At 43.9% G+C, this 140445-nt stretch overlaps 2 protein-coding genes across 4 annotated transcripts; one reads left to right on the forward strand and one right to left on the reverse strand.

Annotated features, from left to right (window-relative positions):
* Positions 1 to 20233: 20233 nt before the first annotated feature.
* On the reverse strand, positions 20234 to 25789 carry YOD1 (YOD1 deubiquitinase). The gene is made up of 2 exons (XM_083173056.1): positions 25379 to 25789; positions 20234 to 23292 (listed from the first exon to the last, which is right to left on the reverse strand). The coding sequence occupies exons 1-2, from the start codon at positions 25779 to 25781 to the stop codon at positions 22598 to 22600; spliced, it is 1098 nt and encodes a 365-aa protein (XP_083029182.1). The 5' UTR covers positions 25782 to 25789; the 3' UTR covers positions 20234 to 22597.
* Positions 25790 to 46896: 21107 nt separating this feature from the next.
* On the forward strand, positions 46897 to 107490 carry PFKFB2 (6-phosphofructo-2-kinase/fructose-2,6-biphosphatase 2). Of its 3 annotated transcripts, none has more exons than XM_083173060.1 (17): positions 46897 to 47051; positions 47931 to 48039; positions 49938 to 50063; positions 66746 to 66842; positions 67507 to 67573; positions 68199 to 68273; positions 70605 to 70661; positions 76630 to 76754; positions 90934 to 91141; positions 91330 to 91476; positions 92122 to 92226; positions 93318 to 93447; positions 93657 to 93719; positions 96951 to 97015; positions 98158 to 98337; positions 102597 to 102619; positions 102784 to 107490. In XM_083173060.1, the coding sequence occupies exons 2-17, from the start codon at positions 47955 to 47957 to the stop codon at positions 102839 to 102841; spliced, it is 1611 nt and encodes a 536-aa protein (XP_083029186.1). In that variant the 5' UTR covers positions 46897 to 47051; positions 47931 to 47954; the 3' UTR covers positions 102842 to 107490. The 3 variants fall into 3 exon arrangements, with proteins under 3 accessions (XP_083029186.1, XP_083029185.1, XP_083029187.1); XM_083173059.1 differs by having other exon boundaries at positions 46902 to 47051; positions 47884 to 48039; XM_083173061.1 differs by lacking the exons at positions 46897 to 47051; positions 47931 to 48039; positions 49938 to 50063 and adding an exon at positions 52829 to 52883.
* Positions 107491 to 140445: the final 32955 nt, after the last annotated feature.

Here is a 140445-nt window from a genome sequence, read left to right on the forward strand (position 1 = left end):
ATGTGCCCGAAATTCACATTCTGACACAGGGAATGAGCCGAAATTCATATTCTGACACAGGGAATGAGCCAAAATTCACATTCTGAATTCTTCAACATGACATAAATGCCAAATATACATACATTTACATTCCTTGTTCAATGTAATAAGCCTGGGTTTGCTGGAGGCCAAGATGCATATAGGGGCCTAATAAATTAAATCAATAGATTGTAAGCTTGCGAGCAGGGCCCTCCTACATTTTGACTGTCTGTAAACACCCTGTTTTGTTGTATCACTGCCCCCTTTGTAAAGCGCAACGGAATATGCTGCGCTATATAAGAAACTGTTAATAAATAAATAAATAAACATACTGTATATTAAGCTCAGCTTTGAGAATACCAGATTTGACGTTATTTATTTGCTCTGTGCATTGTATACTTTCTGCATTGTTTAACCTGGGGTGGGGACAGTTACATACCAGCAAACAAAACTGGTAATTCCTGATAGCATATTTCATTGCTGTTTTACACCTGAATGGTAAAAATAGATATTCTGTGCATTGGGTGTATTAATCCATGCTATAGTATTTACAGTATTAGTATGGAAACAACTGATGTACAGTATGCTCTCTGCTGCTGAGCCATTTTGATTTTTCAATCACCAAACAATAACAACTTTAGGGACCACATAATTTGAAGGAGGAGCCTTCTCTCTTTCAAATAATACCCCTTTCACACCGCCCACCTGGCAATGACCTGGCATTTTTGAGTACCGGGTCATTTTTCCCGGGTGCAGTCTGACCCCAATTCACACCAGAAGCGACTTACCCGGTTAAAGCTCTTCAACCCGGGAATTTGCTGAAAAACCCAGGATTTTCATTGGTGTGAAAGGGTCAACCTGGATCTTAATTCCCAGGTCACTGACCCTGGTCAAGAGCAGGGCCGGCGACCTGGAATTTTACACCCGGGTTGACCCTTAAGGTCATATTCCCTCATTCCTAGACTACATAATGATTTCTGCAGTGCAGTTATCCGGTGATCACATTTGATTGTCGCAGAATAATTTATAAGGGATTACACCTTCTTAAAGAAAAGACTCCTTTCTTCAAAACAAGAGATCATGCCTCCCAACAATCCCAATATGGGTGGGACTGTCAGTCAGAAGGCTGCAGCGTCCCTCAGTGAGGGAGGGGGGATTGGGATGACCCCCCTTTCATCCACTGTTTATTTAGCACACAGTTGGAGTTATACTTCACATGGGATGTTGCTATGGGCAACTATTATCTTCTAAAAGGGGCTAAATAAATAAGGAATAGATGCTGATTGGTTGCCCATAGCAAAATCCCATGTGAAATAGAACTCCCATCTTAGTACATTTCTCCCACAGTGTCTATTCTGTGGACAGAGGGCATGGCCATTAGAATTCTGTTATGGGCCTGGTGGCCACATAGTTTATGTGCCAGCAAAAGGTATTATTGACAGCAGTTTAAAAGGTATGGCTAAGGAGGGCAATGGCAAATTGCATGCGGTAACAAAATGTTTCAAAAGCTATTGTCACACCTACTGGAGCTGTTTGCATAGAGATCTGGAAGGACGCAAAGGGTGTTGTAATTCCAAGGACCTATGCGTGAGTTCCAGTTTGCCATACTTTGGCCATAGTTTGGACATGACTGGTCTATAGTATAGGCTATTTCAAACTCTCTTTCTCTCTGGTCCAGTGCGATGTTTGAGTGCTCAGATTCATATACACAGTAAATGTGGTAGAAGAAGCTGGTACACTAGGCATGTGCAGCAGCTCTGCTCTGTCCCTAAAGGCTCCCATACACTGAGGCGATTTGGTCCAATTGCAACCAATTGGGCCATTAAATTGGGCAAAATCGTCCCTCCCTGACATGCCGTCGGGTCCGATGCATGGTCCCGAGCGCATCGGACCCGTTCCTCCTGGCGGCGAGGCTGGCGGGAAGCAGGGATGCATGCGATCCATCACAATGGACCTTCCCAGCGGCTCGCAGGCTGTCGGGTGTCCGTACACTGCTGCGAGACATCGCAGGCAGTGTATGGGCACCTTTACACTGCATGATGTGGTGGCAGCTTTATTGATCATATTATATACCAGTACTATTGTTCTCATAATTTAAGGCACTTGCCAAGAGGAGGGGGACGGGGTTTACGGGCAACCAGAAGCCCCCTTGCATTTGCCTATGATATGGAGAGAGGGAGCTGTGAAGGGCAGCTTGGAGGTAGGAGCAGATAGGAACTGGGGTGGGTTCGAGAGTTTGTAGGTTAAAAACTGTCACGATTCAAAGTGAAAGTAAATTGCAGACTCCGTCATTTAGACAGGCTTTTCACTAGTATACTCATATTATCAAGCTATGTTACGTTGATCCTCTTTATGATGAGGCAGGGAATTAGTGTACTTCCTGTATGGTCAGTCTTATTATATTTAAAGAAGTTTTGGCGATACCAGAATAATTTACATAACATATTCTAAACACTTGTCATCACAGCGATGTTGCAATATTTCTAGATGTGAATGAATGCATATTTTAGTACAGTACAAACATCACATAATGGTAATAGTTATTAAAGGCAGTACGCACAGAGGTCTTTTTTGTGTGGGTTCCCCTCCGGGTACTCAGGTTCCTGTCACAATCCAAACAAATATACCAGTAGGTTAATTGGCTCCTAGAAAACAAATAACCCTAGTGTGAATGTTTGTGCGTGTACATGAGGTAGGGAACATAGATTGTAAGCTCCCTACGGGCAGGGACTGGGGACGTATACAGTAAAGAGCTGTGGAATATGTGTGTGCTATAAATAACCGGTAATAAATAAAGAAGGAAGATGTAAAATAAAAAAATATTCACCCAATATTATGGGGAAGGTGTATCAAACCTTATAAAGAGAAAAAGAAAAGTTGCATATAGCAACTACAGATGCTATATGCTTATTCATCCAGCGTGCCAGAGTGAAACTGGTTTGGCATGCCATTCATGAGACTTATCTCATGTCAGACGATGTCCTCATCCTGGGTCATTGAAGTTGTAAAATAAAGCACCCGAGCCTTACCAAGGAGCTGCCACAGTGGCATGGGTAGGATGAACTGCGCTGAAAGAGTGGGATTACTGCCTCCTGCATCCAACCAGTGAGTGTGCTCAGCATTGCACAGAGACTCTGCCCACCACTAGGAGGCAGCGGCATGGATGGTCTGATGCTTCCCGAGATGCAGGCAATGATGTACAGGTGAGTTCAGTTTGTACAGAGTGAAGGAGCCCTGGAGAAGTTGGCTGCAGAAAATGCCACTCTGGCAGGGCAACTCAAACAGCTGAGCTGATCCTGCAAGAAAGTGTAGGAGTGGGGGCAGATACATGCAGCCTGATTCAGTTCTGTTTGCTGGGCTGGGAATTCACAGTCAGAGCGATTATCGCTTTGTGGTGTGCATGCGCAAAGTCTTCCTGTGAACAAAGCCAGTGATGTCTTGTCATCGCTGGCCGTTCGCATTAAGTGACAAGCAGCCAGCATTTGTCAGTGGCAACCCAGTGTTTTCTGGGATATGCTGTTTTTTTTTAGCAGAATGTAGTATACAATATTGTATAATGCTATGCTTGGATATAATGTATTGTATGACAGAGTATATTTGCTGCTGGGTTCCATGTTTTTTTGTGGACCCCATTGCCTCCCAGAGTTTTGCCTCTGTACTAACATCTGATTGCATCCTTCTCTGGAAGAAATACTCAAAGAAGCCCGTAGAGTTACACAACCCATCCAGGCATTCCGGGGCTATTTATTATCATTTATTTGGTACTTGTGTATAGTTTCACGGCACCAGCATGACCGTGCGTCTGAGTCCCGCTCGCCGACGCTATGGGCTTGGTGGCTCGCCACGCTATCTAAAATCAACCCCATGCCAACGTGGATAGTGGGGGTATGAATTATCCATGTTATTTTATTTTAGAAAGTTTGCCCAACGCAGAACCCGGAAGTAGCGCGCAGCCATGCTGGTGCCGTGAAACTACACAAGTACCGTTTATTTATATGGCACCACAAAGGTTCTGCAGCACCTAACAATACACAAATGATATAATGAATTACAGTACAAGACAATTTAGGACAAGTACATGGTATGGATGTATGGATAGTTGCATCGGGGGACAGTACACTGAAGCAATCATCAAGGTGGCAGAAATGTATATATTCTAAGAAAAGCACATGAGGAGAGAGGGCCCTGCTCATGAGAGCTTACATTCTAAAGGGGAGGGTTAGACAGACAGGGGTGACACAGAAGAGGTAGAAGTGAGCATAAACAGAAGGTTAGGATGAGAGATGGTCAGGTTTTATGCAGGAGGGTGGGAAGAGGTCAGCTTAGTCTTTGATATTTTAAGTCTAAAAAAGCGCTGGGTCATCCAAGAGTAGATCCCAAAGAGACAGTAGGAGATATGAGTGAGGATAGAGGGAGAGAGATCAGGAGAGGAGCAGTAGATTTCAGTATTATCAGCATAGTGGTGATAGTGGAAGTCGAGAGAGCAAATGAGCTCACCCAGAGAGGACATGTAGAGATAGAGAAGAAGAGACCAAGAATTCAATCTTGGTGGACACTTACTATTAATGGAAGAGCAGGAGAGGTGAAGTCATTAGAGGTACAGCTGGGCATTTTCAAAACTGACAGTGCAAATACAAGCATTAATAGTGAAAGTCAAAGTTTTAGCAGATGTAGAGATGGTGATATCACAGCTGAATAGCCAGATTAAGCAGCCAGGAGTAGTATTTTGTGAGTATAAAGTGAACTCACTTAAAGCAGTCCTTTGGTTTTCTGAGTTGCTGTTGCTTTCTGTCCTTCTGTTTCACTTCGCTAGGTACATATGGAAGCCTGAAAACTTTTTCTTTAGGTCATTTGGTCACATTTCTCCATTAGTACAGTACATCTCACCTATGGGTGGAATGTACCAAGCATTGCAGTACCTCCTGCCCCCTACGGCATCTATACATATGAGATTAGTAACATTCCTGATTAGAGATGTCTTTTGTGAGCACTGCTGTTTTAGGTTTTGGCTCCAGGATGCGGCAACCTTGGATCCCTTTCAGGACAGAAAGCGGAAAGATGCTCTATAGAGTAACACCAGCAAAAGTTGACATAACCCACTGCTTTAAAGCACGGGATGGAGGGACTTTGTACATATGGAAAATGCGTGCAACGTCCGAATACAGTAGTTTTCAGGGTTTTGGCTGCATTTACATTTAGTAAATCTTGTCCAAAGAAACATACAGGGCCAGAGCTTGTATAAGGTGAACCTAGCAGTTATCTAGAATTTTACTGAGGGTATGATTCAGTGGTGGATGCAGTTGGAGCCATGACTGCCTTTTTTGTCCAGAGTGACATTATGCTGACGCCACAGCTCATGGGCTTTCTACTGAAACATGATGTTAATCTGATGCTGTGCATAAAAAGCCACACAATCAAACATTATACCAACCATATGGGGCACAGAATGCCCATCTGAACATGTGACAAACGGTGCAGTTGTTGGCTGTCTTCCCCAGTAACCTCCCAAGAACACACTGAAATTGCCTCTATGTGGGCTCAGCATAGATCACACAGAAAATTAGAAAATTGAGCGAGTATTGAATGACTGTGCATGCATACAATTTACACCGCACATGCACAAGGGGAATAAATCCCAATGTACAGTAGCCGCAGTTTCACTGACAGGAAGCCATCATTTGGAGGCAGAAGCATGGTGTCTTCTCGGTGTGTATCTAACATCAGTGCTGACCTTTTCCGGCCTGTCTCAGTCGTAGATTAGTGGCAGCCTCAGACCTACTCACATTTGCACAGATGGCAAAGTCTCTTCGATGTTTTGGGATTTGTGAATGGACAGCGATCATCGATACAGTCGCCAATTTGCATGGGCTGTTGATTCATTCAGTCTGGGTTGTGGCTTTCTGCTCACAGTCAAATGCAATTTCTCAGATTAACGATCCCTGCTGAATTAGGTCCTGTGTCCAAATTAATTTTTGACTCTTGTTGGAAACCATAGGGATGCATGCGCTATGCTGTTCAAATTCACATGGAGACTGAATCAATCAGCCTCTTATGGCCAATACATCCCTGCATCCACCTCTGAATCCCTCCCTGAACGTGACAGGATGTAGATGAGCACTGAATTGTCTACACACTGAGTGTTATGATGTCCGATTGGGCAGATCGGACCGCCATATCACCTTCATGGCTCCATCCTTCATAAATATTGTGCCAGTGTGCTCCAGCCACCCCCACTGACAGGGATTGGTTCTGATGTCGGCGCCAATCCCCATCAGTCAAGTGCGTACCCAGCTTAAAAAAAAATAATAACAATCATCTTTGTCACTGTTCTAGAAAGGCTTACTTTTGACAAATGGTATCAGCATTTCTATGACTTGGTCGTATTTATGAAATGGAGTTTTTTTTCCTTTATTTCATTTCAAATATTGGAGTGCCCTCTACTGTTAACTGTGGAACTTGCCATAATCAGTTTGACTATTTTTTTCTCTTGACACACATTAGTTCATTTAGTTCAAATATGATTTCATTTTATTATTAGGCTGTATGATTGTGAATGGCTTTTTCTTTAGCCCTTAACTTCATAGTAAAATATATTGCCGTTTGTAATCTATATTCTCCAAATTATAGAAGCTGTGTTGGCTTATTCCTTCCACCTCCTTAAACTTGTCACTGCCTTTTTTTTTTTAATAGGAACCTGAAGCTTCTGTGCCTGAATAAAAATTAGGATACAGCCTAGGGTGCCAGGACTGGGGGGACACCCCTTAACGAATGCCAAGGAATAAAATTAAGGCTTAACGTATTCCATGCTTCTTAGCCATTACCCATTCCGTTATACTGTGTGGGGTAACTTTCTTCATGTGACAACCAGATGACTGAAACAATGTAACTTTACTGATGGAAACATTACTTTTGTGGAAGTTTTTTCCATTCTACCATATGTATATAAACACCAGATTTCCACAGTAGCGAATTATAGACCTTCCATAAACCTGACCAAACAAATGGCCTGTGAGTTGAAGAAAATACTACACTGTTCCATATGATCTGTTTAGGCTAAAAAAATAATGAAAAATTAAAACAAAAAATGTCGGGGATACTCTGTAATTAAATAACCAGCCGTGAGCTTAAGAATCTGCAAGTCGAAAATAGGGGAAATTTAGAGCAATTGGTCCCTCCTATTTTATACTACTTGCACTAGGCTGATTCTGGTTCACTCGCTGTAAACCGATATAGGTGTTTTCTGTCAAGGTGCAAACCCCGAATGCGAATGGCCGCAGCGACTTTAAATGTTGCCTGGCCATTTGCACACAGTAATGCGGCAGGGGAGCATGTGGTGGCAGTCTCGGGTGTTGCCCACGGGAATGCCCAGCATTCCATGAACACAGGGCATTGCCATGAGATTGTGGGCGGTACGAGGTGTGCTGGGGTGGGCGGCTAACATCACATAAGTTCAGCCGTCCGTCCTGTCTTCATCTTGCATTCGCCGGTGCGACATTACAAAGACTCAGTAAGCTGCGATATTAGCAGTTTACAGAGTTAACCAGAATCACCTTCTATAGCAGGAGGGCCATCTGCTATAATTGCAACCAGCAAGACTGGTCTTATGTGGGATCTCCTCCCTTAGTACAACTGGCCCTCTGCTGTAAGCATTTTACCACAACCACTGGAGATTTGGGTTCAAGGTAAGTAATAATTTTGATACTTACAGGTGGACTACTACTTACAGCATGGCAATCCCTGGGATTTGTGCAGGCTTGGACGCCACAGTGGTATAGATTTTGAATACCACCAGCGATTCACAGATGGTTCTATTTAAAATGTCAAAATTACATTAGAACCCTCTGTCAATCTGTTCTAAATTACAATAAACTGCCTGCTTAGTAAATATAGGTTAAAAGTAATCTGCAGACTGAACTTGGTTGATTTGGAGTGCTGCACGGATGGAATGCTATGATTATATATAGTACGGGGACCCGATCCAGTTACGTATGTTCAGTGGAGTGCCGGACCATTGGACGCATAGATATAGACAGACAGATAGACTGCAGCTCCCTCAGAGAAGTTCCTAGGTCTCACAGCAACAAGAGTTGTCTGTTAATATAAGAAGAGAGAGGGGAGCGCACCATAGTGCATAAAATACGTTTTTAATGGATACATCCACTGTACATTACAACAGGCCAGGTGTTGCTCGTCCCAAGAATTGCCACAGTGTAGGCTGGATAGCACAAGATATATGTTATGAGGCAGAGCAGCTCTACAATCAATCTGGGGCACAGTCGGAGACACGTAGCCCACGCTGTCACCTAACTAGGGGAAAACAGCATGCTAGGAATCCGAGCAATGGAGGAAGAGGCGGCCATGAAAGCAGCAGCGAGCATCACCGAAGCAATACGCTAATGTGTTTCATAGAATACTTCGTAAAGCTCTACTGCTTGGGACTAAACAGGTGTATTGCTCAAAAGATTTACATATAGGGCGGTATTCAATGAGGCTGATTCGACAGGTTTTTATGGCGATTTTGTGCTGTAAGGCGAATTTCTGACTAAATGGTGAATCACCCTATTCAATGACCAGATGGCGAATACATTTCAAGGTTTTTTTCGCCATGATTCACCGAGTAGCAATCGCTATCTTTTTATGGTGAAGTGGAATGTGAACTTTTAAAATAAAGTGTTTTGTTTTTTACAATTGGTGTCAAAAAATCTGGAATTTTATTCTGAGGGGCATGCTATTTTTATTCATGTACTGTAAGCACATGAATATATATTTAATTTAAAAAAATATATATTTGTTTTTTTTTACACAGACCAGCCAGCAGGGGGCCCGGAGCCGAGCCACTCATTAGATATTCATATATTCACTTCACCCGATCATTACATATTCATGATCGGGTGTAGTGAATATACGCGGTCCCCTGCTGGCACCCCCGGGGGGCAGCCTGTGCTGCCTGGCACCCGGGGAGCCCACCTCCCTCCCACAAACGTTCTGGGGCAGGCAGGGAGACTTCCATCTCCCTGCCTGCCACCGTCCTCAGGCTCCCTGCGGCGTTCGCCGCAGGAGCTCAAATTCGCCGGTCAGGGGCAGCGAGCCCCTGACTCGTTGAATACCGGAGCCTGCGAGGCTCCGGAACGCGGCGACCAGTGGCGAATGTGCAGCGAATCCTAAACAGGATTCGCTGCACATCGCCGGTATTCACATTGAATACCGCCCATAGATGTATACATATATTGTAAACATAAATTTCATCAGTCATAATTGCAAAGGATGCGGTCATTTGGGCTACAGCATGATGGTCGACAGTCATTAGGTCTACATGGGTCTAGGTCGAAAGGTCATTAGTTCGACAGGTCGTTAGTGCAACAGGTCATTAGTTCAGGTCATTAGTTCGACTGTGTCTAGGTCGACAGTCAAAAGAGCGACATGGGGTTTTCACTGTTTTTTGAGCTGACAGGCGGTATTTCAAGCCCTTCCATCCATTAGGGCTTGTGTTGACATTCAGGTAAAAAAAACAGTGAAAAACCCCATGTTGACCTTTTCACTGTCGACCGAGACATTGTCAAACTAATGACCTTTCGACCTATAACCATGTCGACGTAATCACTGTCGACTATCATGCTGTAGACTAAATGATCCCAACCCAGTTGCAGCAGGGCCCCCATGCTAAGCACCCATGCACTTTGCTCCCACTGAGTACATCATACGCATTCCTAAACTGTTGACAGAACCAACACTGCCGGCCGGCATCTCTGTCAACCTCGAACTGGGGATACGATCGGCATTTTGGTACTGCCGACACTGCCTGCACTCCCACACCGAGTACACCACCAGCAGTCCATGCACCCATGCACTAAGGACACCACTGTATCTTTATCCAATTTGCTCTGTATTCTGCACTATATCTGACCCGCACTGTATTATATTCATAATTTGACCAGCTCGCACTGTATCCTACAATTTGGCCCTTATTCAGATCTGATCTCAGTACAAATTTGTTCTCAAAATGGGGAAAACAATTTGCACTGCAGGTGGGGCAGATGTAAGGTGCAGAGAGAGTTAGATGTGTGTGAGTGTTTTGTTTCTGTGCAAGGTAAATACTGGCTGCATTATTTTTACACTGCAATTTAGATTTCAGTTTCAACACACCGCACCCAAATCTAACTCTCTCTGCACATGTTACATCTGCCCCACCTGCAGTGCACATGGTTCTGCCCATTTTGAGAACAAATTTGTACTGCGATCAGATACATCCATATATTGCATTGTATAAAACCCATACTTTATTTAATGTGCAATATATCCAACCCTCACTGTGTCCTACAATGTATGCAACCCACTCCACGCATTGTATCCAGCCTGCACTGTCCCCAACCTGGTTATGGTACTTTAGATCTACAAAGTCTAGGTGTACAGTCATACGTCCCTCCATGCCGTAGTGATGGTAGGGCAAAAAATACTGCCTATCGGCACATGTTGGCTCAATTTTTTTTAAAATTCAGGTTAACCTTTTTCATGTCGACCTTTTGACCCGGTCGCCTGTACAACTGGCTATCTAGAGTCGTAGCATAGAGATTTCTTTTTCCAATCACTATAGTGGCAGTGTGTCATTAATTAACCAATTTAGTCGAGCTAACCTCTAAGGACTGGTTAAATATGAACTGCAACTAACTGGCATTAATATATTTTAAAATGTGGGTAATAAGTTCAGATATACCGTATTTGTTTTTATCTAATGAGTGTTATGAAGAGAACTACTTTAATAAAAAACTACTTTTAAATTTTTACAATTGTAAATTTTTGCTGTTAAAAAATATATATATCATAGCAATGCTTTGACAGTCAAAACAAGACTAATTACATTGCCCCCTAGAGTTAAAGAACAGACATTTTTAAGTGATCTTAACATTGACCTTTTTATTTTTGTATTCACCAAATTATTTCCAAGCAAAGATGTATAGGGCTAAATAATGGCTAGGTTGCAAAAATGGATAAACATTACACAATATTTTTCAATAAATATAGCTTATAAAATAAAAGGGAAAAAAATGTATGATGGCATAAAGGCACAAAAAAAAAAATCCATCCATTTTAGCAATTTTAAAAACACATTAAGCTTTCTTGTAATCCTGTTACAGTAATTACTATACAGTAAGCCTACTATGAGTCCATACAGTAGACTAGCATTACAGCAATCAGCATGGCACATGGTATGGGCTGAAAGTACAGATTAGTACCTGTTAATAGGCTTTCCTCTACTCCACCATGGCAGCATACATACATATGGGTTACGCCCTCTTGGGTAGATATCTGGAAAGGAACACAAAAAACAGACACTGCCCCTATATAAGGACCTCCTCCCCTGGGCTCTGTGTCTTATTAAACAGCTCCTTATAACACAATACTTGAATACTTAATGGGACGGGAAAACGGCTGCCATGGTGGAGTAGAGGAAAGCCTATTAACAGGTACTAATCTGTACTTTCCTCTACCTCCCCATGGCAGCATACATATGGGTATACCCAAGCAGTTTTACTTCACTGGGTGGGACGATACATAATTAGTAAAATGAAAAAAGGATACGGTTACTTCACCACCTCCGTCTGTAGACTGTACGTATTACTATCATACGACAGCGCTCAATATTTTGCGCCCCATACTAGCATCCTGGGATGCCGTGACGTCTACCCTGTAGTGCTTGGTAAACGTGTGTGCAGATGACCAGCACGCTGCTCTGCATACTTCTTCTATTGAGGTGGATTCCCTTTCGGCCCAGGACGCTGCCAAGGACCTGGTCGAGTGAGCTTTAAGCCCCACCGGGATTTCCGCTTCCCTAATTTTGTATGCTTCTCTGATGCATGTTTTAATCCACCTTGAAATGGTAGTTTTGGTAGCTCCCAGCCCTTTGTTCCTGCCTTCCATCAGTACGAACAGTCTTTTTGATTTCCTAAAAGCCTGTACCCTTCTTATGTATGCTTTTAAGGCCCTCGTTACATCTAGACTGTGCAGCCTTTCTTCTTTAGCATTTTTAGGATTCGCACAAAATGAAGGAAGGATTATCTCTTGGTTGAGATGGAAGCTGGAAACTACTTTAGGTAAAAAGGTAGGATTCGTCCTCAGCACTGCCCTGTCCTCGAAGAAATTTAAAAATGGTTCTTGCACCCACAAGGCCTGGAGCTCAGACACTCTCCTTGCTGATGTAATGGCCACAAGGAAGACCACTTTCATAGTCAGATACTTGAGCGATATCTCCTCTATAGGCTCGAATGGAGCCTCCGTTAGCACATTAAGTACCAGATTAAGATCCCACGGGGCCATGGGGTTATGGAATGTTGGCCTGATCTTCTTGATCGCCTGCACGAATCTCTGGATGTATTTATTGTCCGCAATTCTGGTATCCAGCATCGCCCCAATGGCCGAAATCTGTACTTTTAAAGAGTTTACCGCCAGTTTTTTCTCCAATCCTGCTTGCAGGAAGTCTAGAATGGTAGGTATTAATCTAGGGTTTTTGTTCTTTTCTTTACAGAACAATACATACTTGCCCCATATTCTATAATAAGTCGCGGATGTCGACATCTTCCTTGCTTTCAGTAGTGTGTCAACTACCTTCTGGGAAAAACCTTTCCCTCTTAATGTCCTGGTTTCAGTAACCAAGCCGCCAGTCTCCAGCTTGCTGGCTGCCGTTGATGAAACCGGCCCTGCCCGATGAGATCTTCGTGGTCGGGTAGGAACCATGGCCCCGCTATCGCCATCCTTACTAGCTTGGCAAACCAGGGTCTTCTTGGCCAGTAGGGCAGGACTGTTATTACCGTGGCCGTCTCTCTCTGTACCTTGTTCAGGAATCTGTGGATGATTGTAAATGGGGGAAACGCATACACCAGTTCCGCTCTCCATTTCGCCGTGAGTGCGTCCATCTGTCATGCTGTCGGCTCCCAGTGCCTGGAGATGAACCTTGAAACCTTTGCGTTGCTTGCCGTCGCCATCAGGTCCACTTCCGGTACCCCCCATTCCTGTGTCAGTTGTGTAAACACTTCTGCTGACAGTTCCCACTCTCCTGGGACTAGCCTGTACCTGCTCAGAGCGTCTGCCCTGACATTCTCTCTCCCTGCCACGAATACTGCGGAGATGCTCCTGACATGGCGTTCTGCCCATTTCAGGGTCAGCGTGACCTCTGCCATTAGTTTCTGGCTCCTTGTACCCCCTTGTTTGTTCAGGTACATGACCACAGACTGGTTGTCTGATCTTATTATCAGATCTTTGCCTCTTATCAGCTCCTGAAATTCTTGACACGCCAAGAACACCGCCCGCATCTCTTTTACGTTTGAATGTTTCCTGCACATCGCCTGGCCCCATTCTCCTTGTGTCGACTGCTCTTCGCACACCGCGCCCCATCCTGTCTCGCTGGCGTCTGTTGTCACCACTACTTGTGGACCGGTCGCGAATGACTTCCCTTTGGTCAGCCTGTGTGCCTTTGACCACCAGAGCAGGTCTTCTATTGCTCCTTTTGACAGATATATCCTCTGTCTTTGGTCCTTCGCATCCCCATTCCACTGTCTCAGAAAGCAGTTCTGCAGCGTCCTGATGTGAAACCTGGCCCAGCTGGTCGTATCTAATGCGGCCGACAGGATGCCGAGCACCCTCATGCAATCTTCCGAATATACCACCTTTTTCCTTAACATTCCTTTTACTTCCTGTAAAAGCTTTAGTCGTCTGTCTTCTGTTAACTTTATAGTCATCTCTTTTGTATCCAGAATGACCCCTAGGTACTTTACCTCTTGTGTCGGTACTAGCTGACTTTTTTGGATGTTGATCAACCACCCGTGTTGTCTCAGGTAGTCCAGCACTATCCTTGTGTGTGCTTCCGCCGTTTCTTTGGTATCCGCCGCAATCAAGAGGTCGTCCAAGTACGGCCAGATTGCAATTCCTAACACCCTTAGGTTGGCTACCAGCACCACCAGAATTTTTGTAAAAGTTCTCGGGGACGTAGACAGGCCGAACGGCAGCGATGTGAACTGGTATGTTATTTGCTTTAGGCGAAACCTGAGGAACTTTTGGTGTCCCAGAAATATCGGGACGTGTAAGTATGCATCCTTTAAATCGATTGTTGTTAAAAACATTCCTCTTTCTAGGTCTGGTAAGATGGATCTTATTGATTCCATCCTGAATCGTTTCACATGCACATAGGTATTCAGCCTTCTTAGGTCTAATATAGTTCTGAATCCCCCTGACGGTTTTTTTATGACAAAGAATCTTGAAAACCATCCCAGATCTTCGTCTTGTTTGGGAACTCTTATGACCACTCCTTGTTCTATCATGGTCTGTAGACTGCTGAACAAGGCCGCCCTTTCTTCCAAATTGCTGGGAATAGGTGACACCTCCATCCAGCTTCCTGGTACTGTAACGAATTCTATTTTGTAGCCCGATGAGACTACCTCCAGTACCCATTTGTCCTGTACTGACTGATGCCAAGCGTGTTGATATTGCATCAGCCTGCCGCCAACCTTGTCTCTGGCGTCATTACTGGTTCTGCCTGAAGGCAAACCTGCCATCTCTGCCTCTTTGGCCACGAAAATTATATCTGTTACCCAGCCAAGGCCTGCGAAAGCCTCTGCCTGGCCTATATGTTTTTGCTTCTCTGAAGTCCGTGGACTGGTACCGGGATGATCTATTGAATGACCCCCTTCTTGCGGCTTTATCTTGTGGTAGCCATACCGACTTACCGCCTGATACTTTAGTAATGATCTCGTCTAATTGCTGCCCAAACAAGTAGCTCCCTTGAAAGGGCAAAGAGATCAGCTTATTTTTGGACTGACTGTCCGCCGCCCAGGGCTTCAGCCACAAGGCCCTTCTTATAACCGCAGCTGTAGCATTAGACCTAGCTGCCAATCGTACCATATCCAGAGAAGCATCACACAAAAACTCTACAGCTACCTGTATGTTTTGTACCACCTTCAGTAGCTCTGACCTCTTAATGCCATCCAGCATGTCGGACTCCAGGTCCTGGCACCATGATCTTAGAACTCTGGTAGTCACTGCTGTGGCTGATGAAGCCTTCATAGAAGCCCCTATTGTAGTATGTTGCTTCCTCAAACTCATCTCAATTTTTCTTTCCATTGAGTCCTTAAATATGTTCGCATCCTCTAGTGGGAGCGTAGCTTTTCTTGAGATGCGTGCTATCGCCGCATCCACCTTGGGTGCCTCATCCCACTTTTTAACCTGCTCATGGTCAAAAGGGTACATCTTAGATACTCTTAAGGGTACCGCCACCTTTTTATCGGGGTGCCCCCATTCCTCTTCCACTACTTCTTGTAGTGTCTTAGATAATGGAAAGGCTTTATTTTTTCTCTTTTTGTCCTTAAACAAGAGGTCCTGAAGTTTACCCTCCTCCTGAGGGTCCTCTATATTGAGTGACTTATGGACTAAGCAAAGTAGGTTCTCCAGTAAGTCCGGGTTGAAGTCCACCCCATCTTTTTCCTGGAATACTTCGCCTTCCTCCATCTCTTCCTCTGGCTTTCCAGAGGGGCCTGGCTCTGACCCTTCTGAGTCAGATCGTGCTGCCCTAGGCCTCTTCCCTGAAGATTTGACAAACTCCTCTTTAGACATAAAGGTGTCCGCAAGCTCAGTTTTAAGCAACTTTACTAAATCAGTTATCTGTATAGATCCCATCTGCACCGAACTCCTGCACTTGCTGCATTCGGGACCTGAGCATTTATCCGGCAACATTTTATCACAGGATGAACACTTCCTTTTGTGTTTAGCCTTAACTTCTCCTTTTTCTTTGCCAGTTTCAGACCTAGCAGAAGAAACCCTTATTTAGGTATATGCATAAAAAATTCCCTTTAGGCAAAAATAGCGCTACTTCAATGTGGCTTACCCTGGCTTACTCGGCTGTTTTTTCTCATCCTCCATTATTATATTTATCACAGGCTCACTGTAAAACATGAGGCCTCCGTTATAGGTAAGTAAACAAAGCAACAGCCACGTCCCAGCAGCGCCGCTGCTTGTCGGGACCTTACCCCAGTCTGCTGGTATTGTGCACCCGCTTTGCGCTGTCCGCACCTCCGTATGGACACAGTCCCACAGGCGATCACCGGCATCCATGCTGAGACGCCTTCCGATGACCTCAGACGCCACCGGCGTCTCCTATGTATCACGCGTGACGCCCTGCGTCATCACGCGCCGCGTCACCGTAGTGCGACTCTCCCCCTGCATACTCCATGCCTGCTGCTGATGCCGGCGTCGCTACCCACAACCGCTCCTGGCGGCGGGGTACTCCAGCAGACGGACTTCCCAACTGCCCTCGACAGCGGGGGTCCAGAACGCCATTACCCCTTACTGCACTCGGCAGGGGAGCCAGCTCACAGCTACTTCACAGGGTAAGCCACGCACATCTACCCGGAAAGGAAAAAAAGACACAGAGCCCAGGGGAGGAGGTCCTTATATAGGGGCAGTGTCTGTTTTTTGTGTTCCTTTCCAGATATCTACCCAAGAGGGCGTAACCCATATGTATGTATGCTGCCATGGGGAGGTAGAGGAAATAAAGTATTCTGGTAAAATTGTTTCTAGGTTTATTAATGAACAAGTCTATGACAACCACCACATAATATTTGGCGCGGTTTACCCCTTTACTCTTTACCCCTTGCCAAGTCCCCGCCATGTGAAGCATACCCTCCAACATGACCCATTCTATTAGGTACAAAATGCTCTGTTCCTGGACTTCCCTGCCATTGGCAGTTACAGAGGTTGGACTCCAGCACATTCCAATATACAAAGAGGGGGGGGGGGGGGTCACATCAACTGCTAGTGAGTCCAGGACAGTGATGTGTGGCGTGGCAGTTGATGTGACCACCCCTATTTGAATTTTGGACTTTGCTGCAGCTCCACCTCTGCAACTGCCACTGGCAGAGAAGTCCAGAAACCGAACATTTCGTACCTAATGGAATGGGCCATGTTGGAGTGTATGGTTAAGCGGTTATGCCAGGGCTGGGCAACACCGGCCCTCCAGATGTTGATGAACTACAAATCCCAGCATGCCTTGCATCAGCTTCAGCATGGCCACATAGCAAAACTAATGCAAAATATCCTGGGATGTGTAGTTCATTAACATCTGGCGGGCCGGTGTTGCCCAACCCTGGGTTATGCGCATGTGCCGGCCTGGAGGTTTCACATACGTGTGACATAGAAGCCTGTTGGAAGAGTTAAGGTGCCTTCACACTGTGGGGGAAATTTACTAAGATGTGTAGTCTACTTAACATGTGATGTTGCTATGGGCAACCAATCAGAATCTACTTCTTATTTATTTAGCACCCTCTAGAACAGGCATTCCCAACCACGGTCCTCAAGGCACACCAACAGTGCAGGTTTTGTAGATATCCAGGCTCAAGCACAGGTGACTTAATTAGTATCTGAGGGATTCTGATTAAACCATCTGTGCTGAAGCCTGGATATCACTAAAACCTGCACTGTTGGTGTGCCTTGAGGACCGTGGTTGGGAATGCCTGCTCTAGAATATAGTAGACATGATCTTATTGGTTGCCCATAGCAACATCACACGTGAAGTAGAATACACATCTTAGTAAATTCCCCCCTATGTGTTTTGGGCTTGCGCTCCCATACACATCACATCACATCACATAGTACAAAATGTATGTGCTGCACGTACTTTTTGGATTAGATCACATCGCATCTAGTTCAAAATGCACGGTGCACATCACAGTATGTGTTGGCAGCCTTAGGCTGCCAACTGGAGAGAGGAGGCTGCCGAGGTGGGAGATAGCACTGGACCTTGCCAGATAGGTTAAGTATTGCTGAAAACCAGTTGTATCTCAGTGTTACTAAACTATGCGGTTAGTGTTATTTTTCATTAAGAAATGGGGGTCGGGGAATTCGTATATGGGAATTGCCCAGCGTTTCATGAGCACTCCTATGAAAATGCTGGGCATTCTCATGCAAATGCCCCAATGATGCAGGTGCCGGGGCGTGCAGCTGACATCGGATGTGCGCTGCCCACCCTGTCCTCCCACAGGACACACGCAAAACTAAAACACCTGAGAGTGTCTTAGTTTTGCATGTACTCACAACATCATTCCATGGTCGGCGCCCCATAGGCTGCGAATGTATGTTTATGCAAAAAAATCCATTCACAGCTGCGTGGGGCTCACGCCGTGAGGGGGGCTGCTGACATGATCTGTCAAAGTCAACTTGTTGCAAGCTGACATTGTAAAAAACGAAGTACTTGCTGAAAACATATGGTCCACGCAATAGATGAAGCTTCCGGATCTACAACTACTACCGGGTTCATAAACTTAAGAGCAAAAACAATCCCGTGGCAGAGACAGCACAGGACAGATGTAAACACCGGGCACTTCCAGGTCCAACATCCTTACAAATGTGAGTCTCCCCAAAATGGAACCTAACCTTGCTCTCTACAAGATATAATGGGGTAAACACACTCAATCTTCTAAAAAGCCCAACCAATCAGTTACGTCTATCATTTTCAAAGGATGCAATAGAGAAATGATAGACATGATCTGATAGGTTGCTATGGGCAACCTAATCTTTTCTTTTTTTAAAGCTTTAGTAAATTTACCCCAGTGACTCCGTCTACGATCTTTTAAAATAAAGGCGGGGTGTCCATATGATTGTAAAGGGTGCGTGATCAACCAATCTGAATCCTCATTGTCAAAGGACGACGAGGATTCCCCCAAATAGCGAGGCTTGCGGCTAATGCAGGGAGCCCGTTGCATTTAGCCGCGAGTATCACTGTTTTAGCAGCCGCATACGCCGATTCCCCCTCGCTCCAAAAACATAGGGCCTTATTCAAGTTCACTCTTTCAGATAAAATCCTTCTTAGATGGACAAAACCATGTGCACTGCAGGTGGGGCAGATGTAACTTGTGCAGATCTAATTAGATTTGGGTGGGGTTTTACTTCAAAGTGAGATCTATATTGCAGTGTTAAAATAAAGCAGCCAGTATTTACCCTGCAAAGAATCACCAAATCTATTTCTATCTGCACATGTTACATCTGCCCCCCTGCAGTGCACATGGTTTTGTCCATCTAAGAAGGATTTTGTCAGAAAGAGTGAACTCGAATAAGGCCCATAGAGAGGGGGAATCGGCGTATGCAGGGGGTCAGTTGAATACTGATGGAGCGAGCGGTGACAGCGTGCAGTCAGCACTGCTCGCTGTCACAGCTTGCCAGCAGCATTGAATACACCCCATTGTGGCAAGTTTACTTAAATATTTGACAGTGTATGCCCTTGCTATCTAAAAGGTTTCAGTCTGTCAGATAAAATGTCTGATGGTCTGACCGGCATGTTATTATACAGTGTATGAACAGCATTTTGGCCATTAACAAATCATGAAGAACACAAGATACTAGTATTTGGGTTGGCTGTACCCTGCTTCCATTATACAGTGCATACTCTCTCAAAAATGCTGAAAGAATGAGGTCTCTCCATGTAACAATTGCACAAAATCTCAGTCTAGAATGGATAGGAAATCAGAGCAAGTGAATACATCTGAATATGGAAAACCATACCAGATTAGGCTACCAACCCCAAAGTATAATTCTAGTACAATATAAATGATAAACCTTTCCAATGACAAATGCATACTATGCATATCCAGAGCTACAATAAATTAACCTAAAAGTTAGTGGGAGTTAGCCTATTAGAGGTGAATTTTTATTTATTTATTTGGGGGTGGGTGGCTAGCACTGATTTTTGTTACAGTATTTTATTTTTTATCATCATCACCCTATTCTATTAAAACCCTTTCCCTCAGCCAAAAAATGTATATTTTGCGTGAAAATTGAGTCCGCAAAAAAGTCCTGGACCTATTTATTGTTGAGGCACTTTTTGACAAAGAAAGAAAAGAAAAAGAAAAAAAAAGGTCATTTATTGGGGATTTTGTTTCACCTACCAGAGGAAAGTGGACCCAAAGGGGTGCCGGACGAGTTCCCGACAGTCGGGATCCCGACAGTCATTTACCCGACGTCGGGATCCCAACTGTCAAAATGCCGACAGCCGGGTGCCCGACGGACACCCGCTATTTTCCCTCGTGGGGGTCCACGACCCCCATAGAGGGAGAATAGAATAGGTGGCTCGCGTAGCAGCGAGCCACCGTGCCCGCAGCGTGGCGAGCGCAGCGAGCCCGCAAGGGGCTTCTTTGCGCTCGCCATGCTGTCTGACTCCGGGCAGTCAGGATCCCGACGTCGGGATAATGACTGTCGGAGTCCCATACCACACCCGAACCAAAGCCATGATAAGTGCCAGCATCAAGCTAAAAGGATAGCACCTGGCAAACCTATAAGCAGCATTATGTTACCGGCCACCAAATGCCCATATATATTTTCACAAATAGGATCTCTCATATTTTGTGTAGTAGTCATAGATTATTATTATTTTTTAAATGCTTACACCCTTTTTAATTAAAAATCAGTAAACATTGTCATCATAAATATATATATATAAAAAAAACACAAATCAGAGCTTTTGAAAGAGAAGAAAATTCAAGTAGTTGTCATTGTGATAATGAGATCCAGCTTATGTGTATAAAAACATTACCAACAGAAAAACAAGTCATGCATACACAGAATGGGGGCACTGCAGAGAACTTGTTCCTGTGTGTGAACTTCATTACATACTGTACAGTAGCAGAAAACTTAATGCACATTCTAAAACTTGTACTTATTGTTGTATTAGGTTAAATCCTTTAATTCACTAACACTTCACTTTAAGTGACTGTCCAAGATTGTGTCAAGAACACTATCAATACAGCAATGGCTAAATTAAAGGACAGTAGAAAACAATATTCACCAACAATAAATGAAACTGCAATACTGAATATTGTAAACGCTCACTTTTGTTTGTTGGAATGTGTGTAGCTTGTTCCTCCTGTTTTGCCAATTTCTACTATGATGAAGGACTTATTTAGCATTTTAAATGCACATCAAAGTTGCTCATTATTTATTTTTACCAGTGTTTTAAAGATAGGCTATATAGGATAGATACTACTTTCAATGGGACACTCATGACAATCACAGAACTGCTTTAATTCCTCACTGTCCTGTTTAAAAGGACAGCATGGAAACCATATTTAAAAGGTAACTGTAGATAAAAATAAAACGGAGAAAGAAACCAATGCTACAGCAGTACTAGTGTGAAAATGGTATGGCAAAACAGACACACTGGTTACTAATGTCAGAACATTGGAACAAAATAAGAACACAAGTGGAAATAAGCTCCAAGGCTCAACTCCATTTGTGCAGCAACCAGCATATTCCTCTCCTTTGCAAACGATAACATGATATTAGAACCATATGCAGTTTCACAAAAGTAGATTTTCTAATATAAAAAAAGAAGAAAAACAAAAGCAATGAGCTCATGTTTCCAGTACATGTACTATACTTTGTCGATTGTCACAGTAGGAGGTAAATTGCCTAGTACCTGATGGCTGCTAAGTGGACAGTTTCACTCAAATAGAAATCGCTTTCAAACTCAGGTTTAGGCTACTCTACAACAGAGTGAGTGGTGCGTAACAAGTTTTGCAACATAAAACACCCATTAGTATCCACTGCCCCCCCCCCCCCCCCCCCTCCCTTCATAATTTAGGCATTAACCAGTATCGGCACTTGAAATCCAGCTAGTCTACTCAAGGGGTGAGTTTTTCACTTTCTAGTGTAAATCGGATGACTATTTCTGTCTCAGTGCATATTTGACAATTGAAATCTTTGCAATACAAACCAGTCAATTGCAGCTCACAATAAATCCTAGTAAAGTGAAATACATTTCCCAACATTGTAATGCAAGGATGTTTTCCACATTAAAAGCAGATTCCATATATGTAAATGCTTAGTCAATTGCGAGAGGTTATCATGTCCTGTTCTCGGTCAGTTCGATTCAATGTCCCCCCTGCAGTGGGACGAGAAGGGGGCGTGACCACGAGTTGCGGCCGGGAAGAGGTGAGCTGCAGCCGGCAGCTCGTCACTTCCCGGCCGTTCTCGGCAGAACAAGCCCGACAGCTTGTGAAGTCGGGCTTGTTCTGCCGAGAAACCCAACTCAATGCAGTTGGGGAAGACCGCATTGAATAGGGCCCGGCGGCCGTCTCCCCCATGGGTAGAGGGTCGCCGGCGATTAAATACCCCCCTATGTCTGGTCTTAAAATAATGTGCACAATTGTCCTGTGCTTTATCATCATAATACAATTTAAGTATGCAAGTATGATGCTGCATTATTTCCTTCTGAAAAATAATAAATATGTAACAACTTTTTGCAGGATAAAATGATTATATATATAGGCAAGAAAGTACTTAAGACTTGGGGCATATAACACTGATATTGGCCATTAATTTCACTGAATACCAATCAGGTCTAATTTCCAGAGTAGAGTAGCGAATGCAAATAGTTGATTATGCTTTTTACAGCATTATAAGGTATCCTGCGATGTTTCAAGAGTTTTGATGCTCCACTGATCCAGGAACAGAGGGTAGAAGTAGTTGCTTATTTTGCTTTTCTTTAACCTGGTTTCAGCTGTTTGAGGTAGTTTCTCCAATTATGTCACAATTACTTCACCTTAGGATTTTACACCTCCCCAAAGTTGGTATGTCCGGTTTCCTTGGCATGGTCTCTTGCTGCCGACTGCCCAGTTAAACCTTTTTGGCAAACCATACAACGTAAGGCAAATCTGTTAACATCTGTAAACTGCCTTTTTTTCCTGGCATCATCTGCCAGCTCTAGAGCCTGCACCAATGCATCATCATCTGATGTGGAAAAGATGGTCATTGGGGGCATGTCACCATCTGGAAACTGTCGTTGCAAAGGGTCATAATGAATACCATCATAAATTAGCAGAACCCGTCTACTGTAGCCAGCATCTTCTCCAAAGCGGTCAATCCGCACAGTCTGTGTATCCACAACACAAATCTCACACTGATAGAACTTTGAAAGTATTGAAACTTCTATGGCTCCTCCCCATGTGTCTTCTCTACGAATCCAGGCACAATACTCGGCATTGCTTTTACCCAGCACAGCTTCACAGTAACTGGTTGGATCACTGGAAACAATTTCTGCTATAAGATTGCGCATTTCTGGTGCACACGCCGGGTCATATACACCCCCTTCCACTACATAATACACACTGGTAAAGAGACATGAATTGTCAGCTGGGACTACCCTACGCACTATTGTTGGTGTTTCTAATATGCTCCGATCATTGATAGACTTCTTTGAGGAGGATGTAGGTCTACTTTTATCTTCTTCCACAATAAGCGTATCACCTGTTTTAAAAGAAAAAAAATCATTATATGTGACAAAATTCAAAAAATATAATGGCCTGATTGTGGTGGGCTGCATAAGCTGCGAAGATTGCAACTTACCGAGCACCAGAGGCCACCGTGCCGCCCCCCCCCCCCCCCTGCGCGCCGCCGTTTTCCCCCGCAACCACACAAGGGGATGGGTAATGAAGACACATCCCCTTGCATGCCGCTGCTGCAGGAGAAATTGTCGCTAACCACTGAATGATTTTTGCCTGCCTTCGATAATAAAAGTCAGTCTCAACCAATATATATTTATGGATGCCAGGACGAAGACAGGGAAGGCGTGTCAGCCGTCTGCCCCCAGCAGGCATCGGCCAACCCGCGTACCCATTGGATGTCCATGAACCACTGGGCGTTCCCATGGCCCAGCATATTATTTTAGACCAGTCATTTGCTGCAAGCACAATGTACATATCTGTGACTTTTCTTTCACCACTTCCTAATTCTCTCTCTGTTCCCCCTTTCTTTTAACACAGACTTAAAATGCTCATCTGCCACTCCCTTTTATCACATTTTCATACTATCTGCTAGGTCAGCTCTGACTCGACTGATCTCTTTTCTTGCTTCCCTTCACATCTAATATGTCCAAATTCCTTGCGTAACACTATTAGTGCTGGGATCTTTAAAGCCATCGGCATAGACTGGTGGAAGGATGCGACCAGTAAACTGACCTGTCGGTGACCTACTTCTTTATTGTGCCCTTTGTTAGGGGGATCACAGACCTCAAAAAATGTAGGCAGAAGTGACAATTACTGAGGCAGGGTGGCCCCAATATATCAGGTAGCTGGAAATAACGTTTCAAAAGGTCCACTATAAAAAATGTAAACTTAAGGCACCCATTAACTATTTGATTTTGGGACGATTTCATTGGATTTCGGCACTTTGGCCCGATAAACGGGGGAAATCGGCACAAAATCGCAGGTGTGGGACATCTGTTCCGATCTGATGCGTATCGGATCAGGGAGGTCAGATGGTCAGCACATAAGATCACGTCCGACCTCCCTGTATGCATATGCCTGCCTAACAGACATATGCATACAGACTGACCGGGGGAAGCAGTGGGGTCAGCAGCGTTCATCAGGGGGACGCCGGAGCGGGTCCTGGCGCTTTGACTAGCTGGCGGCGCCGGCGAGTGCTGACCTGGCCGAGCAGTGTGATCAGCAGTGCTGCGGGACGGGCAGTAGATTTTTAAAATACCTGTCAAATGACTGGCTGCTCTGATTGGCTGAGAGCTCTCAGCCAATCAGAGAATGGGCAGTCATTTGACAGGTATTTAAAAAATCTAATACCCGCCACTGCACTGCCCATCCCCGCTGCTGATATCTGTGATCACACCGCCCATCCAGGTCAGCATTTGCCGACGCTGCCAGCTAGTTAAAACGTCAGGACCCGATGCGGCGTCCCCCTGACGAGGATCACCACCCGCCCCCTGCTCCTCACCACCCGCTGCAGCCCCCCGTTATATGTGATCAATCGCAAGCGATTTATCACATGTAAGAATTGGCTCATCGAGTGCCAAATTGTAGGTGAGACTCCCGGGGAGCTGCCGGGCGGCTCACAGGAGAATTGGGTCAAACGGCCTAATGTATGGGGGCCTTAAGCTCTTAAAGACCAATATGAGATAAGGAGACAACAATTCTGTGGCTGAAAATGGACCAATAACTGCAAAGCTCTGCTTTTCTTCGCTTGCATGCAGTATATGCTTTGTTCAAATGTTACAATTCCAAGTGTTCTTTATTAAAAGTCAAACTCAATATTCAAGTCTCACTTTTATATTATGAAACCTAACATTATATTGGAGTACAGCAAACTATCAAAGAATAGTGCATCGTTTCAGTGTGAAACAAAAATACAATCAAGTTAAAATGAGGCCATTAGCTGCAATGACAAGTCAGCTAGTCATTAACTATCTAATGTTATTATTCCATACATCCACTTAATAACTACTAATACAGAATCAAGCATTAAATAAATAACTGGTATTTGACATTCATTCAATTGTTAAGGTGATCGTAGAGCAGCCGCGGTCTCCATTAACCCTGCTCACCGGATTTGATGGGAAGGTCCCGCAGAGTTGCATCCCCATCACTCAGATCCAGACTGGCGGGGGGATACCCCACCATAACACGCTGCGTGGGCCCGGAGATGCCCGTGGCACCAGCAATATGCTCCTGCAGCTCCCGGACACTGGAAACGTCAGTCAGGCCCTGAAGCAGGTGGGTGCCCTCCCGGGTCTTACAGCGGAGACGTAGCATGGCGAGTCCCCACAGCAGCAGCCGCCGCACAATGCACAACAATGACTGAGGACGCCGGGCGGCAGCACAGCAGCGCTGCTGAATCACTGACTCTCGCGAGACTTCTATGCACACCACTCCATGCTGCAATGCCGCCCAGTCAGTGCTGGTGGGAGCATTTGCTGTAGCTGTACTGCTGCTGTAGCGTAGCAGCATGGCTCTGTCTCCATGTTGGTACACCCAGACGAGTTTTTTTTTTTTTTTATGATTTTCATAATTTTAATATCTTAGCACTTTGGTGTGCATTTTCGCATTCTTGTGTTGATGTAATTTTTTGGACTATTTACACTATTTTTCCAGATGGGTATGGATCATTTGGTCTACAGCAATTTGGTTGACAGTCATACCTCCCAAGTGTCACGATTTCAGCGGGATAGTCCCGATTTTCGGGTCCTGTCCCGCTGTCCCACCCGCGGCCGGCATTGTCCCGCTGTGGGGGGTGGCAGTTGGGAGCCCCCCCAAGCTGATTGAATAGACGCTGTGCGCATGTGCACAGCGTCTATTCACGGCCGAAAATGGGGTCGTGGCTAATTTGCATAATTTGCTTCACCGCGCGAGTGTCCCTATTCCAGCAGCCAAGAAGTTGGGAGGTATGGACAGTCATTAGGTTAGCACCACTAGGTTGACATGCTGAAAGGTCGACATGGGTTTAGGTCAGAGTTGCCTACCTGACCCTCTCCTTCAGGGAGAGAATGCTTTGTTCCTGAACTTTCCTGGTGATGTATGATTGCCATTACATGTGGTGAGCTAGTTAATTAATAACAAAGGTGTTTCACCACAGGGGCTGGCAATCATACAATACCAGAGAAGTCCAGGAACAGCATTTTCTCCCTCATGGAGAGGGTCATGTAGGCAAGTATGGTTTAGGTCGCCAGGTCATTAGCTCGACACAAGCTTTAGGTCAACATGTGCAAGGTCAATATGGGTTTTTTTCACAGTCTTTTTACCTGTCGACATGGTCACTGAAACATAGTACTGCGTCCCCTCGCATGGCTCGACATGTTTCAGGCACACTATTTTATTTACTCGCCACGCTCTAGTGGATGGCAGGGCATGAAATACCACCTGTCAGCACGTCGGCTTACAAAATAGTGAAGAAACCCCATGTTGACCTTTTGACTGTCGACCTTGCCCATGTCAACCCAATACATGTATCGACCTAATCTCATGTTGACCTAGACCCATGTCAACCTTTCAGCATGTCGACCTAATGACTGTCGACCAATTTATGGTCGACCAAATGACCGTTTCCCTTCCAGATACCTCCAGATACTTTGGGTTAGACTTGGGGGTTGTGGTTGTATAGTGATCAGCCAGGAGGCAGTCAAGCAGCTTACCTGGCACAGCAACATGAGAACATCCTCCATCTCCATCTGCTCATTCACTACTCAGACATATTTGAAGCCACAAATCTCTTCAGATTTCCCTTGAACTCTCCCAGAAGCTTCCCAGGAATCTGTCCCTGTGCTTTACATGCCCACTTTCCTATTCTTTTATTAAAACGATGGAAACCCAGAAGTAGTATAATCCAATAAACGTACCAGACTACAAGGAAGCATGAGGAGGTGAAGAGCTGCTTATTATCTGCTCCTGGCAATCAGTGTGCGCTGCATGCAGCTTACTGCCATCTGTGCCAGGATTTATGGCACAGAATGTATGTTAATAGTTATATGTGCATACCTCCCAACATTGTCCTGCACCGAAGAGGGACTCCCGTGCGCGTCAAAGGTGCACGTCCAAATTTTTGGGGGTGTGGCCTATTTCCATGACGCCACATCCCCATTTTTGGCGCTCTGGGGGCATGGCTAGCAGCTCTCTGAGCTGCTGGCTATGTCCCCAGCCCATCAGGCTGAAGAATAGATGCCGTGGGATGGGAAAACATCTAAAAAAAAGGGACGTTCCCGCAATAAAGCGGGACAGTTGGGAGGTATGTATGTGTGCTACACCACCCTGGACATGCACATCGTAACCTTCCCAGGGTTGTGACTTGGACACTCCTTCCCTTGCAGCTGCTGCTTGTACATATGCTTCAAGGTGATGCAACTACTAGCCGGACTTGCTGCTTGTGCCTGCCAGGGGAGGAGGAAAGGCGCAGTGGCAAACGCAGGATTTTCAGAAGGGGGTTTCCAGAGGGGCGGAGCAAAGCACGGAGATGGACACTTATGTGACCCAGTATATGCCGGGTCAGTTAAAGTAGTATAGATAAACCAAATGTATATACATAATAATAATATAATATACACACACACACACATATATATACATATATATATATATATACATAACAGCAGTGTAGACCCCTGGGCATAGCAAAGCACGGGGGAAGCGGTAGGGGTGGGGGAAGCTTTGATGTCCCGTGGGTGGTAGGGGGTATTATATCAACCGCTCAGCATGTAGGGCCTGGATCAGTAATTTCCACTAATTACCCCTTTACTGCACAGATAGTGGGAGATGAGGTGGGAGAAGGGGCATTGGGCTGAATGAAGGGGCCCTGATACATAACTTCCAGGGTGGTAGAGGATGTTTAATATGCAGAGGAGGGGTGTATAGTGGAGTGGGCTTATTATTCATACTTTTCTGGTGGGAGGACAGCTTGCTTGACTGCAGATATCTCCAGTTCCCAGAAATAGATTTCTTAGATTTTAAAGGAATTAAAAACTAGAGAATCCCACCTACCAAATGGTACTGGGGACTAGGGGATCAGAGTTCAGGTGGCAGAGCAATCCGCCAACGAGTATATAAAACTACATACCAGGTGTGTGGAGCTGGAGCAGTAACCAGCTGCTGGAAGGCTGATATCTCTGGTTCTAGGAACAGTAGAGACAAGCTACTAGTGTCCTTCAAAGGGGGAGAGTCACAGCTTTTGGAATATACCCTCAGAAAAACTCTAAGTTAGACAGAACCTGAAATATCTGACTGGGAAGAGCAATTAACAGGCTTGGATGGGGACCACTGCTTTGAAGTCAGATATCTCCGGTTCCCAAGGGCCGATTTTTAAAATTCTTGTACCCATGGAAAGAGGAGACCCTCAGCTTTCAGACTAGGGCCCTTAGACTCCTGGGGGGGTTTCTTGGTACTCAGAAACCCCCCCCTGCGTGCGCTACTGAGGCTGGTGCCCGAATATACCAGGGTGCAAGACAGAACTACTGATGAGATCTGTGTGTGTCCTTCCTGCCTGTCAAAACTCAAAACCAGTACAGTCTGCAACCAACCACCTCTTATTCCTTAAAATCCCTCCTCTTCTCTCTCTTACCAACTCTGGCATCCTTCTCCCCTGTATCTAGGGTTGCCACTTTGTGTCGACAGGTATATATATATATATATATATATATATATATATATATATATATATATATATATATATATATATATTGATTCCAAATGCCCGGCACTCCTGTGGATGTCACTTGGTAATGACCCAGTGCCTTCCTAATGGACTTGGTAAGCCCTTGTAGACGCTGGGATGGAGGTAGGCGGCACTCACGGATTTTAGTGAAGCATGAAAAATTTATTGTGACTCCAACATGTTTCGGGCATAGCCCGTCCTCAGGGAACAATTCACACGGTGCAAAGTGGACAAATAAATACACAAAATCAAACAGGAAAACCCGCCCCCCCGCCTCATTTGCCCCTAACAACGCTCACCTGCGGGCTCCCCTGTTGGCTGTCTCACCCGTCCGCCATCACCGCGCTCTGCCGGCCTGGACACCATAGTTGAAGCTGCAGCTTCTTCTTCTGATGTCATCAGCCTCCGCCTTGCGCCGTGGAGCGCACAGGGAGTCCAAGCCTCGTTCTGGGTGCCGCTTCCGGTGTTCGTTGCCTAGGCAACAAAGCGCTCCTATAATACAAAAAAACAAACTGTTATAAAACATGTGACAAATGTGATTTAAGAGACCTGTAAAGGTCAATTTAAGAGACCCCATTCTGGCGTCATATAAAAGCTGCAGTGTTGTACTGCAGCAGTGCAAATAAAAAATGTATTTAAACGTACAACATACATATAAAATGGCACAGCAGCATTTTGGCAGGTATGGTCTATTTTACTATATTAATTTCTTACATGCTAGACCTAACCTGTCTGTGGCAACATCTGGGTACTTCATAATTCTACATAAGTTTATAGTGTAAAGATATTAAATAAAATGTTGTAACCCATGTTGCTCGTTCAGGCCCCTGGGGGCCAGCGTGTCAAGTAGGTGGATCCACCTAGCTTCTGCCTGTAAAAGTTGCTTTTTTCTATTGCCTCCTTTAGCTGTGGCGGGGACCTGGTCTATGATTTTTGATCTGATGCTCGCCAAACTGTGTTTGTGTTCCACACAGTGGCGAGCTACTGGTTGGTCACTCCGACCTGTGTTAATGGCCTGTCGTATGGCCAAGCGGTGGTTGGCCCTACGTTCTTTGAACTGACATTCTGTCTTGCCCACGTAGTAAAGACCACATGGACAAGACAGAATGTATACTACGAATCTGGACGAACATGTGACAGAGTGTCCAGATTCGTAGTATACATTCTGTCTTGTCCATGTGGTCTTTACTACCAGAAAAGGGGTGTGGCCACTCAACAGAGGTGTGTCCTTGAGTGTAGTCTACAACACGAATATACAGCTTCTACACATTATGCAACAAAATACTAGACCCCTTTATACTTCCACCCTACACATGATGCCAAATGGAATGAAACTAAATTCACATAATGCCACATGGATTGAGCCAAAATTCAGATAATGCCACATGAATTGTGTCAAAATTCACATAATGCCACATGGATTGAGCCAAAATTCACATAATGCCACAGGGATTGAGCCAAAATTCACATAATGCCAGATGGATTGAGTCAAAATTCACATAATGCCACATGGATTGAGCCAAAATTCACATACTGCCAACGAATTGAGCCAAAATTCACATAATGCCACATGGATTGAGCCAAAATTTACATAATAACACACGGATTGAGCCAAAATTCACATAATGCCAAATGGATTGAGCTAAAATTCACATAATGCAACATGGATTGAGCCAAAATTCACATACTGCCACACGAATTGAGCCAAAATTCACATAATGCCACATGGATTGAGCCAAAATTCACATAATGCCACATGGATTGAGCCAAAATTCACATAATGCCACACGGATTGAGACAAAATTCACATAATGCCACACGGATTGAGACAAAATTCACATAATGCCACATATATTGAGCCAAAATTCACATAATGCCACACGGATTGAGCCAGAATTCACAATACGCTTCATAAACAGGGACATTGTCCACCAAAGGCACGCATTAAACATTTACACCATAATGTCCATTACACGTTAAGTTATACGCCATTATGTCCATTATGTATTATGCCAAACACCATAATGCCTATTAAAAATTATGCTACATAAGTGCTGCTTATCTACATGCTCATTGCCAAGGGTTCCATGCTCGTTGCCATGTGGGATTACATGTTCATTGCCAAGGGGGAGTACATGCTCGCAGTAAATGGGGGACAGCCGCCGCCAGGCAGAAGTGATAGCCACTGACAGTGGCAGAGCCTGGCTGTATTCAGAGCACTGCAGGTACCGGCTATTTTAAATAATACCCCTTTCACACCAGAAAATGCATTCCCAGTTTGGCCCCTTTTACACCAGCCTAGTCCCTGCATTTTCTGGTGTGAGGGGGAAACCCCCCCCCCCCTTTAACCAGTTATCTCATTTAACCGGCTATATCTTCGGAAGCAACTGACCCATTTACATGAGTATCATATTGAAGAACTTTTGAGTGGGCTTTGAATGATTTTGGTCCAGTGAAACTGGAACGTTTGGTTCCAGAGTAATCTGCCCTCAAAGAACATGAACAGCCATGAAATTACATTTCAAAAATAAAAAAATCGGTTTACACGCAATATGATGCCAGGGCGGGAACTGGCAGCCGTCGGAACCGGGTGGGGGTCGGAATTGACGGGTCCCATATTATCCTATGGGGAAAAAAACTTTACAGCTTTGCCAGGCGATATCTCCGGTTCCCGGGGGGCTAGAGACACGAGGCTGGGCTCGTTGGAAAGCCCTGGTCCTCAGCTACAAAAGAACTACAGCTGAACTGATAGGGGGGGCACGTGCCCGGGTGCATCCCCCCCCCTGAATCCGCCACTGGATGCCAGAATGGGGTCTCTTAAATTGACCTTTACAGGTCTCTTAAATCACATTTGTCACATGTTTTATAACAGTTTGGTTTTTTGTATTATAGGAGCGCTTTGTTGCCTAGGCAACGAACACCGGAAGCGGCACCCAGAACGAGACTTGGACTCCCTGTGCGCTCCACGGCGCAAGGCGGAGGCTGATGACATCAGAAGAAGAAGCTGCAGCTTCAACTATGGTGTCCAGGCCGGCAGAGCGCGGTGATGGCGGACGGGTGAGACAGCCAACAGGGGAGCCCGCAGGTGAGCGTTGTTAGGGGCAAATGAGGCGGCCGGCGGGTTTTCCTGTTGGATTTTGTGTATTTATTTGTCCACTTTGCACCGTGTGAATTGTTCCCTGAGGACGGGCTATGCCCGAAACATGTTGGAGTCACAATAAATTTTTCATGCTTCACTAAAATCCGTGAGTGCCGCCTACCTCCATCCCAGCATATATATATATATATATATATATACCGTGTTTCCCCGATAATAAGACACTGTCTTATTTTTTTTTTTCACTCAAAAAAGACCATAGGTCTTATTTTCAGGGGAGGGCTTATTTTAATAGGCCCCAGTCCACCATCTCAAAATTGAACCCAGTCATCCATCTTCCACATGCCCCCACATTCTTGATGGCCCCAAAACTGTTTGTTTACCGGAACTACGTACGGTATTGATGGCCCGAAAACATCTGTCGGCACTGTGTGCTGCACAGGCTGTACTGTTCAGCAGCCGCGTGATGTGCGCGGCGTGACGTCACGCCGCGCCTACCGCAATGCATCCCTGGGAACGGGAGCCGCGGTATTACCGTACAGGCGAGGTGAGCGGGGCTGAGCGGGGCTGAGCAGGGCTACACTTTAACAACTGTAAAAAAATCTATGGGAAATTTCATAGGTCTTATTTTCGGGGGAGGGCTTATTTTGGACAAATGTTCCAAATCTGGGGTAGGGCTTATTATCGGGGTAGGTCTAATTATCGGGGAAACACGGTATATATATATAAAGAAAGGGAAAAAGATCAGGGTGCACTTCCAGACATGAATTAACACATTTAAAAGTAACAATCTTATTTAATAATAAAAGATGCTCAATAAATAATAATAAAATACACAATAAAAATGTATTTTGGCACAATTTGTTATAAAAAAAACTGTTGATTAGACTTCCGATCGCCGAAGAGATGCCCAATGCATTTCGCCAAAAAGACTTCCTCAGGGGCAGTGGAAGCAGCATATTATATGAACAGTTCACACGTATTCTGTAACCGGAAAGTACGAAGAAATTTTTTTCCCTTTTTAAATCAAGGAATCCTAAAATTGTTCCTCCAGAGTGGAATATTGCCACCATTCAGATATAACATCCAATAAGCATATATAGGGAACACAAGATGGCCCAGCGATAGTATAAGGGTTCCACAGACAGTCAATAGAACAATCAGAAACTTTGCCAGAGTGTAATGGACCACAATAACAGGATGTGCAGTGCATATATATTGTGTTTATATATGTATGTGTGTATATATACAAATATACAGATGTAGAAAGACCGGCACTGTTTAGTGGTTGCGGGGTCCTATTCCTTGCCCGGGTGCCATCTCTTATGCACCTACTGATAGGGGCACCAATATAGCCAGTAGGGATGGACATCGTTGCCTTTGCCATCGATGGTTGCCATAGATGGCGAAAGCGCAACTGACCGTCGATAGTGCATAACTATCCAATGGATGACCATCAATGTTTTAAAAAATCGATGGTCATCCATTTTCTTCGATTGATTGGCCTCTGGGCCAATCAAAATACGGCGGCGGGGATTTGCCGGTGCCGGGGTTGCGGAGTTATGATCCGTGTCCCGGCTCCTGGGGTAAAAAACAAAAACAAAACTATGCGTTTAAGCTTGACATCGATGGTGGGGAAACCATCTGGTTCTCCCCCATCGATGTCAAAACTATTCGACATCGGCCATAAACCATGGATGGTTTCAAATCATCGATGGTAGATGGCCAACCCTAATAGCCAGTACAGATAGAGTGGCACTCTGGGACTTAAATGTGCAAACATTTATTTAAGGGTATGATTGTCTGTGTTAGACACCACGCCCACTTTTTGATTACACCACGCCTACATTATGAGGCCACACCCACTTTTTGGGATTGCATTACGATCGGGGGGGGGGGGGGGGGGATCTCCAGGAATCAAGGAAGAGTGAGGTGGCAACCCTACCTGTATCTGGTGAGGGAGTCATGGCCCTCATCCGCCCCCCCCCCCCCCCTCACCAGCTCCCCATATGACTCTGTCCCCTCCCTCCTCCTCTCCTACTTCGCTCCCTCTGGGCCAGATGTACTTAACTTGCAAAGTGATGAAATGTTGAGTGGTGAACCAACAGCCAATCAGCTTCTAATGCTATGTTGCATGCTTTGTTTGAAAAATGACAGTTTGGGGTTGATTGGCTGACTCACTCTCCATTTTAACACTTTTCAAGCTTAGTGCATCTCGCCCCTTGCCTGATCTCATCTAGCCTACCTCCTCAACCTCACCCTCTCATCAGCCACTGTCCCCTCTGTTTCATGCTCTCTTAACCCCGGGCCCTTACCCTTGATCAAAATACCATATCCAACTACTGACCCATCTCCTGCTTTTTTCCACACTTCTTGGGGTAAATTTACTAAGATGGGAGTTCTATTGAATATGGGATGTTGCCCATAGAAACCAGTTAAATTCTATGTATTATCTTTTAGAACCTTGGTGGCTAACCTTGACACTCCAGCTGTTGTTGAACTACACATTCCAGCATGCTCTGCATCAGATTTAGCATGGCCAAATAGCAAAACTGAAGCAGAGCATGCTGGGATGTGTAGTTCAACAACAGCTGGAGTGCCAAGGTTAGCCATCAAGGTTCTAGAAGGTACTAAATAAATTAGAAGTAGAATTTGGTTGGTTGCTATGGGCAACATCCCGGGTGAAATTTAATAAGATGAGAGATTCAGAAAGTGAGAGATTTGATGAGAAAGCGGCAATCATTTAAACTGCAAAACCAGTTTGATTTTAAAGTGTAAATGATTGTCGCTTTAAAAAAAATTTTTTAATGAAATCTCTCACTTTCTGAATCTCTCATCGTATTACATTTCACCCCCATCTTCAATATAACTCCCAGCTTAGTAAATTGTGTGTCATTTTTTTTCTAGAGGTAGCCTATTCTACCTAGGGTAATCCTACACAATGCACCCAAGATGGCTGCATCACCTGGTACCTTGTTAGTGTCTAATACACAACTGGTGGATGTTATTCAAAATACCTGCACCAATCCTGCATTTTGCTTACTGTCCAGGTTTTCTCTTATGTCTATGTGACCTACCTATTGCTGTACTATCCAAAACCTATGTATTATGTGCATTGTTTTCATGTCTAAAAAGGGCCTTGAGTCCTGTTGGAGAAAATATGCTATATAAATAAAACGTATTTATATCCCCATCATCACAATCCTCTTTGTCAATATTCTCATTAGCGCCAGCTACACCGATATCATCCTCATCCTGGTGTACGTATACAGTGACATCCTCGATCTCAATGTCAGCACATTGACTGGCGCTGCTCCTCCCAACACTTGCAGACAATCTATCTATACTCCCATGAATTGCCACCATCAGTATTGCTCCATGTCTCTGAATGCTTTTCTGCCATTTCCTTGGCATTTCTTGGATGCCATCTCGCCACCTCAAACTTAACTTTTACAAAACAGAATTAATTATATTCCCACCAGCCAAGTGTAGTTACCAACCTGAGATTTCCATACCCGTATGTCACCCTTCAATATGGTGACACCAAATTAAGCTCACCCACATCACACCCCTGCGTACGCGCCACAGTCCGCACACATCCCTGCTGGCAAATCACAACATAGGAGGAGAGGCACTGGTGTAGTCACCCTAGTTATATATGTTTATAGCTATGTTTTCCCTCTATTTCTCATTAATTTCATTGGGACACGGTGGCCATTTTTAGGGAGTTTTTGTATCCAATTCTGAAGGGGGCCATTTTTTCATATACAGATTAATATGAAGTAAATATAGAAAAAACGTCCAGCCCCATGTATAAATACTATTAAAGCTAGGTCCACGTATAAATACTATTAAAGATATCTGGCACACCCATCACCAGGGTCAGCATTCATGCGCCTGTCACAGTGTCTAAAAGGCAGCAGAGGGAGCGGAGCTTCCGGCGGCAGAGAGAATGGAGATACCCGCTCATAGGGAGATCCAAGGAAGCTGAGGTGGTGAGTATTACCTGGGGCATTACATATATGGCACTTTGGGGGAATTATGTATATGGAACTACGGGGGCAGTACGTATATGGCACTACGGGGGGGGGGCATTACTTATATGATACTACGGGGGCAGTACGTATATGCAGTACAGGGGGCATTATGTATATTCACTATGAGGAAGCATTATGTAAATGGCACTACTGTATAGGGGGAAGTACGTAAATGGCACTGAGGGGGAAGTCGTGTTTATTCTAGCACCTGACATCTTTGAAAACCCATGCAGTTCCTGTTGCCTGCCTGGGGTGTCGCTGTCTGCTGTGGTGTTTCTAGCACAGCTCTGGTTTGCATATCAGTGCTGATATACAGACCACACTGTGCTAGAAGCACTACAGCAGACAGCGACACCCCAGGCAGGGAAGAGGAACTGCATAGGTTTTGAAAGATGGCGAGTGCTAGAATGAACACTAGGAAGTACGTAATTGGCACTATGGGGGGCAGTACGTAAACGGCATCATGGGGAGAAATATGTATCTGGCATTAAGGGTGGACATTCTATATTGCATTATGCCTGGGCATTATGTATATTGCACTATTGGGTGCATTATGTAAATGGCACTATGGGGGGGCACTATGTATATAGCACTATGGGGGCATTATGTATATGGCACTATGGGGGCATTATGTATATGGTGCTATGGGTTGATTCTGTGTGTGTGGTATGTACCAAACACTATACACCAGACACCTATTGTGCTGATACTAATTGCACATGTGCTAACATATGTGATTAGTAACACAAAGGGCAGCTATCCCTATAAGAGCTGCCGGTACTTATGTAGTATCTGGGCGCCCGATTTTTTGATTGTATGCCTTAAGTTAAGGCATACAATCAGATGCGATGCGATGCGATATTGCATCGCATCGCATACGACCATCGCATGCGATGCGATGACCCGATTTTTCCATAGGATTCAATGTTAAAATGGACTGAGTCCATTTTAACATGGAATTCAATGGGAAAAAGGGGTCCTTTTCATACCCCTACTATCCAAGTGGGCATGGAGTTGGATATAAACCTGTGGCGAGCGTAGCGAGCCACCGAGCCCGAAGCGTGGCGAGCGTAGCGAGCCCCGCGAGGGGACACAGAATACCGTCCGCTCGCCACGCTTCGGGCTCGGTGGCTCGCTACGCTCGCCACAGGTTTATATCCAACTCCATGCCCACTTGGATAGTAGGGGTATGAAAAGGACCCCTTTTTCCCATTGAATTCTATGTTAAAATGGACTCAGACCATTTTAACATTGAATCCTATGGAAAAATCGGGTCCATCGCATCGCATCGCATCCGATTTGGTCGCATGCGATGCGATGTGCCCGATCCGACCCGATTTCTAAATCGGGCGCCCAGATACTACATAAGTACCGAGCTGCCTTCTGTAATGTGCTCCAGTGCCTGACAGGAAGAGGCAAAATAGAGGGCGAGAGGGGGGTGATACCATGAGTCACTACACCAGGTGACACCAACCCAAGTGATGCCTCTGAAGTAGAATTAACAGCACCCCTGGGCTTATACAGCAGACAGAGTACCTCTTTTTTTGTCACTGAAATGGTTTGTCAGACTGTGCATGCCCTGTTTATAGCAAAAAACGGGGATGGTTGTAAAACAACACAAATGGGCACTGTAGGGGGTTGTGATGTGGAGCAGCTACTAAACAAGGGATCGAGAGTCCCTTAGAAGGAAACAAAAATGATATACAAAATAGTAGCGCTGACAATTAAAATATAAAAATTTAATGACAATTAAAGGTACACAATAAAACAATTATAATGATCAGCAATTATAATGATAATGGTAAATGGCAGGTAGTAGGCTGGTGTGGTACCACACCAGCCTACTACCTGCCATTTACTACCTATCTACTAATTTGGACCCAGACCAGCCGCCACCGGAGTACTATTTCAAACTACAAATATCCGCTTGTTTGGAAATCCTGGGGAATCCCCCCTCACCAAGTGATGGACTTTGCAGAATGCAATCCTGAAAGGAATAATACCTAATTTGGACTATCACTGCGGTAAATATATTCAACACTACTCTATAAGGAGACTTTGGCCCTTATTCTTGTTCGTGCGGTACGGCCCGCGTGCGGCCGTACCGCCGATGTTTTTACACTGCACATGCGCAGAGGTCAATCTGCGCATGTGCAGCCCCCTTCGCCGCAGACGTATTTCGTCCGCCGCAAAGGGGGCGTATAGGGGCGTGAGAGGCATCATGCCCTCATTTCCCTATGTGTACGCCCCGCGTTTCATGGGCGTTCCCATGCAAACGCGGGGCGTACGCATGGTAATGAGGCCATGACGCAACTCATGGGGGCGGAAAGCTGACGTCGCCGGATGTCAGCTTTCAGTCCCCATACAAGCTACCACACGGACGATTGTCCGTGTGGTCTCAGCTTGCGGGAGCTGCCGCGGCGTGCGGACCTGCCTTCGATGGTCGACGACCATCGAATGCAGGGGGCAGCTCCCACCATGGTGGAGGCGTACGCCTCCACCATTTTTATGCGGATCGCCAGCCGTCCGTGTACGGACGGCCGTGGCGATCCGTAGGGTGGGCGGGGATTCGTCTGGTGCGGTCGGAGCCGCATATGCGGCTCGACCGCACCAACCAGAATAAGGGCCTTTGTTTGCCTTCTCTGGATAGAATTTGGCGGCATACTAGGAATGGATCCAATATAAGCAGTTTACCTATTGCAGATGCTGGTGCTCATGCTGATTATCATTATAATTGCTGATCATTATAAGTGTTTTATTGTGTACCTTTGTCATTAAATTTTTATATTTTAATTGTCAGTGCTACTATTTTGTATATCTTTTTCATGCCCTGTTTATGTAGGAAAATTCCATCTTGCACCTCTTTTTCTTTTTTTTTTGGAGGGGTACAAACGAACCAATCATTTCAGCCACAGTTGTGTGGCAGACTGTCGCTGAAACAATCGGTTTGTTAAACTGTGCATGTCCTGTTAATAACTTAATACAACTTAAGGGTGGGTGGAGGACCGAAGGACAATTCAAACTTGGTGACAGGTTGAGCATTGTAAATGGCACCTGCTGGCTGACCTAGAACATGTGACATGCTGCGTAGTCTGGAAACTGTGACAGTCATTTGAAGCAAGACACTAAGCAAAGAGTTTTCAAATTCAACTCCTAAGGGGGGTAAACTTTGAAACAGCACAATTGTAAATTACAGAAAGAATATGCTAATGGGAAAAAACTAGAAGCATAGAAAGCAGCGCTGGACAATTATAAAATTAAGCACTTGTTTTTAATTAAAATACAGACAATTCACATAAATAAATTATAGCCCAAAAATGTTAAAATGGGGGGTCTGAGAAAGAATATCTGCATCAATATGCGATGGGTCTGGGGACAGTAAATGGCCAATTTTTCCAGTTAGTGTGGAGGAATAAGGTTTAAGATATTTACCAGGTTGGTCGCCAAAAGTTGGATGGATGTCCTTAGATGATCACAATCCAGGTGCAATTCTTGTGAATAATGAGCAATCCGCTTTACTGGTTTCTTTGAAGTTCCTCTAACAGAGATAAGTCCACCTTTCAAATGAATGCAGTCCTCCTTGTTTGTGGAATAGATTGTAGGCTTGTCCCCAGGGTACGCTCCTCAGATCCAATAAAACACCTAACGCGTTTCCCTGCTGTAGGTAGCAGCTTTATCATTTGTAAATTAGCCTTAATAGTCATAATATTTATAGATATTATAGAATAATAGAATGGTTATAGAAGAATAATACATTTGGGCATGAGCGGGCTGACGTCACAATGGAAGTTACAGAATAAGAGAAATGGGAATAAACATAATGCAATTTATGCGCTCTAAATCCTGGGATTTTCGGGACCTGTTAGTGGCAGACAAAGTGATTAAATATTCTGCTGATATTTCAGATGTACATTCTTATATGTGTGGTCATTTAAAGTCATACGGCTGTGGCCGGATAGGCTGTGGCCATAGTTTAGCTGTGGCCCTGTATTGAAGTGGACCGTTTTAAAGTGGGAAAACAGAGTCATAACTACAAGCGTTATACCTGCGTTGATTCATCTGACCCCTCCTCTATCCTTGTCTCCAACAGGTAAATTCAACTTTGTCACAGGCATACGTGCAGACTATCTCTCTCTGCTGTAACATCCACATGCTTTTGAACTCTATTGGGTACATTTGCAAGCAAGTGTCTTCACTGCAAAACATTGCATCCCTTGTGTGTGGGATTGTCTTATAGGTAAATTCAACTTTGTCACAGGCATACGTGCAGACTATCTCTCTCTGCTGTAACATCCACATGCTTTTGAACTCTATTGGGTACATTTGCAAGCAAGTGTCTTCACTGCAAAACATTGCATCCCTTGTGTGTGGGATTGTCTTATAGGTAAATTCAACTTTGTCACAGGCATACGTGCAGACTATCTCTCTCTGCTGTAACATCCACATGCTTTTGAACTCTATTGGGTACATTTGCAAGCAAGTGTCTTCACTGCAAAACATTGCATCCCTTGTGTGTGGGATTGTCTTATAGGTAAATTCAACTTTGTCACAGGCATACGTGCAGACTATCTCTCTCTGCTGTAACATCCACATGCTTTTGAACTCTATTGGGTACATTTGCAAGCAAGTGTCTTCACTGCAAAACATTGCATCCCTTGTGTGTGGGATTGTCTTATAGGTAAATTCAACTTTGTCACAGGCATACGTGCAGACTATCTCTCTCTGCTGTAACATCCACATGCTTTTGAACTCTATTGGGTACATTTGCAAGCAAGTGTCTTCACTGCAAAACATTGCATCCCTTGTGTGTGGGATTGTCTTATAGGTAAATTCAACCAAATATCTGATCTGTGTAAATAACAACAGTACCTTGCCTGTGTGTAGTGAGGCATGTATTTTTTATTCTAAAAGAGATATAGTATCCTGGAATGCCAGAACTGTTTTTGTAAGCCACTTTTATTGCTCTGTATAGCAGGGGGTGGGGACTGAGGGTGTAGATTCTTCCAATTATTGGAAATTGGGAAGAAGGCATTGTTAGAGTATATTAGTTCTCATTGCATACGGCTGTGGCCGGATAGGCTGTGGCCATAGTTTAGCTGTGGCCCTGTATTGAAGTGGACCGTTTTAAAGTGGGAAAACAGAGTCATAACTACAAGCGTTATACCTGCGTTACACCGAAGGAAAACTGAAGGCAAACTACTACAAATCAACAAAAACACACATGGACTGCATTGATACCTCAAGAGTATGTAATTCATCTCCAATATGCTCTCTTTATTTCTGTGTTATGCAAACTCTTGTATGATTTGAAAAGTTCTGATTTAATGAATTGTTTGTAATTGTTATTACTTGTTTGGTGAAGTTGTTCAGTGAAGCATAGTTTAGTGTTGCATTCTGCCTGATGTCTACTCAAACACAGTGCAAATTATCTCCTTTGACCATTTGGCCATTAGTGTTCAGGTGAAACCTGACCTGAACAGACTCACTATATTCTTAGAATTAGTGACCTGCAGCTTTTCTGAACAGTAAAAAAAATAAAAACAGACATTGAACAACATCATCAAACAGGTAATTTCAACTTTAGATTTCGATTTTGTACTGTATGAACATGGCTAGGAATAACAGATGCACAGGCAAAATGTTTAAAACTATGTGTGCAAATGCTAGAAGCCTAGGAGACAAAATTCCTGATCTAATAGCAATAATGACAAGGGATGACCTAGACATTGTGGCTATCACAGAGACATGGTGGAATGAGAACCATGGCTGGGACGTAGCTATACCAGGATACAATTTATTTAGGAAGGACAGAATGGGAAGAATCGGAGGAGGGGTAGCAATGTATGTAAAGAAAAACATAAATGCTACTTTAATACAAAATATTGAAGAAAAAACTGAGGCCCTTTGGGTGACCATAGAAATGGGGGAGAAGGACATTATTCGTACTGGGGTCATCTATAGGCCACCAGGCCAGGGGCAGGATTTGGACAGGAGCCTATTGCTTGATGTCACTAAAATGGCTTTAAAGGGAGAAGTCATAATCATGGGAGACTTTAATCTACCTGATGTGAATTGGGAGGAGTCTTTTGCAAGATCATCTACAAGTGGCAAATTTCTAAATTCCCTACAGGGAGCCTCTCTCAAGCAATTGGTGAGGGAGCCTACTCGCAAAGACTCAATATTAGATTTAATACTCACAAATGGTGACAGGATATCAGACATATATGTGGGTGAGAACCTGGGATCCAGTGATCATCAAGCAGTATGGTTTAGTATCAAGTCAGGGTCCAACTCCAGTCACACAAAAACTAAGGTGTTGGATTTTAGGAAGGCTGACTTTGCAAAAATGGGGAGATGTTTAAGCGACTCATTAGCGGATTGGACGAACTTGAAAGGAGTGCAGGAGAGGTGGAGAAAATTAAAAAGTGCAATACTAAAGGCAACGGACCTTTGTATCAAAAGGGTTAAGAAAAGTACCAGGAAAAGGAAGCCAGTGTGGTTTACAAAAGAGGTATCAACTAGTGTAAAAGCAAAAAAGATGGCCTTTAGGACATACAAGCAGACTCAAAATAATAATGACAAAGAAGTGTATCTTGCCAGACGCAAAGAGGCTAAGAAAGTGATCAGGCGTGCCAAGGCACAAGCTGAGGAGAAAATGGCTCAGTCGGTAGATAAAGGAAACAAAACTTTTTTTAAGTATATAAATGAAAGGAGAAAATCAAATGGAGGAATAATAAGACTGCGGACAGACACTGAGAATTTGGTGGAGGGAGACAAGGCAATTGCAGATCAGCTAAATAATTACTTTTGCTCTGTATTCACTATAGAAGGAGAAGGGAAGGGACCACAGTTAAGTTGCAAGGACATTTATAAAAATAAGGTAGATGGAGGTACATTTACTAGGGAGAAAGTCCTAACAGAACTTTCAAGACTGAAAGTGGATAAATCAATGGGGCCAGACGGAGTGCATCCAAGGATACTAAAAGAACTAAAAGATGTGTTGGTAGCGCCATTAACAGATTTATTCAACCAGTCACTAGATACAGGTGCAGTTCCAGAGGACTGGAGAAAAGCAAATGTAGTTCCACTGCACAAAAGCGGAAGCAAAGAAGAAGCAAGTAACTACAGACCAGTGAGCCTTACATCAGTAGTAGGGAAAATAATGGAAACACTATTAAAAGAAAGAATAGTGGAATATCTTAAATTAAACAACTTACAGGATCCAAAACAGCATGGTTTTACTGCAGGGAGATCATGCCAAACAAGTCTCATTGACTTTTTTGACTCCGTGACCAAAATACTAGATGAAGGGGGGGCTGTAGATGTGGCATATCTAGACTTTAGTAAGGCATTTGACACTGTCCCACATCGCAGGCTGCTAAATAAACTTGAAAGTGTGGGATTGGATTATAAAACAATTAAATGGATAAGAACCTGGTTGCAGGATAGGAAACAGACAGTTGTCGTAAATGGAGTGCATTCTATGGAGGGACATGTTACCAGTGGAGTACCCCAGGGATCTGTACTTGGACCAGTGCTCTTTAATATCTTTGTCAGTGACATTGCAAATGGTATTGAAGGGAAAGTATGCCTTTTTGCAGATGATACAAAGATATGCAACAGAGTAGACACACCAGGAGGGGTAAATCAAATGACTGATGATCTAAGTAAACTTGAGAAATGGTCAAGAGAATGGCAACTACAGTTTAATGCTAAAAAATGCAAAATTATGCACTTGGGACTCAAAAACCCAAAGGCTCAATATAGTATCAAGGGTACTATAATGGAAACTACTGAGGAGGAAAGAGATCTAGGAGTCACTATTTCAAGTGACTTAAAGGCAGGGAGGCAATGTAACAAAGCAATGAGGAAGGCTAGTCAGATGCTTGGTTGCATAGGGAGAGGAATCAGTAGCAGAAAAAAAGACGTTATAATGCCACTTTATAGGTCATTGGTACGACCTCATCTGGAATACTGTGTCCAGTTCTGGAGGCCATATCTTCAGAAGGATATAAATACATTGGAGAGTGTACAAAGAAGGGCAACTAAAATGGTTCATGGCCTACATCACAAAACTTACCTGGATAGACTAAAAGATCTTAACATGTATAGTTTGGAGCAGAGAAGGGAAAGGGGGGACATGATAGAAATCTTCAAATATATCAAGGGTTTTAACATAGTACAGGTGGGAAATTTTCTTCAAAGGAAAACAAGTAATAAAACACGAGGACATGCACTGAAACTGGAGGGAGGTAGGTTCAGGGGAAATGTTAGAAAGAATTACTTCACAGAAAGGGTAGTGGATAAGTGGAATAGCCTCCCATCAGAGGTGGTAGAGGCTAAGACAGTAGAACAATTTAAACATGCTTGGGATAGGCATATGAATATCCTTACAAAGAAATAAGGATTAAAAAGGGTTGAGTTTACCTGAAGGGTAAAAAAGGGGCAGACTAGATGGGCCAAATGGTTCTTATCTGCCGTCAAATTCTATGTTTCTATGTTTCTAGGTGTGGAAAGCAACACAGGGCGGCACCTTTCCTCAGCATGGCCAGGCACTGCTGATGTCTCCACTGATAAAGATTACTGTGTAAATGGCACTGCTTCTGTATGGCTTGTGTAAGGGGAACTACTGCGTGCCATAACGTTTATAGGGGCAACTTATATGTGTAGCGTAATGTTAATAATGGGCGGTACTTATATGTAAGTTGGGCGCCCTCTAAGCTATTTGCTTAGTTTTCAGCATCCCCTCGTGGGGGCCGCTACCCTTGCCACGCTTCGGGCTCGGTGGCTCGCTGCACTCGCCACACTGTATAGAATCAACTCCATGCCGACATAGATAGTGGGGGTATGAGCGTACTAACTATAGTGGGCGCTCAACTAACATATAAGTACCTAATGGGCCCTAGTGTGTGGTGTAGCGTGAATAAGGAATACTTCTTTGTGGTGTAATGTAATATGCCATCAAATTCTCTTTCTATGTTAACGAGACACACAATTGTTTGGTGTAATGTGAATAAGGGACACTACTATGTGGTGTAATGTAAGGGCACTACTGTGGTCATGTCCCTTTTTTGTCATGCGTGAGTTCTATATTTCAAATATAAGGGTGTAGGGGAGGAAGGCATTTATCCCTAAATACACCACTGGTTGCAGGGGTGGTTTAACAGAGGAGGGCCGTATTTAGACATCGTGCCAGAGCCTACTGTGCATGTGCAGGTCTCTGGAAACCTGGCACCTGCTATGTTTATGAGAAAACAATTACTACTGCACGGTGGCCATTTTGGCAGATTTTTTTTTTCTACAACTGCGGCATGGGAATCCAGAGAGATTTGTAACAAAACATGGGTGTGTGTGTGCAATGTGCCCCCCTCCCCCCTCGCGCACCCTGTATATCATCCACTATAAAAATGCCTTTGACTGGTTGTCAGGCATTCTGAATCATTCGGACAGGGCTGAATTCAGCCCTGTTCCGATGTTAGGGGGTCTGCACTTGCGCATGGTCTTTTATGTGCATGTGCGAACCCCAACATTGGAGTTGCTCTCTCGCCAGGCGGGGAGGGAGGGACGGGGGCCTCCCCATGACAATGCTGGGAGTTCCCTCTGGTACGCTGGAGGGCCAATGGTCGACAGGGACTTTAGGTCGACATGATGAGAAAATGTTTGGGATGTCTATGTCGACATGGACACCTTATAATTGTACCGTTGCCTCACATGGCTTGCTTTGCTCGCCATGCTAACGGCACGGAGCCTCACTATGCTCGGCACACTATTTTATTCTCCTTCCATGCCTAGTGGATGGTAGGGCATGAAAACTGGCTTTTTTTAAAAAAAAAAGTCTTTTAAAAAACCATGTCAATCTTTTTCAAGTCAACCTTTGGCATGTTGACCTTTGTAATGTCAACCTTTTATAGGTGTCCACCTATGGCCTGTCAAACTAAGGGAGTCGACCCAATGTATGTCAACCCACTGACCGTATCCTGCATATTTCTCATGGCAAATTATTGCTGATAAATCACATGGAGTACATACTGTATGTATGCCATAGACACATGTGAGTAAGGGCATAAAGATGCCCTCACTCACATGTGCAAGATTTACAGCTCCCATATGACCATAATTCGACAATAAATCATTGTTATTCGAAATATTGATCAATAACAAAAATGTCTGGTGCACTCTAGAGTCTAGACAGATAAAGTAAAATAGCTAAATGCCCTTTTCAGTCCTTTAGGCGTTCTTCCTTATAGTCTGACGGAGCCAACCTTTAAATGAATCATGGGACTCATCAATTTAAGGAAGAACGTTGCTATGGTGCAAAAACCCCGTTGCTCCGAGAACGCTATGTCCATCCACCGATTGGATACTCGTGATACGCCCCTCCAGCAACACCACCTAAATGCACCAATCAAACGCTGGAGGCACGGCCATGTCTCATAGACGTAAGCTTTATTATGGGGGAACCCAGGCAGCTCGCTGCGTCACTAGTAGCCATGTCAGGTTTTGGCAAATGTGGGACCGGCTCTCCTCCCGCTGCACCAGAACAGCAGTAACGGCTTAAAGACCCTGATCAGAGTATTATGTAATAAACTTGTATTTACAAAATAAACATAAATATTGAAAATAAACACAGTCTATTAATACAATTTAATTATTAACGGGTTTATATAGTGCAGCGGGTGAGAGAGACAGTGCCATTAAGATGCCTAGCAAAACTAGTTCGTTAACAATAATGTAACTACATCTATACCGCTAACAAGAAAGTCGTTTCCCTTAATAAAGATGGCTACAGCGCAGGTTGATTACCGCCCATCGTGACGTCACGTTGAAACCGGTGTAGTGTGTATCCTTCACCAAAACCCCCACCTGGGTCACCTGCTGCCGTCTGACCGAGACGCAAAGTCAGCGAGGTGAACGAGGCATTAGCAGGCGAGACGGGAAAAGAGTCGGTAAGTGCCCCTCACTGTGGCTGAGGGGGGGTGCCTGTGTGTGCTTGTTACACTGGCACCAAGGTACCATGGGGTTGTACACAAAATGCCCTAACCTTGTATACATCTGCTATTTATGTACTCACAGAATAGTGTTTTCAGGAATGAGCGGTTTTATCTACATTTTTTTTTGCGTGTGGTGACATTTAATTATGGCGCATGCTGCCATGTTAAATACATAGTGAAATTGCAAATGTGTCATTAAAATGTATGTACTGCTATCTCTGTTTCTAGAATCATATCTGTAGTAGCTTAGTTACAGCACTGCTATTTTGAGAATTGTGATACAGTATTGATACTGTTTAAATACAGTACCCATACCAAATACATAGTAGAAACCACTGTACAAGCCATTCAAAGCAGTTTCATTGATTTTAAGGTTAACACAAGCTTCTAAACTATATTGGCATTTAATGAATAGAATGTGTTATGTTTTTTTTTTTTTCAGGATTGTGGTGTAAGATTCAGAATAAATTTGATATTTGTAATATAAAACTTTTTCAGTTTTTTTTTTTTGCTGGTAATTGGTTATTGTTGATACGTACATTGTTGATAGGAGCACTGCAAAATCACAGTGGGAACTTTTATGGTAGACACACGTACATAAAAAGAAAAGGCTGGGAGGGTCTGCTCCTGACTGAATTTACATTTCTTCAGGTGCGAAGTAAACTGGTTACAGCCTTCTTGGCCACGAGTATTCCAGATTGATCTGGAGTAAAGCCTGTTTTATAGTCTACACAAGTTGTTTGTTGTGAAAATAAAGACCTTTTTACGCTTTTTGTTTCCTTTGCAGTGTGGGGCACAATTTTATAGATTATAGTAGAGTTTTTAATTTCATAGATTAAGTAGTTGGAATTTCCTGTCATGTCTGAAGTGAAAAATCAGGACCCAGGACAGATCAACAATGGTGGAGGCAAAGTGGCAGGAAGAAATGCGGAAAAAAAATGCTGTAAGTTATTTTTTGGTTTATTTTATTTACTGTTCTGTATAAAGTATTTTGGTATTATATGCAGCGCTTTACAGAGAATACCCCCCACCCCTCCCTTTAATTTCATGTAGATAATGGTGATTCTTAACGTTGGGCCAACTCTCATGTTGATGCTTTTTCCCCTTTCAGTCATTCATATTCGTCATTTAATGACACTATATATACTACCTACAACATGGACATACATACACAATAGCTTTTAAATGTGTGTGTGTGTGTCTGGCAATTATTGCTGATGGGCCCGAGTACCTCAGGTGCCCATTACTTATTTTATGTGTTGTGCCCAAATGCACTGGGCTTAGCCATGTAAAGTGCAAAATACCAGGCGTACTGAATTTGGGTGCTGAAAAGCCCGACTTTAACGTGGTAGGAGTAGAAACAATGGGCACCTGCTGCACTTACACCCACCGACATAATTAATTTAATATCATCTAGCCAATGTAGGTGGGGACTGTGGTAATGCAACATAATCAATTCCTCCCAATGTGTCTTGCTGGGGAAAAAGGCTGTGTTTGGTTTGGCAGTTTTGTGCTTCATTTATAATGTTTAATTTAAGCACTTTTTTAAGCAAAGGTTTTAGGATTATGTATCAGTGAGGGTCAGTTTCCCGGCAGTCAAAATCCTGACGCCGAAATCTCGGCACTTTGTTCCTCTGCGGGTGTCCATGACACCCATAGAGGGAGAATAAATTAGTGTGCCGAGCGTAGCGAGGCACCGGACCCGCTGCGTGCCGAGCGATCCACGCCCCCCTCCCTTGTCGAGATTTTGGCGGTAGGGATTCCGGCGTCGGGATTCCATACCGAATCCATCAGTGACGCCACTCAATGCTGCAATTTGCTAAGGCCCAAACACACGGCACCTTTGAGCTGAAAGCAGCTCAGTTTTGTCTCTTGAGCTGCTTTCAGCTAGTGTGTACGGGACAGCGATGATTCACACTCCTGCATCATTGTTGGCCCAGCCGCTCATCTGTTGGTACTGTATAACCAGCAACGGGGTGGATGGCTTTTCATAGCATTCTTCTATGGAAAGTTGTCCACCCTGGGGAAAATCGCAAAAATGGGTGATTTTCTGAATCATCGCAGTCCATACATGCTGGGCAATATCGCCTGGTGTGTATGGACCTGTATCACTCCAGGATTCCCTGGAAACCTCTATTGTCACAGGTAATATATTGTCACAGGTTAATATTTGCTGTCATTTGAAATCAAGGCTGCTGGTTTTTATATCCAAACTGATGTAACTTTCATCAAATTAAGCAATTTCTGAACATCTAAAATCACACATATAAAGTTGATTAATGTAGAATTAGCCTCTTTATAGCACTGTACAACGAAATGCAAATAGATCATATGGATATTCATGTGTTCGTTCCTATAAATAGCAAATTATTGAAACTATCAATTTATTGTCAATAATGATTATAATATTAGTACTGTGAGTAGCTTATGATCCAATTTTAACCCTTTCAAGTCCGTTTAGTCAGGCTCAACAGCCCTAGCGCTAGTAGTAGATCCAACGGTAAGCCACTTTAAAATAAGAACATTAACATCGTTCAACATTCAATGTAGACCATTTTTTTTTATTTAAAACAAAAATTACAAAAAATGTAAACATTTAAACCAAGCTGTTTGCATTGCAAAAACAAATTTGGACTACAAAAGGTTAAAGCTATTGATGGTCATGATTTTATTATCGTGTGTAAACTTTCTATTTTATATTTTGACACCTTTTACATGTGTTGTTTAGAATTCTAAATATTTTGTCTATGGAACTTGTTGATTTATTTTAAGAGAGGGTGGTCAGAGTTTGAATTTCTGCAAAAATGCCATTTATTATTTTTATCTATGTTAACTGTGCAGCTTGGGCTTCATACATGACAAACTCTCCAACACTGATTGTAATGATCGGACTGCCTGCCAGAGGCAAGACATACATGTCCAAGAAGTTAACACGATACCTCAACTGGATTGGAGTGCCCACGAAAGGTAGGTCTAAACAAGCATTTCAGCAACATTCTTCTCATTTGTGGAATATATTAAAGTGAAAGTTGGAAAGTAATAGTACCCTATACCTAATACTAGCTGTAATTCCCAATATTCCTGGCTTTTTTATTTTCCTTTGTCCCCACCCCCAATTCTACTCTAAAGGCTACCATAGACTATGCAATTTGGGTCCATTTTCACATGATTCTGGCAAATCGTCAGAGAGACCGGGTGAAATCGGCCTGAATAGCATGTGAATGACATCCGATCTGATTCGCTGTCCCATGCTCATCGGATCAAAGTCAGAGGTCGGATGGGCTGCACATAAGATAAGTCATATGTGATGCTGTCAGCGGCATATCGCGGGTGCGTTTTATCACTGCAATGTATTGCAGCTGATACAGTCCGTAGGTGTGTGCCAGCAGGGATACGGTCGTATTATCGACCATACTTAGGTCGACACCATTGGGTTGATAGGCGTTTAGGTTGACATGGATGAAGGTTGACAGGTATCTAGGTCGATATGGGTTAGGTCGCGAGGTCGACATGGGATTTTTCACTGTTTTTTTGAGCCGACGTGCCGACAGGCGGTATTTCATGCCCTACCATCCACTAGGGCGTGGTGGGAGAATAAAATAGTGTGCTGAGCACAGCGAGGCACCATGCCCGAAGCATGGTGGTCGAGGGGCTGCGGTTGACTTCCAACTATGTCCATGTTGCCTGTGTGGACATTCGGGTAAAAAAAAAACAGTGGAAAAACCCATGTCGACCTAACGCATTTGTCAACCTAAAATCATGTTAACCTAGACACCTGTCGACCTAAATGTGGTCGATAATACAATCCACACCCATGCCAGCAGTGTCGCACTGCCAGGGCCGGTGCAAGGCACCGGAGCGCCCCAGGCGAGTCGGGGTGGGGGCGCCCCGGTGCCGGTGGGGGGGGGGGAGGGGGTTTTACCTGTGTAAAAAACTTGCGTCGCCGGCGTCCCTGCTGAGTGCTGGTGCGTGCAGGGGTGTCCATGCCGCCGGGGGAACCTGCAGCGCTGTTATTGTGTATAAGCTGGCCGCGGCCGGCAGGGTCCCTACAGTGAATAGAAAATAACTAGCGCTTCGTGCGCCGCCGCGCGCATAGCGCTAGTTATTTTCTATTCACTGTAGGGACCCCACCTGCCCGCGGCCAGCTTATACACAATGACAGCGTCGCAGGTTCCCCCGGCGGCATGGACACCCCTGCACGCACCAGCACTCAGCAGGGACGCCGGGGACGGAAGTTTTTTACACAGGTACCACCGTTCGCTAACCCTCCATGCTGGGGGTGAGGGGCGAACTCCCGCCCCCCAGGTGCCGGCGCCCTAGGCAAATGCCTAGAGCTGCCTAGTGGTGGCGCCGGCCCTGGGCACTGCTGCCACACAACTATCTGCAGAGCGCAGAAGCGCTGGGCTGGAGAGGCACTCTCCCCACTCTGCATCCCCAGGGAGCGGCGGGCAGTAGGTTAAAATAAAAAACCTTACAAAAGAATTAGTGGTCACCCATTCTTTTGAATGTGGTTTTTTTCTTTTATTATTCTCCTGCGCCCCCCCCCTCTGTCGCCACCACTTTGAATGCTCCATCCAACACTCTCCTGTGTGTCTCTAACAAAGATGGGAGGGGTCATAGTTCATGTCAATGTCATGACAACTTTGCTTTAAAAAAAAAAAAAAAGACGTTTTATTATATAAATATTTTATCCTCTAAAAAAACCTTGTTATATTCATATTATTCAGTATCAGTGGCGTAACTACAGAGGGTGCAGGGGATGCAACTGCTATGGGGCCCGGGGGACCAGCAGGCTATCCCCTGCACCCTCTTAATTTTGTTTTACAGCTTTTGGTTTTTAAATAGAACAGCGCAGGTTGCAACAGGCACTGGCTGTGCCCGTGTTTTGAGTCCCCCTTCAGTGGGGGCAGGGCACCAGGTGCCGCACAAGACACCACTCCCTCTGGATGTCCAGAGGGAGACCCGCGCTGACACAGCGCTGCTGTCCAGAGGGAGACCCGCTCTGACACAGTGCTGCTGTCCAGAGGGAGACCCGCGCTGAGGCCTGTGAGAGGGAGACCCAGCGCCGCAGCTGCCCAAGAGACCCAGCGATGAAGCTGCCCAGGACACCCTGCCCGCCGCTGGTGAGTGTGAGACCCGGCAATAACAGTGCCAGGTGTACACAGGCCACATACTGGGGGGAGGGGGGTTATGAGGGAAAAAGTAATCCCTTTTAAACACCTGCTCTCTATTATCTCCCCTAACTAACCCTCTCCTTGCAAACCTTCCATCTATCTCTCCCCTTTGTTCTCAACACCCCCATTTCTCACCCCCCTCTCTCATCTTTCATCTTTTTCTCTCCCTCTCTTTCATACCCTCCGTCTTTCTACTTTTTCTCTCTCTCCTTATCTCCTTTTTTCTCTACCTAACACCTTCTCTCTCACTGACTCTTACTCGCCCTCACAATTTCTCTCTCACTGTCTCTCCCTCACAAGCTTCCTACCTTCCTGTCTCCCCCTCACATCTTCCCTCCCTGTCTCTCTCTCACCCTCCCTCCCTGTCTCTCTCCTATGCCAATTGTGTGTTTGTAAGGGGGGGCCCCACAGACTTCTAGTTACGCCCCTGTTCAGTATATTTCATTACTGCATCTATGAGTCCTTGAGGTCTATTTGGGGGACCATTTTATAGGGGATTTCTGTGTCTACTGGTTACCAACAAACTGGAAAAGCTGATGGTTACTTTATTTATATAGGTTTTCTATCACTCTAATGACCGTTTCTGCATGTTGGAAAACTCATACAGCTCAAGGTGAGCTAGAGGTTGAGCAAGAGTGAAATGTTTGAAGCTTTACATTTAGAAGTATAAGTCATATTAAGTACCTGAATAGATTGCTGTGTGCAGTGGATATTTTTATCTTTATAGTTGCACTATATTTAAATATATTTAAAATTCTATTGTATTGGAAAAGTAAATATTAGCCAGAAAACTTTCTATATGAAAGTAGGTTTTACATAGTATTGTTGGGTCTTTTAAACCTGCATCCCATGTTTTATTAAACTTTTTTTTCAGTTTCATTCATCCTTAGAAATTGCTTTTATTAAGTCTTTGATAGAGATAAAGTACCAGCCAATCTGCTCATAGCTTTAATTTTTTAACAAATAGGCAGATGTATTAAGCCCGTTTAAGAGATAAAGTATAGAGTGATAACGCACCAGCCAATCAATTCATTTTTCAAACATAGCTGATTGGCTAGTGCGTTATCACCTTCCACTTTCTGCCCCAATGCCTGCAACATGGCAGTTAGGTGAGCTGAGTGATTGGTACTTTATCTACATCCAAGGCTTAATCTGTGTACACATTACACAATGGGCAGTATTCAATGAGGCCAATTCGCCATGTTTCATGGCGAATTTGAGCTATTTTCACTTTGGAAGGTGATTTTTTGTGTCAGAAAGTGAATCACCCTATTCAACGTGCACTTTTTGCCGACGGTGAACAGTGAATGAGGGACAATTCACCGTCTGATACTCTCCACAACTCGCTGTGGTTTTTCAATGGGTTTTTCAATGTGATTCGCCGTGAGTGTATTCAATGAGAAGATGGCAATATATAAAAATATATATTCATGGCTTTCAGCACATGAATATATATTTAATTAAAAAAGGCAGCACGGATGGTGTAATGGTTAGCATTACTGCCTCACAGCGCTGAGGTCATGGGTTCGATCCCCACCATGGCTCTAACTGTGCGGAGTTTGTATATTCTCCCCGTGCTTGCGTGGGTTTACTCCGGGTACTCCGGTTTCCTCCCACAATCCAAAAATATACAGATAGGTTAATTGGCTTCCAACAAAATTAACCCTAGAATGTCTGTGTGTGCATGTACATGTGGTAGGGAATATAGATTGTAAGCTCCACTGGGGCAGGGACTGATGTGAATGTTCAAATATTCTCTGTAAAGCACTGCGTAATATGTATGCGCTATATAAGAAACTGTTAATAAATAAAATAAATAAATATATATTTTTTTTACACATAGCAGCCAGCAGGGGGCCGGGAGCCGAGAGCCGCTCATTAGATATTCATATAGTCACTGCTCCCGATCATTACATATGCACGATCGGGTGCAGTGAATACCCGGTCCCCTGCTGGCTCTCCCGGGGGCCCTGAAGAAGAACTGCGAAGCGTACGCCGGCCTCCACAGCCGTGCGGTCGCTCTCTTAGCTCTCCCTACCCCTGTCTGACTGTGATTTTTAGTCTTTTTAAGGACTCTAATGCTTAGCTTAAAATTGTATTAGCTTAGCCTTTATTGCAATACTTAACTCTGTCCTTTGGTTACGCCGCCACCTCGCCTGTCAGTCTAGGGTGTTGGAGCGGATCACATCTAGCCCGGCTCATCCGCATGGACGGATACACATGACCTTGACCATATTTGTATAATAACCCACAGCCACGCACAAGGTTCTAACCCGATGCCATAACATTGTGTTATACCACCCCATATGGAAGGGAATGTGTTCATGTGAGAGTATATGTATCATACCAGCCCACAATACTTGCGGCACTAATAGAAGCAGCACACACTAGGCGATATCTGCCCAAAACTTGTATACAATCCAAATCACTGTGGTGGTCTACTATTAAGCGACCCATACGCTACACAGTGACAAATACTAGGATTATAAATCCAGCTTGTATGCGAATCCTAAGCAGCAGTATTGGATGATTGCTCGCCTTCTATGAGTCAGGCAGTGTGAATTAAAACAAACTGACATAATCTCACTATAGCTGAGAACTTATTGGGACTTGATAATTTGTAACCTCTGAACAGACATTGCGTACAGACAGGGAGACATTGTTTAAAATTTATTGTGTATAGATTTGTCCCCTGAGCGTGATCCAGGCGGAATAGCCGACACGCAGGGAAAGACGGCATCTAACAAATAAAAAATATATAAAGAAATAAAACTGAAGGGAACAGAGTGCTAAGGGACGCCGCATGAGCCCAAGTTTTTAAACTGCACAATATCTCACTTGTCTTTGTTTCATGTTTTATGTAGTATTGTCATATTTTCGCAGCTCCTTTTTTATCCAGCATAATCTAATAAAAGTTATTAAGTTTTAAGCCTTACAATTAATCTGTGGTGCACCACTATTAAAATCTGTTCTCTCTCTATATCCGGCTCTCCCGGGTGAGGGGGGCAGCCTGTGCTGCCTGGCTCCCGGGGAGCCCACCTTCCCCCTCACATACGTTCTGGGGCAGGCAGGGAGACTGCCCAATGTGTAACCAACGATGTTTGGAGCGATGGGACGCTGCAGTATATAAAAACTTGCAGATGCGGTTATCCTGAATGTACAGATGACTCGCAGGATCACCCATAGCTAAAAATATAATATGTGCACACTAGACGATACACGCAAAAATATTGTTAAACATATAGTTATCATGCATATCCTTTTATATGTGTGTACGCAACTTAAATAAAACTTGTATCCCTTTTTTTGATTTAAACGCCCCTCTCTTCCCTTTAAATAATGAATTCTATCCGATCGAATACACTTGTTTAGTAATTAGCAAGGTCTATACACCATTGCTTAGTTTGATTGATGGTGCCAGCTAAATTTTATGCATGAAATTTGAATGCATACTGTAATTCTGAAGGGTTTACTACACTTATCTGGGTGGGATATAGCATTCTTTACTAAAAAAAAAATGCATACACACGGTGAGATTTTGGCTATGTACGATTTTGACAAACCAATTTCCCTTGAAGTCCCAGAGCCCAGAACCATACTATTTTTTTATTTATTTATTAATCTTATTTTATATAGCGCACACGTATTCCATAGTTGAACATTCACATCAGTCCCTGCCCCAGTGGAGCTTACACTCTATATTCCTTACCACATATGCACGCAAACACATTTAATTATAGGGTTCATTTTGTTGGGAGCGAGTTAATCTAGGAGTATATTTTTGGATTGTGGGAGGAAACCCACGCAAGCACGGGGAAAATATACAAACTCTGCACAGATATTCATTATATTTACTTGAGATTTTTACACTGACCGATTTTGACTATACTACAACATTAAATTGTAATGTAGTCAAAATTGTCTTGCCTGCACAGTCTATTTCAGGGCTGGGCAATTGCGGCCCTCCAGATGTTGATGAACTACACATCCCTGGATGCTTTGCATTAGTTTTGCTATGTGACCATGCTGAAACTGATGCAAGGCATGCTGGGATGTGTAGTTCATCAACATCTGGAGGGTCGCAATTGCCCAGCCCTGGTCTATTTGTTTTTCTTGTGATGCCAATCCCACTGGGGCAAGCGACAGTATCGCAAGCTGTATACACCATGGAGGTAATTTGGGTTAGTTCGCTCCGTTGCGTGATGTTTTGCTACTGTGCACACGCATAAGCATTTATGTGCATGTGCAGGCTCCGTTTGCGAACGGACTTGTAAAGACTTGTTCGTACAGAGCAGTGCGGGTGGGGGGCATGGGGCGGTGGGCACAGGTCATGCTCCTGGGAACGCCCAGTGCTTCATGGGTGTTCCCATGGTAATTCAGCTGTGACACTGCCCGCTCTCTTCCCATACGAGGGTGCCGCAAATCTGTGTCACCAGAGAGTGATTTAGACTTACGAGCGCTTTCGAATGATTTCAGCTGGCACGCAAGCTGTAAATGGATGTTTATGACATGCATGTTGGGAAAATCGGCGGGTGGGGTTTAGTTGACTTGAAAAGCTGCTAAATGCAGCTTTGCGAGTCAACCAGAATGACCCCCATGGTGAAATTTGTGCTAACTTTTCCATTTTGTACTTTTTTAGTCAAAATCGGAAGCTCAAATCTCAGTGTGTAGTATGCACTTTGAAGCTTACAGCAGAAAATGTATTATTAATTCATGTAATGCCAAAGTGGAGGGTTTGCCAAAGCTGTTGCTTTTTAGTTGTTGCCTTTAAAGTCCTTTTACTTTTCAGTGACTTGTCATTGTTTATAGGGAAGAGCACTTCTTTCAGAGAAAAACAATCTACATTCTTATCTGACTTCATTTGCAATCATTAGAAGGGTGTGTTCTTTGTTCTGACCTCAATTATACTTGTGTCTCTAGTAATTATGGCAACCTAGCAACTTGAGTTGCACCACCTGTGCTGCATAATTTAATTCATTTTATTCAATGTGTTTTTTTTTTCCTCATGTTAAAATATATCATAAGTTGCCATTTTTTTGCCTATTTATTGGCTGATTTTACTGTGAATCGTTTGCGATCCAATATGCAATCCAACGGATCTTTAGCTGCAAATTCTGACCTTCCAGCAGAACCCTTTTAGTGGGGTAAGCAAAAAGGTGCTTCCTTCCTCCTGGTACCCTGATCCCCGACGCTGCACCCGCCTGAGCCTTTCATAGTGTTATGCCCACCCCCTTCCTGGACAAGGAGCATGTAATCCCCCCGCCCCGCGCAACGAGCCACACTTATATGGCAGAACATGTAATAGGCATTACGGTATGTGGCATAATGTGTAGTAATCATTACGGTGTGTGACGTAAAGTGTAATAGGCATTACGGTATGAATTTTTGCTATGCGACTTCGGCACTGAAATCTTAAAATCTATCATGATGTGTTGGAGACAAAATTATGTGATTTTAATGGAGTAATTTCATTTCTTCTACGATCCCCATGGCAGCCAAGACCTTGGGATTTCATCCCTCTCCTCCTAGTTAGACAGGCTGTTTTTTTCCTAGGACCTCCCCCTTCCAGTATAAATCCCAGCTCCTCCCTATCCGCCTTGTCTTTTTTTCCTGTCTCCTTACTTAGTTAGAGATAGGCAGAGCAGGTTTTTTTTTTTTTCAGGGAGCTTACCTTAGGATACAGGGAGCACTCTGGGGGGATAAGGCGACATGGGAGTGTGGACCAAGAGGTTTTTCTGCCCATTTTGAAACCCTGGAAGCGTGGTCATGTATGAGTCCTGTCCAGGAGAGAGAAAGAGGTAAGGAGCTTCGTTATGGGTGAGTCTCCAGAGTCTCAGCACACCAGCAGTAAGCAGCGTTCAGCGTGGCCGGGACTTCCGGATCGCGCTGGACGGACTACAGTTCCCGGAATGCATTGCGTTACAGCGCGACTTCCGGGAGCAGGTTATATGGCTTACGTCGGGTAAACTACAAAACCCATAAGCCCACACGCGTGACGCACTTCCGGTTTGGACGCCGCGGGGAAAATCAGCGTGCAAGCTATTTAAACCTTGGGAGTGCAAGCAGCATCATGCAGGTAGCCGCTGAATGAAAGACTGCTGCACTTAGAAGTTGGAGTCAGCTTTAAGGTACCTTCTTTGATATTGGGGTTTTTTCTATGGCAAGATTACAAAGTCTGGACTTCTAGGTTTTTAATATGCTATATCCTTTTAGGATTGATTGCTAATCACTACATTATGGATACGCCTTCTCCCCCCCCCCCCCCCCCTAGGAAAGATAGTGTCCCTGTGAGGTAAGCTCCACTATTTTTTTTTTTTTTTTTCTGATTAGAAAAATAGGGTTTTATTTTTAACCATTTTAGTGACAGGCTTTTATTATTTTATAGTGAGCCTGCCAATCCAGCACCAAAGAAGAAAATTGCAAAAAAGAAAAATATCGATAAGAACTGTCTTGTCTGTGATGCAGCCTTCTCTGGACCCCAGAATAAATCATTATGCGATGTCTGTGATGTTCAGCCAGTCTCCACTCCTGGACAATCAAAGATCTTATTAGATTTAATGGAATGGGTGAGGAGTTCATTTGTATCCAAAGAGGAATATATGGGAGCACAAAATAAAAGATCAAGGGATCAGGCTGGTTTAAATGATGACGGTTCCTCAGAGGAGAATCCAGATCCGGATTATGTTTCCTCTGAAGAATCAGGTGAAATTAAAGAGGAAGTTAGAAGTTTCAGTTTTGAGAAAGGGGAGAGTATTCTCAAAGCTATATACAAAAGTATGAACTTTAAGGAACCTGTTACTGCTGATGCGGATGAGAACATTTTATTCGAAGATAGATCCAAAAAAGGTAGACATTTTCCCATCCATAAGGTGATGAAGGATTACAAAAGAATGGTCCAATTTAGACAAAAGACAGGGAAAATTGTCTAGGATAGACCGAATGTATCCTATTAAGGATGATACCTTTCTTAATTGGTGCTCTCTGCCCAAGGTGGATGCGGCGGTGGCGGAGCTCACCTCTAAGACCACATTACCACTTGAAGATGGAGCGTCCTTCAAAGATCCTATGGATAGGAGGATGGAGGGAGCTTTCAGAAAACTTCATTTTTCGTCAGCAGTATCTCTTAAAGCCGGAGTGTCAGTAGCATCCGTCTCTAGAGCCCTAAGACTGTGGGGAACAGAATTGCACTCAGATATCGAGGAAAGAATCTCCAAGCAATATTTGTTAAAAAAGCTAGAGACTATGCAGAAGGCAACGGAATTTATCTGTGAGGCTTCACTAGATGTGGTATCCTTTGCAGCTAGATCTATGGCTGCAGGGTTTACGGCTAGAAGGGCCCTTTGGCTAAGATCTTGGGCAGCAGATGCTAATTTAAAGAATAGATTAGTGGCTCTTCCCTTTGAAGGTTCTCATTTGTTTGGATCTAAGTTAGATGCACTGATACACAGACTTACCGGGGGTAAATCGCTGAAATTACCCCAAGATAAAAGAAATAAGTTCCCGTATCCGACTTCCTCCGGACAACAATATAGGGAAGCGAAATCATACAGACCAGGTAGACCTTATGGTCAGAGAGGTTCTTTTCCCTTGTCGAGACAGTCCTTTCGGCAGTCCACAAGAAGAGGTTCCCGTCAATGACAGCCACAGTGTCCTAGAGGTCGGGGCCCGTCTACTCCATTTTGCCAGCCTCTGGGAAGAGTTGATTCAAGACAGATGGGTGATGAACATTATCAGAGAAGGATACTAGATAGAATTTCTAAAGAGACCAACAAGAGATATCTTTTGGGAGTCAAGAAGACCCAAGAAGGTTATGGAGAGGTTAGAACTAAAGAAACTGATAGTCCATCTGAAGGAAATCAAAGCAATAGAATCAGTTCCAGTCAGCCAAGAAAAGAAAGGATTCTATTCAAACATTTTCTTAGTAAGGAAGAGCATGGGGAGCTATCGCACCATTTTCGATCTGAAGAGGCTGAACGGTTTTATAAATGTAAAAAAATTCAGGATGAAAACTCTAAAGACCATCCTGGCAGGAATAGAGAGAGGAGATCTCATGGTCTCATTGGACCTAAAAGACGCGTATTATCACGTACCAGTCAAGATACAGGACAGAAAGTATCTGAGATTCTTTGTACTAAAAGAACATTTCCAATTTACATGTCTGCCCTTTGGGCTAGCCATATCTCCTCGAGTATTTACAAAAGTACTAGTCACAATCATTTCTGTTCTAAGAAGAAAGAAGATCCGTATTTGGCCTTATTTAGACGATTTGCTGATAGCGGCTTCATCAAGAGACAAACTCCTGAGGGATCTGGAGATCGTGATGGACATGCTTCAGAATCTAGGTTGGGTAATAAACTTTCAGAAGAGCCAGCTAAACCCAACAAAAGCTATACAGTTTCTAGGTGTCCTGATAGACTCAGGGGAATTCGAAATCCGTCTGTCAGGAGAAAGATGCCAAAAATCAGGTCTCTAGCAGAAGATATTATGGAGATGGAAGCTGTACAGTTAAGGGTGTGTCTTCAACTACTGGGGATGATGATGTCCGCCATAGGTACCATGCCGTGGGCCCACTGGAGACTAAGAAAATTTCAGTGGGCGTTGCTTCCCTTCATCAAGAAGAAATGTCCACTAACAAAAGTTATCAGACTAGAAGTATCGGTGAAGAATTCACTGTTATGGTGGATAGACCAAGAGATGGAGAACAGAGCAGTATCCTTAGATCTCCCCAGGTTTCTTGTAGTTACAACAGACGTGAGTGCTCAAGGTTGGGGAGCCCACATGGAAGATCAAACTATCCAGGGGTTGTGGACAAAGGTGGAAGGTCGAAGATCTTCAAACTGGAGAGAAGCAGAGGCAGTTTGGAGAACTATGATGAGTCTGAAACGCAGAATCAGAAAGAAACATCTAAGAGTCTTCTCAGACAACATGACGGTGGTATCACACATCAATCACCAAGGTGGCACAAGGAGCAAGGCATTGATGTAGGTGATGTCAAACATACTAGCGTGGGCAGAGGAGAGTGTCCTATCTCTCACAGCAGTTCACGTGCTAGGGAAAGAAAACGTGATAGCGGACTTCCTGAGCAGAAGCGAAATCCTTCCAGGAGAATGGGAGTTGAATGGGGAAGTGTTGCAGCAGATAGTCGAACTATTTGGGGAACCAGACGTAGATTTGATGGCGACAAACATCAACAAGAAGGTGAAGAAATACTTCTCATGGTATTATCTGCCTCAAACGTCAGCAGTGGATGCCTTTTCAATACAATGGACCTGTCAACTGGGTTACATCTTCCCACCCTTTCCTCTGATCCACAGAGTGTTAATGAAAATAATACAGGAAGAGGTAACAGTCATAATGATAATTCCTTTCTGGCCGAGACGGTCCTGGTTTGCGACAGTTCTGAAACTATCAATACAGGAGCCTTTAACTCTTCCAGCGATTCCAAACCTCCTTTTTCAAGGGCCGGTGAACCATCCAAATCCAGAGATGTTATCGCTAAAGGCCTGGAAATTGAGAGGAGGCTGTTAAAAGAAGAAGGTCTTTCAGAGCAAGTTACATCTTTGCTGCTACAGGCCAGGAAAGAGGTGTCATCATTGGCATACTATCGAGTGTGGCTGGCGTTTATTCGCTGGAGGGGCTCAGAGGAGAGAATTGATCAGTCTTCTATTCCTGAGATACTGCAGTTTCTATTTAAAGGCTATTCGTCAGGTCTGGCCCTGTCTACTTTAAAGGTGCAAATTTCGGCATTAAGCATCCCGCTTAACAAAAGGTTGGCGGAAGAAACTCTTATTAAAAAATTCTGCAATGCAGTCAAGAGAATGAGACCCACAGTGGGATATTTTTTTTTTTTTTTTAAATGCTTTTTATTGGTTTTCTGAGTAATATAGAACAGAACATACAAGAATGTCATTGTGTACAATCTCAAGCATTAGTTTTACAATAGAATACAGTTTGAGTTTGCATATCAAAGTCTAGAACATAATAACTTTTGTTCTCAACAAGATGTAGATAATTGTTAACCCAGACAATCAATAAAATCCAAAATTGCAATCTACCTATGAACGTAAGTATTTCCTTAAAGGAGCAACATAACTGTGCCTATTCTAAATTGACCATCTCCCTCCGGGATGCGGTCATTCGTCAGACTGCATTTAGGTCTACAGTCATTAGGTCGACCCGACTAGGTCGACTGGCAGGAAGGTCGACCTGACTTAAGGTCGACATGGGCCAAGGTCGACATGACTTAAGGTCGAATTTGCATAAAGGTCGACATGAGGAAGGTCGACTGGTCATAAGGTCGACATGGGTTTTTCACTGTTTTTTGAGCCGACATGTGCCGACAGGCGGTATTTCATGCCCTACCATCCACTAGGGCGTGGTGGGAGAATAAAATAGTGTGCCGAGCGCAGCGAGGCACCGTGCCCGAAGCATAGCGAGCTATGCGAGGGTCCGATTCTCATTGCCAACTGTGTCCATGTCGACTGTGTCGACATTCGGATCAAAAAACAGTGAAAAACCCATGTCGACCTTATGACCAGTCGACCTTCCTCATGTCGACCTTTATGCAAATTCGACCTTAAGTCATGTCGACCTTGGCCCATGTTGACCTTAAGTCAGGTCGACCTTCCTGCCAGTCGACCTAGTGGGGTCGACCTAATGACTGTAGACCTAAATGCAGTCTGACAAATGATCCCATTCCCTCCCTCCCATGTCACCTCTCGTGACTACTTGATGTCATGTATACTTGTTACTAGCTTTTATCTAAACCATCTCGCACCTAAAAGTTGGCTTCAAATCAGATGGTTATCATGCGTGGTTATGTACATATCGTTGAGGTTCGTGTTGACCAAGCATATTAGTTTGGTCTCTATATTAGGGATTTCTGGACACAGCCCAGATGTTGTCGATATTCTAGTGGTGCATAGGGATGTATTAAATCACGACAGGAGGGTGGTTATGGCTGTGATCTCAATGCTCAGTGGGATGTTAACTTAGTGCTGAACTCTCTCATGAGAGAACCATTTGAACCTCTAGCAGAGATTCCCTAAAATTCCTTACATGGAAAATCATTTTTCTTGTCGCAATTACCTCTGCTAGGAGAATAAGCGAGCTTCAAGCTCTTTACATAGAGGAACCTTATTTGAAAATCTTCGCTGACCGGGTGGTGTTGAGAACACACCCAGATTTCCTACCAAAGGTAATCAGTACGTTCCATCTCAATCAGGAGATTACACTACCAGCATTTCACTCAAGTCCAAAAGATGGAAAAGAGGAAGAATGGCACACATTAGACTTGGTGAGAGGTATCACCATTTATCTGGATCGTATTAAAGAAATCAGAAAATCTAAGAACCTGTTTGTTATCCCAGAAGGGGTAAGGAAAGGATTACCAACGTCTAAACAGACTATGGCTAGATGGATCAGGGAGCTGATCGAATTTGTCTATAAGCAGGAAGACAAAGAGATTCCAGGTATTATAAAGGCTCACTCCACCAGGGCAATGGCGACTTCATGGGCAAGGAAGGCTCAAGCATCAGTCAAGGATATCTGCGGTGCAGCAACCTGGTCATCCATTCATACATTTACAAGGCATTATGCTCTTAATGTTTAAAAATCTTGCTTTGGAGATCAAGTGCTTCAAAGTGTCCTTGAAGATTAAAATTATTCTTGCATACTATTGGTGTCCCTCCCTCTTCTTGCTTTGGTATTATCCCAAGGTCTTGGCTGCCATGGGGATCGTAGAAGAAAACTGCGGATTATACTCACCGATAATTCCGTTTCTTCCTAGAGATCCCATGGCAGCCATTAGTTTTCCCCCCCCTTGTTGTGTTTTTTTCCAGGAATAGAGAAGGAGACACGTAAAAAGACAAGGCAGATAGGGAGGAGCTGGGATTTATACTGGAAGGGGGAGGTCCTAGGAAAAAAAAACAGCTTGTCTAACTAGGAGGAGAGGGATGAAATCCCAAGGTCTTGGCTGCCATGGGATCTCTAGGAAGAAACGGAATTATCGGTGAGTATAATCCGCAGTTTTTGGCCCTATTGCCTCCCTATTGAACTGTGGGGAGGTGAGAAAAATACAGTGATGGGGCAGGGCTACAATTGGTAAGTGGATGGAAGATAGACAGTAAATAGATAGTGAAAAGGTAGATGGGTGCAAATGGTTGACATGTAAATGGTTGCCACAGAAGAAGTTGACACTTGGTTTAATATGATTTTTAGGGTTGGGGACTTGGGGGAAGGTTAGTGTTTGGAATAGGGTTAAAATCGACTTATTGACTTTTATATATTAATCTTTTAATCAGTGCTCTATGATCATGGACAGTGGAGTTGTGGTCAGTAATAAAAAACATATGAGGTCCATTGGCTGGGGGGATTCTGGGTAATGCCCCCCATGGTATGCCACTGCTGGGAGTATCAGTTGATGCATTTTACCTTTTTCAGACTACTGCTTTTCTCCAACGACCAGTATTACTCTGGGGTAATGCTGGAAACATCAATGTTTACAGTTGAGGGGTGCTGCTGGGCTGCCTGACTAATTGGCAGACACTAGCTGAAACTAGGAGTGTGTAGAGCAGTGGTTCTAAACCTCGGTCCTCAGGACCCCCCCAACAGTTCACGTTTTCCAGGTCACCCTACAGGTGCAATCATTATTCACTGTCACATTTTAAAAGATCCACAGGTGGGGCTAATTACTTCACTTGTGATTCTGTGTGGAGACCTAGAAAATGTGAACTGTTGTGGGGTCTTAAGGACCGAGGTTGAGAACCACTGGTGTCGAGGGACTAGGGAGGTTTTTCTAAGATTGGTGTCTGCCAAATAATCAGATTTTCTAGATTTTTGCATCAGATAAATCAGCCTGATGTTATCTGGCTCAACCACTGCATGCAAGTAGTTAAACAACTTACATTTCTTTATCTTAATTGTCATATCCAAATCTGCATTTGGTGTGTTTCCTAATTTTGTAGTACATTTTTGGAAACAACTTCCCTGTGGACTGAAGTTTGTAAATTTTTTTTTTTTTTTTTTTTTGCCTCATTATATTCACACCACTGTATTTTGCACAATTTTCTCTGACCATCCCTCTTGCTTTGAAGTCAGACAACTTTTAACTTAAACTATTTTAGGTCGCCATGATTATTATTATTATTATATTTATTTAAACAAATTGCATTTACTAAAAATTAACTTTTAAATAATATGTCATTGCCAACTTACAAAGTGTTTTGTTAACCTGAATTTTGTCCAATGGGTTTAGGACGTATACAAGTTATTTTAGACAAAAATGCACAAAATTAACCAGCAGTAATTTCTGGAAATTTATATATTTTTTTAAATGTTTGCTAGATGCTTGTAAAACATTTCCAGGAGAAATAGTACTGTAATTTAGGATTATGTTGAAATAAACTATACTAAGAATTACATACCAGCCTTTAATTAAACTTCATGAATAAAGATCAAAACTCTAGCCTACTTTTTATTGCTATTTAAAAAATGCCATATAACATTCCAATTACATATCATTATTAGAATTCTTTTATTTACTTAGACTTTGCCAAGTACAGAAAGTACTTGTGACATGTAGCCTGTCAATGAGACGCACACAAATCAGCTCCAACACATTGTTAGATGGACTACATATGGAACGGTAATTGAAGAGCCTAATTAATGACCTTACCTGCTATTGGCTAAATGCTGCGCTTTCCCTTGCATTTTGCTAAGTGCAATGCTTAGACCACATGAAAGGCATGCCTGTTAGAAGCACTGACGTTATGCAGATAATAGTATACTTTAAAGGCTGCTTGGTTAAGCTGCTACTAAAGGCTGCCATTTTATTCTGCTAAATTGCTTTATACTTCCTATGGAGCTTGATAAGTATACATGCTGCTATTTTCTCTATTTAATGTATTGTGACATGTGACTTGACTTACTCAATAGTGCTCATGCTGCTAAGATGACTTATAATACTTTATCACCTGCATTGCCGTGTGATATTGCTATTGAGATTATATATACCTCCCAACATTTAAACTTTAGAGATAGGTGACCATCCGAAAAGGCGGTGTGGATGCCGCAACTGCGAGCCGCCCTTCTGTCTTTGTCACTATGGTGAAATGCAGGCTTTAAGTCTGTTATTAGCATGCCAGATTAAAAGGGTAGTATGTGTTTAGCCTCCATTTTTTGGCGTTTTTCTGTCTATCATCTCTCAAGTGCTATAAGCATTTTTATACTGTTAGGCTCCTAAAGCAGTTTGTTAACATGCATGCAATTTTATAATAGTAGAGGCAAGGCGGAGAGATATTATTCACTTTTTGTAAAAAAAATAAAATAAAACATGGTCTAATTTTACAAAATCCGGTTTGTATTATTCGATTACTCTTTTTGTTTTTATATTCAAGACATAAACATCTGCATCTCCTATTCTTGTATAATAATAAGTGGTTATGTTGTCTTTAATCAAATACTGTTTTTTTTCAGTGTTTAATCTAGGGGCCTATCGACGTGAAGTGGTGAGGTCATACAAATCTTATGAATTTTTCCGTCATGACAATGCAGAGGCCATGAGAATTCGCAAGTATGTGAGGTTTAAAAATATAATTTTTGAAAATTGTTGTTTTGGTTTATTTTCAACATCTGTTGTCAAACACTTTTACAAGAGAAAAGTGAAATCCCATTGTATGTTTGTGTCGTCTTTGCTTTAAAGATGTTAATTCCCATTATCTATGTTAGGAGTTTAGAAAATAATTAAGTAAAACTTAGATGACAAGGTTATTGTGTACAAGGTTGAGCGTAAAAAGGTCAGCCTGAAAATGGTTGATGAAAATGGTCTTTAGAATAGTTTTAGCTGTATTAATCTGATCTTTGTGCATACTACAGTAAAATCCTCTGTTTCTTAGATGTATTCATTGTGATTTTTGGCTTACATATTCTGATTCATGCTTTGTCATACTTAAGGCAACTAAATGGTCTCTGCACCGCAACCAGCAGTGAAATGATTGGAGAAGTAGAACGATGGGATGTTGCCTATAGCAACCAATCGGATTTGAGGCAGTCTTTCTAAAGTACATTCTACAAACCTGATTGGTTGCTACAGGCAAATCCTCCACTGGTGCACCTCTCTGCACTTTTCACTGCTTGGTACATCAATACCTAAGTTATCAGAATTCTGCAACTCGCTGTTTGTCCTTTTTTATTGGTAATAGATGGTATTCTCTAACCTTCAATCATTTTTATTGCAGACAGTGTGCTTTGATTGCCTTGGAAGATGTGATGTTCTATGTAACGGAAGAAGGGGGCCAAATAGCAGTAAGTTAATATAAAACATACTGCTAGTACTCTTAGATTCATTGTACCATCTGTTGCCTCCCAGTATTTGAGGCATACCTTTTATAACCACATTTTGAACCCCCCCCCCCCCCACCCCCATCGCCCGAGTTTTTCAAGACATGGATTCAACAAGGTTTTTCAAACATGCCATAAGAATTCTGCTAAATCATGACCTATCGACATATGAAGGAAGCTTTTGCATTCCTTCACATGCCAAAGGTCCTGTATTTGGTTGAGATCTGGTGACACTCAAAGCCATGGGAGTACAGTTCACAGAACTTATTGTCATGGTACCAACTTAACAATCTATGACCCATTGCATGTTTCCAGTGCATCCCAGTGTGGTTAGAACACTGGCTATCTGACTACATCTTCACTCCATGTAGTCAAGATCTAGTCAGGCAATGGTGGCACGCGGGACAGTGGATCGCCGTAGTTTGGGGGCATACACACTGAGCGATCCGCACTTAAATGTGTGTGTGTGTGTGTGTGTGCCCCTTAAGTGTATTTTCTAATGACACTAAATAATAAAGAGAACTTAATTCTTCAATTTCTGAAAACATTATTTACATTTAAATATCAATATTTTTGTTACTTGCTATAGGTGTTTGATGCCACGAATACTACACGTGAAAGAAGAGACCTTCTTCTAAACTTTGCAAAGGAAAATGCTTTTAAGGTATTTATTGACTGTTTTTTGTGTAATAACCTTTTGTCAACCTCCAGACAGTGAGCTTTGTCTGTGTTTATGCCCAAATCCTGAATTTGATTTTATCCAAGAAATAAGATTATGCTTTCACGTTCCGCTACATACTTGTAAGTTGCTTCTATGTAGTTAAGGATTAGCAATGACTTAAACCTATGTGAATTCACAGCATATTTCTAATTTTGAGAGGTTTTTTTTTCCCTAATTTTTTTTTTGCTTTGTACATTAGTTTCTTGCCTTTACAGCTCTATACTACAAAATTTGTACTAGTTTCATTTCCAAGATTGCTCTTATTGTGGATATGGCATGTCTCTGCAATTCTCACTAAATAAAGATATTTTCACAATTATGTTTAAAAAGGAAAGCTTTATCAGTATAAAGCTAAAAAGGCTAATCTATCGAAGTTATTCCAAGAAAACTCTGCACACCACATAAATGTGAATTCTTGTCAGGGCGTTAAGATATGAAATACTGCTGGTCATGAAGTTTAAAGATCATCTTACTAAATCGATATTCTTATTTAGTAGTTGTATAGAAAGACATGTCTTTGTAACACATTGACAGACAGATATATAGAGGGCATACATTCAGTGGCAATAAACTACTGGAAGAAAGTTTTCTTTACTGCAGAAAGCAATGACTGTAAAGCTAGTATCTGATGACACCAAGGTTTTTTTAGTTGTGGGTTACAATGTTATGTAGGAGGTATACAATTATAATATGAAGCTGGATATACAGATGGAGCGTGTCCCATCTTTGGCCGGCGCTCGGCAGATCCCTTGCACTGGCGAGCGCCAGCGATAGAGACTGGGACGCGCGTGCGTCTCAGTTTCCTGTCGGCGGGGGGTTGGGAACCCTGTCCGTCTCCGCTTCAGGGAGATGGACAGGGTTAGGGGGGTTGCGGCAAGGCGGCGGGGAGCCGGGGCGACCGTCGGCAAGGCGGCAGGGACCCGGGGGGAGCCCCGTTGTAAGGGGATGCGCGCGTCCCCTTACGGCGGCTGGCGGGGGATGGCGGCTGGCGAATCTTCCGCCATCCCCTGCAAAGATGGGCCACACTCCATCTGTACACTTGGAACTAGAATCTCATAATGTAAAGCATGAGAGCAAATGACAATCTCTAAATTTGGAAAATGGGCTAAAGGCCCCCATACACTAGCCGATTTTGGTCAGATTTCAGCCAGATCAGTCGGATCTGGCCGAAATCGGACCAAAATCGGCTAGTTTTGATGTCCCCTCAGATCCGATGCGCGGTCCCGTGCGCATCGGATCTGCGTCGGGTGGTCGGACCTGCTGCACGTCCGACCACCCGACTTGGGACCTAGTGGGGCGGCGCGGCGGTGGAGGGAGCAGGGGGGGCTGGGGACGCTGCGGGGGACACAGGCGGCATAGAGCCGGGCAGGGGGAGCCGGCCGGGAGCTGTCAGTAATGAATAAAAAAAAAAAGCCCATACAATGAATGGGCGGCCTGTGATTGGCTGAGCGCTCTCTCAGCCAGTCAGCAATTGGCTGAGAGAGCGCTCAGCAGCCAATCACAGGCTGCCCATTCATTGTATGGGCTTTTTTTTTTTTTATTCATTACTGACAGCTCCCGGCCGGCTCCCCCTGCCCGGCTCTTTGCCGCCTGTGTCCCCCGCAGCGTCCCCAGCCCCCCCTGCTCCCTCTACCGCCTCGCACCGACGCTGTCCCCCGCAGCGTCCCCAGCAGCGGGGGACACAGACGTGTCCCCCGCCCCCCTGCTCCCACCTCTGTAGCCCCCCCCCCCCCCCTGCTCCCCGGGGTTTTTACATGTGATAAATCGAGACGATTTATCACATGTAAAAAATGGCACATCAAGTGCCAATCTAATCAAGCTCCCCCGGGGAGCAGCCGGGGAAGCTCAGGGGGAAGTCGGGGGCGACTTGTCCTAAGGACAAGTCGCCCTAGTGTATGGGGGCCTTAAGGTTACTCGGATAAATTGGATTTTCAAATGGATTTAACCAATTTGCATAGACATTCATTACTGTTTTGTTCTTCAGTGTTTGGGAGCAAACAGCCAATTGTCATTTTCTCCCATACATTACCAGATTTCCGTTGTAACCAGAAAGATCGGTCAGATCATCTTAAAGTATACAGTAAATCTGGATATACGCTAAAAGTACAGTATGAGGCTTTGTTTTTAGACACCATTGTCATTGTGACTTTGCTATGTATATAACCTGGAGTGTGTACTCTTCAGTTCAGTAACATTACAAATATTATTGTACTACAAACCATAAATCTATGCTGGATTTTTTTATTTTTTTTTAATTATCATTATTTTTATTAGGTATTTTTTGTGGAGTCTGAATGTGATGACCCAGAAGTAATTGCTGCTAACATAATGGTAAGTGTGAATGTTTATGTATAGAAAGACTAGTCCAAAGTAAAATGTACTTCCTTCAAAATAAAAGTAAAGGAGACCATACACGCTCAGATCCCAGCGTGGGCTAAAATAGCATCCATCACATGGCATTGCATGCCTTGTGCATGCAATGCAATGCGATGCGAGGTAATGAAAAGCAAGTACAAAAAGTATCTGCAGTATATACTTTTTGTACTGTGCGATGAGGTGCCGCGGGAGCGCGCAGCTCAAAGCACACATCGCACAGCCAGGACCGGAGCCTGTGTGGGCTCCTTAAGGCTTTGAGGGGTCACCTTTCTGAGCAGTGGTAAACGAAATAACCAAGACCAGCGTTTTCTGGGGTCTTATTTTGTAATGTGACGGCTTAGGAAATGCATAATGTATAATGGTGGGAAGCTTGATTGCATGGTTACCATGAACAGTCACTCTAAAGACGTGCTAGATGGGTCCTACCATCAAATCGCTGTATTGGAGTGCTTTTGTCTGATTGTCAGGCAGAGGCATTTGTGTGGAGGGGTAGGGGCAGAGGCTACCGATATTCAGCAAAGGGTGTTTCTCCCCCATTTAGTGGGCATGGCAAGGCCAAGTACTGCATCTGCAATGCAGTTTTACTTGGCCTAGCTTGCAAGTAAAGCCCCCTTTAGTTGCAAGAATGAGAAAGGTCAGACTTAAGGAGGTGGTATATTGTGAGCATCTTAGCATATATGATCCAACCTGGATCAGGGCCAAAGTGCCCAGCTGCTTCCTGCATTTGAAGAAAGCTGACCACATAGAATTGAACCCATCACCATAGAAACCAGCGTACACAGTGAAACAAAGTAAACAAATACATGTCGCCTTCAAAATTGATGAAGTCTATTGAACAAAGTAAAATATATAATGAAGTATTGATTCATAATAGAAAACATTACAGGGTAGCTAAGTGGCCAGTAGAGTTTGCGCTAAGATGGGAACATGTTCTAACATTCTATACAGGTTGAGTCTCCCTTATCCAAAATGCTCGGGACCAGAAGCATTTTGGGTAACGGATTATTCCGTATTTCTGAATATTTTATTTGAATGATGTATCTTGAGGTATCTTGCATTTATGTTGTATAAGCACATGAAATACACACAAATATATTTTATTTGTGCATGAAACAAGGTTTTAAAACAAGGAACCGTGGCCTTTGATAACCTAGCCACAGGAGGAGCGTCTACTAAGGGAACTTTTTCCCATAATTTTACATGGCTCTCCAGCATAGGGTACAAATTTGCATATCTCTTGGACATAATCAATTTTTTGTCAGGAGTTTTCCATGCTGTCTCAAGCAAGGATACCATGCCCTCATCTGATGGAAAAGTCAGAGTCTCCGCAAACTTTCTTAAACACACAATAGTGCAGGCACCTTGTTCTCCTCAGACAGGTTTAATGTCTGTCTACCAGCAAATATTAAATCCTCAATGCCCGGGACAGAGTCATCTACCTCCTTATTTAAGCCCCAGGGCACCTCCTCTTCACGTACACCCTCCTCCTCAGAATCCAAATTCCACAAGGGGGGGGGGGGGGAGGTTTGTAAGGATGCATATTATAATATATAGCTATTTAACTAAAGTTAACTAATTGGCTATCTACATAAACTGAGTGATTCTCATGACAGAGTTGTTGCGCAGCCGCAGCACAAGTAAATCTAGGCCAGAGAGGATGGATCTAACTGTAAAAAATCCAGTATTATTAATTAAAGCTTCCAAAAAAAATCAATCACTCAAAATGTGGTTTTGTGACAAAAATTATACATTATTTTCATCTAGTCCATTTTAGTCATGACAACATGGACGGATATTTAGTCAAAATTTTTGTTATCACATTTTAGTCACAGAAAAAACGTTTGTTGACAAATAGTTTTAGTCTAAATTTTCGTAGACAAAATTTACACTGACCTGTATATTATAATGACAAGATTATGTGGAATTAGGACTCTCTCGATTTAATTGTTCATGACTACCCTTTTCAAATGTGCTGCATATGGACAATCTCGAGAGCTATAAATTGCTACTGTATTGTCCTCATACACCTCACCGCATGGGCATGATGGGTATAAACTACAGCGTTAGAGCAAGATCGATGAAAATGGATAGCTGAATGTCTGAAATTCTGTAAAATTTGATAGACTGGTAATCCAGCCTTTATAGTCTTTTGATGAAAATGATTTACAATAGCAGTATGTTCCTGAGTGTAGGCTTACAAACAATAACCGCAATAAACCTAGATTTAACACTCTCAATGCCCAAGTAGTACTTTGTTTATTGAAAGGTTAATTTAATTGAACTTGATGAGTTGTCCTATTCCAAAATCTCCACAAATGAATCTCTAGATCCACAAATTAATCTCTAGATCCTGTCTATAAATTAAGCAAATCGCCCATATAATCATTGTGATGGTTTTATTAGCAATTAATTTTATTTTTTTTGAAGCACCAAATGCAGAAACTACATACAAATAGTTGTAGATTAAACAGAAAATTGTCATATAGACAAATATGTTGTATTTCTACACATATTCAGTTTAAACAATCAATATCCCAATATAAGATATTAAGAATTTCAACCAAAGATTAGTAATAATTTAATAATCGAGAAAATAAAAATGAAGAAAAAAAAATGGCTCGCTTCCAACCCTACCCAACCCCTGTTCAATATATATTAACATTATCCAATGTAACGGGTGGGTCACCACCTATTAGTCGCAGTAGATTCCATGATGTATGTTTTAAGACTATCTCTTCACTGGCTCCCCATTCCTTTCCGAGTTCTCTTTATAAACTCCTCACCACCACCTACAAGGCTCTCTCCTCCTCCACCGCTCCTTACCTCTCTTCACTGATCTCTATCCAGACTCCCTCCCGTCCTCTTCGCTCCATCGCTGACCGCCGACTGACCTCTCACCTAATCACCTCCTCCCACTCCCGTGTCCAAGACTTCTCTCGTGCTGCCCCCCTGCACTGGAACAACCTCCCGCCACCCATCAGGCTTTCTGATTCCCTTACCTCCTTCAAGCGCTCCCTCAAAACCCACTTTTTTCGACTAGCCTATCCCTCCTCCTAACCTCTTTTGATCTTCCTATCCTGCCTCCGTTCCCCTCCGTTCCTACTTATCCTGTTGTTTTTCGTTCGTTCGTTCGTCCACATACCTATTTTTAGTATGTTAACTCTTATGAGTAGGGTCCTCCTGCCTCACGTACTCACCCTACCTCTTTACCTCACCTGTCCTCCTGTCCTGTTCTTCCCTTCCTCTACTTCTTCTTCAGTCTCCTCGACAATTTTGACACCTACTTCTGAACTGATGCTGATTTTATTTCTACCAGCTATACCCCTATTTATACTGTATTTTTCAACACACCCTGTACGTTACCTTGTCATTTGTTTTTTGTTTGCTATGTACGGCGCTGCGGACACTTTGCGGCGCCTTATAAATAAACGTACTACTACTACTACTACTACTAAGACCCAAATGGATTAAATTTCTCATTTCTAGCAATAGAGTTACAATATATGTTTTCCACATGATAAAAACTTTTCCACCTTTTTTTCCCTTCTCTAAAGAGAACTCCACCCAATCCATATGGAATAGGTTTTTTTTGCAGCATCGTTACAGCTGTTTAACAATCATTTGCATCCCTTTGTAACCTTAGCTACTACAGGGATAATTCCAAAAATTGCTCAAGCAGCATTAAAAGGCAAATAATTAACCAAGTGAGTTTTGGCATAGCGTTTAATTTGAAGCCAGAAACCCTTGACTATCTGGCACGACCATAGACCGTGAAATAAGTCTGCAAAATCTTCACTGCATCTATAACCTGTATGTGATGTAGACCTTCACATAAAAAAACTTTGAGGTGATAAGTAAGTTCCAAAAACCTGGGGACTCCGTTGCATAGCCCGATATTTTGAGGGTAGTTGCATCTATCCAGGGCTGCCGAGAGAGGGGGGAGAGCGGGTACTAATTGCCCGGGCTTGTTGGAGGGGCCCTGGTATGACCCCCTCCGTACCTCCCGGGCGGTGGCAGCAGCGGAACACAGGTACTGCATGTGGTGTGCTTACAGCAGGCTCAGCGACAGCGTGGGAGCTTATGCTGAGCCTGCTCACAGCACATGCCATAGGTGGGGGGGATAACACTCCCCCCTCGAATTTAGAGGGGTTTTTCACTCTCCTCATAATAATTTTTGGAGGTGGCCATGCCTCCCGCGATTAGGCCATGCTCCCCATTTACCGGGGCCCGGCATACCTCTCGGCGGCCCTGCATCAGTCATAATAGAATTAGTTCCTTGTTCAAGTAAGTCTAGGAAAAAAAATTATGTCAAGCCCTATGGGGCAGATGTATTAAGCTTTAACAAGAGATAAATCCAAGGGTGATAAGGAGAGCTAAACGTCCAGCCAATCACCTGCTAACTGCCATGCTATAGGCTGTGTTTGAAAAAAGTCAGTAAGGAGCTGATTGGCTGGATGTTTATCTTTCCTTATCACCCTTGCATTTATCTCTTGTTAAGGCTTAATACATCTGCCCATATGTATTGATAGTTGCTAGAGTTTCTTAATCTATATTACACACTGGGATTTCCCTAATTTGTATTAAGTTGTGCTGGCCATGCACTAGACCAACTTTCATCCAACTAGGTTGGTAGGACTGAGAATCTGGTACTGTATGGGAGCAAATGACAATCTGCAATTTCCTCACGAACCTAGGAAAATGGGCAAAAACATGCAGTCAATTTGTTTAAATCAAATAGATTACACTTAAGTACCTTTTTTGTTTCCAAATTTTGGGAGCAAATTACAGTTACAAATTACATTTGCTCCCATTAAGTGCCAGATTTTCTTTACATCCAACCAATTAGTCGGATAGTTGTATGAAAGTTGGTCTAGTTTATGGCCAGCATTAGGGGCTAATTCAGCATGTACACTAATCTGAGAATTCTCAAATCAAATTGGTGATATCTAATGGCTGCAAATTCATGTGTACTGTAATGTGTACTGAATGCATCAAGCAAGGAGAAATAGTGATTGACAATCTGGATGGATCATAAATGCAATGTGGCCCAAGCTTAACTCACAGGAAGCCGGTGTATGGGGGTGGAGACTTGACGTTTTATGGGTCTATATGGAAAAATGTATCTGTGACGTCGGTGATGAACACTTAAATTAGTGGAAGCTTCTGACCTACTCACAATTGCACAGCTGGCAAAAACTCTTCCATGGTTCGGAATTGCATATGGATTTGCAAATGTATAGAGATTAGTGATACGTTCACAGTTAGGAAACAGCATCTTCTCTTTCTATCTACAAGGTTTCTTACTCTTCACAGTCCACTGCAAATTATCACAGAATCCATGCAGAATTAGCCCTTTAATCCTTTAGGTGCCAACATATCTGTGAGAGATATCCGCTAAAAATGCCAGCACTGCTCTGATATGTTATATTGATTCAAATAAAATGTGTTAAAAAAATGTATTTTCTATATAAGGTAAACATTCCAGGTCATTATGATGAATAAAAAGGTTTGCTTGAGAATTCCACACCTATTTTGACAGTCACCTGGCACTCAAATGGTTAATCTGTGTTAGAAAGTTCTGGATATCAACTTATTAACAGACTATGAGGCAGATGTATTAAACCTTAACGAGATAAATGCAAGGGTGATAAAGAGAGATAAACGTCCAGCCAATCAGCTCCTTACTGACTTTTTTCAAACGCAGCCTGTAGCATGGCAGTTAGCAGGTGATTGGCTAGACGTTTATCTCTCCTTATCACCCTTGCATTTATCTCTTCTTAAGGCTTAATACATCTGCCCCTATTTCTGGTAATGAAGAACCACTCAAGTGGAGAAGCCCATATTATGTTGCTATAAATATGGGAGCACTGTTAAAGTTAGTAGATGAATTAAATGCAAGAATGGAATATCTGTGTCCTTACAGGAAGTGAAAGTGTCTAGTCCTGATTATCCTGAAAGAGACCGGGAGAATGTGATGGATGATTTCCTAAAGAGAATTGAGTGCTATAAAGTTACCTATGAGCCACTGGACCCAGACAATTATGACAAGTATGGGAGAAAAATAATGGTTGACAATGTCTTTTTATGTTTGTTGTCTTTAGAATTACTATTTGTGGTCTTGGGGATAAACATTTACATTTCCTACAAGCATGCCAATTTAAATGTTAGCTTCTAAATTCTAAAAAGTTTGACACAAAGGGCTAAATTTACTAAGATGGGAGTTTTATTCAAGTGGAATGTTGTCCATAGCAACCAATTAGATTCTACTTCTTATGTATTATTTATCACCTTCTAGAAGATAATAAATAAAATCTGATTGGTTACTATGGGCAACATTCCATCTTCAATAGAACTCCCATCTTATTAAATCTGTGTCAAACTTGTAGATTTTCACAATTTAGAGGCTAGAATATAAATTGGCATGCTGGTAGGGAATGTATATTTTTGCTTACTGAATCTTGAACATAACACTAAACTAACACAAACAAAACAAGTGTGCAAGGTTAATAAAGACCAACATTATTCCCAAAGCAGGAATACAGAATCAGAGATGGGGCCTCCAGGTCCCATGCAGGTCTTTTTTTTTTGCCTAAAATGCTTCTAATAGTCAAAAACAATACAATTAGGGCAGATTAATTTGGTGATAAATTTGATTAGGATGTTTGTATTTCTGCTAGGGTGCACAGCATGCTCAGGTCCCCTTTCCAATATACCCAAGGCCACTGGCAATTCAGTTTTTAGTTTGGTGCCAACAGGAGTTGGCACCTCTGTTAAGGGGTCTGCTTAGAGTGACCTCCTATGTTACAATTAGATTTTTTTTTTGGCTGAGCATTTTGTACAGGACACCCATCCAGTCAATGGCAGCAGCACTGGGTGTCCGGGACAATACTGAACACACTGCTCCTGGACCCAGAATTGGTGCACACAGTTGCGACTATTAACCGACAGGGTGGTAGACCAACAACAGTGCAGGGAAGATGTAGCAGCTAGGGCACTGCTCCGTACTTTACACCACTAAGGCAATAGTCAAGAGGTTACTGATACAGCTGGTCTCTTCACCTCAGGGTGAGATAGCTGCTGCCTGTTAGCATCTCCCCCCCCCCCCAATCCTAAGCCAGGCAAGGCCGGTGGATCACTCCCTGTATCCTGGTTACAGCACAGAGCTCCTTTTTTGCTTTTTGTAGCTGTATAGATGTGTAGTATTTTCCATATTTCTTGTGCATTGAGTTAAATGTTGATGCCTCTTTGAGTTGGATTACAACTTTGCTTACATAACTGTCATTAAAGAGTAAAACCCCCATACTCCTGCATCTTGCACTTGTAGGGTTGTGATAACCATTTCTCTACCCAGGATGCAGACAGGGGTGGCCTGTGTGTGTTTCATCATTCTCTAAGGAACCATTTAGTAGATAAGCTTGTAACGCCTGTGTTTGGCCTACTATTCCACTATGTGTCAGTGGTCCCAGGTGCAGCTCACACAGCACCCCTCTGCAGAACCTCCCTGGATGCAGTAATTGACACAAACTATTCAGAGGTTAGCACACATTTAGAATTGAGTGCAACAGCTTCTAGACAGGGACAAGTTGTCAAAGCATGGGCAAGATAATAGAGCACTACTCAGTACTTGTGTAGTTTCACGGTGGCAGGAAATCGCATTCCATGTGATCCGGTCATATGCGATCATGTGTAATGCGATGGTACTTTGGTAGTTTCGTGTTTGCAAGTGTGGCGAGTGGACGCGGAATACACGTCAAGTAATTCTCGCCGTAATCACGTAAAGTCAACTCCGTGCCGATGTGGATAGTGGGGGTATGTACAAGTCGGGAGAACGTGTACCGCAATCTCTCAGGGCTCGCCACGCTTCGGGGTGGGGTTGTGCTAAATGTGCTTAATCGCATCGCGCGCGACCCGATCACACATGCGATCCAATCTCATGCGATACGTGGGCAGGGGAAACTTGAAACTACAAAAGTACCATCACATTGCACGTGATGCGATTTCCTGCCACCGTACTACTCAAGTACCCTCTACTCTACTGTCAGATAAAGAATCTGATAATGGTCTTTCCTCAGATGTGGGCACCAGTGCTTCTGTTACTTCAGAGGTGGATACATTTTCCATTCCGAATGAATCCATGTCACAGAAGTAAGTGACATTGAGCACGGTTGTACTGCTAACTGAAGATGCAGAGCAGTCTCCATAGGCTAAGTGACCTGTATTCAAACATCGGGAAAAAAAGTTTTTGTATGGATTTTCCAGCTTCTACACAGCTAATACTCAGCTCGGACTCTGCCTACCAGGCAATTCTAATTCTCCAAATATGACTTCCACCTGATCCTCCAGTACTCCATCCTTCCTGTTCCTGACCCCTATTCCCTTGAAGATTCTACTGATAGGAAATTGTATTACCGGCAGTGGTGTAGCTACGTGCCACGGTGCCCGGAGCAAGGGCATGTTTTGCACCCCCCCCCCCCCCCCATTTGTAGTAGGTGGGCTCTTACGCATATAACCCCCCTCCCCTTCTGGGCATATAAATTCTTTTGAAAGGGCCCCCCCACCCTCACCCTTTTGGCATGACCGGTTACAAAAAAATACATATTGGTCCCCACATGAAAAAAAAAACATACCCAGAACTCTAGACTATGAGCACCACATTGTAGTGCAGTGATCAGTATATAGATATAGTATCCCATCCCCCCATTAATCACAAGACAGGCCACCATGATCATGAGAAGACTGCAAACACATGAGGGGCATTTAATCTTAGCATCCAAAATAGAATTAGGAAGATAGCAGTGAAAATACTGTCAGGAAAAGACTGACATATTCCCGGGCTCATACAGACGGTGGGGGTCTGGTGATCACACAGATGGTGTGTGACTTAACTGCTGGGAAGTATACAGCCTGCTCCAGGTTATTGGACTCACCCACACACAGATTAGAAGTGCCGCCGCCTCCCTGCTGAGAAGTGCCGCTCCACTTGCAGAGTCATCATTGCAACGTGCGTCTATGGAAGAGCGCCTGCCTGCATGAAAGAAGCGCTGCCTGTAAAAGACTGACATAGCGCCGCCCAGCCGCTTAAGCTGCCCACTCTAAGGGAAGTCAGCGCTGCGCAGGGAAGAGGTGTCCCCAGCTCGTAGCAGCCGGAGAAGAGACACCGCCCACCTCACTCATCTAAAGGCCTAGTGTCTGGGCGGGGGAGCCGGTGAGCAGGGCGGGGGAGCCGGTGGAAGAGTGCACGGCTCCGGCACCAGGTAACATCTCTGCGCCTGGAGCGTGTGCTCCACCCTAGCTACGCCTCTGATTACCGGTACACTAATATAGGTGTCATCATGCACCCTGTGCTGGCATCAGCCTGTGCAGCCAAGAGAGTCTCCCTTTGAATGGAAGACTTGTAGGAAGGCCTCACTGTGGGTACCAACTACAAGGATTTGTTACCCTTAGGGACAAATATTAGATTGGCAAGCTCCTATTTTGGGGAGGAGGCTGTTAATGTTCTGGGGTCCTAAGGTTTCAGTGTCACCATTGGAGGCTGGATGGGTTCTTATGCTATGTGCTTGGTGAGCCGATGCTAATTCCAAAAAAATCCATAGCTAATTTTGAGCAAGATTATGACAACCTTAGCAGCATCCAAGATAATCTTCCACCGTCAGCAACCCTGGCTATCAGAAATCCTCCTGCCAACCCCCACAGACATGCCTGCTACAAGATGGAGTGGAACCCCATAGCGTGAGACTGCCCCCCCCCCCCCCCCCCCAAGGTTCTTTTCCATCAGATTTTCTGAAAACCCAGGTAAGGCACAGGCTCTCATTGAATAGGTTTGTTCCAATCTGGCCTCCATGGTCACATCCCAGTCCCTCAGTCACAAGAGTTACAGGGTTGTATGCTAAACTCTAATCCAGAAACCAGTCACATCCTTCTGTTCTATTCTCAAACTCAGAGTATTCAATAGGTATCTTCAGGTTCCTAGATTTCACATGGAGTCCCTCCATTCCATCTTCCTGTTTATGCAGCTTGGGGATTACTTGGCATCATTGGTCATCCAGGATGCCTATTTACACATCCCTATCTGACCAGATCATCAATGCTTTCTCAGGCTTAAAATCCCCATAAATCACTACCAGTTTCAGGTGTTGCCGTTTGGACTGTCTACATTTCCTCCTGTCTTCATGAAGGTCTAGGTCAGTCATGTCCAACGTTGGCCCTCCAGATGTTGTGAAACTACACATCCCAGCATGCTTTGCCACAGTTTTGCTATTAGAGAATGCTAAAACTAGTGCAAAGCATGCTGGGATGTGTAGTTTCAAAACATCTGGAGGGCCAACGTTGGACATGCCTGGTCTAGGTGTTAGTTGGGACTCATTTTCATTATCAGGGCATCTGAATTCTGCCCTATACCCACCTTTGCTTGATAGTAGAGTTTCTCCAATCTCACAGCTGAATGATCAGTTGGTGCAAGCCCTTCTTTTTTTTAAATTGAGTTTTATTTATTCAAAGTATACAAAATTTTATACATAAAAACATACATATATGAAACCAGTACAATTCTCCCCATATTTAACATATGACAACAATTCTTCCTTTTTGCACTGCTTCCCAACACAATACAGACACAAACAAATAACATTTTCAGGCTGGTTCTGATCACAAATCCCAATTTCTCTTGATATCAACATCATGGCAGTTATTCAATTCGATACTATCATAGGGTTTCCTTTTAAAGGGGCAATGGATTTAATTACTGCAATCCGACAAATTGAAGATCATTAATCAGATCCATAAATAAAAGCACCTTGGTGAGTAAAAAATAATGAAGATAAAAATATATAAATGAATGAATACCATTATCAAAACGTCACCTCTTTATCCAGCTCTGTATCTCAAGTTGCTTACTGTGATCGTGAATTTCCCCTTACCAACTCCAATCTTTAAACACTGCTTGAAGTAAAAAAATTCTACAAAGCATAATATCCGTGTTTTAACACTACTACAATATATTTCAAAAACTTGGTGTCCTATTCAGTGTATATAATATCTATAACGCAATTTATCTCTTACCAAACAGTATTTAATCGTGTCGTTTAAATTTAAGTGATATATTCTTCAACCCATCTTTTTATCGGACTTAATATCCTATATTGATCCCCTACAGAATCCTTCCCACATACAGTGGACAATATTACATATGCTATCTGCCTATCCATTACGATATTATTACCAGTGATGATATCTACATTCTACATTATCTAACGTGTCTAAAAAAAAAAAAAAAAAAAAAAAAAGAAGAAGTTTACCCATCCTTCCAATCAATGACTTCAAAGAAACGAGACTGCTTCCATTGACCCCATATATTTAAGAATTTGGCCCTGTTACCCCTTGTTGCATACACGTATCTCTCATGGGCACACGTTGTATTCATCAAATTTATCCATTCCTGTTTATCAGGTGCGGCTAATGATAACCAATGTCTAGCAATAATCACCTTTGCAATTGCTCCGAACGCCTGCAATGAGTGTTCCCACTCCCTACCATACGTACTCACTGGCCAAACCCCCAAAATGAGATTAGAAACAGAGAGTAATTCAGAGGGGGCTCCCACCATCCGCAATGTTCTTATTATGTCTGCCCAAAATCCCCTTATCACTGCACACTCCCACAGAAGATGCTTAAAAGACCCAGTCCCAACCTTACATTTTGGGCACTTATCAGAATTAGTATTAACCATTTTTTTTAAATTAACGGGAGTAATATAACTACGATGTAAGATGTTAAACTGCACCTGCTGTATTCGTATTGATGTTGTGGCCCTACTTGGGGCTGCCAGAATCTCACTCCACTCAAGGTCCCCCATCTGTGGGATATCTTCCAGCCATCTCCTTTTCAGGAGTGGCAACTCCGTATCTTGGGTAAGTGTTTTAAGATATTTGTGTATTTTCGAGAGTCTTTTCCCAGAGCTCACCAACTTAATAAATCTCTTAACCGGGGACTCCCTTATCTTAATCCTATCTCCAACTCCAGCTTCAATTAAAGCACTCCTGACTTGCAGAAATCTATAAAACATATGCTTCGGTAAATCAAATTCCACTTGCAATTCAGAAAAGGATTTAATAGTTTGCTCCTGATACAGCTGACCAACAGCCTCTATGCCCGATCTACTCCAAATGTCCCCGCCCTGATAAGTTCTAATTGTTTTAAGCGTCCCAATGGAGAACAAAGACATCTCTGGGTCGATACCCTCATGCTTAGTCATTTTTCCCACCCGTTTCCATATTATCAGAGCTTGCTTAATAATTGGGGGAAAGTGCCGTCTTAGTTCGCCCTCCAATAACAGTTGTAGTGGAGTCGAATTCAAGTTAGTAGAGCTCACTAGCGCACGCAGGTCTAAAGAGGCTTCCTCTTCCCGAACCCAAGAACATATATGGACCAGTTGTGCGGATACGTAATATTCTTTAAAATTAGGAATTGCGAGTCCTCCTCTATCCCGATCTCTATATAATGTCTCCATCCTAATTCTTGCCTTCTTATTTCTCCACACAAATGTTGAGATAATGCTTTTAATTTTCCGAAAATATGCATCTTTAATATATACAGGAGACTGCTGGAAAATGTACAATAATCTAGGAAGAATGGCCATCTTAATAAGATTAACCCGTCCAATTTGTGTTAACGGCAGTTTGCTCCAACATCTGCACTTGCTCTTAATATCGTTTAACAATGGCAGTAAGTTATCCCCAATAAACTCATTCGTATCCTTAGATACTACGATACCCAGATATTTAAATTTAGGAGTGGATTGAATAGGGATATTTCCCAGGCCCATAGGAGATTGATCAGCCGTGTGGAGCAAACACGATTTTCCCCAATTCATACTTAGACCTGAGTATAGCCCAAATACCTGTATCTTCTCTATTATTCTAAGAATATCCCTCCCTGGATTCGAGACCCCCACCAATAGGTCGTCTGCATATAAAGAAATCATATTTTGGGCAGCATCTGACTCCTGTAAAGTATCTCGGAGCACACAGGCCAGTGGCTCCACTGCCACCGCAAAAAGTAACGGAGACAGTGGACACCCCTGCCTCGTACCCCGATATAATGAAAATAGGGGGGAAGAGTATCCATTAATGGTCATCCTAGCCTTCGGATCTTTATACAGAAGTTTTATCCACCCTATATACTGGTCCCCAAAACCAAATCTTTTTAATGTAGCCCAAAGATAAGGCCATTCAATGGAGTCAAACGCTTTATTTGCGTCAAATGAGGCCACTGTAACATTTTCCTCTCTATTTGCTGCCGTTTGCAGGTATGAAAAGAGCCTTCTCAGGTTAGTCATTGTAGATTTCCCAGACATAAAACCCGTCTGGTCGGGATGTACAATATCACTGATCACTTTGCCAAGACGTACTGCCAAAATTTTTGCAAAAATCTTGGCATCTGAAGTGATCAATGATATCGGGCGGTACGACTCTACCCGAGAGGGATCCTTCCCACTCTTGGGAATTACAATAATTGAAGCCTCAGTCATGGAAGTGGGGGTATTTTCTTCCCTTTCCATTGACTGAAAAAGGTCCAAGAGGTGTGGAGCAATAAATGGAGCAAACTCACGATACAACTCCCCAGGGAGTCCATCTAATCCGGGAGCTTTATTTGCCGGCATTGATTTAATCGCCTCACTTATTTCCTCCAATTGTATTGGAGCCTCCAACAGTTCGACATGCTCCTGCGTTATCTGGGGTAGCTGAATCTGGCCCAGATATTCCTCCACATCTCCATTGTTCATGATAAGTTGGGATTTATACAAAGAGCTAAAGTGATCAACGAATGCCTGAACTATCCGAGGGGTCTCATTTATCACTTCCCCAGTTCCTAATTGTATTTTAGAAATCACATTAGAGGGCTGATCTTGTTTTGCCAAGTAGGCCATCCACTTCCCTGCTCTGTCTGCTACCGAATACCATCGATGGGAGTTAGCAATCATCCTTCTCGACGTGATATCTTGTAAATAATCTACCCATTCCCTTTGCGCCATTTGCCATGCTTCTTTATCCAGCTCACTTTTACTCCCAATGTAACACCTTTCACAATCCCCCGCCCTTCTTTCTAATTCAGAGGCCTTGACCCTATGTTCCTTCTTCAAAATGGCGATTTTCTTAATTAGAACTCCCCTAATAAATGCCTTAAAGGCATCCCACACAATAATATTATTTGAGGTCCCAGAGTTTAAAGACATAAACTCAGCCATTGTGTCCTCCAGCACCTTTTTATCACCCAATTGAGAAATCCAGAATGGCTGTAGTTTCCAATATCTAAATCCCTGATCACCCCCCAGTTCCAGATGCATTACCACCGGAGAGTGGTCAGAGATTCCTCGAGCTTTATACTCGATCCGAGTGATATTGTTAAGAAGACCCTCAGAGACTAATATCAAATCAATACGAGAAAAAACTTTATGTACAGGGGAATAATAAGAAAATTGTTGAGAATCCGGATATTTAAGTCTCCAAGGGTCCCACCAACCAATTTCTCTAATAAACTCTGCAAAATTACTGCCTTGCTTTGATACATCCCCAATAGTGCTTTTCCATCTATCAAAGCGTGGGTCAATTACATTATTAAAATCGCCTAAACAGATTACCTGGCTATCTTGATGATTAACTGAAAATTCAACGGCCGCCTTAATAACCTCGTAAGAGAAGGGAGGGGGAACATAAACTGCAAGGATGCAAATTTTAACATGGCTTATAACACCCTGGATAAAAATAAAGCGCCCCCGTGAGTCAATCTTAACCTCACCTGGAACAAAATGAGCTGTTTTTTTGATCAACACAGACACCCCTCGCGATGAAGATGTAAAGCAGGAATGATAATTAAGCCCAATCCATGGACGTTTGAGCGAGAGTATCCTGTCTTTACATAGGTGTGTCTCTTGAAGACATATAATTTCTGCATCGGTTTCTTTGCATTGTTTTAGAACTAAAGCTCTTTTAAAGCGGTTATTTAGCCCCCTGACATTCCAGGTAATAATTTTAACCATTCTCAAATTGATGGAAACGCAGATCTACTACCATTTTCCTATTAATCATAATTAACCAGCCTGAAACAAACAATACAAAAAACAAAAGCATGACAAAACACACATTCCCCGCCCCCCTCCCCCACCCTGTATTACCTACCCCTCTAGGCATACCTGTTTAACCCACCTAAACCACCACTTTCTTCGCAATTCTTCTCCCAAGGGCAAACTTCTAATAGCCACCTAGAGGAAACCCACCCCACCCCCCCCATGCCCAGACTGTATCAACACGAATATCTCAACATTACTCTTCCCACTTCCCCCCCTCCCCCCCCCCCATGCAGATCAACTACACAATATAACCACTTTCTTCATATTATTATATCAACAGCTGCTTTTTCGCTGGGTAGGTTACATCAAGCCACTTGGCTGCTTCTACCGGAGAAAAAAAGAACTTAGTATTGTCCCCTTCAATGATGCGCAATTTGGAAGGAAAGATCATTGAGTAGCTGAGGCCAATTTCCCTCAAGCGACTTTTAATATCTTTAAATTTGGCACGTTCTTTACGGACCTCAATTGGAAAGTCCGGAAACAGAGCGATTTTCTGACCATTAAATATTAAATCAGTTTTGCTTCTTGACAATCTCAGAATACAGTCTCTGTCTTTAAAGTTAAGGATTCTGGCTATTATCGTACGGGGAGGGAAACCAGGAGCAGGGGGGCGACCTGGAACTCTATGTGCCCGTTCTATTGCGAATTGAGGTGAGAGTGTGTCCCTTCCAAATCTCTGGACCAACCAGTCCTCCAGAAATTTTTCTGGTTGAGTCCCTTCCACCCTCTCCTCAAACCCCACAAATCGAATGTTGTTCCTTCTAAGTCTCCCTTCCAAATCTGAAAATCTATGCCTCATATCAGCAAGATGGCCCGACATAGCCTCCATTTTTGCTTGCACAGGGTTGAGCATATCTTCCAGCGAGGAAACCCTGTTTTCCACCTCTGTTACCCTTTCTTGAATCTTTTGTGCATCGTTCCGTAATAACATGATATCCGATTGAACCTTCTGCATCTGCTCCATAAGCCGAGATTCACAATTATTAATAGCTTCCAGCACATGCTGCAATGACACCTCAGGAGCTACAGGAGTGGTATTTGCCTTTACTGGCGTAGTTGAGGGGGTACTTAGCTGAGAACTGCTCCCAGGCTGCGTCTGACCGCGGGCATATTTCTCAAGCCTGGCGGCAGCCGAGCTTTGCCCAGTTTTACCCATTTTTCTCCCAGGTTGTATTTAATCGCCACCAGACAGTAAGACCACTACCACTTCACTAGCCCAGATTGAGCCAACACTCCGCTGCACGCCACTTGTGCCAAATAGTCAGAAGGTAAGGACTGATATGTCTACAAGAGACCAGCTATCACACTTCAGTTAATATCACCGCAGTCAAGAGCACCTTGTAAACAGTTCCAAATATTATACTCCAGATGCCACACCGCAGGGCGCCAATAGAACTGTCCGTGACCTTGTAAATATACTGCAGCAACCAGCAGCTCAATCAAAGTGTCATAAATGTTGTTTTAAATATGTGCTCCAGGCACCACTCACCAGTACCTGGCTACCGGATAACTGTCCCCAGCCGTGTTTCCCAGGCCGAAGGATCTACGCAGGCCACTAGGATAGTACCGCTGTCTGTACTAGTCCACGCTGCTGCCTTCTTCCTCCGCAAGCGCTTGTCGGTCCCTGCTCACAGCGCGTGCATCCAGCCGACCCAGGGCTGGTTTAGGCACCTCTCTGTCTCCGGTCTCTGCCGTTTAGGCACTCTCCTAGCCCCAGTGTGCGGTCTCCCCTTCTGAGCCTTGTCCTCCCAGCTGTCGCCACCCTATACTGGGTGTAGTTCTTGTGCTGTGTGCAGTACTCGCCTGCTCAGTCCGTTAGGCGCTCTCTCTGTCTGGGCTCTCTCCTGGCCACGGTGTGCGGTCTCACTTTGCCGCCTCTGGACCTCCCGGCTACCGCCACCTGTAGGGGTTTGTCGGAGGGCACACGCTGTTCCGAGTGTGTCCCGGGGATACCGCGGCTAGGACCAGCGCTACTGTCGTCGCGGTGGAGTGACGTCAGCGGTTTCCGGCTCACTCGTGTGGATTCCCGTCAAGGCTGCAACCCGCAGGGACAGCGATAATCTGTCCCCCGGCTCCGCCGCCTATCCGGCCCCCACTACCTCCGGGCGATGAAGGATCAAGCGGCACAGGTACCAGCTCCCCTGGAGCTTCGACTTCGGCTAGGAAAGGAGGTAGAGCGCTATATCATAAAGTCAGCAGTCCGCAACACACCGCTCGCCTGGGGGGTAGTGTTCCCTTTCTCCCTGCATGGGGGTAGGACGGGAGCAGGTTTAATCAGCCGGCATGGAGGAGGTCAGGACACGCTTCCTCACGCACGCTCAGCCGTGGCCCCGCCCCCCGGTGCAAGCCCTTCTTAATACCGTCTCAGAACAGGATTCACTTGGGAGCACAGTTGAATACTTGCTGTCAAAAAGTATTTCTGCTGCAGAACAAGATTCATGTCCTGCAATCTAAGATTCGCACATTCTGGGGTCATCGTCTGTTCATCCATTGTTGAATGCAGATCCTGGGGTCCATGGTCTTCACATTCAACATGGTGGCATATGCTAGAGGTTTTGACTCTGCGAAACAAGTCTCATCTACACACTAAGAGACAGACTATCATTCTGTCACCAGTAGTGCAACACTCTGCGCTGTGGTGTCTCCACTCATCCGGTCAGGACATGGGTTGTCCCTAATTGGAAACAGGACTGGTTCCTTCTCACTAAAGATAAGTCAGCGGGGGTGGGGGGGGGCAATAACTTGTCAACAGATCTTTTCAAGGACAGTGGTCAGCTCACGTGAGCTTACCCAAGATTAAATGTCATGGAACTAAAGACTGTGTACAAGGCTCCTGACTCAGTCTCTTGTACAGGAAAATCTTGTGAGGATTTATTTGGACAATTTGAAAGTGAGGTGGCATTAAACACAGCTGAGCCATGACTGACACTAGACACATCTTGCGGTGGGCTGAGTGTCACCTTCTGGCTCTGTTGGTAGTTATTCCAGGCATCCAAAATTGGTAGGCGGACTTCCTAAGCCATCAGGCTGACCAGTCAGGCTGTTCAGTGCTCCATCCTGACTTCTTTCAAATGTTGGTCAACCACCAGGTTTGTCCTGACAAAGACATTATGGCATCTCGGCACAACCATCAACCAAGGTACTGTTTTCAGACCTGGGATCCTCATTCTCTCCTAGTCGACGTTCTGGCTGTGTCATGGACATTTCTATTGTCTACATTTTCCCTCCGTTGTCTCCCTGGGACTTATCCATGGTAGTTCTTGCCTTTTATAGTCTGCTCAGATTGAACCTTTAGACTCAGTTGGACCTTTGGCGGCCGATGTGGAAGACCTTTTTATTAAATTTTTTTTCTTGCTTAAACTGCACCAGCCTTACTGGTTTCCAATTGTAATGCCTTGGCATTCAACACGATTCATCACTCATCTTCATTGGTACCATACTTTAGATCAGGCATTCCCAACCACGGTCCTCAAGGCACACCAACCGTGCAGGTTTTGTAGATATCCAGGCTTGAGCAAAGGTGACTTAATTAGTATCTGAGGGATTCTGATTAAACCATCTGTGCTGAAGCCTGGATATCACTAAAATCTGCACTGTTGGTGTGCCTTGAGGACCGTGGTTGGGAATGCCTGCTTTAGATCTACAGGGAGACAATCATAAGGTCGACCACTATTGGTCACATTCAAAAGGTTGACCTGTTCAAAAGGTAGAAGAGTTTTTCATGGTGGTGTTAGTTTTTACAAAAACTTTCTTGTTCATACTTTACCATCCACGTAGGCATAGAGTTAAATTATAAGTGCAGCGAGACACCATGCCCGAAGCTTGGTGCAGCACACTTATACGGTGTCCATGCCAACCTGTGTCAACACAGACATCTAAAAAAAACACGAAAACCTCATGTCAACATTTTATTACAAAGTACTGTTCACATGCTGCAAGTATACACCGTATGGAGGAAGGGCACCAGAGGAGTTGCATCAAGTACCTTTAAGCTGGTCATACATTAGACCGATCTGCATACGATGAAGATGTATGTGCTTAAAAACTCATCCGATCTGCTTATGACTGCAAGTTATTCTGACTGATCATATGGATCCCCCTCCATCTTGCAGTGACTTCCACAAACCTTCCACCTCATCTCTGTCTCCCATAAGTGGCTCCCGGTGGTGTGCATCTTCGTGTGTCCCCGAAGCAGCCTTCTTACTGCTATGGGACACTGACAATGGATTCGTCTGCAGCTGCCGGTGGCTTAGAGGCACTTCATTAGAAGTCACTTCATCCCTGCTGACTTAGCAGTACTGCAGCTAGGAGAGCTACCCAAATTATGACCGTGAGCTACACGTTGGAGACCACTGACATAGAGGATAAACTGAGTTATCCTGTACAAAAAATTGTGCTCACAAATAGTTATAGCCATGGAGGCATTACTTTTCAATCCAGCCTCATATATATATATATATAAATGAAATTGTATAGTGTTCATTCTAGCACCCTGCATCTTTCAAAACTTGTACAGTTCCTCTTCCCTACCTGGGGTTTCGCTCTCTGCTGTGGTGCTTATAGCACAGGTCAGTTCTGCATCTTACTGCTGAAATACAGACCACACTGTGCTAGAAGCAACGCAGCAGGGAGCGACACCCCAGGCAGAGAAGAGGTACTGCACAGGTTTTGAAAGCTGCAGGGGGCTATATTGAACACTAGTGTTAATGCTTTAGGTCCAATGTTTTCTTATTGGTAAACTTATTAAATTATTTAATGTGGACCTGCATCACCAAACCATGCCAATTTTAGAAACCACTGGTTTAGAGAATATTGCATGTCCCAGTGCATCTAGATACAACAAAAAAGCCAAGTCACGGAAACAATTTGTTGTGGTGACATTAAAAGCATTGTGTTTTGCTGACAAACCTGTTAACATATTAACTACTAGGTAAAGTTATTAAATGAATACTTTAAATCTATATTTGGTGTTTAACTACTCTCTGATCTTCTGCCTGCAACAGAGTTTTCCCTTTCATGTAGTTTCTCCACACATAAGCCCTCTTCCCCCTGCTATCTGTTCTACAGATTGGTGTAACATTTACTCAGTGATTTATCTTGTAGGGACCATTCTCTTATAAAAGTTATCAACGTAGGTCAGAGGTTCCTGGTGAACAAAATACAGGATTACATCCAAAGTAAAATTGTCTACTACCTCATGAACATTCATGTACAACCCCGTACCATCTACCTGTGCCGACATGGCGAAAGTGAATGTAATCTTGCAGGAAGGATTGGGGGAGATTCGGGCCTCTCTGCAGGAGGAAAGCAAGTGAGTACATTTCTCCACAAAGTTACTGTTTTGTACATGTGTTTTTTATTTTATTTATTTTTTTAGTACCTTTTGTTACTTGTTTTGTTTAACTATTCTATTCGCTGTATATATTTCTGTTATGTTTTCTTATGCTTATTTTCTTAGTGTTGTCCATTTTATCCAAGTTCTGTGTTTTACTTTTATAGTTTGCGCAGGCCCTCAGAAAGTTTATAGAGCAGCAGGAAATTGTGGACCTCAAGGTTTGGACTAGTCAGCTGAAAAGAACGATTCAGACAGCAGAGGCTCTTGGTGTTTCTTATGAACAGTGGAAAATTCTTAATGAGATTGATGCTGTAAGTTTCTAACACTGGTTGTCTGAAATAATTATTGTTTTTAAGGTTGCAGTGGGGCAAGATAATATTAGGGTCATAACATAAAGGAATGTAACATGAAATCTCAAATGTTAAATATTCGCTCATTTTTTTAGTTTAACTGTTCCTTTTCAAAACCGCTGCCCACTAGAATGAATATAAAGCTGTCTGATTAAGAGACAGGATACAAACTTGAGCTAAATTGGTCAACTGAACAAGGAAGATAAGCACTGTGCTAGACAATGTTAACACCAGGCCAGTATGATACCATAAAATAAACCTCACTAAACAGAATCTCAAACACTGGTAATAACAATTGCAAGCAGAAGTGGCTCCTACCGCATTGTAGGTGGGGAGCTGCCACTGTCTGCAATGGAGCCACCCCCAGCTGCTTTGCCACGGGGTCCTGGCGCCTGTACAATGCATGTCACATGCATCGGGACCCATGTATGTGCAGTATCATCCTCTGTACTGCTCATACCCCCAGACAGGGAAGCTGGTATATATGTATGTAGTAATTATTGTTTTTCTTTGTGGAGTTGAGATTAGATCATGCACAAATTTAGAAGAACTAGTTATTTGTTAAGACATATTTTTGTTATTTTATGAGATTTTTTTTTTTTTTAGGGTGTATGTGAGGAGATGACCTATAAAGAGATTGAAGAGAAATATCCAGAAGAGTTTTCAATGCGAGATCAGGATAAATATCTTTATCGCTACCCTGGAGGAGAGGTGACTATGTGTTTTATTTTAATTTTTTAAACCTTAATTTTGTTTGCCCATTTTTTTTTTATTGAGATTATTTATAAAGGTTTAAAATTGACACATCACTTAATAAATACAGAAAATTATAAACTAAAAATGGAGAAAAGGCACAGCATATATGTCAGCACAGAATCACATCTTGTAAATAAACTGACATTATAAATGTTTTTTGCTACTCTACAAAGTGCATTGTAAGGAAACGAGACCCAGTGTTAGACAATCTCTTAGCTGGTACAGAAACCAGTAGGCATCAAACCAGGCATAGTAATAGCATACAAGCATAGTCTCCAACCATATTCATTATAAACAAGTGGAATGTAAGTATTAAAATGTATGGCGTTAAAAATCTGTTAATTACAAGCATTAAGATGAGGGCCCGACTGAACTGTTCTAACCCAAGCATAATTGTGCTGATGAGAAATCCAAATACACTATGCCAAAAGTACAATGGAGGAATTACCCCTCAAAACAATACCAGAACCATGAAAAAACATAGGGAAAGGACTAAGCATCCCACCCCTAGCAGAAAATCCATATATTGTGGCAAACCTCAAATATCACACTATGCTGAAACTTAAAGCCTAGTATAAATAAAATACAAGTGCTGTGTAAGAAACAGAATAAAAAAACTAAAATTTCTGCTTTTAATGTGGTTCCACTGCCCGACTTTTGGTATTCTGACCAACGGGGCTATTCTCCCTTGTGGGGGTCCACAACCCCCATAGAAGGACAATAGAACCTGTAGCGAGCCACCAAACCCACAGCATACACTCATCCCCCTGTTGGAGTACCCAGGGCCAGAATTCAGATGTCGGTATGAACCTCCAGACTTCCGGTTGGCCAGCCATGCCACAAGCAACATGCCATTGATTTAGGATGGGGGAACAAAGCACAAACTTTCTATCTGACTCAGAACATGTTTATACCAAGGGTAAGTCCACAGTAGAGACTAGTTACAGTGGGTACTGTAAGAGAAATATAGATAGATTTTTTTTTTTTTTTTTGTAACTTTATTTCTTAACATTTGGAATTATGCTAATGCAGTATATTTCCTCTAGTCTTATCAAGATCTAGTTCAGCGGCTAGAACCAGTCATCATGGAATTGGAGCGTCAGGGGAACATTCTTGTCATCTGTCACCAAGCTGTCATGAGGTGTCTCCTGGCATATTTCCTGGACAAAAGTGCAGGTAGAAATAATTTCATCATGTAAGATCCAGATGAAATTCAATGGGAACATGTTTGTTGTCCTGAAATCATTTTAGGCATAGCTTAATAGTACATTCATCAAATGATGCCTATGGCTAATTGCGCATTACTGGTATGAACGCAGAAGTTTTCTTTTTTTCATCCATTTTCAGTAGTAGTAGTGCAATCAACTTGTCTTTCAATATTTCAGATGACTTGCCATACCTCCGTTGTCCGCTGCATACAGTGCTGAAATTAATACCGGTCGCTTATGGTAAGTGTGCTACTTCATTATTACATATCCATAATCCAAATAATAATTTTATTCTAACCTTTTCACTAAAGAAAAGCTAATACAATTCATCCTTTTTTTTTTATTTTTATTTTTTATGCTTCAAAGCATGCTTTTATAATATAAGTGGTGCGAATATCTGTTTAGGCATCTATTACAGATAATCTTGATTAGCAACTTTTGACCTCAGTAGTCATCTAAAGCTGTGTGCACATTGTACCTATGGCCAAATACATTGCAAGCGACATAGTCAAAATTGCCTTGCTTGCACGGTCTATTTATCCATTCAGTACCAAACTCTCGTGGTCACGCATCGATCGCAAATGCAGGGGAAACACTGAGATTTTGAATAACTTTTCGTACAATTTTGACTAGTCAAAATTGTAAGCCAAAATCGCACCGCATGTACACTCCTTTAGATAAGATAATTAATTTATTTCTCTACAATTTCTGAGTTCTGTGTTCTTACATACCAAATCAATACCAATGAGAGTTAAACACAACTATATTTCAGGACCTGGAGTCTGATGTTGGATGGAATAAAAAGGGCAGAATTAATGAAAATTGTTAAATGTGCAGATAGTGGTCGAATTTCTGTGTGATGTGTTGCTGGATATGGTACATCTGGCGGCCAGGACCAATGCCACGACAGCAGTTACTAGAAGAGCTTTGTGGCTGAAGCCTTGGGCTGACGATACTCAATCAAAAAAAAAAAAAGTTTATATGTTTTCCTTTCCAGGGGGGTATTTGTTTGGTCGCCAGTTGGACGACATTACAAAAGTATCAGGAGGAAAATCTGTATGGCTCCCTCAGTCGTGAGAAGGGGTCAATTTAGTAGGCCTTTTTGCTATCAGTCTGCTGATTTTAAAGAAGCAAAGCCTACAGGCCTTGCAGAAGCTTCAGGAGGCCCTGGTTTGGAAATCGGAGTACTTTTTCATGGCCAAATGTGCAGAGAGGAAAGGTTTGCCTTCCACCAGGGGTCGCAATGATGCCAGAGAGAAGATTGGACTACAAGCAGGCCTGGCTCCAATCGGCTGAGGACAGATTGTGTCCTCGGGTTACAAGATAGAGTTTTCGAAAATTCCAGGAGACTGGATAGTGGAGTCCCCTATCTCAAGAGGAAAGGTCAGCCTTGTTCAGCAGTCTGCAGACCATGATGGACCAAGGGAGTGGTCATGAGGGTCCCAAAAGAGCAGGAAGGTTGAGGCTGGCACTCAAAATTATTCATCGTGAAAAAGTCCTCAGGAGGGTTCAGGACAATCTTGGAATTGAGAAGGCTGAATTCATATGTCCATATAAGGAAATTCAAAATGGAGTTGATCAGGTCGATCTTGTGAGATATTGAAATAGGAGCGTTCTTAACAGCGATAGATCTTAAGGACGCTTATCTGCATGTTCCAATATTTCTCGGCCATCAAAGATATCTAAGGTTTTGCATCAAAGGAAACAATTACCAGTACATTTTTCTACCTTTTGGACTGGCGACCTCACCGAAGACATTTACAAAGACCCTGGTAGTTTTAGTGGCCAATCTCAGGCTGCAGGGCATATCAGTTTGGCCATACTTGGATGACCTGCTGATTATGGCGCAAATAGAAGCATTGGCATTCCAGTACACAAGGCAGGTGTTAGATTACTTAAGGCAGCATGACTGGTTAATAAACATCCAGAAGTCACCTAGAGCCCTCCCGGTCCATAAAATACTTGGAAGTTCTTTTGGACACACGGTCCATGTCAATAAAACTGACTCAGGACAGATGGCTGAAGCTAAGATAGGAAGTCCTAAGACTTCTAGGGAGAATGGTAGCTTCTTCAGGAGAGTGCATGAGGGTATTGGGCCTCCTGTCACCTGCATTAGACACAATCCCATGGGCAAGGTTTCACATGAGATCTCTGCAAAACTGTTTCCTAGCGGAGTGGGATGGCGACGGAAAGAATCTGAGACAAGGATTTCAGCTTTCAAAAGGGGTTACGCTAGATCTCAAATGGTGGTCCAATATGGAGAGGCTGTGTCCTTTGCAGCAGGCATGCAAGTAATAGTGACCATGGATGCCAGCAAAACAGGCTGGGACGCAGTATGCGAAGAGCATGTGACACATGGAGGATGGAACCAAGAACTTGGCCAGGCGCACTCAAACATCATGATAAATTAACATTTATCATGTTATATGGTTGTTTTTGATTGTGCATATTAATATGTCCATGGATTTCCGGGTTGCAGCAGGGGAGGAGCCTGCCTCTTAAAGAAGTAGCATAGGTGCCTGGCTCCTGCGGACCCCAATACATCCCAAGGTTGAGCTGTGTCACCAGGATGGACTCAGAGAAAGGGATTCGAACGGTAAGTTCTTTAAAAAATCCCCTTATGAGATGTCCAGCTTCAGTTAATATGAGAAGTCATCCGCCAGGCTTACATTTCCCAATGTCCACAAGTGCCTTTCAGAGTTGTGACTCATTCATTCATATATACATAGGGTGCCGTGTGGGTTGCGCATCATGGCACAGATTTCAGTTTTTAAAAATGACACTTTTTGTATTCCAGGAGGTTAGTTTTGGGAGCGATATGCTTCCACAGTGTACTCCCTGCCATGAAGACTGCTTTGGGACATCTCCAGTGTCCCCCTACTGGATGAAGGAGAAAACGGAATTATTTTCCGTACCACTAAAATCCAGTTGTCCAATTCCATGGGGGACACTGGACACCCTTTCTACATGATTGTGTCTAGTGTATATTGTTCTGTTTGGGTTTGGCTGCTGTCATGTGCAAATTAGTTAAGAGATTCGATTACTACTTTTATTGTTCTTTCCTTAAGGTGCTGGACAATTTTTCGCCAAAATGACAAATGATGATGCACATACCCACCAGTTATTCATCAAGGTTGTTCGTCAACTGTGCATGCAGCTCAACATGGTTATCTTTCAAAAAATAAAAAGCCTATAAACTGTAACTAGACCTTTTGTCTTTCGTCAGCATCTTTCGTTCAGGACACTGGGTTCAAGGGAAATTGGTCATCAGTGTCTTTCAGTGTACACACTGAAAGATATTTTGACCAATATCGTTTAGAATGGCCAAAATGAGCGAAATTGGTCACAAAAATTGTACAGTGTGTGTGTATGCACCTTTACTTCAGTGTCCCCTAGGGAATCCTGGACATTTTTATTGGTAATTACAGAAGTCCTTTTACTAACATCATTTTGATGCTGTGCTTTTTTAAGGCTGTAAAGTTGAAATGATCAAGCTGAGTGTTGATGCTGTGGATACGCATAGAGAAAAACCAGCTGTAAGTTGTCATACTGGAAACTTATGGGCACTGTATCACAATAATAATAGATGTATATGCTATATCCGTGGTAGCCAACTCCAGTCCTCGAGAGCTACCATCAGTTCGCATTTTCCAGACAACCTAGCTGCTGCACACATAGGCGCCGAAACAGTGGGTGCTCCGGGGCCGAGCACCCATGGAGAGTGATGAGCACCCATGGGCCATGGCCGGAATTTACCTGCCGCTCGCCGACAACCCTATGCCGCTGAGTCTGAAAACACTCAGCGGGGTACCTGCAGCGGATGTGAAGTCAGCAGCGGGGTCCCTGCGGCGGATGGGAACTAGTAGCTGTCTACCCATCCACCGCTGGGACCCCGCTACCTCCCCAGCACTGCAGGGACGGACCCCACTACAGCGCTGCCTTAAACCCCGTATGCCTCCTTCCTGGATTGGGGAAAGGATCTCTGCCATTACACGCCCCCTTGAGCACCCACCAGAAAAAACGTAAATCGGAGCCCCTGGCTGCACAGGTGCACTCATTACTCACTGACACATTTTAAGAGTCACAGGTGGAGCTAATTACTTCACTTGTGGACTTGTGATTTATCTGGAAAACTTTAACTGTTGGTAGCTCTCGAGGACTGGATTTGGCTACCCCAGTTCTATATAATAGCGCTTTAAACAACCCTTTGGGATGGTGCAAACCTGTAGTTTTCTTTAGAGTGACCATGCATAATATTAATGTACTGTAGGTAGATATCCAATAATATTTTTGTAAACAAAACAATAGTGATATATGGTTCAAAATATTCCTGATAAATATTTAACCTTACTAAAGTATAATAGATTTATGTATATTACAAATTTTTTTTTTTTTTAAATAAAACTCTCGGTTTTCACAGCCCAGCTCCAGCAGACTAGATGTTAATACATCTAGTCTGTGTGGCTTCCTGCTTCACTAGCAGTATTATACGTGTGTGTGTGTATAAATTATACATTTTTTTTTTCTATTATTCATTTTTAAAGTGTCTGTCTGTAATAATACAACCTTGTTTGTAATTAACCTTTTTCCGACAGAGGAGCATCAGTCATTCAGGATGTACAAACAAACTTTCTTATAATGTCACTGAATATATTCCATTATTTTTAAATGCTATCAGGGTACCATTGATGCAAACGAAACGCAGATGCGGATTAGAAGAAACAGCTTCACCCCTCTTTCCAGCTCTGATACAGTCAGGCGGCCACGAAATTACAGTGTTGGGAGTCGACCACATAACCCAGTGGGGTTGGAAAAGGTCAGGCTGTCTTCAGATGGGTTAGACCGTCCCTTGAAACAGGTAACTGTTTTTTTGGGGTTTTTTATGTACTGTATTCACAAATTATTAAATTAAACAGACTTTTTGTTTGCATGCAACTGACTCCGATCGACGGCTATTTACTTAAATAACTTAAAAAAAAGTTATTTAAATTATGAAGCTTAATGCTCCAAACATTAGGGTAGGAAATGTTTTACACCAAAATATTTCAGTTGACCCATTACTGACACAAAAGCAAACTCCTCCTGTAATAGGCAAAACCTTGTGCACTGTAGGTGGGGCGGATGTAACATGTGCAGAGTGAGTAAGGTCTGGGTGGGGTGTGTTCAAACTGAAATCTAAATTGCAGTGTAATGCTGTGTACACATGGTGAGATTCCCTTGCTATTTGACTTAAGATTCAAGTGCTATGCAATCTTTGCTAACTCTGTACTATTTACATACAATTCATACAATCTGCATTATATTTGCTCTATGTAGTCATTGCTGCCCTGTCTATCTGGGTTTCGATTTGTACTGTCACTGGAGCGCGCATCGGGATCGCAAGGTAAAAACCCTGTGCGATCTGCATGCGATTTTAAATATATAGTCAAAATCTAATGTCAAATCTCACAGTGTGTACACAGCATGAGAATAAAGCAGGAACAAAGGGTTTTTCCGGGGTGGCCGCGCTGTAGACTTGGTGTAAGTGGGTGGGCTGCGGGGTGGTGGAGGTATACTACAGGATACCTGTTGGAGGTAATAGGTTTGGATTTTACACCCTAGGGTGTCACCCTGCGCTCGGTTACACTTGCCGCTTAGTGGGTGCAGGATCTAATTCAATTGGTTAATAGATCACTTACACTTAAAACAAGTTTCTTGAATAGTAAATGTAGTTTATTTGTAATAAGACATCATGTTAAACTTTGTTTGACAGTAGTATATAGCTTGAGACACAATATAGATAAATACAGAGGTTCAAGTAAAATGTATATAAAAAGTTGTTAAAAATTCTTTGTATAAGTACGATAAAAATATATTATATATATAAGAGATGCTAAACTAAACTAGTACCGGTACAACAAACCACATGGGGAAGGATGGGGTAAGGGATGACAGACAGAGACTAACGCAGTCCTTCTGGTACCAGTACAGGGTGATGAGCGATTGCTGGTGTGGGAGCTTCAAAATATGAGCTGAGTGAAATCTGCAGTATTTGCAGTAGTGGTGATGTTCGTTCAAAAGTTCCTTTACCTTTACCTTTTAGTCAGGCTGGGATGAGTGTCTGCCGGCAGACTCTCGCTGGTGCTGCTTCTGTGTGTGCAGCGCTGCGCGAGTCCAGGTAGTTCACCTCTCGACTAGTTTCGCCTTTTGCAGGCTTCTTCAGGATGCTGGTGAATTCTGGGCTTCTCTCCCCTTTGCCTTTTTATTCCGTTTGTAGTAAAAGGTTACCTCCCTCTGGGCAGGTCTCGGCTCTCTGCGGCCTGTTACGTCACTTCCGCCCTTACTGTCGGAGTGACCGTGCGGCTCTCCGTCTCTGTGTTTCCGCCCTCACTGTGCGTAGTATGGTCTGGTCGTCTGTGGCCGTGCTTCCGCCCTTCTATTCGCATCATTTCCGCTTTGTGTGCGGGCGGCGCTTTCTCTTAGTTCCTGGTTATTGTTATGCGTTCCACGTGCAGGGCAAGTTACTTCCACGTTAGTTACTTCCACGTTCCATTAGTGATATAATTGGTGTATCGGTTTTTATTCAGGGCTTAGATAAGTTCTACATAAAACATATAACATTGGGGTCGGTAGGGAGGGGGAAGACATTAGTATCTGAGCTTTTCATTAGAAATGGTTAATGTATTAATTATCCTCAACCCTTGTGATTTCATACAGATAAACACGTGTGTGAGTAAACGATGGATACTTAAGTGATTAATTGGCATATATACAGAAATATGAACGTGTGGGTAGTAAAATACATTAACCATTTCTAATGAAAAGCTCAGATACTAATGTCTTCCTCCTCCCCGTTCCCTACCGACCCCAATGTTAAATGTTATATGTTTTATGTAGAACTTATCTAAGCCCTGAATAAAAACCGATACACCAATTATATCACCAATGGAACGCGGAAGTAACTAACGTGGAAGTAACTTGCCCTGCACGTTGAACGCATAACAATAACCAGGAACTAAGAGAAAGCGCCGCCCGCACACAAAGCGGAAATGATGCGAATAGAAGGGCGGAAGCACGGCCACAGACGGCCAGACCATACTACGCACAGTGAGGGCGGAAACACAGAGACAGAGAGCCGCACGGTCACTCCGACAGTAAGGGCGGAAGTGACGTAACCGGCCGCAGAGAGCCGAGACCTGCCCAGAGGGAGGTAACCTTTTACTACAAACGGAATAAAAAGGCAAAGGGGAGAGAAGCCCAGAATTCACCAGCATCCTGAAGAAGCCTGCAAAAGGCGAAACTAGTCGAGAGGTGAACTACCTGGACTCGCCCAGCGCTGCACACACAGAAGCAGCACCAGCGAGAGTCTGCCGGCAGACACTCATCCCAGCCTGACTAAAAGGTAAAGGTAAAGGAACTTTTGAACGAACATCACCACTACTGCAAATACTGCAGATTTCACTCAGCTCATATTTTGAAGCTCCCACACCAGCAATCGCTCATCACCCTGTACTGGTACCAGAAGGACTGCGTTAGTCTCTGTCTGTCATCCCTTACCCCATCCTTCCCCATGTGGTTTGTTGTACCGGTACTAGTTTAGTTTAGCATCTCTTATATATATAATATATTTTTATCGTACTTATACAAAGAATTTTTAACAACTTTTTATATACATTTTACCTCTGTATTTATCTATATTGTGTCTCAAGCTATATACTATTGTCAAACAAAGTTTAACATGATGTCTTATTACAAATAAACTACATTTACTATTCAAGAAACTTGTTTTAAGTGTATGTAAACTATTAACCAATTGAATTAGATCCTGCACCCACTAAGCGGCAAGTGTAACCGAGCGCAGGGTGACACCCTAGGGTGTAAAATCCAAACCTATGAGAATAAAGCAGCCAACATTTACTCTGCACAGAAGAAAAATAACTCACCCAAATGTAACTCTCTGCACAGGTTACATCTGCCCCCCTGCAGTGCATCATGGTTTTGTCCATTAAAGAAGGAGTTTGCTTTTGCAAGCCAACCAGAATTACCCCCTTATTGTAGTGTTTCTTTTTATGGGTTTTTAAAAAGGGCAAGGGCAGTAAGGAGTGATGTGCAGCCACACAGTACAAGCTTTGCCTATCCTCAGCTGCTGAACATTCCGTGATCGGTGCTCTTGCACTGTTTGGATAGACACTGTCTTCTCCCCTAGTGCAGTGGGAGCCGTTATTCCACTTGAAGTGTCTGTATGATGATCTGAGCTGCAGGCTAGCGAATCAAATTAAATTCACCAACTGGGGTGATTAGTTATTGATGGCTTCAATGCTGTCAAGGGATGGGTGCAGCACTGGACGCAGTTATGGGCTGCAAAGAGCCATATGTAAAAAAGATTGGTAACGTAGCGTGGTAGAAGTTTGGGGTGTATTTCACTGTTTAAGGTGTATGTGAATTTATATTGTGATTGGTTTCCCTTTTATACAATCAAATAGAAGTCCAATCATACATGTTTCCTTTTAAGGCTCATACACACTGGGCGACTTTGCTCAAAGCCGCCAACTGTGTATGCCCCAGCATTGAGCGGTGAGCACTTTTGCGCACTCCCGCATCATCGCCGATGAGCGGCGTTGAGGACGGCTTTGCATAGCTCTGCGCCGGCGCCGTGCAGGGGGAAAGCCGCTCAGTGTGTATGGACCTTTAGGATATAGGCTTACAGGAAAAACAATATGAAATCTCCTTTAAAGTGGGCCTGGAATGAATAGATCATCATAGGGAAAATCTTTTATTTAATTGTAACATCGTCAGTCCATAGAGCCAGTACGCCTATCACTTGTAATTTAAATAAAACATTTAGAAGTTTTTATTTAGAAAAATATGGACAATGAAAACATTTTAATTTGTGTACTTTTATTTAAAAAAAAATTGGGGAGAAAATGCCTAAATAATGCCACTTGGAATTGGCTGGGTATCCAGAGCTCATTTCATGAAAATATCTTACAAAGTGCATATTAATGTAACATGGGACTACACACTACTGAACAGGACTAATTGAATTCTGCTTCTCATACTTTATTTCTTGGTGTAATTTTGAAATGTTTGTTTGCACACTCTGACTTTAATATATTTGTTATGATTTGTACCTAACAGCGTTCCTTGGAGAGTGCTTGCATGTGAGTAGGAGTTCATTTTGTATTTAATAATTATTTGACTTTACCCTATTCATTCCTGTTTTAACTATCTTCCTCAACAACTCTCTGAACATAATACCAAATGCTCATGTTTTGTAAAGACTTATGTAATTCCTAGAAATAAATGCGTATTTTTTTTTTTTTAGGGGGGCAGTGGACACCAATGGTTGTGATGTCTTTCAGTCTCGGTCTGCTGTGCTATAAATGACAGTAGGATCCACAACAAGTTCTTCTGCTCCATCCACTATGTACACTTGTCTTGACGCATACTATAGACTTGACCATGAGCTATGGACTTTTCCATGATAAAACAGACATGCAGCACATAATCTGCCTCTTAGAACATTAAAACTTGTGTTGCTAATTACAATGCACAAGCAATCCCTTACTTAATATCCAGAAGCCTGCAAGTGTCCTCACTTTAATTCATTTTTGCCACATGTGTTCATCTGTACTACTTTGCATCTTTTTGTCTCTTTGAAGGGACCATTTCTAAAATGGCCATAATAAAGAGTACAAATTAATATTTTAACCTTTTAAAATTGACATTGTGTAAGGTAATTACATATGTATTTCATCCTGCAAGAAAATATGCCTTGGTCTGTTCCCTGATCTCTGTATAAAAGCCTAGCAATACAGTATGGTAGCTTTTTTTTTTTTTTCATTTATATTTACCCATGAGTAGCACAATTCCTGGAACATAATGCGCTTAGCAGGCAACAGATATTGTATCTCTGCAGTTACTAAAGAGCGCACTATCAAGAGGTATTCTTCTAAAGTAAATAAAGTTTAGTTAATATTCTACAGGCTGGGAAGTAGAACAGTCTGCCCTTATCTAAAACAGCTGACTAAAAATATGTGGAAAACATTTTATTATATTAGAATAGACCTCTGTTACTACCCGACTGTATTATTACGTGATGACCCAAGCCTGTTTTATTGTGCCTGGCATATATTTTACTTTGTTTTGAACCAAGAGTTGTCAGTTCAAAACTAAAATACATACTGTATCCAGCCACATAATTACTTCCTAAATGTCTTTAGCACAGAGAGTCTGTTTTGTAGTTACTTGAGGAATGCATGTTCAAAAATATTTCTGTCAAACGTTACCATTATAAATAGCAGAAAAACCAGTTGTCTACATGGATCTTTGGATGATTTACATTAACAATTCTCATTAATTTATTTGTCCTGCTTTAATCCATAATGTGCCTCTTAACACTTGCCCACTGACTAAACTGCTGGGTTTGCAAGACAGCCCAATTGGTGAGGCTCTTGATTAAGGCATATATCTTAAGCCATCCTATTGCAGCTGCTACATATGTACTGTAATCATTATTTCTCTAGTTCATTAATTAGTCTCTGTCCAATTGTGTTTGCCTAAGAGCTGGGTGCATTTCTTAAATAAAAGACTCTAGGTTATTTCACAGATTGCCTAATAAGCATGGTATCGAACACTGTGATATGAACACTATGACAATAACACAACTGCTTACAATAAGGTTGAGTATAAATTCAAAAAAAGCTAAAGAACCTCTGATGTCACAACCATGTGACTGGCGATAGCGGGGAGACTAGCAAGGTTGGCTTAGTTTCATAACATGGGGGCCAACATATACCATTGTGTGCTTTCTTCACTCATCATGCTTTGGGCAAGGCAGGTCTCTTTGCACCACATTTTACTATTCCCAATAAATGTCCATGTGGATAGTAAAACTGCTAGCCTGCTGACTTTGCCCTGCTGTCGCAGGCCATATGGTTGTGACATCAGAGGTCCTGTAGCCCACTTGGATCCAGTGTCTACGATCACAGTAATGTTGCATTATTGGGTTCTCGAGGGCAATGTTCATTCATTGACCTGCTTCAGAGTACAAATGACTTAACTGCAGTACATATTGCCGCGTGTGTGTATATTGCTGGATTTTCAGTGTAGTTAATTCTATTTTCTTGTAGCACATTTTATCACATGTTAATGTTCATTGGTGGCCTTCAGTGTTCGAGATGAGCCATTCTGAAATGTTTAGGGTTAATGTATTTATTTTTAGATGTAAGTAATACATGTTTTTGTTTTAAATTGATACATCATCATTGCTGTAACAAATGTGAATTGTTAGTTTGCATAATAACTGGCCAATAGTGAATGTTTATATATATATTTTTTTAAATTTTAATGTGTGGGCTTTTTTGGAAAGCAAATTTACGCACAGTTTTTATCATTTTTAATTTGTTTCTAAATATACCAAAATGTGTTTCTGCTTTTACATAGCAGTTACACATCTCATGTACAGATGTAGCCACGCTCATTTGTCTTGTTGGACCGTCATCCTAGTTTCCTTTCTCGCCATGAGAAATGTCCCTTTATGGCAGGGCTGGGCAACAGCGGCCCTCCAGATGTTGATGAACTACACATCCCAGCATGCCTTGCATCAGTTTCAGCATGGCCACATAGCAAAACTAATGCAAAGCATCCTGGGATGTGTATTTCATCAACATCTGGAGGGCCACTGTTGCCCAGCCCTGCTTTATGGTGTACTATGGCGAAAGCATGTAAATGCACTGCTTTGCAGCTGGGTGGTGTTTTCCCACTAATTGAACCTACAGTACATCCCGCGGATAGATATGTGAAGCGCCATCACCATTTACTGGCCGCCATTGCTTCCACTTTACATGTGTATGCCGAGCTTGACTCCACAAGGGTGAGCTCCCTCATGGCCCATAGTCTTGGCCTGCCATCATTTTGTGAATATGCTATGTAGTTGCTCTTTCAGCCCCAGCAACTCAGTGGGGAAATGTATGCAGAGATCTCCGTATGGGTGGGCTAAGCTCGGCATACATTTCCACACCGAGTGTGAACGGCTTTACGAGAGTCTTCTCTGCAAGAGAATACAGTAAATAGAGCGGTCTGCTGTACTAAATGAAAACTGTGCAGTGTTCTTAGTTAAAAAGTATAATATTTATTACATTAATATTGTCATGATAATTTGTCTAATATACATTACTATTACTTTTAATTTCCTTTATGTAATAAATATTATACTTTTTAACCAAGAACACTGCTCATTAACACAGCATGCCGCTCTTTTTACTCTACTCATTTGTACATGTGGGACTGACCTTCCACGTTTCTTTGCTGCAGCTTGGCCAAACAGCTCACTAACTGCGCCCCGAGTGATAGCTTGCTATCTCCCCCACAATCTTCTCTGCAAGAAGTGTTTTGTTTTTTTTAACCACTTTCCGATAAGGCAGTTGAACGTCCAATGTGCTTGTTAACATACTGTAGTGTAGCATATAGTAACAGTAGAAATGAAAGCAGGAGTGATACGATCCACATGCTCAATGCTGCAACACGCTGCAGTGCGCCTCAATTGGTGATCCAACCGCCATATGTAGGATATATGAGCATGGCTACATCTCTACCTGATCTGTGACAGGGGTCAGTGCCATATAAGTACTGTCTGTGTTTGTTTATGGTTGTGAGCCTGTCTCTGTAAGAAAATGAAAAGGTAGGTGTGTTAAATGTATACAGTGAGTAGGGGCATGTGCTTCTAACATACTGTATGCTCATTTGTGAAAGAGTATGTATGCTATGTTTAAATAATGCTTAGTTTCTTTATGTTTAATGGAAGTTAACAGTACAGTATGTCCAATACAATCTTTCACAATTTTCTGTTTAATGTTCTGTTCAATTAAGGTAAATGCAGTGTATTTTTTTTATTTGTGTCAATAGTTTATGCTGATTGCCCTAATTACTGTATTTGAAGATAAACTGTTGCCTAGATACACTTCCCTAGTGGACATCTCATACACATTGTCATGATGGTACTAGAACTTCAGACTTAATAATTGGTTCAAACGTGGGTACTTCTAGTATATGTAGATAACATGCTGTCTAATATGCCTTGCTCTTGGTATTGTGTTGATGTATGACTTTGTAAATTATGCTAAAATGGAGTCCTGTTCACGATACAGTATGTAACATACAACAAGCAGTTCCAGCAAGCTGAGGCATTACTTTTGTACATTTGTTTGCAGAGTATCTGTTACAGTAATTTATTTTACTTGTCAAATCTGTTAACTGAAGCCAGACAATACTGTTGTTTGAAGACCGCCACAAATGAGTGTTTGGGGATTGGGGTATCTGATTTGCTAACCCTTTCAGTAGTGAGACATATTGCACAGATTGCCATTAGATTAAGGAATATAGATACGCTTTGATACATTAACAAAATAACAAAAATGGTGCTCATTCTAGAATGAGCTATTTTTTGGTGTTGAAATGATCAGTAAAAAGCTATGCGGTCATTTCAATTTTAGTTCAGAATTACCACATCTGATTCTCACATCCTTCTTAAAATCTTAAAGTGAGTCTGAAGGTGCGTAGACAATGGGCGTTTTTGCCCAGCGTGTATGCACAGCGATGATAGGGAAAATCACTGGGCTGCAAATCACTCAGTGCATACACACTGGGTGATTTCTGCCTGTCCTAGCTGTTTTCCCTGGGGTGGATGGCTTGGTAATACCAGCAGATGAGCGACGGTGGCTGGTGATGATGTGGGAGCGCACATTGGCACTCATCTCCGGGCCATACACACAGTAAAGCTTTAATAGCTGCTTTCAGCTCAAAATCACCCAGTGTGTATTGGCCTTTAGTTAAAAAAAAAATGATTGATTTCACATTTTATTGACATAAATTGAATATCCTGTTTTGCTGAAAGTGCTGTTAACAAAAAAAATGCCCATATGCATTTTACTACTGAAAGGGTTAGCAGTGGGGATTTTAATGTCCATATCTGTTCTATTCATCATTGGACCACTGCAATGTGATTACCTTAATAAACAATGTGTAGCTGAAATTGTTATTCATCTAGTTCTTTTTAAAATACACTTGAGAATTTTTATGCCTTCATGCACGTCGTCTGCCATGTGTTCACAGCTCTTACACTGCTTTTCGTATGATCACTTATATCTTCCCAATCATCACAAAGTCACTTCTGTCATCCATACTTTACTATGTTCTACAACATTTTGATCCTTTTTTTTTTTTTTTTTTTTTATGCCAGTCATATTACCATTTATAATTTGTGCACAACTGTAGCTACATGTACAGCATAATCTGCTAGTCCGAGATACTGTCTGAGTATTTGATCACCACAGGATCTGAAATAAATTGCTTGCATTGGTCAATAACTCCCCCCAACATTTCATAAGACCAAACCTGCCAATTTCATACAGATGGGTCACATAAAAATGGGTTGTAAACTTTTTCAATTAAACTTTTGCTTCATTTGCCATCAATGTAAACTACAACTGGTAATAGTGTATTAACCTGTGCTAAGTATCGCAAGGGTACATTAATTGGTGTCACATATGAAGATACAAAACGACACCCCAAAATGAAATAAAAAATCTGGGGTCTACCTATTGACTGTCTATTAACTATACTTGCATGAATCACATCCCTAAAGAAATACTGTTTTCACCTGTATGATTCTCCCTATATACCATTAGTGTATGGGTCAGTGGGAGAAAGTTGGGAGTCTCTAATTCTGATTAAATAGGATCTGGAAAGCCACTTCTACATGATTTGCGCCTATGTTCCCTGATGCAGACGGCCTTACATAAGAAGTCTGAGCTGCAAGAAACACTCCCTCCTTTTTTGTTTTTACTGTGACTGGTGCTTTTCCTCACTAAAGGGAGATGTATTAAACATTTAAGAGAGGACAGGTAGAACTGTTGCCGATCGCAACCTTTAAGCTTCTAGCTAGCATATTAGAGAATGTACCACCTGTAGGAAAATTATAGTAGATTAGTTTCTATAGGCAAATTCTCCACTTGTCAGCTTTAGAAACTTCTCATTCTGAGGTTTAAGTCCCTCAAACATCTACTGTAAACCCCATTTTATGTCCGGCACTGCCAAGTTGTAGATTAGGTGTCATTGATGATTATCTATCCATTGGCGAAGCAGAGAAATACTTGATTTGCTGATCCCAGACATTTTTCAGTTGGAATCAGGGAAGTTTTAAACATGTTTAATATTCTGGATTCCTTGATCCAGCTGTTGGGAAGGATTGGAATTTTCCAGAATAGATTGGTACTGTATGGATTATATCAAGGTGGAATTCTATGCATCATAGAGCTGTGGTTGTGATGGGCATGGGTCTGTGTTTAAGATGAAAATCACCTACTAACCAACAATGAGCAGTGAGCACAACCCTGCCAACAACAAGGACACGGATTTACAGATATACATATACAGTATTTCACACAGGTAGGAGAACTTCAGTCTGGTACAAGCTATGAACAACTCTTTTGGATGTAGGTAATTGAAGAAAAAAAACAGTTACTGAAAAAAGTTTTATAGTTTTAGATTTGCATTTTGTTTCAGATCCTTTACCATTCATCTGACTATATCCTTCATCATGGACAAAGCGAATTATACATTATACATATAGTTTACTGCACAGGATTTTTTTGAACATTATTACTGCAGCCGGGTCCAGGAACTTATTTCCCCATACCATTTTGTTTGACTGGCCACTCGGACGTAGTATCTGGGGTGGTGCTAGGGGTGTGGACAAGGCTGTGGGGTAAGGATGACTGCAGGAGAAGAGAATAACTCTAAAGCTGTGTACACACGGTAGCGATAGGGGCTGAAATCGCTGGAAATATGATCGCAGGCGACCATATTGCCAGTGATGGAAGCGTGCCCTGGCGAAAAATCGCCGGATGCGCGCTCCCGTTTTCAGCCCCGTTCTAATCGTTGGTCACAAGAGCTTGCTCCTGCGACCAGCTGGTTCCCTTTTATCAGTGACCATCTCTGGTCGCTGATGAAAAGGAGAAACTGAGCAATATATTGCTAGCAATATATCTCCCCCGTGTGTTTGGGGCTTTAAATGTCTGAGTTATTGCTGATTTTTACTTTCCCAGTGAGTGAGAACTTCCCCAGTGCCCCAACACCCATTCATTTTTAGTGGGAGCACCTGTTGCATCACCATACATTTTCTGGCATTTGCTACTTGAATACAGATGTCATTATTGTTTATACTACAGGTTTGTACAAAAATGATCTTTTCGCTCTGCACATACATTAAGGTGAGGGCTTCTGTTGCGTTCAGTCTACAGATCTGTTATATCAAGAATGTATACACTCAGCATGCATAGAGGACTGAATATCAATGCTGCCTGTACTAGAACATTTCACCCACCAGACATAAGTTTCATCAAATACATAACCTACCAATGCCGTAAGCACTTTTTTCCCTTAAAAGTGTATTAATTCCCATGTTTTGCTATAAATCAGAATGTAACTAATGTGCTTATGCTCTGGTAGCTATCTCTTGATGAACCTTACCTTCCTCGTCTTGAGTTACTTACCTACAGTAGCTGATTCTGAAAAATATAAACATTGGCAAGGTAACATATAATATATAGTATATTAGGTTGTGATGCAGTTCATCAAAAAAGTTTTTTTTAGATAAGATTCTACTTGGTAACACAGATAAACTGCGTTGGCAGATCTGTGTATTACAGCTTTATTGATACCCTCCAGAGGAATCTGTTTCCTAAAAAAAAAAATGTTAAGAACACCTAATATCGGTGGCCACGGCAGCGCGGGAGTAGAGGTGTGTGGTGAGCAGCTCCCTGGACTTCCATCCTGATATCCCCTGAACGCTGGCGTCTGGCCGCCGATGCAGTACTAGCGGCGGCAAGAGGATTCTATCTGCCCGCTGAGAAGTCGATAGCCAGGCGTTACATACCTGCTGATTCGCAGGAGTGAAGGAGGCTGGCCAGTGGGCGAATGGGAGTACGGAAGCCGAGACGGCACTGGCAGAATTCCGTCCCTGCTGTCTGAGAAGTGCTGGGCTGAACGCGCTGACTGCCGGGCGACAGCGCTGGTCACGTGGCGGCTGACACACAGGAGAGAAGGAGATAGCCCAGCAGGCGTGTTAACGCGCGGAAGTGAGAGCAGCGTTGTGCAGACGCAGGTTACCCGCCACGAGGTCGGCGTTAGTACCAGCGGCCACAACCAAAAGAAGCAGCAAGGAGAAAGGTAGCTGGGGGAAGAGAGCGACAGCGCATTCTGGCAACAAGGAGAATAACAGCACCAGGTACAGGGTGAGGTGTGGTGGGAGCCGGAGAGGCGAAGGGGTACAGCGCAAACGGAGTGGAGGTCGGCTGAGCAGCCAGCAAGGTCATATTTGGCGGGCCCTATGTGGTAGAATAATTCAAGTGACTTGTGTTTGGTAGTGGTTTGTGCAGGACTGTGGAGTAAAAAGGGCCATATATGAAAATTGTTTTGGTGGCTTAATTGGTGAAGAGGTCTTCGTTTTCTTCCTGGCTGCATTTATATCTGATGAACTTGGGCTAATTACTAGCCATTCACTACCAACTGTGTCATTATAATATCTCTTGCCTACCCCAAAGCCATAATGGGGAAAACAAGCAATGCCACGGCGGCGGCTGCTCGACTGGAGCGCTTCGCCAGGTCCCAGAATACCAACACCCCCACAACCACCCCTGTTACCACACCAGTTAAAAGCGGCGCCCCCCAGCCACCCCCAGAAATCTCCCTCCAGCAAATAATGGAAGCCATTAAAGGCAGTGAAGACCGCCTAATGGAGAAAATCAGAGAAATACAAGCTGATGTAGCACTGGCAAGGCAAGAGATTAAGGAGGTTAAAGGGAGAATAACAGAGGCAGAAAGTCGTATCTCAAAGATCGAGGACAGTAATGTACTCCTGGTGGCCAAAATTGACTCGGTTGCGGATCAAGTGAAGGAGATGAGGTTAAAAATGACAGATATGGAAGGAAGATTAAGGAGAAATAACTTAAGATTTATCGGGCTCCCCGAAAGGGTGGAGGGACAAGATACGATTAAATTCATGGAGCATTGGTGTGCGGCTAAGTTTGGAATAGAGAATTTTTCCAAATCATTCGCTATTGAGAGAGCACACAGAGTTCCTTTCAGAATTCCCCCCCCCTGGGGCACCGCCTCGCACCTTAATAATAAAACTGCTAAATTTTCAAGACCGGGATGCCATCCTTCGGTTGGCAAGGAACCTAGAGTCACTAGAGCATGAAGGGGCGAGAATCTCCATCTTTCCAGACCTGGCAATAGAAGTCCAGAAAAGTAGAGCAAAGTTTTTGGACATTAAAAAGCAGTTGCGAAACCGAGGAGTAAAGTACTCAATGCTTTACCCAGCAAAATTGAGGGTGATTTTTGATGGACAGACCTTCCTTTTCCAGACGCCTAATGAAGCCGCTAAATGGGTGGATAAGTGGGCATCAGGGGATACCCAGTTGTCAACAGAATAATAATCAATAAATTAAAGTTCAGGGAGCAGGCCGCACGTTGGTGGCCTTAGTGTGTAGAGCTCCCCAGGGGTTATTGGGGAATTGGTCATGGGGATAGGTATACCCGAGGGTGAGGGGTATACAGGGAGGGGGGTCGAGGGGGGGGGGGTATTTGTTATATGTATTTGTATTGTGGATTTGTTATATGTAGTTGTATTGTGGGTTTTGAAGGTCCCAACGCAGAGGTCACGAGATCAATGAAAATATTTACATGGGGCTTGCAATGGGGTAATTTGCTTCCAACGGAATATGTGCTATTTACTGTTGTTTATTGTAATGACGGGATCCGATGTATATATCAAATGAATGGCCGGGATGGTTAGGTTACTCTTTTGGAATGTAAGAGGAATTAATGATAGGATAAAGAGAACCTTGGTCTTGAACCAAATAAAAAAATCAAAAGCAGATATTATATGCCTTGCTGAGACTCACTTGGTGGGTAATAAGGTGAAATCATTGAATAAAACATGGGTGGGGATGAGTTACCACTCATCATTCACATCTAATTCCAGAGGAGTCTCAATTCTATTTAGGAAATCCCTGCCATTCAATTGTAAAAGGATCAAAATTGATTCAGTTGGGAGATACATTTTTATGGAATGTGTTATTGGTGCACTACATATTTATCTTTTGACGATCTATATCCCGCCCCCCTTTTCATTTGATGTGTTGAAAGAAGCTTTGGAATTTATTTCCCCCTCTCCAGATATACCAGTGTTTTGTGCGGGAGACTTTAATAATGTTTTGAATATTGACTGTGATAGATGGAGTAGTGGGAAGAAGGTGGCGAAAAGGGGCAATATGGGTTTGGGAAAATTCATAAGCGATTTGGGATGGGTGGATGCCTGGCGCGAGAGAAATCCATATGCTAAGCAGTTCTCTTGCTACACCCCTCAGTTTCAATCATTTTCTCGGATCGATATGATATGGGTAACAAGGAAATTAATGTTGAAGGTTGGGGGGGTGGAATATAAAGCAAGAGGGGTGTCAGATCATTCCCCTCTGGTATTGGACCTCTTGGACGAGGAGGACAGAGGGAATCGATTCTGGAGGTTCGATGCCAGACGGTTGAATGACCTGGGAAATGAGGATACCTTCTGCAGAAGCCTGCGGGAATTTTGGGCCATAAATAAAGGAACCACTACGAACGGTTATGTCTGGGAGGCGTTAAAGGCACATATGAGGGGCACTTTAAAGAAACGGTTAACAGATCAGAAAAGACACAGTAATAATAAAATATTGGAATTAGAGAGAGAATGCCTGGAGATGGAAGAGATATACGTGCACAATAACACAGAACAAAATAAAATAAACTGGACAGAGGCCAAAAAGAAATGGGTAGAACTATTAGAATCAGTAAATGCAAAATACCTCCAATATAGTTCCTTGTCAAAATATGCCAGCTCAGACAAATCAGGTTCTTTTCTGGCTTATTTGGCTCAAGCTGATAGTCCATCTAATGTAATTACGAGGGTAAGCAATGGGAAAGGAAAGATAGTCCACACCAACCGACAGATAGCTGAGGCTTTCACAGAGTATTTTAGTTCAATTTATACTACCAAAATTCAGGGTAAAGAAGAGGAAATTAAGATCTTCCTAGGGAAAATAGATATACCTAGTCTATCAGTAGATGGTAAAAAAGAGTTGGAGGTACCAATAACCCTGTACGAAATAAAAGAGGCCATAATGGATCTCCCTAATGGTAAATCCCCAGGCCTGGATGGTCTACCCGGGGAGATATACAAAAAATATTTAGATATAATTGCACCCATTTTTTTGGAGATTTTGAATTCAAGTTTTTTAGAGAATAACCTCCCGAGATCGATGCTTGAAGCTAAGATCGTAGTTCTTCTCAAAGCAGAAAAAAATTCAGAGGCAATGGAATCTTATAGGCCGATATCAGTAGAGGCAAAAATACTGGCTAAAATTTTGGCCAAAAGATTAAATAAACTAATAAGCCAAATTATACATGAGGATCAATCCGGCTTTATGCCGGGGAAAGACACATCTATGAACTTGAAAAAGGTCTTTATTCATTTACAGGCCCCACATACAGACGACCACTGCCCGGTAATTGTATCGTTAGATGCAACTAAAGCCTTCGATGTGGTGGAGTGGCCGTTTCTATGGGGGGTCATGGAGAGAGTTGGTATGGGACCTAACTTCATCAAATGGGTGCAATTGTTATATCAGAAGCCAGAAGCCAGACTGTCAATAAACAGTTATATAGCCAACTCATTCACAATAAGTAGAGGCACTAGACAGGGGTGCCCCCTCTCGCCCAGTTTGTTTGCCCTGGTGATAGAGCCGTTGGCTTGTTTACTACGGAGTCATCTTGTCAATGAAGGATTTAGACGAGGGGGTGGTAGGGATGTGCTAGCATTATATGCGGATGATGTGTTATTATTTTTGAAAGATGGAGGTAAGGGAGTTCCAATGGCATTAAATATAATAGAAGAATTTGGGAAGCTTTCAGGATTCCAGGTAAACTGGGGGAAGTCCAGTATTTTGCCTCTGCGTCCTGGGGTTACGGGAATAAGATCACCACTCAAAATAGTGAACTCCTTTAGGTACTTGGGAATATGGATCACACCCGACCCCAAGGACTTTGAGGAGTTAAATTTACGCCCATTAGTACAAGATTTGGGGAATAGGATAAAGCGATGGAATAAACTCCCGTTAACAAGTATGGGTAGGGTTAACCTACTTAAAATGATTGCCCTCCCAAAATTTCTTTATGTTTTCCAACAATCTCCACATTATATATCTAGTGATTTTTTTAGGAAGGTCAATAGTATTATGGGGTCATTTATTTGGAAAAATCAACGCCCAAAAATAAACCTTTCAAACTTGACAAGAAAAAAGGGGGATGGAGGCATGGCTTTGCCGGATCTCAAATTGTATTACCTTGCCTGTCAAATAAGATCATTGACTGACTGGTTCATAGATACCACGATTGGAGAAGGTCTGAAAGATCTGGTCCGATACAGTGGCGGGGGACTATCCCCAGTACAAAGACTGGTAGTAGGAGAAAAGGTAGATCAGAGTCTCACGATGGTGAACCAAGCAATTAAAGTGTGGCAAGACGTGAATAAAATGTATAATTTTAGGGAAATAGATATAGACTACCCCTTAGTTAACGAGACTAACTTGGAAAGGGCGGAGACATCACAAATATTAAAGTTTTGGGGTAGAGTTGGTATTAGATCCCTAAGTCAGGTATATGAGCGGAACGAAATTAAGCAATTTGAGCAGCTGAAAGGGGAGTTTTCTTTATCCTCTGCATATATATTTAGATACTTACAGTTGAAAAACGTACTCCAGATCCAGAATGGGGGTAGTCCTATGGAATTTGGACAGTCTCCGGCAAAAGTAATTTTGACAGGTGGGGATAGGTTAAAGAAAATATCTGAGATATATAGCACCCTATTACAAAAGAAACATGAGGATGGCTTGAGGAACCTAAAAATTAAATGGGAAGGAGATCTGGGGGAAATAGGTCAGGAAGAATGGGTGTCCACTCTAGCATCAATTCCAAAAGCAACTAATTCTATTAAAACACAGCAGATACAATTATTTATTCTACACAGGTCGTACTTCTCCACTGGGAGGCTCATGAAATTTGGTGCCCTCAAGGAAGATGTATGTCCTAAATGTAATATAGCACCGGGCACGTTTTTTCATTTGATATGGAACTGTAGGGTTATACAGGAATTCTGGGTGGGAGTGAAAGAGATCCTGGTTGATCTAGGAATTATAGAACAGGCTCTCACGCCTGGTGGGTGTTTATTAAATATGTTTAACGGAATCAATATTGATAAATACACTAAACTATTTATAATTATTATGTGCTCCTTGGCTAAAGTGATTATAGCAAGGAATTGGTTGTCAAAAATAGGACCAAGGTGTGACGAGTGGAGAGCACTAGTTAAGTACACATTTAATCATGAAAGACACGTTTACACAAGCAGGAAAAGCATATGGAAATTTAATAAGATATGGCACAAATGGATAATATATACAGAAAACACAATATAGTCACTATGATAAAATATAATAAAATATATATATAAAAAAAAAAAAAAGAGTTGAATTAAGGATAGAGTGGGGCAGAAACTGACCATTTCTCCAAGCCAGTAGGGGAAAATAGGGGAGCATAATCAGCTACAGAGGATATATAGAAGAGGTGTGGATTGCACCAGGTGCGAGATACCCATGTGGTTAAGGGTGAAAAGATTTACATATAGTTCCGAGACTCTGCGTTTGGTATTAAGAACTAGGACCTTCACTGTTGTGTGTTGAGCATATAGCAAAACAGTACCGATTTATGGCTATGGAATAGTCAATTGGAAGGTCAGGAAGGCGGGCAATAGTATATGATAGTAATGGGTCGAGTCTGACCACCTGACTTTAGATATATGCTCAATGTCTTTATGTAATGCTTGTATTGTATATGTATTGTATTGTATATGTAATTTGTAGTTTGTCTTTTTTATATGCAAATAAAAATATAAAAAAAAAAAAAAAGAACACCTAATATCAAGGATATAATGGATAAATGAAAAGTATCCTTATCCATCTTGCAAGGGTACATTTTGAAGGACTATTTGGGGGGATAGGGGAAGGGGGTGGCGACCAGAGCACAAGTTAGAATCAAATATGGCAATAAAGATACAGTATGTAGATCCACAATAGTCAATGTTAATTTATAGGGGGTAAGTTCCCTCCGTGTTTTTTTATATAAAGGCTGTGGAGGTGCACCCAGGAGAGTAAATGTTGCTGTAAAGAAAGGAAGAAAAAAGACTCTCTCTTTTTTTGGGGCACTCTTTAAGACTGATTACTCATGGTAATCTGTAAATTTTTAGTAATAGTAGTTAATCCTAGTTAACATCAACTATGAGGTACCCACCATCACCCTTGCCCTTAATTTGGCGTGATCGCAATTTGAGGCGGGCCACTCCCATATAGGATGACCCTAGTAGCAGTTATACCTGGGTTAATAGTGTTTCGCTAGTCTAAACACAAGTGGGGGGAGCCACCCTGAAGTGGGGTTCCCCTGATGAGTGTGGTTCTCTAAAATGTAACTTTTAATCGTTCATAAATTAAGATAAAGGACTAGACAAAACATAAACACTGACACACATTACACATAAACATATATGACAGTGAGATGGTGTACCTGATAGTAACTGTATCGCTTTGTAATCCTGGACAAGGATACTAATAAGATACTGTGTTACAGATTGTTACGTACAGTTAAATGCTTACCCTGTATTATTACACTTATTACCAGGAAACCCTGGATGGGCAATTTTCAAGTGTATATAGAAATCACAGTGTATCAATACCTTTTTCATACGCCACGGAGGGCGTCAACATCACCATAACATTTTCAAAGTGTAAAAAAATCCTATAATCACTGGTAGAGCAAGTATAATATGTACGTACACTTTTTATCTACGCCACGGAGGGCTCGTACACCTTTAAATCACATATATCACTGTCATCATGTGTTATTTTCAAATTTACGAGCTAGGAAGTGCATCACAACTCGTATTCAAGCATTACACAAGTGCGCAAATTTCAACAATAATTTATTACACCGCTAGCAAGCAGATCTGATCTATAAAATAAGTTCTAAGCAGTTCTAGACCCCCTAGGTGTCTGTGCTGGTATAGGAGGTGCCTCCCTTGTTCTCAGACACCGCACTAACTCCCTGAAGACTCTGTGGCCAGGACAAGTGTATGAGAGGAGAGATAGAATAGAATATCAGAGTCCAAGGTTCCTGAACAGGTACTTAGAGGTGTTCCCAAACCGACTTTATATACCCGGTGTAGAAGGGGCAGCAGGGTCTGGTTAGACAGGGAAGTCCCCTTCCTGTCCCGCAGAAACCGCTATTCTCCCTATCAGCTGCCACTAATAACTAGTGGGCTTTTATGGGTATTGTGGGAGAACACTTTTCCCCTTAGGATGTCGGAGAAAGTACAGTTGGCTCTGGGTTCCCTAGGGTGACAGGCGGCTGCTGCCCAGCTTTATATACCGAGAAGTCAGGGTGGAATTAATACATGAGTTTCTGGGGGAGGTCGCCCTTCCCTCAGAAGATGTTTTCTACACCCTGACCGGCTGCCATCAAGTTAAATCTGATGGGCCTTATGGGTATTGCGGGTGAGCGGGCCTGTGTGCACCTATCAAGGGGGTTCCTAAATTATCGAGCCGGTATATGGGGGTACTGCTGCCCAGATAGGTCCCTCTGTCCCCCTGGTTAGATAAGTCTAGTGCAGGGTGGTCCACGGGGCCACCGTCTGGGTGAGCGACCCCCGTAGCGGTGGGAGAGTCAGAAGTGAAAAGGATAGAGCTGGACAGTATGCTGCTGTCCTCCACTTGTAATTTAATGCAGAGGTGAAGGGTGAGCGGTACTTCAATCCAGCAGAAAAAATGATTTTTGAAAGGTAGAGAAAAGAAAAGATGAAGTTATGCTAGGGTTAATCCTAGACACTATAGCCTGCACTCAGCAGAAAAAATGGTATAAATTTAAATGTTAGGCCACTTAGGAGGGGTCAGAGGCAATTCAGCCCTAGAATAGCGTCGGTGCCCGATGTGGGAATTAATTACACTAATACCTGTAATGAGCGTTTAATGCGCTCCCTGCGCCCTGCACCGTCAGTCAGTCTGCTCGTCAGAGGCCAGCGGCTGCCAGCCACGGGAATACAAAGGATGATATTCGTCCCGAACGCCTGCTGCGCTCCCCGCAACCGGCACCGTCAGTCAGTCTGCCCGTCAGATGCTAGCGGCTGCTTGTCACGGGAATGTACTGAACGATACCTGTCCTGAACGCCTACTGCGTTCACTGCGCCCGACACCGTCCGTCAGACTGCCCATCAGCTGAGTGCTGCTGCTAATTGCGGTAATGCGCACTGTAGTCGCGTCACTACACTTTACCACCAATATGCTCAATGTCTTTATGTAATGCTTGTATTGTATATGTATTGTATTGTATATGTAATTTGTAGTTTGTCTTTTTTATATGCAAATAAAAATATAAAAAAAAAAAAGAACACCTAATATCAAGGATATAATGGATAAATGAAAAGTATCCTTATCCATCTTGCAAGGGTACATTTTGAAGGAGTCTTACCGTTTAATGGACCATCATGAAGAATGGGGGAAAAAAAGGTTCCTGTATACAATCTGCGTAGTTTGAGGGTTTCCAGTTAATATGTCAACATTCAGTATGACATGTTATGAATGTTGACATGTTTAAATTACTAATTTGATTGAGCAGCTTTCACATGGTTTTTATTGTAATTAAACATAGTAGAAGGTAATTACATATATTTAGCAAAAAATATGATAAGCTTACGGGCTTTTCTGATACCGGCAGTCCTTATACTGCATGACAACAGTACCCATTGTGGGCCATATAACTGTAAGATATATTGGTATGTGCTGTTGTCCTGTAGTCTAAGTTGCGATCCAGCCTATCAGGAGTTACCCCTAAATCCTCATTGTGACACTACAGGAACCAACATCTCCTCCAAATGCAGGTCCTATTAAATGCCTCTTGCACATAAAAACAGTGGGGTTAGAGCTGCTCAATCAAATTAGTAATCCCCTCATCACTGGCGTAACTATCGCTCCGCAGCCCCAGCGATGGCGGGGGTGAGCAGGTGCCACTGGGGCGCAAGGTCACGGCGTTCTAACAGCGCTGGAGGCAAGATTCCTGAGAGCTGCAGCAGCCGTCTCAGCCTCTGGCTGTCTGTGTGAGGGACCAGTGCACTGTGCGCCGCACGGCTTGCCCCGCTGTTTTATAGCCACCGGATGTCAGCTCACAAGCTGGCTGCCTGCCTGTGCTGCAGGCAAAGCTGTATGCCTGACACCTACGAGGAGACCGGAGTACCGACGGGAGCAGTCCACGTGGGGAGAGGAACAGGGCAATCGTGCTGCGTATTCCTTGGGTCCCCATGAAGTCAGGTGACTAACTCTGTGCTGCGGGTAATGGTGGCTGCTGCGGTCAGACCCAGCAGCGGCACTGGGGGGGTGCGACCTGCAGCCAGGTGTCACCCTTCAGTGGGGTGAAACCAAATTGTGCCGCACTCCCAAAAGCATCCGCACCCCCTCCGACGGCAATGTGCTGTAGAATGCCCACACCCAGCTGCCCACCCAAGTACAATATCCCTCTTCTTCATTCTCTTATCCTCCTCCCTTCTGTGTCCCACGCTCCTCTCATGCCTCCTACCTGACTTACTACATACTCCGGGTAAGTTGGTAGCACATTGAAAATTATCATCTCAGTGCCCACCACTCTCCATGTTCTGCTATTCAGCTTGTCATAAATGATGTGTGTATATTATATAGATCATTGTTTGCATTTACAGTATTTCCTTTTTTTTTTTCTTTGCTTGCTTCCCCCCCCCCCCCCCCCCCAAGTGCCTCCACCCTGTTTTTCATGATATTTTACAGTACTTTCTTTACTACATTATATTATGTGTTTTCAGTTTAATGTATGTTTATATTATTGGTTATATTGTTACCTGATTATGTTTTGTGTGTCATAAAATGTTGTCAGTGGCATAAATGAGTGTGGTATGTAATGGGCATTTCAATGTGTGTTATAATATATCTTTGGGCTCCCTGTAACTTGCTGGGCAGTGGCTTCACAGGCTGTGTGAATGGCGCTGCCTGCTATACGCTGGCAGGCAGTGCTAGAAGTGGGGCACTGGACAAAACACTTTGCACCCTCTGCCACACCTCATGACCTTTTACCTTACAAGGGATGCCAGACAGCGGGAGCGCAATGCAGACAGTATTTCACAGTCAGGCTCCCTGTCCTGTCTGATACTGCCATCATCAAAGCAGCACTGACCACCGTGACTGAAAAAAATGATGGGGTAAGATGGGGATGTCGGAGCAGCAGGCAATTTTTTTTTAACCTAATTTGGAAGCCCTGACCCTCCAAGCCTCTCTGGTCCTGATGTACCCATTGTCCTCTCATATCATTCAAATGCCTCTTTGTAAAAAATAAATAAAAGCATCAATAAGCGTACTATGGGCTTCAGCCAAGCTGAAGAATGCTTCGCTGTGCATTCTGCATGTGTGTGACATAATGTGTAATGGGCATTATATTGGGCATACTGTGTGGCATATTTTCTACTAAGCATTGCCACATACCCTTTTTGGAATGGGCACGCTATAGGTTCTTTATGTTCTTCATAAATTCTTTTTTTTTTTTTTTCAAGTAAAGAGGGGGATATTTTTACTGTCCGCACTGGGAGCTGAATCGCCAAAATATAGTCCTGCTTGTTTTATTAAAAATGGGAGGGGGGGGGGGGGGGGCGCCAGAATTTTTTTGGCAGGGGGGAGCAAAATTTCTAGTTACGCCACTGCCCCTCATGTGCTGCAAGGGAGGGGGATTTAACCCCAGCACACCAAAGGGCATTAGTAATAAGAACTCTGAATTACCTTCTATTATGTTGGTTTTTCAAACCTTATTTGTAATTAAACATAGTTACATATATTTTGCTAAATATATGTAACTATGTCAACATATTCAAAATATCAATATTGTGAATGTTGCCACATGCGATTAGGGCTATACTTGCCTACCTCACCCTCTCCTTCAGGGAGAAAATGCTCTGTTCCTGGACTTAAGGTGGCCATACATCTACAGATCGATTGTCAGATTGGGCTGGTTGGAACAAAACCCTGGTAATATCTGATACCCCTTTTCCACTAGCAACCTGGGTCAGACCCGGTAATTTGTACCCGGATCAATACCGGGTTGGACCTGGGTTTAAGACACATTTCAACTACAGTGCTATCCAGTAAATTGCTGGATCAGCCCCGTTTACACTTAACCCGGGTAAGGCCAGTTTTTCCTATAGATTATATAAAAAAAGGCCTTTTTAAAGGGCTTTACCAAGGGAGATGTCCCAAAACAGGGCCACCATTAAAAATATAAAAAATTTTATTTTAAAAAGTTTGTGCTTTTATTTTAGTCCCAAATATTCAATATGAAACCTTTTCAAAAGTGTCTTCACACACGTAAAACTATTGTGAAAACTGTTGTTTGCAGTATACCTGAGCCATTTGTGTACCTAGACATGTAAAAAGTGCACATAAACATATACAAAATGCTCATAACAATGCCCCAGAAGCTCCAATCAGCTCTGTTTTTCAAATATACCAGGTTGGGAGCGTTACCACTAACCCTGAACCCAGGTGCAAACCGGGTGCTACCCTGATCATTACCTGGGTAGGATTGCAGGGGAATCCAAATCGGGTTATTTGACGGGGAGTTGAATTGTTGAGGTTAATCCTTTTCCCAGTAATGATAAGTGCAAGGGGGCCTTTCTGTATAAAGTGACCCTAACCCGAAGTGTAGATGGAGGTGGCACTTGGAGATGACATCATCTCCAAGCACCAGGACCATGGTCATCCCCGCCGGGGCCGCTGATCGCCATGCTGGAGGCAGCCCAGCACCAAAGTAAGCTTCTGGGCTGCCCCCAGCCCCTGTTCTACCCAGGTCAGGACCTGGGTAGAAGTCCTGTGTAAAGGTACACGGAGTGACCCATTTACACTGCCTCTGACCCGTTTTTTTGCAGCGGTGTAAAAGGGGAATAAAACAATTTATAGAGGGCAGCAATCAAGGGCTGGCTGGCAACTTTTAGCCTGGGGGGCAAGTCCAGAGCACTGGCCCATAAGTAACAGTGCATCGTTAAATTTAGGTATTGCAGTTTAAAAATATGTATTAATAAAAATAATAATAGGACACCACAGGCTGCTCCCCTGTATAATATCAGGACACCACAGGCTACTCCCCCTGTCTTATAATAATAACAGGACAACACAGGCTGCTCCCCTGTATAATAATAGGACCCCCACAGGCTGCTCCTCCTGTATAATAAAAGTACACCACAAGCTGCTCCCCCTGTATAATAGGACACAACAGGCTGCTCCCCTTGTCTTATAATAATAATAGGACCCCACAGGCTTCTCCCCCTGTATAATAAAAATACATTACAGGCTGCTCCCCCTTTATAATAACAGGACACAACAGGCTGCTCCCCCTGTATAACATGACCCCACAGGCTGCTACCCCTGTATAATAACAGGACACAACAGGCTCCCCCTGTCAGTGGCGTAGCTATAATGAGGCAGCCCCCGCAGTGGCTTGGAGGAGACAGCGCTGCGGGGGCGCCAAGACCAGAAGCGGCACCGCTGCAGCTGCCCAAATAGCTGATAATAGTAAGGGACGCAGAGGAAGCCCTAACATCCCTGACTCCTCCCCCCTTCCCTACACGCCACCGGCGCCGCTCGGTTACTGCAGTAGCACTAGTAATGAACGTGGCGGCCCCTCCACTGCCGCACGCAGCAGGCTGGTGGGTGATCGTGCGCTGGGAACAACCCGCAGCGTCTGCAACCAGCCGGCACAGCAACCAGTCCGACACCTCCCGCACCGCTCCCCGGGGCCCCAGGCGCCGCACCGCTCCTCTGTCGCACTGTGAGAAGCCCTCTGCCTGCCCCTCTCCTCCTCCCATGGCCCGCTGATGAGGAGCTCCCTCCGATGCTGCCCCAGAGACTCCGAGCCCAGAGACAAAAGACACCGGGGAGACAACAAATCAGCTGCCTGCCCCTGGAGCGTGCCAGAAAGGCACCACCGAAGGGAGACCTGGTACCAAGCTCTGAGCAAGCCACAGAGATTTCTGACAGGCAAGGTGAGCACTATAAGAGTACACACTGGGGAAAGGGAATTACATGTCAAAATTCTTCCCTCCCACCCCCTTGTTTGCTAGGGAAGAATTTTGACATGTAATTCCCTTTCCCCAGTGTGTACTCATATAGGTACACAACAAAGGTCTCCCCACAGGTGTCTGCAAAGAGAAAAAAACAGCAGGGCGGTGGGGGTGGGTGGAACATCCAGAAAAGCCCATTGCCCCACAACAGCCATGCTGCACCAACACCACACTGGAAAGGCAGCCTCCTGCAGAGCTCCGTCACTGTCCCCGGATCCCCCACGTCTCTGTCTCCACATCCCCGCCATCTCTGTCCCCACTGCCCCCGTCCCAGCATCCCCTCTGCCTCTGTCCCCGCATCCCCTCCGCCTCTACACCCACCATTCCATCACAGCATCCCCTCCACCTCTGTCCCCACGTCCCCTTCGTCTCCATCCACATCCCTGCCATCTATGCCCCCACCACCTCCGTCCCCACATCCCCCCTACCCATGTCCGCCCCTGCCCCCCGTCCCCTCCATCCCTGTCCCCGCATCCCCTCCACCCCTGCATCCCCACATCCTCTCCGAATCCCCGCCTCACCCAAACTCCGGCCCAATCTTTGTGCCGCAATGCGAACCCTGGCTCAATCCATGTGGCACAACGCGAACCCCAACTCAACATGTGTGGCACACTGCAATGTGAATCCTGGCTCAACCTGTGTGGCCCAATATGAAATCGGACCCACTCCGTGCGAACCCTGGGCCAAACAGTGCGGTACAATGTGATCCCCGGCTCAAATCACATGAATTCACCTTTGCACAATGTGAATCTCCACTCATTCGGTGTGATATCTGGCCCAACATGTGTGGCACAATGTGAACCCTGGCTCAATCCCTGTGGCACAACATGACCCCTGACCCACTCTGTGTGAACTTCGACTCACCACCTGTGAACATCCGGATTGGCTGTCTTACAGTGAGCTCTGATTGGCTTGTGAGCCTGCACAAGTTTTGAAATAGCTGCTGACTGCCTGGCTCCTTCACCATCGCAGTGAGGGGAGGGGTAATCCCCCCTGGCAAAGAGCCTGCAACCTCTGGCATCAAGTATGCAACCCGTAGAAATGAGCATGTAGGTAAGCTGCACTTACCATTATGTGGTAATGGGCATTGCAGTGTGCGGCATATGTAATGGGCATTGTGGTGCCTGGCATACTGTGCAATGGGCACCGCGGTGTGTGGCATAATGTTCAATGGGCATTACTGTGTGTCACACATTGTGTAATGGTCATTGCGATGTGTTGCACAATGTGCAATGGACACCACGGTGCATGGCACAATGTTTTAGGGACATTAGGATGGGTGACCTATTTTTAATGGGCATTGCAGTGTGCGGCATTTTTGTAAAGGGCAGTAACCCTTGAAGCGAGGCCGCACATACTTTTTTGAAATGCGCGCATTCTTTATTTTTAAAATATGTATTGGTGGGGCACATTTGTACTGTTACAACTGGGAGCCATATTGTAAAGAAACAGCCCTGTTTGTTTCACCAGAATGCTATGGGGGGGGGGGGGGTCGCGCAGGTAACTTTTTTGGATTGGGGGAGCAAATTTTATAGTTACGCCACTGCCCCCTGTATAACATGAGCCCACAGGGTGCCCCCCCTGTATAATAATAATCATAACTGGACCCCCACAGGCTGCTCCCCCTGTATAATAATAACAATACCCCCACAGGCTGCTCCCCCTGTATAATAATACCAGGACCCCTACAGGCTGCTCCCCCTGTATAATAAAAATACATCACAGGCTGCTCCCCCTTTATAATAACAAGACATAGTAGGCTGCTCCCCCTGTATAGCATGACCCCACAGGCTGCTCCCCCTGTATAATAATAACGGGACCCCCATAGGCTGCTCCCCCTTTGTAATAATAACGGGACCCCCACAGGCTGCTCCCCCTGCATACCTCCCAACTGTCCCGCTTACCACGGGAACGCCCGGGGCCGCCATTGTCCCGCGGTGGGGGGACAGTTGGGAGTCCCCCCAGCCTGGCAAGAATAGACGCTGTGCGCATAGCGTCTATTCAGCTCTGATGAGCGGCGGAAAACGGGGGCGCAGCCGGAGGCCATGCCCCCTTTTCGCCAGGCACGCCCCTTTTCACGAGACCGCGCCCCCTTTTCGGGAGCGCACGCGGCTTCGCCGCACGAGAATCCCGACCTCCCAACTGCAGAAGTTGGGAGGTATGCCCCTGTATAATAATAATGGGACCCCACAGGCTGCTCCCCCTTATAATATTAACTGGACCCCCACAGGCTGCTCCCCCTTAGAATAATAACTGGACCGCCACAGGCTGCTCCCCCTTAGAATAATAATTGGACCCCCACAGGCTGCTCCCCCCTGTATAATAACTGAACCCCACAGGCTGCTTAGCCTGTACAGTCCCTCTTACCTTGATGCCAGACAGTGAGGCAGGCTGCAGCATGGGAAAGTAGGTGGAACACACTACTACACTCTCTGTAGTGGCCTTCTGCACTAGACATGTCCTCAGTGCAGGAGGCCGGCGGCCATGTTTATGGAGACCAGTCGAAAACTGGTCAGCCTGGCTGCAACAGCAGCCACAGAACAATGGCGGCCCGCACACAAAACGATTGAGCGGCAGGGGGGCACATGGCAGCCCGCCCCCCGGTCCAGCCCGCCCCTGGCAGTAATTCGGGCTACACTGGCCAGTGGACACAGAGCGAAGTGTTGCCATGCCATGTCGGGCCTCACCAAAATGCCTGGCAACAAGCTGCTCAATCGATCAGGTGCCTAAAAGTATCCCAGAAAGCTTTTGCATCTGGAAAGCACCTGGATCTATAAACTAAACACAATTAGCCCAAACGGCCTTAATGAAGCATTACATTTGGGTTGCTTTTTATAGGGCTCCTAAAAAGTATGTAAATGAGTCTCCAATACTTAACTACAACCTAATTATAATAAAATCGTTTTCTTTATGGTGAGCAGTCATATGTCACAGAAGCAGGAGGCATTAAAAGTCTTGAGGCTATAATAAATAAGGGTTAAACATAACAGATTAATAATGGATGGAGTTTACTGGCAATTTATTTATATTTTTTATGCAAATAGATTTTGGTTTTAAACTAATAATATTTATATTGGTACTTGTGTATTAGCCGTGCGCCCGGTACGTAGTTAGCGTAGTGGCGCTGTCAGAATCAGCGTAGTGTTCCCTCGGCCAGTGTAGTTAGCGTAGTCAGTCAGAAGTAACGCAGTGTTCTCGCGAGCCTCCCTGTCAGAATCAGTGTATTGTTCCTGCGGCCGCATAGGCAGCGTCTCTGTCAGAATCAGCATAGTGTTCCCGCTGTGATCTTTTCTCCTTTATTATTAACTAAAATACAATTAGTTTGGCGAGCATACGCGTTACCCGTCCTCCCGACCTGTTCATACCCCCACGATCCACGTTGGCGTGGAGTTGATTTGAAAAAGTGTGGGGAGTGCAGCGAGCCACCGAGCCCGAAGCGTGGCAAGGGGACGTGGATTACTTCACATGTGTTCCGCGTCCGCTCGCCATGCTTCGGGCACGGTGGCTCGCTGCGCTCACCACACTTTATAAAATCAACTCCACGCCGACATGGATAGTGGGTGTATGAACAGGTCGGGAGGATGCCTAAAGCTGCCGCTCGCCACGCTTCAGGTTGGCGTGGATAGTGGGGGTTTGAAAATGCCTCCTTTATTGTGCATAGGACGCACTTGCGCCTGCATACCCCCTTTATGCATGAGGCGCACATGCTAATAATTACTGAGATGCAGGAGCGTCTGAGACATACCTGCGTCTCAGACAGCTGGTGCGCCTCTTTGCCTGCGCCCACATGATCCCCTCTCCGCCAGCTTCCGCCAGCGCAGGGGATATGGCGGTTAATGGCGCTGTGTGAGAGGCGCTCACTAGACTTGGCATGGACCCCGGGGACAGAGTGGGGCTGCCGTGGAGTAAATACGCTAGGCAGCCGTTGGACTACGCTGACAGCGTAGCTAGCCTATGCCTGCGTACGTATGATAATTGGGCGCCTGGCTAATACACAAGTACCTTTATATTATTTTAGGTAGCATCCCACCCACTTCATACCCGGGCTACAGTAAGGGGTTACTAATAGAGATGAGCACAATTTAAATAATAAAGTGTCTACAGCGAATGTTGAACTAGCGACATACTGTTAGAATTTTCTAAAAATTCTATTTTATATTGAACCATATAAACAACTTTAGTAAAAAAAATATAACATAATTGGCACTGTAACACCATCTAGTGGTGGACGGTGGATATTATACAATAGATTAATGCTTATTAATAGAATAGAATCAACTTTATTGGCCATGTGTGCTTGCGCACACTAGGATTTTTTTGTGGATTTCAATGCAGCATCAAGCAGGGATGAAGGTGGTGGTGGGGGTGACATTACATACGTTACATTGGGATATTACATGCGGGGGCAACATGCCCGCCGAGCTGCACGGCGCCTAGGCAGCCATCAGCGGTGCCACTGGTGGTTGCAGCAGCCAGGTGGGTAACAATATAAGCAAGGACAGTACAGTTTTCACATGGGGATACATACCCGCCAAGCTGAACAGCGCCTAGGCAGCCATTCAGCGGCGCCACTGGTCATTGCAGCAGCCAGGTGGGAACAATATAAGCAGGGACAGTACAGTTATCGCACAGGGAACACATTCCCGCCAAGCTGCACAGCACCTAGGCAGCCATCAGCGGCGCCACTGGTTGTTGCAGCAGCCAGGTGGGTAACAGTATGAGCACAGTATGAGGTAACAGTGGTCCTTATTCTAGTTAACTCTTTCTGACAAAATTCTTCTTAGATGGACAAAACCATGTGCACTGCAGGGGGGCAGCTGTAAAATATGCAGAGAGAATTAGATTTGGGTGAGGTATTTTGTTTCTGTGCAGGGTAAATACTGGCTGCTTTATTTTTACACTGCAATATAGAGCTCACTTTGAAGTAAAACCCCACCAAATCTAATTCTCTCTGCACACGTTACATCTGCCACACCTGCAGTGCACATGGTTTTGTCCATCTAAGAAGGATTTTGTCAGAAAGAGTGAACTAGAATAAGGCCCAGTGTGAGCAAAGACAGCACAGTTGTAACAGAGACAGTACAGTTATCACATAGAGGACACAGGATACATATGGCTGAGTGCACAGTTCCTAGGCAGTCATTGCGGCGCCATCTTCCATCTTCCTGTAGGGAGAGCCGTGGGTAGCGTGGGTGGTGGTGGTGGCGGGGGGGGGGGGGGGGGGGAGGAGTCACTGAGGCCTGGGCAGAGACATTAATGGTTTTACACAAAATCACGTTCAGGGCCGGCGTCACCACTAGGCAGCCTTAGGCATTTGCCTAGGGCGCCGGCCACTGGGGGGCGGCAATTGTGAGCAGCCCCCCCCCTCCCTGGATGGAGGTAAGTGCCGCCACTGCATCACCCCTCCTTCCCCCTCTGTGAAGTGATTTCTCTGTGAGCGACGCAGCATCACCCACCCCCGTGAAGTGACCCTACGGCCGCTTTGCGCAAACATTCTCCCCCCCCCCCCCCTGTGAACCAACGCAGCCAGCAGCACAGCATTACCCAGCGGCAGCGCGGCATCATCCAGGCGCAACACACCTTACCATGGAGCAATGTGGCGGCCACAACGCAGCCGTCTTCCCGCCCGTTGGAACAGGTGAGCACCGGGGCGCCCCCCTCCCTATCCCGCCTGGGGCGCTCTGGTGTCTTGCACCGGCACTGATCACGTTCATGACTGTACATAATTTCTGTTACAAGTGCTTATGTGCAAAAGTGTTTGTATAAACTATGCAAAAACTAACGTAATCAAGAATTGCATCTGTTAAAAAAGTTAAATAATTATTGCTTAGAAATAAATATATTTCTTACTATGTATACATTGATGATATTAATATGTGATTATTCATTTGTTATGGCCTACAACAGCATATTAGGTTGGATATGATGTGACTAATTGCAATTATATGTAAAACTCCATCTAAAATTGCTGTTTAAATAAAAGCATTCCAGGCTATTTTTTCGTTAATGCCATCGGGTGCTAAACCCATATCCATAGAAATTATGTACTGCGATTTGCAGTTATATACATGTTGAATTTCAAACTGTTTGCCCGTTTGTGGGTGTTTAAATTTATTACCAGCATCCATAAAACTACAAGTAGTATATTAAGGGGCACTTACAGTATGCTGCTTTCATGTTGCAAGCCTGCTTTCCACCTTGTTTTTATAAACATTTCAGAAAACGGGTCTAAAGCCAGTTAAACCCCTTTCACATTGCATCTTCTAAACAGTAAATTACCGTTTCAATAAAGTTTTTGGTCCGTTCACATTCAACCCGTTTCACAGCGGACCAGACGTCCCTGTGTGATCACCTCCGCTGGGGGCTCCGAATTGAGGCCGCGGCTCTGGGTAGGAAGTAGGCCGCAATCTACGGGAGCCGGCTTTGGTGCTTAACGGCTTCCTAGTTCCCAACCTCCTTAGGGACCCCGCTGCTATCTGCCCATCTGGCGCAGGGACCCCCTAGTTCCCATCCTTCGCAGGGACCGTAGAGTGTAATCAGGCAGAGAGAGAGCCGATCACCTGCCTGATTACAGTCATGTGGTCAGAATACCGTTTCAGAGACTATACACAAAGCCGTGTCTTTGTTTGAATGTATTTGATAGATCTGGATTCTTTTCTCTGGACCACAGACCCTGAAGACTGAGGTGCAGAATCATCGCCTTCCCATGCCCTGAGACTGGCATTGGTCATGAGCGGAGAAACCGCCCAATTTTCTGAGACTCCAGATCTGTCCCTCAGATCAATGAGCTCCTTGTCTCCTGAGTTCCCTGTTTCACGGTTTTCGGGTTCCCTGACCAACAGGTCAGAATGTTCTACGTAAAGGGCTTGAGAGAAAAACTCACCTACAGGCAAGTTTCCCAGGACGCTACCTCCTAACCATTTTAAACCCTGCCAAAATTTTAGATTCGGCGAAGGGAGAATCGACCGCACCAACAGGTAAAGTTTTTATTGTCTTGGACAAGGAACACACAATGAATATGTGTATCCAAGATCACACCAAACAACAGAATTTTCTGAGAGGGTGTTAAATGAGACAGCACCCGGCAGCCAGGCGGGGAGAGAGATGAAGAATCAACATCCACCCCTTATCTCTGAGAAACTGTGCCACCATTGTCAGAGGATCCTGCAACTATTTCTGCAGATTTGGCCTTGACCCAGAGGTCGTCCCATAAAGGAATAATAACAATTTATTTTGCCTGTGAGTTGCTGTCATGACAGCCATCACTTTTGTGAGAACTCTGGTAACTGTGGCTAACCCCAAAGGTAGGGCCCCACACTGCAGATGAGTTTCTCCTATTGCGAAAGTCAGAAAAAAATTGATGACCACAGTCTACAGGCCCAAGTAAATAAGTGTCCTGGACGTCCACTGACACTAGAAGCCCTCAAGGCTTTGTGCTTACAAGCACCAACCTCAAAGATTCCATCCTGAAGAGTCATCCACAGAAGTGAGTTTAAACACTTCAGGCTTAGAATGGGTCTGACGGAACCTTCCGGACTGGGGACTAAAGAAAGAGAACAGAATAAAATCCTTTCTTTCTTCCCCCTTGATGCACCGGGATCATCATCCCTTCTCGAAAAGCGACATTGCCGCCCCCTAGAGGGCTTTTCGCAAGCAAGCTTCTCACGGCAGTGGAGTTGGGAGACATCTCTTTGGAAAGGTACCCCTGAGATAGATTCCGTAACTCTGATATTGCATGAGTTGACCTCTCCTCCCCTGACTCAAAAACAGGGAGTCCCCAAACTGCTGAGGAATTAACCTCCCAATGGACGGGTGGTCCATTGTCCAGGTTCCAAAACGTGATCTGGGAGCCTTTCCTATATTAGAAGGCATTTTTCCTTTACCTGTGTGTCCTTATTGGACGCACCCCTAAACACTGAATGCTTAGACGTGGCGGGAAGGCAAGATCTCTTTCCCCCCTGTGGCCTGTATACAGAATTGCAAACAGAATTGCTCCCTGAAAGGCCAAAACCTCCAGAGACTTTTTGGCTTCACTGTCAGCTTTCCAAGCATCAAGCAAAGAGCTGGCAGCCCTTACGCCATATTGGCTTTTCTTTCGCAGCTAAATAAAAGTACTCTGCAGCTCACTTTAACAGTTCAGTCAACACAAAAGCTACTATGTGAGGCTGAAGTTGAGTACACCAGGCATAAGCCCACTGTATCATGGCTTTAGAACAGTGGTGGGGAACCTTTTTTCTACCGAGGGCCATTTCGAAAATTTGAAAACCCTTCAGGGGCCATATAAAAATGATCAATTATCGGCATATACGCGTGGGCATTATACACAGGGCAGCGGCATATACATGTGGGTATTATACACACTAGCAGCGGCATATACATGTGGGCATTATACACAGGGCACCGGCATATACATGTGGGCATAATACACAGGGGCAGCGGCATATACATGTGGGCATTATACACACTGGCAGCATAGGTGTGCGCAGCCCATTTTTTTAGGGGGTGCACCATTGTAGTGGCATGTCCATCACCGCCTACTGGGCTTGACCATCACCACCTATTGGGCATAAATGCAAACTTATTCCACAAGGAAGACGCGCTGCAGAAATGTAAACTGTAATGCCCATTACACATAATGCCACACACTGTAATGCCCATTACACAAAATGCCACACACAGTATTGCCCATTACACATCATGCCATGCACAGCATTGCCCATTACACATAATGCCACACACCATAATGCCCATCACACATAATGTTACACACAGTAATGCCCATTTCACATAATGCCACACACCATAATTCCCATTACACATTATGCCAGGGCTTGACAAATTTTTGTAAAATACAGACAATAGGGACAGTGCGCGCCGAAGGCATGCACCAAAAATGTACACCGTAATGCCTAGTACACATCACACAGCCATTGCATAGTATACCACATGCTCTAATGCCCACTACACATTATACCACAAACCGTAATGCCCATTACACGTTGCACCTCGCACTGTGATGCCTATTACACCTCACACCATAATGCCAAATACATATTAGGCCACATACCGTAATGCCAATTACCCATTACGCCCCACACTGTAATTCCAATTACCTTTTACGCCACACACCGTAACGCCAATTACATATTACGCCCCACACCGAATTGATTATTACACATTTTCACACACGCTGGAATGTCCATTACACATTATTCCACACACACAGCAATGCCCATTACACATTTTGCAACACACCAAAGTACCCATTACACATTATACCACACGTATATAGTTTATACATTATATATTATACCACACACCATATTGCTCATTACACATTATGCCACACACCATAATGGCCATTACATATTATGCCATAAAAGTGTGCTTACCTACATGCTCGTTGTCAGGAATTACATGTTCGATGCCAGGGGGTTACATGCTCCTAGACACAGGGAGTTGAGTGCTCATTGCCACAGGGAATACATGCTTGTTGCTGGTGGTAGTTACATGCTCATTGCCAGGAGGGATTACATGCTTGCTGTCCAGGGGGTTACATGCTCGTTGCCCAGGGGATTACATGCTCATTGTCTGGGGGGGATACATGCTCTTTGCCCACATATAAGGCCCCCCATAGTTCTACATACATATTGCTCCCCATGGTGCCACACGCATAATGCTCCCCATAGTGTTACATGCATAATGACACCCATAGTGCCGCACGCATAATGCCCCCCGAAGTGCCACACACATAATGTTCCCCATAGTGCCACACACATAATGCTGACCCTTTAGTGCCACACACAATGCCCCAATAGTGCCACATACATACTGCCCCCATAGTGCCACACACATAATGCCCCTGTAGTGCCACATGCCTAATGTCCTCTGTAGTTCCACACACATAATGCCCCGCATTGCCACACGCATAATGCTGACCCTTTAGTGCCACACACAATGCCCCAATAGTGCAACATACATACTGCCCCCCCATAGTGCCACACAAATAATGCCCCCACATAGTGCCATATGCATAATGCCCCCTTTAGTGTCACACACATAATGCCCTGTATTGGCACACATATAATGCCCCCATAAAGCTATTTACACAGGAGCTGCCTGGAGCCTGTGGAAGGAGGGGAGAGCTACTGTAGCAGCCACTGCCTCGGGGTGTTGTGACAGAGCTGCCGCTGACAGGCAGTGGAGAGAAGGAGGAACTGGGTGGAGGGGGACAGAGCTCCCGCTGCCAGGCAGAGGGAAATCTGCCGCTGCGGGGCAGAGGGGGATGTAGGTGTCGGGTGGAGGGGGACGGAGCTCCGAGTCCCGCTGCCAGGCAGAGGTTGGAGGGTAAGCTGCCGGGCGGAGGGGGACGGAGCTCCGAGTCCCGCTGCCAGGCAGAGGTTGGAGGGTAAGCTGCCGGGCGGAGGGGGACGGAGCTCCGAGTCCCGCTGCCAGGCAGAGGTTGGAGCTTGGAGGGGAAGCTGCCGGGCAGAGGGGGGATGTATGTTCCGGACGAAGGGGCGGGGTCTTGGGAGATGCTGCTGCCAGGCGGAGGGGGGATAGAGGTGCCGGGCGGAGGGGGTAAGGAGCTCATGTCCATGCTGCTAGGGCCGGCAGCCGCAGATGAGGGACTAATTTGCAGCTGCCAGGCAGGCAGCATCCGGCCAGCGGGCAGCGGCTCAAAGGGGAAGGAGGTGGCGGTGTCATTAGGAGGTGCCTGTGCACCCCTGGCACCCCCTGTGCGCACGCCTATGACTGGCAGCAGCATATAAATGTGGGCATTATACACACTGGCAGCGGCATATACATGTGGGCATAATACACAAGGGCAGCAGCATATACATGTGGGCATTATACACAGGGCACCGGCACATACATGTGGGCATAATACACAAGGGCAGCGGCATATACATGTGGGCATTATACACAGGGCAGCGGCATATACATGTGGGAATTATACACACGGCAGCGGCATATACATGTGGGCATTATACACAGGGCAGCGGCATATACATGTGGGCATTATACACACTGACAGCGACATATACATGTGGGCATTATACCCACTGGCAGCGACATATACATGTGGGCATTATACACACCGGCAGCGACATATACATGTATACATGTGGGCATTATACACACGGCAGCGACACCAGGGCTGGCTAATTAATGTCCAGCATTATTGTGAGGGTGATATGGATGACTTACAGATCCAGGGGCTGTTATTTATTCATAAAAAGTGACAGTGTGGAGGAAGGGGGGGGGTGTCAACCCCAAACAGGTTAATGTGATTATGTCAGTCACTGGGGAAGGGAGGGTGAGAGGAGCGGCATTTACCTTTTCAAGTTTATACTGATTAAGCTGCGGCAGCACAGCGTGAGGGCTGCTGCGGCTGCTGTACAGTCTCTGACTTTGACCACCGATGCTCCCGCCCATGCAGTGCATGGCGGGCGCATCCAAAACCTCGCAAGTCCCCCTCCCTACCGCCCGCATCGTGCCCGCCAATCACCGCCGGCGCATCACCTCCACAGCCACTGTGATTGGCGGGCGCGTCCTCTGCACATCTCCCCGGTGGCAGCAGCAGCAGATTATCCGTGCAGGCGGCTGGTATGTGATATAGGCAGGCGGGCGGGCGATAAATCAGTGCGGGTGGCTGTACTTTAAAAAGTAATATAGGCAGACGGGTGGGCGGGCCGGACATAATGGGTGCGGGGGCCGTATCCGGCCCGCGGGCCGGAGGTACCCCACCCCTGCTTTAGAACATCCAAGCAGATGTCTTGATAGGGCGTAAGGTAAAAACCTACCCCTTTTCCCAGCCGTACGACAGCCTCCAAGCTTTTTTCTCTATGGGGTCCTTAAAAACAGCACCCCCTTGTAAAGATGAGGCATTTGAATAAACAACCGGGCCACAGGCTCATCCACCAGATGGGACTTTTCTCCCAAGTTTTTTGCTCCTGTAGCACTCTGGTATATGATTGCCACCTTTTGGACATGAGAAACCTGATATCAGGCATCTTGGTACTTATGTAGTATCTGGGCTGCCGATTTCTAAATCGGGTCGGATCGGGAGATCGCATCGCATCGCATGCGACCATGCGATTCGATGCGATGCGATGCGATGCGATGACCCGATTTTTCCATAGGAATCAATGTTAAAATGGACTGAGTCCATTTTAACATGGAATTCAATGGGAAAAATGGGTCCTTTTCATACCCCTACTATCCAAGTGGGCATGGAGTTGGATATAAACCTGTGGCGAGCGTAGCGAGCCACCGAGCCCGAAGCGTGGCGAGCGAAGCGAGCCCCGCGAGGGGACGAATACCGTCCCCTCGCGGGGCTCGCTTCGCTCGCCACGCTTCGGGCTCGGTGGCTCGCTACGCTCGCCACAGGTTTATATCCAACTCCATGCCCACTTGGATAGTAGGGGTATGAAAAGGACCCATTTTTCCATAGGAATCATTTTAACATTGATTCCTATGGAAAAATCGGGTCATCGCATCCGATATCGGATGCGATGCGATGCGATGCGATGCGATATCGCATCGCATCGCATCTGATTGTATGCCTTAACTTAAGGCATACAATCAAAAAATCGGCAGCCCAGATACTACATAAGTACCGGCATCTTTTATGCTTTCCAAAGTGACGCTACCATACCCTCATGTGAGGGTAAAGGTAACTGTATATCCCTGCACAGTCTCTACATTACTCTGCGCTGGCACTTATTTTTCTCCTCTGAGAGATTCAAAGCCTGCTTGGCTGCTAGAATCAAATATCTCAATGTCAGAGAAAATATCACTTCCCTTAAGGTGTCCCCAGGACACACATCTCATTATCAGAATTTAAATTCAGCAGGGGAGGTGTAAATAAGGGGTGCCTAGGGTAAATTACCTTTGGAGCCTTGCATACTGCTCCTTGAATGCAACCATTTTATGGACACACCGAGAAGTGTCCTGCATACCCTGCAATAAGCAGGAACTCTATGAAATGGAGTTTTAATAGAGGTCACCCAAGGATTGGGGAGAAAAAAGGAGGAGGAGATTTTTCTAAGTGATCTCTCTGCCTATTCCAGGCTATTTGTCTACTGGGTTTCTATGGCAATCCTAGACCTCCTCAGGGCAGCTGTTCACGCAGGTACAGGCTGCTCAGACCTCTGGGCTTGAGCCCTACTATGCACAGACTCACATGAGGGGCACAAATCCCCTTGATCCATCTGTACAAATGTTAATTTACACCACATAATCAGCAGAAAATTAACATGGCAGGCATATATTCCTTATGAGCAGCAGTATAACACTTTTATGTCATAAAAAAAGACAGTGCACAATATCAGGCATTGTTAAGAATAAAGTACAGAGTACTTATCTGACTGTTCTGCTGCAATAGATCCTCCAGGGAAGACGCTGCCCAGGAGAAACTTTCACTCAGTTCAGCCGTGTAATCCAAACTTCAGTTCCTGAGTGTGGAGAGAAAATGGCGACAAACAGAGTGTAGGAAGAGACCCAGTCTCTGCTTCAGCGAGGAGGGAAACCTGTTGGCCCCCTTCCTTCATCAGCCACTCCTACTAAGTGTCTCGCCTCACCTCCAGTGACTCCCCCAGACAGGGAACACTCGGAGTTGTCCCGAAACGCTGGACTCCTGTATTAGACGTCACCTCCCTAGTGGGATATCAGTCTTTAAGCACTTTCAAGATGGCGCCCGCCATCGCGGGGGGTCCATCCCCCCGGATACCCTTCTATGCAAGGAGCCAGTTCAGGACTCCCCCCGGGGCCCAGGACAACCTCTCTGAAACAGAAGCTGCATCTCTCTTCACACAGAGCGCTGACGCTTCTGGCAGCCTTTGCTGCGCTCTCAGTGTGTGTGAACTTCCAGTAGAAGTAACACACTGGAAAGCCTGTACTAACTAGTGAATTAATAAAATAAAAAACACCTAGCTACTCTCACAAAATGGCTGCAGACAGCAGCCAGTTCAGCACAGCACCCACTCCTGTTGGCACCTAAAACGAACTGGAGCATCATGGGATGCAGAAGGTAGGAGCCTGCTCTCAAAGAAGTCAGCATAGGTGTCTTGGCTCCTGCGGACCCTCCTACATCCCAATGTCAAGCTGTGTCACCAGGATGGACGAAAGAGAAACTGTTTATAACTTTTTCGCCGTATTGACTCAAGTCCCTGGAGCATACTTGCCTACTTTTGAAAACTAGTTTCAGTTAGATTATAGTTGGTAGTAGAATTTTGCACAGCGCCCCATTAAGGGGGTGTGTCATGCTGCACCCAAAGGGCATGTCTAGTTCCAAATATGGAGAGATTGTGAAAACAGATTGTGAACGTGGCACCTAGAAGCGATGGTGTGTACTGCTACATCTGAGTGGAATCTTGTAAAATGACTTATATACAAATGTAGATGAGCCCCAAAGCAGTTAGTAAGAGAAACTATACTTGCTAAAGTGCTGTGAAATGGTGCTGATGATTCCATGTAAATGTATCTATTTCTCATTCCTTTTTTCCCCAAAAATGTAACAGTATAATGTGGGCTAGGTGAAATGAGGGAGAGAGGGAGATTTCTTTTATTTCAGGGAGTCTCCTGCAGAATGCAGGAGCAGGGGCAAACGCAGGATTTTCAGAAGGGGGTTTCCAGAGGGGCGGAGCAAAGCACGGAGATGGACACTTAGGTGACTCAGTATATGCCGGGTCAGTTAAAGTATTATAGATAGACCAAATGTATATAAATAATAATATTAATAATAATAATAATATATATATATATATATATATATATATATAAATATATATATACAGTGGTCGAAGTGGAAATTTTGAAGTGGGGGTATGGAAATTTTGAAGAGGGGGTATGGAAAAGTAAAGAGTGAATATAGTGCGCACCTTCGGACACCCCCCTGTCCATCAACGTCCCCTGCCAGACTGCCCCGTTGTACAGGGGTATTACAAAAGCACAATATGCGCTGCTGAGTGATCAGAGAGCATCCCGAGTGATCAGAGACTTTGCCTTTATGCCACTAGAACATGTGCCCCCTTTGAGGCGAGGTGGCGATAGACATGCCTTACTTATGAAGAAGGAATGTTATTGGATATATGAGTTAAATTGTATGCGTCCTATGGGCTTAAATGAGGAGTTCTCATTTTCACCATTCATTCATTAATATGCTTTGATGGTGGATATTTGCACCGCTCCAAATAACCCTTTTGTCATTAATGCTATATTTGATTGAAGTGTTTTTTACATAGCTGAGATGTGTGGTTGTCTGGCGTGGGTCACGTGACATGCAGGCTGCGAGTGACATGTCAGACAACAACTATGCGATCCCGTTCTTCACATGTATTATTTTTCTCTTTTTTGTCTTTTTCAATGTCTTTTCCGTGTATGTATGTGTATTTTTGTGGAATGCAGTTTTTGTGTTCCTGATCTGTCTTTATTTACGTAAATGACTGGCGTTTTTGGGCTGCCATGGTTACTGCTACACACTTGCGTCACTTCCGGGGACGGGGGAACCTATCTGCTGTCCTCCTCCAACATTAGCTGAAGATCAGTTCCACAACGCCGTGTGCACTTCCGGTGCGCGGCGATGATGGATACTGTCAGCGGCAATGTGAAGGAGACACATGGAGTGGGCGACCGTGATCCCTGTGATTAGCGCAAGTGAGAGCAGGTGAGTGTGTCTTGTATGCCCTATAATACACAGGCCTTTTGCTCAGTATGTTGTCAAACCCTCTTGAAAAAGGTGCTGTTGCACCGAAACGGCCGTCGAGGAGACGGGAGTACTAACCTTGTATCTCAATGCCTGATGGGTGATGTATATCATGCTTTGTTCTATCTGAGCTTGGAGTCATGTTTGCATTAAATATGCACTAAAGAAATTTCATTTGGACTTCCTTATTTCCTGGTGCCGGTTGTTCTGTACTATTCAGGACTCTACTTCTATCTATATATATATATATATATATATATATATATATATATATATATATATCCATCCATCCACACTATCTCCGGCACTCGCCTCAATCTTCTGAATAAAACTCACATACTCAATGTGTGCATGAAATGCACACATTGAGTATGTGAGTTTTATTCAGAAGATTGAGGCGAGTGCCGGAGATAGTGTGGATACGTATGAGCTTTAGCTTGTCCTGTGCACCGCCACGCTGACACCAGATTGTAAGTGCCGACTGATCGCATCATATATATATATATATATATATATACATACAGGGGTGTCAACAGCAGTGTAGGCCCCTGGGTATAACAATGTATTGGGGCCCCTACCGATCCTCCAGTGGTAGGTGTGGGGGAAGCTTTGATGCCCCCGGGTGGTAGGGGGTATTATATCAACCGCTCAGCATGTAGGGCCTGGATCAGTAATTTCCACTAATTACCCCTTTACTGCACAGATGGTGGGAGATGGGGTGGGACAAGGGGGCATTGGGATAAATGAAGGGGCCCTGATACATAACTTCCAGGGTGGTAGAGGATGTTTAATATGCAGAGGAGGGGTGTATAGTGGAGTGAGCTTATTATTCATAATTTTCTGGTGGGAGGACAGCTTGCTTGACTGCAGATATCTCCAGTTCTCAGAAATTGATTTCTTTGATTTTAAGGGAATTAAAAATTAGAGAATACCCCCTACCAAATGGTATTGGG

The sequence above is a fragment of the Crinia signifera genome, chromosome 2 (genome assembly GCF_055691185.1).
Source record: "Crinia signifera chromosome 2, ASM5569118v1, whole genome shotgun sequence".
In the NCBI taxonomy this organism is placed as follows: domain Eukaryota; kingdom Metazoa; phylum Chordata; class Amphibia; order Anura; family Myobatrachidae; genus Crinia; species Crinia signifera.

Excerpts from the sequence above, each read along its gene's own strand:
- YOD1 (XM_083173056.1), bottom strand. The coding sequence starts at position 25,781 with ATGCTGCTACGCTACAGCAGCAGTACAGCTACAGCAAATGCTCCCACC. Across the intron at positions 23,293-25,378 it reads GGACCTTCCCATCAAATCCG|GTGATACGCTTATTGTGGAA; the intron begins GTGAGCAGGGTT and ends CTTTTAAAACAG.
- PFKFB2 (XM_083173060.1), top strand. The coding sequence starts at position 47,955 with ATGTCTGAAGTGAAAAATCAGGACCCAGGACAGATCAACAATGGTGGA. Across the intron at positions 50,064-66,745 it reads GATTGGAGTGCCCACGAAAG|TGTTTAATCTAGGGGCCTAT; the intron begins GTAGGTCTAAAC and ends GTTTTTTTTCAG. Across the intron at positions 102,620-102,783 it reads TCCTTGGAGAGTGCTTGCAT|GGGGGCAGTGGACACCAATG; the intron begins GTGAGTAGGAGT and ends TTTTTTTTTTAG.